This window comes from Lagenorhynchus albirostris, chromosome 2 (assembly GCF_949774975.1).
Source record: "Lagenorhynchus albirostris chromosome 2, mLagAlb1.1, whole genome shotgun sequence".
NCBI classification, from domain to species: domain Eukaryota; kingdom Metazoa; phylum Chordata; class Mammalia; order Artiodactyla; family Delphinidae; genus Lagenorhynchus; species Lagenorhynchus albirostris.
The window spans coordinates 61,401,825-61,523,720 of NC_083096.1; the positions used below are offsets into that span (position 1 = coordinate 61,401,825).

At 45.3% G+C, this 121,896-nt stretch overlaps 3 protein-coding genes and 1 pseudogene across 4 annotated transcripts; all 4 read left to right on the forward strand.

Moving 5' to 3' along the window:
* Positions 1-4,834: 4,834 nt before the first annotated feature.
* CREG1 (cellular repressor of E1A stimulated genes 1) lies at positions 4,835-25,672 on the forward strand. 2 transcript variants are annotated; one of them, XM_060133955.1, is made up of 4 exons: positions 4,838-5,256; positions 8,079-8,198; positions 9,497-9,681; positions 24,315-25,672. In XM_060133955.1, exons 1-4 carry the CDS (start codon positions 4,912-4,914, stop codon positions 24,316-24,318), a joined length of 654 nt encoding a protein of 217 aa, XP_059989938.1. In that variant the 5' UTR covers positions 4,838-4,911; the 3' UTR covers positions 24,319-25,672. The 2 variants fall into 2 exon arrangements, with proteins under 2 accessions (XP_059989947.1, XP_059989938.1); XM_060133964.1 differs by lacking the exon at positions 24,315-25,672 and having other exon boundaries at positions 4,835-5,256; positions 9,497-9,685.
* A 19,309-nt stretch (positions 25,673-44,981) lies between these two features.
* Positions 44,982-121,630, forward strand: CD247 (CD247 molecule). Its single transcript, XM_060133978.1, has 8 exons — positions 44,982-45,054; positions 115,191-115,294; positions 116,466-116,522; positions 117,103-117,183; positions 117,766-117,804; positions 118,608-118,664; positions 120,188-120,229; positions 121,481-121,630. Exons 1-8 carry the CDS (start codon positions 44,997-44,999, stop codon positions 121,544-121,546), a joined length of 504 nt encoding a protein of 167 aa, XP_059989961.1. The 5' UTR covers positions 44,982-44,996; the 3' UTR covers positions 121,547-121,630.
* LOC132515859 (heterogeneous nuclear ribonucleoprotein A3-like) lies at positions 53,992-54,965 on the forward strand (annotated as a pseudogene).
* On the forward strand, positions 64,782-65,027 carry LOC132515860 (V-type proton ATPase subunit e 1-like). Its single transcript, XM_060142214.1, has one exon. It carries the CDS (start codon positions 64,782-64,784, stop codon positions 65,025-65,027), a length of 246 nt encoding a protein of 81 aa, XP_059998197.1.
* Positions 121,631-121,896: the final 266 nt, after the last annotated feature.

Below are 121,896 nucleotides of genomic sequence, written 5' to 3' on the forward strand. Positions count from 1 at the left end.
AAACAGAGGCCACAGTGGAAAGCATTCAATTTCAAAAAGAGATTAAATGAAGCAATCTACAGATTTGCAGCATAGAAAGTAGGAACAGAAAGAGTGGAACAAAAGCTAACAATCACTAAGATAACAACTAGAAATTACTGAGCATTTACTATGTCCCAGGCGCTATGTTGGGTATTGTACATTATTATCTCATTTAACTGCCACAAAATCCAATGAGGTAGGAGGTATTATTTTCTTCTTTTTAATGAGGAGGAACTCATCCTATCACAGTCATGCTTAAGTGGCTGACTCCAAAGCTAGCTCTCTTCACCATGTCACTAAGCAACCTACTATTTGAAACACGTATACTGCAAAGCAGAAAGTTCCTGAGCTATTGCAGATAGCCTGAGAACATTCTACGGTTGGTAAAACTGTTCTCATACAATTCATTTTGTCAATAGCACGTAATGGATGCCTGCTGGATGTCTGGCATTGCACTCAGCGCTGGGATATGGAGATAACGTAGCCACAGCTCCTGAACTAGATGAAACTTGGGCTGGTAGCGACCCAGACAAATAAACAAGGGTAACACCATGTAAAAGGGTGCGTTCCTCACCAGGATCGAACCCAAATGTAAGAAGACGACTATTTCCCGATGGGTCTGTGGGAGATGGGGATCAGTTCAGGCTGTTCAAATATGGACAGAAAGTCCAGATGAGAAGCAGTGGGATTTGGATGGTTGATCCAGCCACTCCTGGCTAAGGGCTTTTCCCAATTCTCCAATGTGGAGGGTTTGCTAAGAGCTGAAGCGCCTGTTGCTATTCTTGAATGTCTCCATTCAGTTGTCCTCATTGGCTAAATGTTGATTTTATAAGGCTCTATGTGCAAAGAATTCTGTCAGATATTACTCATTAACTCAGTCATTCGATAAATATTTATTGAGTGCCTACTCTGCACTGCGGATATGGAAGTGGACAAGACAGACGACATTCCTCCTTTCCTGGAGCTTACGTTCTGGCAAGGGAGACAATGAACAAATACCTAACTAAATAAATATGGTTGTTGCAGAGTGTGATGATTGCTGGTTGTTGGGAGGGGAAAATTTCCCCCTTCCTCTCTTGGTTTTTTTAGCTGGTCAAATAACTAAAATGACATAAGACAGATTAACCGGAGAAAAACAAATTTAATTAAGGACTGTGGGGAATCCACATACCATGAAAGATTCCAAAGACAGTCAGGCTAAATGAGATCTATATGTCATTCCAGACTAAAGAGAAAGGGGTAGAAGTCTGGGACTTCAAAGGGAAAGAAAGCAATTCAGAGGAAGATGAAAAACAGCAAACGTTTGGTAAACAAATGTTTTCTGCACCATACAGAAACAATAGGTTGCAGAGAGGAATTTTAACAAACAGACTTTGCTGGGTTCTGTGAAAGGAAAATAAAAATGGAGTAGGTATTGCTAAGCGAGCTCTCTAAAATGGAGCCAGGAGGCTACTAAAGAAGTATGACTTATGCACATCTCAGCTGGGATGGAATCTGACCTTTTGACGTGATGAAGTCATCCAGACATCCACAACACCTGCCAAATACTCAAAATATTAATTGGATCCTTTCCCTAAAATAACTTGTGAGAGTCTGTCTATTTGTTGGACCCCTACCCTAAAACAACCTGTGATTCCTTATGGACAAATGTTTTCTGACTGCAGTCAAAGTCATCACAATTCTCACCCAGCTACTTTTAACAACCTCGTGGCTTTCTGGGTTTTTTTGGCTTTAACAACCCCTGACTCTTTCTTTTTCTCAGAACATTCTTTCAGGGTTACCCAAATCTGTGTCTCCTGAATTGCAATTCTTAAGACCCCAAATAAACTCTTACCTTCTTTGCAGCCTCCTGCATTACTTTGTGGTTGACAGCTCTTCCCTGTCTAAAACAACTAGTTCATGTTATACTATAGTTATCTATGGTGATAGCTCCCTTCCTGGCACAGGTCCTCTACTACTTTTAGGCAGTTAGGGGGAAGGTCAAAGGTTCTTCCCAAGTCTTTGGGCCTTGGTTGTTTTCAGCTCCAAATAATCCACATGCTTATAGCACTTGAAATCCTGGGCATTGAATTTCAATACAGCTGTCATCACTGCAGAGAACAGAGTAAAGAAATAGGACAGAAACAGGATGTCCTACAGAATATTCAGAGGGCTCTTAAACTTAGCCAATTTTCTCTCAAAAAAGGATGATAGCTCCATCTTCTCAGCAAAGGCTCTAAATAGTAATGAATCAAATGAATGAATCTTGGCATTGTAACTCCTTTGAATTATCTCCTGTTGTTCTATAGTTATGCAGTTAAAAGGCATTTAAAAAATCTTAGATTGGATGATGCAATCATACCAGAGCTTCTTGAAGGGACCAAAGAAGCACCAACATTGTTTACTAGGAAGAAAATGCCTCATGAATAAACAGAAATCTCCAAAAAAAAAAAAATTCACATGCCAAAGTGGTACATCTTGGGGCAACTTATTCTGAACTACTGCACTATGAAAGAAATAAACAGGGCTGTCCAATGGAGAATAACCAAGGAAGACCTCTTAGAAAGAGTGGTCAGGGAGGCACCCTTAAGAAGTGACATCTGAGTGGAGATCTGGATGTGAATGAGGTAGCCATGCCCTCAGCTGAGGGAGGAGCATTTTGTGCAGACTTAACAGCCAGTGCAAAGACAGACACTGAGGGGAGGTGCTTAAAACTGGAGGTTTGTAGACCTTATTCTCATGTTCAGATGCATAAGACCAAGTTCTAGGCACCTGTGTTGTAATGGGGCTATAATAGAGCTTACTGTTATTTCATAGACTAGCGATAGTGGTATAGCAATAAACAAAAAAGATTTTGTAGTCCTCTTGCAAAAAAAGTATTCATGTTCTAAAACTTACAAAAGGCCCCTGTTTTGCATGTTAACAGAAAAACAGAGAAGAGAACCAAAAGGGGTATCAGATATCATCTAATCCAACTCATTTTAGAATCGAAAACAGTGGTCCAAAGAGGTGAGATGGAAGTCCCACGTTCACATGACTTGATAGTGGCAGAGCTGAGATTAGAACTCCAAATTTGAAACTCCATATGCTTTTTCCCTTAACAGGTTAGGGATGAAATATTTGTAATTGGCAGGCACTCAAATGATTTGTATTAAATTTTTTTTTTGAAAATGATAAACCTGATTTTCCTCCTCTCAGATTTCTCCCACTTAGTTTTCAATCTAGCTCAAAGCTCTCTCTTGTTAAAAAGGAAACCAACTTTGACTAAGGTGCTCACCCCCTTACCCGAATGTGCAAGCAGTGTGTGTAACACCCTTTGGCCACCAGAGGGAACTGAAGGCTGCTACTCAGAGTAAAAGTTCTTGTTTCTGTACCCAAGTTCTGATGGGGGTAGCCTGAGAATCTTCCTGAGAATATGGGGAGGCGGAGTTGGAGGCAGGAAATGGAGGCGGGGCTTCGGCTCGCACACCTGTGGCCCCCACCTGCTCATGGCCCAGGGCAGCTGAGGGAAGTTACCTCACCTTTGCTGAACATCTCAGCTCAGAGAGCCAGGTCCCCCAGAGCCAGAGCTGACAAACTCCTGCACCAGCACCACCACGCGGCATTTATAACAACGATGAAAATGGGGGTTTGAGGCCAGGCCAAAAAGATGCGGACTCACTCTGAGGAGATGTGACCGAAGCTTATAATTATAAAGACGGCAGATTAGGTGATATGAGCTTACTTACCAATTCCCAGAGTATCAGAAAGAGGAAGCACCCCTGAAGAGACTGAAGAGACCTTTTTAGGAGGAACAAAGGGAAATGCCACTTACATGGGGTGAGAGGTCAGCAAGGGCAAGACATTTGTGAAACCACTGCCTCCACGCCTGATGACTTAGGCCCATAACTGGCTTCCATGAGTTCAAATTCGTGCATGGTGCTAACACATATATGCTGAATCTAAAAAAAAAAAAAAAAAAAAAAAAGGTTCTGAAGAACCTAGGGGCAGGACAGGAATAAAGACACAGACGTAGAGAATGGACTTGAGGACACAGGGAGGGGGAAGGGTAAGCTGGGACGAAGTGAGACAGTGGCATGGACATATATACACTAACAAATGTAAAATAGCTGGCTAGTGGGAAGCAGCCCCATAGCACAGGGAGATCAGCTCGGTGCTTTGTGACCGCCTAGAGGGGTGGGATAGGGAGGGTGGGAGGGAGGGAGACGCAAGAGGGAGGGGATATGGGGATATATGTATACCTATAGCTGATTCACTTTGTTATACAGCAGAAACTAATACGACATTGTAAAGCAATTATACTCCAATAAAGATGTTAAAAAACAAATTCGTGCATGGAATCCTGATAATCCCTGAGTGTCTCTGTCTGAGAGACTCCTGGGCCAGGAGTAGTTTATAAGGTGTTAAATTTGGGGGCTTCTATCTGTCCCACTGGAACCCTTCCTGCTCTTCGGTGCGAATATTGAAGTAAACGCATACGTGGAAAACGCAGCATTTCCTCTCAGATGCCAGGTAGTCATATCCAAAGGTATTGAAGGAAGGCGTACGGGTGAAGAGACTGGTCCTTTCCTAGTAGTATGACTTAGACAACTGCTTAATTTCTCTAAGCCTTCGTTTTTCCATCCGTCAAACAAAACAAATCCCATTTAGGACGATTTCCCAATCCTGTCAGCGGCAGGGCGGAACGATAAGAAGGTGAATCAACAGTCGGGTCCCAGCAGGCTGAGGAGCAGGCCTAGGGACACGCCCCCCCCGCCCACCACTCCCGTACTTCGATTGGTTCTCTTCGGAGGGGCGGGACTGGCTTGCCCGCGGTGGGCGGGGCCGGTAGCGCGGGCGAGGCCCGTAACGCTGGGCTAGCCTTGGGCCTCCTAGGTCATAGGGCTCCAGACTCTCGAAGGGGTCACCGCCATGGCCGGGTGTGCCCGCGGGTCCGCGCGTGCAGTTCTCGCCTTCCTGCTGGCGCCTGCACTGGTGGCCCTGCTGGTGGCGCCGGCGCGGGGCCGGGGTGGCCGGGGCCACGGGGACTGGGGCGCCGCCGAGCTGCTGCCGCCCCGCGAGAACGCGGCGCTGGTGGCTCGCTTCGTGACGAACGTCTGCGACTGGGGCGCGCTGGCCACCATCTCCACTCAGGAGGGGGTGCGCGGCCGCCCCTTCGCCGACGTCTTATCGCTCAGCGACGGGCCCCCGGCCAAGGGCAGCGGCGTGCCCTACTTCTACCTGAGCCCGATGCAGCAGTCGGTGGGCAACCTGAAGGTGAGCGGGCGGGGCCGTGTGGCTCCGCGGGCCGGAGCGCGAGCCTTTTGACTATAGCTTGAATTCTGCTTGCGAAGGAGAGCCAGCCTCGTAGAGTTAAGAATTTGAACCCAGCCCAAACCCCTGCCTCTTCTCTCCCGCGCTGGCCGGGCTGACATTGCAGCTTTCCACTTGTTGGGCAACTAAATACCAGGAATTTCACACACGCCCTCGCCACCGCGCCACTCACTTGGGGCGAATTCTTTACCAGCACCTGGAGGACTTCTCAGCCCTGAGTCGTCTTGGGGCACGGTGTCTCATTAACTGGGCTCTAATATTAAAAGTTTTACCGGGTGTAGAGGCTGTTGGGTAGTTTAGCACTTTGTATAAGTGGCTTCGGGATTTCTCTTTGACACCGTTTCTTTTGAGCTAAGGATTTTCCCTTCAGCAGCATGAAGCGAACAGACAACCTCGTGAATGATTATTGCAGTCTTTAGGCCTCGTGTGCACATGAGCTTCCCTAACACAGGTCATAGAGTGGTGGCCCATGAGCTGATCAGGCCCACAGACTGGTTTTCTTTGGCCCACGCAGAGTTCTGTTTTGTTCTTAATAAATCTGAATTAATTATCAACATTCAAAAATGGAGATTGCAGCTAAACGTCTAAATTTCTAACTTCTTGAAACATTGGAAGCTCTGTGGCACTGGGGGCCTGCATTCTTTGAGCAGAACCAGAAGCAGCTGCCTCCTTAGCCAAGACACATACAGCCCCATTCACCATTTGCTTATTCCCAGCCCACTCCGCTCCACTCCCTTAGACATTTGCTCAGAGCAAGCTCATTCCACTCCCACCAGTGCTGTTCAAACTTGGCTGCAAATACAGTCACCTGGGAAGACTTTTAAAAAGGCAATTCCAAGACATTTTACTAAAAACACATTTTATATAAAAAAAAAACACCCCAAATCCCTCCCTGATGCTTCTAATATTGGGGGAGGGCAGTGAGAACCACTGCTATACATGAATATATTTAAACTTTTGCTGATACTATCTTCCTCATTTTAGGAAATGTGGAAACTCAAACTCAGAGGTGCAGAGACTCACTTGTGACTAGTTAGCTAATGGCTGTCAGGTGGAACTTGAGCTCAGGTCTTTGACATCTCTAGAAAAAGACTGGTGAGGCACTTGCCCAGGATTTCAGGTTCGTGATTGCAGTGAGAAGGCATGGCCACATCAGAATTAGTCTGACGCTGATGCCATCAATTAACCAGTCAAAGCTGGTTTCTGCTTTCTACTTTTCCCCTCCTTCTGACCTCTGTCTTCTTCCTGTCTGCTTTTGTGTACCCTACCCACCAGATTTACATGAACAAAATACCACTCAGCATTGCCGTCTGCCCAGAAACCTTTAACAACATCTGGCTGCCTAGAGCTGCATAGGATTCACCTGGGTGTTTGTTAAAAATGCAGATACCTGGGCTGGGAATGGAGCCCAGAAATCAGCATTTTAACAAGCTCTCCAGGTAAGTGGTTCTTGGAAAGCCCTGACAGATGCCAGCCTATAAAATACAATCTTGGCTCCTTAGCTTGGAGGTGAACCACCCTTACTACCCCCAGCCCCTGACCTCCCCCCACCTTGTCCCCAACCCCCTTCCCTCAGGAAACCTTTCTTTCAAGCAAATTGGGTTTTCACTACTCCCAGTTGTGTCTTACACTTCCCCAGTTCTGTGTTTTTGCAGTTACCATTCCCTTTACCTTTAATACGTCTTCCCACTTTTGTGCTGATTTGACTATCTTATAAGGCTTTCTAGTGTTTCCATATCACTCCAGGCTGTGCTGACATCTTCTTACTCTGAACTTCAAATACACTTAACTTGGCAATTACTTGGCAATTGGTACCATTCACTTGGCAATTAGTTATGTGCTGCTTTTTGACCTCTTCTGTGTCTTTGTGCTGCATTTTAAAAATTTTATTTATGTCTGACTTTTCAACCAGATTATAAACTTACAGAGAAGGGAAAGACCTTATCTGAGTCTCCCCCTCCCCTATTTTTGGTCTCCTGTAGTGCCTTACCTAATAGTTTGTCGACAGCAAATACTTGGCCTAATGATTGCAAACAGATCTCTTTATGACTCACTGTTTTGATGGGTCACTGTGAGATGGCACAATTCCCCACACAAGACACTTGGGGTTTAAAACACTAAATACAGCATGTTAATTTTACTGTAATCTGTCAACAATGCCTTTTATGAAGCTGATTTCTGAATAAGAAAGAGTTAGAAATTTTGCTTGCATCACATTTTTAATCTAAGAATTCTCTTATTGCTAGAACAGGAATGAGCAGCTTCTCCAATTTTGAAGTCACATGACAGTTTCTGCTAGCACAAGATAACCAAGAAGCATGATTCAGCTACTTTCTTGCTTAAATTGTACAATTAGCTAGTTGAGCCACTGTGGTATTTTTATGCACTAGTTTCACATTAGTCTAATCCTTTAGTTCTTTCAGTGAAGACTAGAGATCAGCCTTGTATTTGGGTGGTACTGTAATTATAATTCCTCTGGTGAATATGGGACAAATTAAGAGTTTAAGAGAAAAAAAGCATTAAAATCATCCTTACCAAGTCAATTAATTTTAAATATGAAACAACATCCAACACACCTTTTTTGGAGAGAGGGTGAAGATCAGTCTCTATCCAAGTAGTAATTTCCCCAAGTGGAAGGTGGTATTTTCCAATTCATTGTTTCATGGAAGAACGGTCAAGCTCTGCGGACGGTATGCAACTTGTGAAATTGATTACCTCTCCAGAGACAGTATTTCACGTGAGAGGTCTTCATTTTCTCTCTACAGGAGAATCCATATGCTACGCTGACCATGTCTTTGGCAGAGACTAGTTTCTGCAGGAAATATGGATTTGATCCCCAAAGTCCCCTCTGTGCTCACATAATACTATCAGGAACTGTTATCAAGGTAAATATTTATCCTACAAGAACAGATACTTGTTTTAGAAGAGCATCATGTTATTAACAATGAAGGAAGAGATATCTTAGAATAAAATAAAATTGATTTGTGGTTGAGATACAGAATTAGAATATGTTCTAGTATGTAATTTCATGAAAGCTAACGGTTTTAATCAGTTGCTTTCATATAGGTGTTCAATAAGATATTTATGAAGAAAATGAACTATCTTTTGAAGCCGAACAGATATAACAGCTATTAAGCGCGTATATGAGGAACACCTGCTCAGCCAAAGTTTATACTCCTGACCATGTTGTACGTTGTACAATATTTCCCATGTTTGGGTTCCTTGTCTCTATATTTTAACAGTGGCTTACAGCAGAGAGTGGATTTAGTAGGTTAAAAGGGGAGTACCCATTATTAAATACTAGAAATGAATTTAGACAGTTTGGGGTGAGTGCTAGAGGGAAGAGGTTAAATAAAATCGTGGGAAGGGCAAAGGGCGAGGTGTCATGGGAACTGATCTGATCGCCAAGCAGCAGACCACCTTCTTGACCTTGTCAATCATGAATACCTCAGATAAGTTTTATCTGTGGTCTCAAAATTCTATGTGGATGCATCTCTAGAGTTGAGTGTCCTTCACTGGCAAGAGAAAGAGGGGCAGCAGATACTCTTGAGTTCCATTGTGCTTCTTCTAAAGACTTTTATCCTTTGTGTACACTCATCTAGGTGTTTAACATGTGCATGTAATGGGATAAAAGTGCTAATGTTACATAGCATAACCACCAGTAGCATTTTATTTTGTGCCAATTACTCTGATAGCTCAAAATTGCTATTTAGCAGTGAAAATTGGTTCTCATGATGGTTTCCCACTTTATTATGGTATGTGTTATCACCAACGTTTGAAATCTCCATTGTTCTCTGCATTTCTTCAAATTTCCTTTACTTCCTCTTGATTCCTTAAGATCAGAATTTATAGTAGATTTTAAATGTTCTCAGCACGAGGGAAAAAAAAAGAAAAAGAAAAAAGATGAGAAAAAAATTGTGTCTATGTGTGGTGATGGATGTTAACTAAACTTGTGGTGATTATTTTGCAATGTATGCACATATCAAACATTATGTTGTACACCTAAAACGAATACAATGTTATATGTCAATTATAGATCGTTAATTTTAAAAATAAAAAAATTAGGATTTATAACTAAATAAACTCTTTAGGATTTGTGGAATGCTAGAATCACACATTCTTAACAGCCAAGAAAACAAAACGTCACTGCTATGAGTAGGTTTATTTTACGTATGTCTTTTAGGTGAGCGAAGCAGAAATGGATGTTGCAAGGAATTCATTATTCATTCGACACCCTGAGATGAAAACCTGGCCATCCAGCCATAATTGGTTCTTTGCTAAGTTGAATATAACCAATATCTGGGTCGTGGACTACTTTGGTGGACCAAAAATAGTGACGCCTGAAGAATATTATAATGCCACATTTCAGTAAGTATTTACATGTCTTTCATCTTTCTAATATTACAGCCCTTTTAGAAGGTCCTCAACCTTCTAAAGCAAGGGGGTCTTAACCATTTCATGTACCATGGATCCCTTTGGCAAGCTGGTAAGGCCTACAACTCCCCTAGGAATAATATTTTTTAAATGCATGAAGTACACAGGATTACAAAAGAAATCAACTATATTGAAATACCTTTATAAAAATATTTTATAAAATGCGTGGTGTAGTAATATGTTGGCTTTTTAATGAATATGTTAAATAATAAGGTCTAGTAGTGCGTCCATAACTTTTCTGCACTTTCAGAGTAGTGAGAACTGAATATATTAAGACATCTGCAGCAACTCTACCATGATGTGAGAGTATCTGCAATTTCTATATTTCTGTTGCTGGCCGTCACAGATACACTGTCACCACTGTGGTTTATTGCCTACGTTCATCATTGAAAAGAATGATACATTTCAGTTAGAGCTTAATGAAAATGAAAACTTTTTCCATCCCAGTTTTTTCCCATCACAACCCCCCTGAACTCTATCTACAAACTAGGACACCAGGTGGAGATTCTATTATTTTTTCTTTTTTTTCTCTGCACGCCATGGCTTGAAGGATCTTAGTTCCCTGACCAGGGATTGAACCTGGGCCGTGGCATTGAACGCATGGAGCCCTAACCACTGGACTGCCAGGGAATTCCTGAGACCCCATTTTAAGGCTATGCTTCTGGGGCCCTGGGTGGAGACCAGTTCTGACCCGTGGTGGCATTTTCTCATAAGAATCAGACCTGGGTGCTTCCAGACCATGAGGGATCCACATCGAGTCCGAGCACGTGACCCCTGTCCTGTGAGCACCTGTGGAGGTGTGTGGTGTATCCCTCCAGGAAGTGGATACTTAGAGGGAAGGAGTCATGGGAGAGAATGAACGAGAAGAACATAACCTGAAGATGGGAAAGGGACAGGAAAGAAGGGTCTGATCAGATTCTTTGAAATTAGGTCAGGGTTCAAATGAAGGAATACAGGGACTTCCCTGGTGGTCCAGAGGTTAGATCTTCGCACTTAGTTCCCCAGTTGGGGAACTAAGATCCTGCAAGCTGCGAGGCATGACCAAAAACAAACAAACAAAACAAAACAACCCCCCCCCAAAAACAAATGAAGGCATACAAGGGACTGATACTTTCCCCAGGCGACACAGGTCACGGTGGCATGTCTGGCAGCCTCAAGGTCTAGCGGATGGTGATGACAATAACAGTAGCAGTAGCGTTTGTTGAGCATTGCTGGCTGGTGCTGTACTGGCAGCTTTACATGTCTGAACTCACTGAATTCTCACTGCAATCCTATGAGTTAGGTAGTGTTTTTCTTCATTTATGAGATAGAGAGCTGATGCGCAGAAAAGAAAGAAACTGGCCTAAAGCCTTACAGCCAGTAAACAATGGTGCTGGGATGCAAACCCCAACATTCTAGCTCCACAGCCCTCAACTTGCTTCTAACCAAGATGTTTTGCTGCCCCTCTGGTTACCTTACTGGCAGCTGGCCAGGCTTCAATTCCAGTGTAATTAAAACACTTTCTACTTGTAACAGACTGACTGCTGTTTGTGGAGATTAGGGTGACATGCTAAGCTAGACCTGTAGGTTGCAGTTCAGGTTTGGGTTTACATTCTCAGCATTCGTTTATTCTGTCTTATTCTACTGTACAACAGTTCTGTGGTGAACTATTGACTTTCCACCATGACTGTAAGTCTCTTCATAGCAAAGCTCAGGTTTTAGTTTTGGTTTTTCATTCCAAACTGGACCTAGGACAGCACATGGCACAGAGCAGGTGTTTAATAAATACTGGCTACTTGTCAGGCTGATCCTTTGAGACAAAGATTCTCGACTTCCTTGTTTGAATAAAGAATCTAACAGTCATGGTGTTTATTCTGCTGCCGTGCATGCAGGAGAAGAGACCTGGGCCAGTGATTGTCTCCTGGACATGAAAAGCCATCTTACTTTATAGGAAGACAGAGGTAGCAATTACAACATTATGGCAGGGCAACAAATTATCAAGGAGGAAGGCCAGTAAGATAATAGGCCTGCTCTTTGAGGTTAAAGATCACTTTTACAGGACATAACAATCTCTGAAGTACAGTTATCTTTGTATAAATAATATGCCCAAGGGCAATGCTTGCTTTAATAACAAAATAAAACTGGGTTTTCCCGTAAGTCTTCACGCTGAATAAGTGAGTAAAATAGATAAATTTGAGGTTCCCACTTAATTAACACAGACGAGTGGGCCTTTTCTGCAGCTCAGAGTTAAAAGGGAGCACTCTCTCCTGTCCTTCTGAGAGGAGGACAGAAGACTAGCCCAGGGTGTGACCCATCCTGAGACAGGACTCCAGAATCCTAGGAATGGGCAGTGACTTGAAGGTGACCTTCCCGAACAGCTGCCTCTGACTCCATTTCAGAGTCCAGGAGTAGGTGCCCCACCATCCCACCCACCAGGTTTGCCATCAGAACTGTTCAATAGCCCAAGAGAGTATACAATAGTCCTTGCCTTGCTGAACTCATATTGAATGGAAGGTTGATGTTCACCCAAAGTATTTGCGCTCATGCTTGAGTAAGCAGTTCTCATAAGTACCAGCAATTGCTTCCTCTCTCTGTTAAGTATGAGCAGCAGGCCTCTGGGCTACCCACGTGTTCCCTGGCAAAGACAGAGGTAATGAGAGGTCACAGCCTACAAGCCTGCCCGCTCTGCCTTACCTGGAGCTGGATTTCCTGATGGCAGTGGTCGGGGCCGCAACAGGAAAATGGGTCAAGGTCACGTCCCTGGCTGGATGCTGGCTGATTGCTGCTCTTTTGCCCTAATGTTCAGGACCCCTTCTGTTCTCGACTGTTTTTGTCTTTTAAACCTTCAGATATTCTTGAATGAGATGATCACAGCAGCCACAGCTGCTGATGAATGTTTCATCCCGGCAGCATTTGCTAAGTGTGTCAGCATCATACTTGGAGAGGAGGAATGATGGCCGAGATGAAGATTCCTAGCTAGGCCTGACCCTAAACCAGAACTCAGGAATCTGCATTTTAGCAAACTCAGATGATTCTTTTTAAAAAATTTTTTTAAATTTGCAAATCATATATTTGATAAGGGGTTAATATCCAAAATATATAAAGAATTCATACAACTCAATAGCAAATAAAACAAACAATCCAATTACAAATGGGCAGAGGATCCAATTAGACGTTTCTCCAAGAAGACATACATGGCCAGGTACATGAAAAGATGCTCAGCATGACTGATCATCAGGAAGATGCAAGTTAAAACCTTAATGAGATATCACCTCACATGTGTTAGAATGGCTGTTATCAAAAAGACAAGAAATAACAAGTATTGGTGAGGATGTGGAGAACGGGGAACCCCTATGCACTGTTAATGGGAATGCAAATTGGCACAGCCACCATGGAAAACAGCGTGGAGGTTCCTCAAAAACTTAAAAACAGGACTAACATATGTTTCCAGCAATTCCATTTCTGGATATTTATCTGAAGAAAATGAAAACCCTAATTTGAAAGCTGTATGCACCCCATGTTCATTGCAGCATCATTCGCAATAGCCAAGACAGGGAAACAACCTGTGTCCATTGATGGATGGATAGAAAAAGAAAATGTGATTGCTGTATCTCTCTATATAGATATAGGAATATTATTCAGCCATATAAAAGAAGGAAATCTTGTCATTTGTAACAAAATGGATGTACTTTGAGTGCATTATGCTAAGTGAAAAAGAGAAAAATACTGTATTATATGTGGAATCTAAACAACAAATAAGCAAACCAACAAAAAACCAAAGCAAAGCAAACTCATAGGTACAGAGAACAGATTGGTGGCTACCAGAGGCGGGGTGGGGTGGAGTGGGTGAAACAGGTTAAGGGGGTCAAAAGGTACAAACTTCCTGTTATAAAATAAACAAGTCATGGGAATATAGTATACAGCGTGGTGACTATAGTTTATAATACCATACTGCAGATTTGACGGTTACTGAGTAAATAGATCTTAAAAGTTCTCATCCCAAGAAAAAGAATTTTGTAACTCTGTGTGATGATGGATGTTAACTAGACTCCTGATGATCATTTCTCAGTGTATACAAACGTGGAATCATTATGTTGTACACCTGAAACTAGTATGTTATATGTCAATTATACCTCAATTAAAAAAAGAAGTGGGCTTCCCTGGTGGCGCAGTGGTTGAGAGTCCGCCTGCCGATGCAGGGGATACGGGTTCGTGCCCCGGTCCGGGAAGATCCCACATGCCGTGGAGTGGCTGGGCCTGTGAGCCATGGCCGCTGAGCCTGCGCGTCCAGAGCCTGTGCTCCGCAACGGGAGAGGCCACAACAGTGAGAGGCCCGCATACCGCAAAAACAAAACAAAACAAAACAAAACAAAACAAAAGAAGTGATTGTATAAGTGTTCAAAAATATAGATGCAGTGTGGCATTTTTTTCTTTTCCTTTTAAATAAATCCTGTATTTAAATCTAAATCTTTTTTTTTTTTTTTTTTCCTTGGCTGTGCTGGGTCTGTTGCTGTGTGGGCTTTCTGTAGTTGTGGTGAGCGGGGCTACTCTTCATTGCAGTGTGTGGGCTTCTCATTGCAGTGGCTTCTCTTATTGCAGAGCACGGGCTCTAGGCATGTGGGCTTCAGTAGTTGTGGCGCTTGGGCTCAGTAGTTGTGGCTCGTGGTTTCAGTAGTTGTGGCTTGCGGGCTCTAGAGCACAGGCTCAGTAGTTGTGGCACACGGGCTTTGTTGCTCTGCAGCATGTGGAATCTTCCTAGACCAGGGCTCGAACCCCTGTCCCCTGCATAGGCAGGCAGATTCTTAGCCACTGTGCCACCAAGGAATCCCTAAACTTTTTTTTTAAAATAATTATTTATTATTTATTTGGCTGCGCTGCATCTTAGTTGTGGCATGTGGGATCTTTAGTTGCTATGTGCACGATCTTCATTGTAGCATGTGGGAACTTTAGTTGTGGCATGTGGGATCTTTAGTTGTGGCATGCTAACTCTTAGTTGCAGCATGTGGGATCTAGTTCCCTGACTAGGGATAGAATCCAGGCCCCCTGCATTGGGAGCACAGAATCTTAGCCACTGGACCACCAGGAAAGTCCCATGGACTTTAATTTAAAGTATTAGATTTTATACTCCAATAAAGATGTTAAAAAAAAAAAGCATTAGATTTTAGATTATGGAACATTCATATAATGAACCATAAAGCAGTCATTGGAAGTGATGTAATTAGACATAGACATGTAAAGATGATCACAATATATTAAGTTTAAAAAGCAAGTTACAAAATTGCATGTGTCATAAATGCCATTTAAAAACATATAGTAAAAATAACATACTCTAGTAATAGAAAAAAAGTTCTGGCAAGACACATTAAAACCTTACAGTATATAATTCAACAATAAAAATATAGTTAATTCAATTAAAAAACAGGCAAAGGATTTGATATATGTATGAATATTAGTCAGTCATAAAAAAGAAGGGAATCTTGCCGTTTGCTACAACATGGCTGGACCTTGAGGGCATTACGTTAAGTGAAAAAAATCAGACGAAGAAAGACAAGTCCTGTATGATCTCACTTATTTGTGGAATCTAAAAATAGAAATAAAAAATTTGAAAAAACCCCAAACCCTGAACTCATAGATACAGAGACAGATTGGTGGTTGCCAGAGGTGGGAGGTGGGCGGGGGTGGGTGAAATGGGTGAAGGGGGTCAAGAAGTACAAACTTCCAGTTATAAAATAAGTCATGAGGATATAATGTACAGAATGGTGACTATAGTTAATAATACTGTGTTGTGTGTTTGAAAGTTGCTAAGAGAGTAGATCTTAAAAGTTCTCATCACAAGAAAAAAAACATAACTATGTGCAGTGTTAGAAATTAAGTAGCCTGGGGTAATCATTTTACTATACATACATATTTCAAATCTTTATGCTGTGCACCTGAAACTAATGTTATGTGTAAAATAAGCATAACACAAAATATACAGTTAGAAGGAGCAGCAAGAAATATGAAAATCTGAAGGAAGGAGAAGTCACTTCAGCATAGTGGGATTAGGGAAGGTTTCATTGGAAGAGTTAGCATATGAGTTGGGCCTTTTAAAGATAGCAATTTGATATGTGTGAAAGGAAGAGACAGTATGCTAGGCAAGGGAACGACATAGATTTAAAAAAAGAGGAAGGAATTGTGAGATGGGGTCCAAGAATGGTGTTTAATTTCACTTGGAGGATGGTAGAAGGTAATTTCAGAAGATAGGTTTGGGCCAGTTTGTAGAAGACGTTGAGTATGAGATTAAAATGCATGTATTACTTTGGATTAGAACAGAAGGATGTGTATGCTATTTTATGGTATCAGTGAAATGACCTCACCCACAGCGTTAGTCAGGAGGGTCCAAGTTATGTCTCCTACGTTGTTAAGAGATGACATTTAAATTTCAGTGGCTTAAGAAAACAAAAGTCAAAGGTTTATTTTTATTTATGCAAATTCTGCCATGGATTTGGGCAATTCTCCAGGACAATTATCCTCTGTGTGTTGGTTGGCTCCACAGTCTGGTCTCTGTGGACCCTGTGGAACCTCCATGTTAACACAGGCTTCCACAATGGCCATTGCAAGAAAAAAGTTCTGAAAGCTTACCCATCTGGAACTAAGTTACTTTGTTCTAGAAGCCACACACGCACTCCTTCTGCTTACAGCTCATTGGCCAGACGAGTACCGTGGCCCTTCCTAATGCATGCGGGGCCTGGGAAGTATGGTCTCTGTGTGTCTGGAAATGGAGAGGACATGGATACTGAGGAGGCCTAGTAATGTCCACCACACCCAGACTGGCAGAAAATCACTGTGATTCAGAACAAGATTGTATTTACAAACAAAATAGAGATACGTAAGGCTTCTAATACTCTATTAACAGAAATTTCCCCATCTGTTGCATTTACAACTTTCAAATGAAGGAAATATTGTTTACGGTTTATCCACCCACAACACATAATGAGAGGAAGATAGCTACTTATTTCTGTAGTCTGCCTGTTATTATCTCTAGGGCAGCATAAATTGGTGTATGTTGTATGGGGCATAAGCTCTGCCGACACACAGCTGACACCTCACTTGGCTTCAGCTGCAAGCTGCAGTCTAGCCATTATAGACCACATCTTCCAAAGGATGCCTCCTCATCAGAATGTGATGAGAGAGAAGGCCATGCTTAAGGAAAGAAGAACACTGATGTAATGTGTATACACACAGTCGCCTGTATGTGATGTGAACATGTTACATGATCTATATAAGTGGAAGATATTTTGAGAATGGAATGTAGAGCTAGTATGACTTAGTCAAAAGTGCCTGAGCTTTGGAGTCAGAGATCAATAAGCTACAGTCCTAACTGTATGAACTAATTGCTCTGTGACTTCGAGCCTCAGTTTCTCATCTTTTTTTGTTGTTGTTGTTCACACAAACACACGCTGTATTTTATTTTTACAAGAGATAAATAAACTGACACCAAGCATTGTAAATGGATGACCGCAACAAAAGCAACAATGATTGCAATTACCAAACACAAAACACACTCACACTATGTCATAATATTGACATTCAGTCCAGGAATCCTCCACTGTAACAGCTCCTTTACTTTGCAGTGAAAATTGATTTGTATATATATATATATTTTTTGATGTTATATATTGTTTATTTTTGTTTTTTTAACATCTTTTTTTTTTAACATCTTTATTGGGGTATAATTGCTTTACAATGGCGTGTTAGTTTCTGCTTTATAACAAAGTGAATCAGTTATACATATACGTATGTTCCCATATCTCTTCCCTCTTGCGTCTCCCTCCCTCCCACCCTCCCTATCCCACCCCTCCAGGCTGTCACAAAGCACCGAGCCAATATCCCTGTGCCATGCAGCTGCTTCCCACTAGCTATCTACCTTACTACGTTTGTTAGTGTGTATATGTCCATGATTCTCTCTCGCCCCGTCACAGCTCACCCTTTGATTTGTATATTTTTTGCCTCTGAGTCCTTGTGGGATTTTTTTTTTATTCAAACAGAAAGTCACAAAAATTATAATCATCCTCATCAGTTCACTCAGTCCCATGTAATTATTTTTTTTATCTTGATCTTTTGTTAGCACTTTTATGAATTCATCAGTTTTCCATTAGAGTTCTGAAAATGCTTATTCATTCAGTTCAGCAGTATAGTCAGTTACCAGAAACCTGTACTTGTCAGAGTCTTTTCCATGAATTCCTTGAAGATGAAAGCCTTTTATAGGAACATTTTTGCAAAAGCATCAGAGTACACCTAGAACTGTCTGTAAATGACAAAAGATTTAAAAATGACCATGGTTAAAGATTTGATGAAAGTTCATAATAATGCAATTGACAAGGAAATTTAGTTATTTCTGAGATATACATTTTAAAGTAATTACTAGAATTATGACTTATAACATTATACCAGAACATATAAGATTTTTAGAAATTTCATGTAATGTCTGAAACATTTATATTAACATATTTCCATACAAATAACCCAAAGAAAGTTTAGTATTAGTTGTTTGTTTTTTTATACTGCAGGTTCTTATTAGTCATCAATTTTATACACATCAGTGTATACATGTCAATCCCAATCGCCCAATTCAGCACACCACCATCCCTACCCCACCGCGGTTTTCCCCCCTTGGTGTCCATACATTTGTTCTCTACATCTGTGTCTCAACTTCTGCCCTGCAAACCGGTTCATCTATACCATTTTCCTAGGTTCCACATACATGCGTTAATATACGATATTTGTTTTTCTCTTTCTGACTTACTTCACTCTGTATAACAGTCTTTAGATTCATCCATGTCTCAACAAATGACTCAATCTCGTTCCTTTTTGTGGCTGAGTAATATTCCATTTTATATATGTACCACATCTTCTTTATCCATTCCTCTGTCAATGGACATTTAGGTTGCTTCCATGACCTGGCCATTGCAAATAGTGCTGCAATGAACATTGGGGTGCATGTGTCTTCTCGAATTATGGCCTTCTCTGGGTATATGCCCAGTAGTGGGATTGCTGGATCACATGGTAATTCTATTTCTAGTCTTTTAAGCAACCTCCACACTGTTCTCCACAGTGGCCGCACCAATCCACATTCCCACCAACAGTGCAAGAGGGCTCCCTTCTCTCCACACCCTCTCCAGCACCCGTTGTTTGTGGATTTTCTGATGATGCCCATTCCAACTGGTGTGAGGTGATACCTCATTGTAGCCTTGATCTGCATTTCTGTAATAATCAGTGATGTTGAGCAACCCTTCATGTGATTCTTGGCCATCTGTATGTCTTCTTTGGAGAAATGTCCACCCAGGTCCTCTGCCCATTTCTGGATTGGGTTGCCTGCTTCTTTAACATTGAGCTGCATGAGCTGTTTATATATTTTGGAGATTAATCCTTTGTCCGTTCATTCATTTGCGAATATTTTCTCCCATTCTGAGGGTTGTCTTTTCGTCTTGTTTATGATTTCCTTTGCTATGCAAAAGCATTGAAGTTTCATTAGGTCCCATTTGTTTATTTTTGTTTTTATTTCTATTACTCTAGGAGGTGGATCAAAAAGGATCTTGCTGTGATTTATGTCAAAGTGTGTTCTTCCAATGTTTTCCTATAAGAGCTTTATACTGTCCAGTCTTAATTTAGGTCTCGAATCCATTTTGAGTTTATTTTTGTGTATGGTGTTAGGGAGTGTTCTGATTTCATTCTTTTACAGGTAGCTGTCCAGTTATCCCAGCACCATTTACTGAAAAGACTATTTTTTCTCCATTGTATATCTTTGCCTCCTTTGTCATAGATTAGTTGACCATAGGTGCGTTGGTTTATCTCTGGGCTTTCTATCCTGTTCCATTGATCTATGTTTCTGTTTTTGTGCTAGTACCATATTGTCTTGATCACAGTAGCTTTGTAGTATAGTCTGAAGTCAGGGAGTCTGATTCCTCCAGCTCCGTTTTTTTCCCTCAAGACTGCTTTAGCTATTCGGGGTCTTTTGTGTCTCCATACAAATTTAAAGATGATTTGTTCTAGTTCCGTAAAAAATGCCATTGGTAATTTGATAGGGATTACATTGAATCTGTAGATTGCTTTGGGTAGTATAGTCATTTTCACAATATTGATTCTTCCAATCCAAGAACACGGTATATCTGTCCATCTGTTGGTATCATCTTTAATTTCTTTCATCAGTGTCTTACAGTTTTCTGCAGACAGATCTTTCGTCTCCCTAGGTAGGTTTATTCCTAGGTATTTTATTCTTTTTGTTGCAATGGTAAATGGGAGTGTTTCCATAATTTCTCTTTCAGACTTTTCATCATTAGTGTATAGGAATGCAAGAGATTTCTGTGCATTAGTTTTGTATCCTGCAGCTTTACCAAATTCATTGATTAGCTCTAGTAGTTTTCTGGTGGCATCTTTAGGATTCTCTATGTATAGTGTCATGTCATCTGCAAACAATGACAGTTTTACTTCTTCTTTTCCAATTTGTATTCCTTTTATTTCATTTTCTTCTCTGATTGCCATGGCTAGGACCTCCAAAACTATGTTGAATAATAGTGGTGAGAGTGGACATCCTTGTCTCGTTCCTGATCTTAGAGGAAATGCTTTCAGTTTTTCACCATTGAGAATGATGTTTGCTTTGGGTTTGTCATATATGGCCTTTATTATGTTGAGGTAGGTTCCCTCTCTGCCCACTTTCTGGAGAGTTTTTATCATAAATGGGTGTTGAATTTTGTCAGAAGCTCTTTCTGCATCTATTGAGATGATCATATGTTTTTTTCCCTTCAGTTTGTTAATATGATGTATCACATTGATTGCTTTGTGTATATTGGAGAATCCTTGCATCCCTGAGATAAATCCCACTTGATCATGGTGTATGATCCTTTTAATGTGTTGTTGGATTCTGTTTGCTAGTATTTTGTTGAGGATTTTTGCATCTATATTCATCAGTGATATTGGTCTGTAATTTTCTTCTTTTGTAGTATCTTTGTCTGGTTTTGGTATCAGTGTGATGGTGACCTCATAGAATGAGTTTTTGGAGTGTTCCTTCCTCTGCAATTTTTTGGAAGAGTTTGAGAAGGATGGGTGTTAACTCTTCTCTAAATGTTTGATACAATTCACCTGTGAAGCCATCTGGTCCTGGACTTTTGTTTGCTGGAAGATTTTTAATCACAGTTTCAATTTCATTACTTGTGATTGGTCTGTTCATATTTTCTGTTTCTTCCTGATTCAGTCTTGGAAGGTTATACCTTTCTAAGAATTTGTCCATTTCTTCCAGGTTTTCCATTTTATTGGCATAGAGTTGCTTGTAGTAGTCTCTTAGGATGCTTTGTATTTCTGCGATGTCTGTTGTAACTTCTCCTTTTTCATTTCTAATTTTATTGATTTGAGTCCTCTCCCTCTTTTTCTTGGTGAGTCTGGCTAATGGTTTATCAATTTTCTTTATCTTCTCAAAGAACCAGCTTTTAGTTTTATGGATCTTTGCTATTGTTTTCTTTGTTTCTATTTCATTTATTTCTGCTCTGATCTTGATGATTTCTTTCCTTCTGCTAACTTTGGGTTTTGTTTGTTCTTTTTTCTCTAGTTCCTTTAGGTGTAAGGTTAGATTGTTTATTTGAGATTTTTCTTGTTTCTTGAGGTAGGCTTGTATAGCTATAAACTTCCCTCTTAGAACTGCTTTTGCTGCATCCCATAGGTTTTGGATCATCGTGTTTTCATTGTCATTTGTCTCTAGGTATTTTTTGATTTCCTCTTTGATTTCTTCAGTGAACTCTTGGTTATTTAGTAACGTATTGTTTAGCCCTCATGTGTTTGTGTTTTTTACGTTTTTTTCCCTTTAATTCATTTCTAATCTCATAGTGTTGTGGTCAGAAAAGATGCTTGATATGATTTCAATTTTCTTAAATTTACTGAGGCTTGATTTGTGACCCAAGATGTGATCTGTCCTGGAGAATGTTCCATGTGCACTTGAGAAGAAAGTGTAATCTGCTGTTTTTGGATGTAATGTCCTATAAATATGAATTAAATCTATCTGGTCTATTGTGTCATTTAAAGCTTCTGTTTCCTTATTTATTGTCATTTTCGATGATCTGTCCATTGGTGTAAGTGAGGTGTTAAAGTCCCCCACTATTATTGTGTTACTGTCGATTTCCTCTTTTACAGCTGTTAGCAGTTGTCTTATGTATTGAGGTGCTCCTATGTTGGGTGCATATATATTTATAATTGTTATATCTTCTTCTTGGATTGATCCCTTGATCATTATGTAGTGTCCTTCCTTGTCTCTTGTAACATTCTTTATTTTAAAGTCTACTTTATCTGATATGAGTATAGCTTCTCCAGCTTTCTTTTGATTTCCATTTGCATGAAATATCTTTTTCCATCCCCTCACTTTCAGTCTGTATGTGTCCCTAGGTCTGAAGTATGTCTCTTGTAGACAGCATATATATGGGTCTTGTTTTTGTATCCATTCAGCAAGCGTGTGTCTTTTGGTTGGAGCATTTAATCCATTCACGTTTAAGGTAATTATCGATATGTATGTTCCTGTGACCATTTTCTTAATTGTTTTGGGTTTGCTTTTGTAGGTCCTTTTCTTCTCGTGTGTTTCCCACTTGGAGAAGTTCCTTTAGCATTTGTTGTAGAGCTGGTTTGGTGGTGCTAAATTCTCTTAGCTTTTGCTTGTCTGTAAAGCTTTTGATTTCTCCATCGAATCTGAATGAGATCCTTGTTGGGTAGAGTAATCTTGGTTGTAGGTTCTTCCCTTTCATCACTTTAAGTATATCATGCCACTCCCTTCTGGCTTGTAGAGTTTCTGCTGAGAAATCAGCTGTTAACCTTATGGGAGTTCCCTTGTATGTTATTTCTCCTTTTTCCCTTGCTGCTTTCAATAATTTTTCTTTGTCTTTAATTTTTGCCAGTTTGATCACTGTGTGTCTTGGCATGTTTCTCCTTGGGTTTATCCTGTATGGGACTCGCTGCGCTTCCTGGACTTAGGTGGCTATTTCCTTTCCCATATTAGGGAAGTTTTCGACTATAATCTCTTCAAATATTTTCTCTGGTCCTTTTCTCTCTCTCTTCTCCTGGGACCCGTATAATGCGAATGTTGTTGCGTTTAATGTTGTCCCAGAGGTCTCTTAGGCTGTCCTCATTTCTTTTCATTCTTTTTTCTTTATTCTGTTCCACAGCAGTGAATTCCACCATTCTGTCTTCCAGGTTACTTATCCGTTCTTCTGCCTCAGTTATTCTGCTATTGATTCCTTCTAGTGTAGGTTTCATTTCACTTATTGTATTGTTCATCTCTGTTTGTTTGTTCATTAATTCTTATAGGTCTTTGTTAAACATTTCTTGTGTCTTCTCGATCTTTGCCTCCATTCTTTTTCCGAGGTCCTGGATCATGTTCACTATCATTATTCTGAATTCTTTTTCTGGAAGGTTGCCTATCTCCACTTCATTTAGTTGTTTTTCTGGGGTTTTACCTTGTTCCTTCGTCTGGTACATAGACCTCTGCCTTTTCATCTTGTCTGTCTTTCTGTGAATGTGGTTTTCTTTCCATAGGCTGCAGAACTGTAGTTCTTCTTGCTTCTGCTCTCTGCCCTCTGGTGGATGAGGCTATCTAAGAGCCTTGTGTAAGTTTCCTGATGGGAGGGACTGGTGGTGGGTAGAGCTGACTGTTGCTCTGGTGGGCAGAGCTCTGTAAAACTTTAATTTGCTTGACTGCTGATAGGTGGGGTTGGGTTCCCTCCCTGTTGGTTGTTTGGCCTGAGGCAACCCAACACTGGAGCCTACCTGGGCTCTTTGGTGGGGCTAATGACAGACTCTGGGAGGGCTCACACCAAGGAGTACTTCCCAGAACTGCCGCCAGTGTCCCTGTCCCCACAGTGAGCCACAGCCCCCACCCCACCCCACCCCCCTGCCTTGGCAGGAGACCCTCCAACACTAGCTGGTAGGTCTGGTTCAGTCTCCCCTGGGGTCACTGATCCTCCCCCTGGGTCCCGATGCACACACTACTTTGTGTGTGCCCTCCAAGAGTGGAGTCTCTGTTTCCCCCAGTCCTGTCGAAGTCCTGCAGTCAGTTCCCACTAGGCTTCACAGTCTGAATCTCTAGGAATTCCTCCTCCCATTGCCGGACCCCCAGGTTGGGAAGCCTGACGTGGGGCTCAGAACCTTCACTCCAGTGGGTGGACTTCTGTGGTATAAGTGTTCTCCAGTCTGTGAGTCACCCGCCCAGCCGTTATGGGATTTGATTTTACTGTGATTGCGCCCCTCCTACCGTCTCGTTGTGGCTTCTCCTTTGTCTTTGGATGTGCGGTATCTTTTTTGGTCAGTTCCAGCGTCTTCCTGTCGATGATTGTCCAGCAGGTAGTTGTGATTCTGGTGTTCTCGCGGGAGGGAGTGAGAGCATGTTCTTCTACTCTGCCATCTTGGTTCCTCTCCCAGATGATTCTTTAGTACACTAAAGTGGCTGAAATTAACTTGAGATCCTAAACTTTCAGATCAGAAGTTTCTCTAGTCCTTCCCTAGAATGAATTAACTTTTATGATTTGTCAACTCAGTTTAATGACATAATTTTTCTTCCCCTCTCTTCCCCTCTCTAGGTGAAGCAGCATGTGGCGAATTTAACCTCATGTGCGAAGTTTCTTAGGAAGTTTCATGCAGACTTAAAGCGCTTAATGTTTCTTTATGGAAAGTTTCCCAGAATATTAGACAGTTTTCTTTCCTTGCTTGCATGTTTACAGAATTGAGATGGATTGTTACTGCATTTCTTGGAAGATGAGATTTCTGGATATATTTATATATATTTTTGTATTTTGAAGCCATTTTCAGAGACATGTCATTCATTATGATCAAAGAAGTTTTGTTCCATCAATTCCAAATAGTTTGCCAATGGTGCTCCTTAAAGAGGAGTGGGTACCAGTTTTAGATTGCCCATTGGCATTTGAAAGTACTCAAGTACATGTTTTTAATTACTGAAAACCACTGTGCTGGGGAGAGGTGTCATGCCTTCACGGCTGCTGCCTTAGCCTGTATTAAGGGCTTGGCTCCTGTTACAGTGCACCTGAATAAATCTTGCCAAGACAAACAAACAGTGATGAAACACAAGTGGAGCATCCCACTCATGGTCCATTTATGTCTGACAGTCCTGGGTGTTGTTGATCCAACAACACAGGGCAAGACTATTTCTTATAAAGAAGTTTAAAAAAAGCTTTTGAAGTCTAATGTAATAATTATCTAGAATAAAGGAAGTTCATAAAACTTCCTGAATTTGATTTAATCAAGGAAGTTCATAAAATTTTCTGAATTTGATTTCCCCAGCTAGGTGGACACTGTATAATTAGTTTCCTCCACTCAAAATACAGAGACACAAGCACACTTTTTTTTTTTTTTTTTGCCCCAAAATGGGATTGCGAAGAAAGAAAAGAAAGGAGGGGATTTTGTGTGTAAATTGTTTCTGGTGTTCTTCTCTAAGTTAAGTTAACGCAGACATAGACCAGTTTAAACCAGGGCCCAAATCCATCTCCCAACCACTCTCTCTAGCTTTTTTTCTAATGCTACTCTCAACAATGAACTAAGCCTTCCTCAACTGCTTCAAATCTCTAAATGGCTTCTAATGCTGTTACTACCTAAATCATGTCATCAGAGGGAAAACAACGAGACTTTTAGAAAAGAAATCACATTTCTTCAGAAGGGAAAAAACTGTTTGCTTTTATTACCTATATACATGATTTCAGAAGACTGTATGAGATCCTTCATAAAGAGCTGTGTCAGGAGTCAAGCAACTGAATCCTTAAATGGCTAAGAGAGAGGAAGTTGAATATGAGTTTGAAGACTACAAAATGAACTTATCTGAAATCGAGCAAACAGCTTCTCTTTAAGAAAAATGATGTATCTTAAACTTGGTAGAGTAGGTTTCTTATTCAAGGCATTAATAATTAAAAGCATTATTTTCATGAAATATGTTGGATTTATTTTCTTACGCAGAGATGTTAATGTTTATTACATGTTTTTTCACTGTCCACTGTAGAAACCCTTTTGTGTTTTTATTTTATAATCAACTTCTGGCTGCTTCAAAGCTGAAAATGAACAATTTGACTCTTTCCTATTGGTAAACAGCTCATCATGTCTTAAAATTTGGGGATTGGCCAGAATGCAGCCTTTGTCAAGGATCTTCCCTCAGGCCCTTGGGTGCCAAGGTACCTTGCGATAGAATTAGGTTGAGAGTGTCTATCTGTATTTCTCCCTTTACCCAGTTATTGTGAGTTTTCTCTTCATCATTTGGTACCATGTAAAAACATTTGTATTCAGGTAAGATCCAATTATCACAGTGGAGTGAACCACTTTTTCACGGAAGGTGCTGCAGATTACTTTATAATTGAATGTGCAGATTGTCCCCATTATGTTATGATTGACCACCAGAGGGCACTGTGGACCACTTTTTGTGCCGGTGCCGGTTCTTGTACAGTAAGAAGAAGAACTTACATGCAGGGACACGTTCCAAGACCACCCCTTCCCCCGCCCACCCCCACCGTGGATGCCTGCAACCCAGGATGGTACCAAACCTATATATACTATGTTTTTTCCTATACATACATATGATAAAGTTTAATTTATAAATTAGGCACAGTAAGAGACTATCCGAATTGCCAGCATCACTACTCTTGTGGTTTGGGACCATTATTAAGTAAAATAAAGGTAACTTGAACACAAGCACCATGATGCCAAGACAGTTGCTACTAACTGACAGGTAGTATTGATATACACAGTGTGGATTCGCTGGACAAAGGGCTGATTCGTGGTGTAAGATTTCATCATGCTACTCAAAACAGCACACACAATTTAAAACTTATGCATTGTTTGTTTCTGGGATTTTTCATTTAATATTTTAGGACTGAGGTTGACCACTGGTAACTGAAACCGCTGAAAGCAAAACTGTGGATAAGAGGGGACTACAGTATAGCAGAGCTAATCAAGCCCACCATGGGTTGGGATGGGGGAGATGGCCTCGATGACATGACCCTGGAGTAAAGGCAGCCCAGCAGGGCAAGAGGAGAAGCCGAGGCCTGGTCTCATGCTGCTGCCGATTGGCTTCCATGGATCTATCCCTCCCTGTCAAGTGCTTCATGACCTGCTGCAGAACTGGGGCAGCGTCCTGACCCGAACCAAGTAGGAGATGAGTGTCTTGGTCGGCGACTAGCATTGGCCCAGAGAGCAAGGCAGGCCCTGATCAAGAAAAGAGAAAATCAGAAGTAGGAAGAGGGAGCAGCCAAGGAACCCTGAGCCGCTGAGTCCAGGGGGCTGCGCTTGGCGGATGTTGTCTTGGCCTTGGATCTGTGCTCAGCTGGTCAAGGCCATTTATTTATTTAAAATTTTATTTTATTTTATTTATTTATTTTTGGCTGCGTTGGGTCTTTGTTGCTGCACGTGGGCTTTCTCTAGCCGCGGCAAGTGGCAGCTACTCTTCGTTGCTGTTCGCAGGCTTCTCATTGCGGTGGCTTCTCTCGTTGCAGAGCATGGGCTGTAGACACGCGGGCTTCAGTAGTGTGGCATGTGGGCTCAGTAGTTGTGGCACGTGGGCTTCAGTAGTTGTGGCTCGCGGGCTCTAGAGCGCAGGCTCAGTAGTTGTGGCGCACGGGCTTAGTTGCTCCACGGCATGTGGGATCTTCCCGGACCAGGACTCGAACCTGTGTCCCCTACAGTGGCAGGCGGATTCTTAACCACTGCGCCACCAGGGAAGTCTTCAAGGCCATTTATCTTTACCAGGCTGTGGCCAATAGTCATGGTTCATTCTGTCTTTTAGTCCAGGTTCAAATTCCTTTCAAGTATGAGGTGGAGTGGGGAAAAGTCCTTTATGACATGAGGCAGGGCTCCATGAGCCAATGCATACATATTCTGATTGGAGGTTGTTCATGTCATGTTTCCTTTCTTAGTAATACTCAGACTGAAGATCACAAAGTCGTTGAAGAGCAGACTCTACTTTCCTGTGGTGGGGCATGTTTTCAGTTTTAGTACTGAAAAAAATAACGTTCTACTTTGTGTAAAACTGGTAGGTCAATATTTTTAGGGAAATTCCAAACTGTCACTTCAAAACAAGGTGCTCTATATATTTTCATCTGAGAAGACAATGATAACCGTTTTGGAATTAAGGGAGTAACCAGTAAAACTATCTTTTCCTTATTTTTTTTCCTTACTATTTATTGTAAGATATATATTTTTGTGTGGAAGTTACACAGAATAAAAGTTTAAAACTTAATAATTTCACCAGCCAGCATGACAGCTAATATATATATTTTTTAACTTTTTTTTGTTTGTTTTTTTAGATGTTGGGGGTAGGAGTTTATTTATTTATTTTTGCTGTGTTGGGTCTTAATTTCTGTGCGAGGGCTTTCTCTAGTTGTGGCAAGCGGGGGCCACTCTTCATCGCGGTGCGCGGGCCTCTCACTATCACGGCCTCTCTTGTTGCGGAGCACAGGCTCCAGACGCGCAGGCTCAGTAGTTGTGGCTCACCAGTTGCTCCGCGGCATGTGGGATCCTCCCAGACCAGGGCTCAAACCCGTGTCCCCTGCATTAGCAGGCAGATTCTCAACCACTGCGCCACCAGGGAAGCCGACAGCTGATATTTTGATGTGTTTTCTTAGAAAACACATCTTTGCTTCCATGAAATGTTTAAATATAATTAAGATCATGCTAAAGTTGATTGTGTATCACGCTTCCTTCACTTAATCATAAGCTTATGTTACTGGAAACTATTCATAAAGATGGCTTAGAATGGCTGCAAATATTTCATCAGGTTGATCTACTTTGGCTACCAAATAATGGTCTATGTTAGCACTCTGTTGCTAGTGACAGAAACCCTAGTCAAAGTAGTTTAAGCAAAAAGAAGAGTTCATTGATCTTAAAATATTCCTTCAGAACTCGCTCTTCATCTCCTGGCTCCTCTTTCCACTGTGCTGGTTTTAACTCCAGTCAGCAATCTTAGAGCAAAGAGGATGCATCTTTCCCAGCCAGGGGAGCCCTTCCTGAATAATCCCTGTGTCTGGGAATGGGGTTCCCTCATTGGCCAAGACTCCATCCTATGTCTTCCCCTGCAGTTGAGGATTCAGCTCAGCGCTCGTCAGAACCATGGGGACTGGGAGAATTTTGAAGTGGAGGTCCTGAAAGGAAAGAAGAAGTTATGTTAACTGAAGGGAGACTGGACAGGCAAAAGCTAAGGGCTGTTACCACTTTCTCCAGTATTTGAACATTTAAGTTACTTCCAGTTTTTCCCTGTTATAAGACAGAAATCTTTATGCATGGAGTATTTTCTACATTTCTGTTTGTTTCCTTGGAGAGATTCCCAGCAGTGGAATTCCCAAGCAAAGAGTTGGTGGTGGGGGGGGGGGGGAGGTGCTTCCCTGGTGGTGCAGTGGTTAAGAATCTGCCTGCCAATGCAGGGGACACGGGTTCAAGCCCTAACCCGGGAAGATCCCACATGCTGCGGAGCAACTAAGCCCGTACGCTACAACTACTAAGCCTGTGCTCTAGAGCCTGCGAGCCACAACTACTGAAGCCTGTGAGCCTAGAGTCCATGCTTCTCAACAAGAGAAGCCACGATAATGCGAAGCCCGCGCACCGCAACGAAGAGTAGCCCCTGCTCACCGCAACTAGAGAAAGCCCGTGCACAGCAACAAAGACCCAACACAGCCATAAAAAAAAAAAAAAAGTTGGTGAGACCTATTACACATTGCCCTTAAGGCTTTATATCAATGAACAGTCCTGCAAACAGTGTATGAAAGTGCTCACTCTGCACTGAATTTATAGGTAAAAATAATACTGTGTGATTTTAATTGGCAACTCTTAGGTAGTGTTACCACTACCTAAAAACCTCAATAAACACTAGTTGCTTTTCTTTCCTTTGCTTCAAATATCAGTTGGTAACTATAGGTTGAGTTTTCTAAAAAACTAAAAGTCATGATTGTCATAGGACTTAATTTTATAAAATAGGTTCTTTCACAGCATTTTATCTAATCCTTGCAATAAGTCCAAGAAGTAAGTGGGACACGTTATTTCCCTTACTTTGGGGAGGAGGTTGGAGTCTCCAGATGGTCAGCCTGGGGGAGTACACACAGTTGCCTGTCAGACCCTGTCCTTAAACCTAGCTCTGTCTCCAAGAATCTAATGACCCCTCACCTGCTGGTGACATCTGAGTCCTTTGAAGAAATGTCTTAACATTTGTATTAGAGGTGTGTAGTTTTAAAAAAAAATGTCAAGGGCTATGTGTAAGAAAACCCTAGGTTTTCACAAGTAGTGTGCTGACATCTTTCAGGGCCAGCAGTGGGGCATACAGGAGAGAGTGTGAGCTCTGAAGCCAGGTGGCTGCCTTCAAATTCCAGCTCAAACACAGCCAGTTGGCCTTAGGCAAATGCTTTGCAAGAGGTCCCCTGGGTAGGTAAGTCGGGGATGATACCTAGGGTGGGGGACTGGTTATTAGCGTTGTTTAGTCTCCATCACAATGTGGAATAGCCCAAGGCCCCTCATGACTTGGTCAGGCTGTACAGGAGCAAAGGACCAGCCATTTTCTCAGTCATAACACTGCAGGAAGGTCTCCCCTGTCATGTGTCAGTCATTGGTCTCCACTGGGCCTTGGGGGACACCCTCCCCCATCATGTGCTGGGTGCGTGCCATGCAGGAGCAGAGCAGGGGTGGGGAGCTCTGGGGTCCTGTGATGAAACCTGGTCAGAGGTCAGCAGCCAGCTGTGGAGGAGCCGGGGAAACTGTAGTTTGACATGACAATCGCTAGAGGTCCCTGTGGAACTGCATTGAACTGCCCAGGGAGGGTCGGCCCAGAGCAGAAAAATCCTCCCAAATCCTCCCATCGTGGAGCCAGACCAGCTGCACCGCTGGAATTCCAGGCCCCCTTTGTCTTTTAACCATCCTGTGTTCCCCTTAAGCTGGTGACTGTCCTAAGGGACTGTAAAGGTCTAATGTTGGGACCCACCTGTCCCTCTCCAGCAGTCCGTAGAGATGGGCCCCCTTCAGGCTAGTTTCTGGGGCAAGAAAACACAGGCCTATTTTTGGAGGGGTTGTTCCCCAAGGGCCAGGCTGGACTTAGAGAGGATTTCCCAGCCAGCCAGCTGCCTCTGCCCCTGCAAACTCAGTCAGTCCTTCCCCTTTGCAAGTGACAGAAATGCGATCTGCATGAAGTCAGAGCGTCTCAGGCATAATCAGGGCAGAGTCCTGCAAACCAACAGCCAGAACCTCGTATGGAAGCCTGGTTACCAGGCCTGCTCCTGGGTCAGTGTGGGTGACCAGCCGGGAGTGGCAGGATCACAGCACCCAGACACACCCTGTGCCTCACCCTGGTTGGGGTTGGGGTGGGTGGGGAGATAACAGCTGGCAGGGCTGAAAGGGAAGGGGGCACTGGAGAGGCAGGAAGAGCGCAACCTAAATGTCAGTTCTGGATAGAAGACAACTTGGGAGGGGCATCTAGTCCAGCTCTTTCATCCCTTGTTTTTGAATGTTTGAATTTTATTTTATTTATTTTTTAATTTTCTTTCAGGTTTCTGTCATCTATATTTTATTTTTTAAATTTTTATTGGAGTATAGTTGATTTGCAACGTTATGTTAGTTTCAGGTGTACAGCAAAGTGAATCTGTTTTACATATACATATAGCCACTCTTCTTTTAGATTCTTTTCCCATATAGACCTTTACAGAATATTGAGTAGAGTTCCCTGTGCTATACAGGAGGTTCTTATTAGTTATCTATTTTATATATATCTTTTTTAGGAGGAGAAAAGTTTTATTTTTTTCATGTCTCAATTACAAATACAAATCAGACGACTTTTTATGTAACAAATATTTACTGAGCCTCAAGAATGTGCAAGGCACTGTACCAGGTCTTGTGGGATTAGGTAGCCCTCCAAGAGCTGCTTTTCTGACAAAGGAACCCAAATATCTCTATTTCTCAGGATGTTTTTCAGTCTCAAGTAATGGAAAATCCACCTAAAAATTTAGCCCCTTCGCTTATGGCTGAAGACACCAAGACCCAGAGAGGGAAAGCGATTTGGTCAAGGTCACACAGCAAGTTAAGGACAAAGCTGGGAGCAGATCCCGGGTCTGTGGATTCCAACAGCAGCAGCTCTCTGTGGCACCACACTGAGGGAAGACCGTTTAGTAGAGTCAGAAGTGAATCTAATCCACGTCAGAGGCAAAGAAGTTGAGAAAATCCACTGCTTCTAATGTAGTTATAAACTGGGCTCTTGGATGTCCTGGTGTCCCATAGTTTGAAGCTTTCTCATTTCAGAAGATGATTTTGTGTTTTCTCAGATGGCCAGGAGTGGACTTTTTTTTAATTTAATTTTTATTTTATATTGGGGTATAGTTGATTTACAATGTTGTGTTAGTTTCAGGTGTACAACAGAGTGATTCAGTTATACATATACATATATCCATTCTTTTTCAGATAGTTTTCCCGTACAGGTTATTACAGAATATTGAGTAGCGTTCCCTGTGCTATGCAGTAGGTTCTTGTTGATTATCTATTTTATATATAGTGGTATGTATATGTTAATCCCAAACTCCTAATTTATCCCTCCTCCCCACCTTTCCCCTTTGTTAACCATAAGTTTGTTTTTGAAGTCTGTGAGTCTGTTTCTGTTTTGTAAATAAGTTCATTTGTATCATCTTTTTCGATTCCACATATAAGTGATGTCATATATTTGTCTTTGTCTGACTTACTTCACTTAGTATGATAATCTCTAGGTCCATCCTTGTTGTTGCAAATGGCATTATTTCATTCTTTTTATGGCTGAGTAATATTCTATTTTATATATGTACCACATCTTCTTTATCCATTCATCTGTTGATGGACATTTAGGTTGCTTCCAGGAGTGGATTTTTTTTTTTTTTTTGCGGTACGCGGGCCTCTCACTGTTGTGGCCTCTCCCGCTGCGGAGCACAGGCTCCGGACGCGCAGGCTCAGCGGCCGTGGCTCACAGGCCCAGCCGCTCCGCGGCATGTGGGATCTTCCCGGACCGGGGCACGAACCCGTGTCCCCTGCATCGGCAGGTGGACTCTCAACCACTGAGCCACCAGGGAAGCCCCAGGAGTGGATTTTATAAGACTTCTGAAGCTAAACTCATCACCTCCACCAGCCCAGGAACTGGAATCACGTGTTCATAACAAACATGAGGCAGGTGCCCTAAGTTCTGACCTGGTGCAGGATCCAAAAGAGGGAGCACCCAGGGCCTTGCTCTGGGAGGTGGGGCCTCCCCTCCCAGCCGGAGGGCTTGCCTAACTCATCCCTCATCTGCTCCCCTCCGTCTCCCACCCTCTCCACAGAGGCTGGGACCCACCCCCCATTCCTAGAAAGATTTTGCCCCCAGCATCTGCCCCAAACATTTAACAGCCCTCTGGGGTCCTTTCCCCAGGCAATGATGGAAACTCTCACCTCTGAATGACGTAAAAGGTAATAACTATTCCCCAAACCTTCTATACCAGGGACATAACAAGTATCATTGTATTCATTCCTCCAACAGTCCAATGAGGAAGGAACTGTTAGCCAGTTTGGAACAAGGAGTTTCAAACATTATTAATATAGTCAACAGCCAGGGAGTTAGTAAATGGTAGGGCTTGAATTTGAACCTGGGTCTGGCTGTTTTTTTTTTTTATTACATCTTTATTGGAGTATAATTGCTTTACAATGGTGTGTTTGTTTCTGCTTTATAACAAAGTGAATCAGTTATACATATACATATGTTCCCATATCTCTTCCCTCTTGCGTCTCCCTCCCTCCCACCCTCCCTATCTCACCCCTCTAGGTGGTCACACAGCACCAAGCTGATCTCCCTGTGCTATGCGGCAGCGAGAGAGCGGCATGGACATATATACGCTACCAAACGTAAAATAGATAGCTAGTGGGAAGGGGCCTGGCTGTTTTAAAGCCCATGTTCTTCCACTGCCACGGACCAGCACCCAGAAAAGCTGAGTTCTGGTTTTTTAGCTGATTCACAAAGCTTATTTGGCCACTACCAGCTTTGTGACCTTGGGCAAATTACTTAATCTTTCTGAATCTCAGTTTCCTTAACTATAAGGTGGAAACTGTATACCAGTATTGACTACCTTATTGAGTCACTGTGAAGATTAAATATGACAATGTATGTGAAAGTGACACACAAATGTAAGGCATCCCCAAAGCAGAAAAGGTTCTTTTTCCAGTGGAAGGTCTTTGACCATCAACAGTGATATTTAGTAGGTTATAATTCATCTCACCCCTTAATAGTATCTCTTTAATTTTACCCACACCCCAGCTTATTTTTACCATCTCTTGTCATTTTTAAAATCTTTTATATCCTTGTGCAGTCTTTTCATTTATGTTTTTCTTGTGTTTGGACATTAGGCATGCTTTTCCTCCTTAATGTCTCCTTAAAGAAAACTTTGTGACTTAATTTTCTTAAGGACAAATAACCTTTTGAAGGGAAGGGCCCCTTAGGTAAAACTCACACAAAGTAGACCCAGGCAAGATTGTGAAATTTACAAGTATGTCTTCAATGGCTCTGCAGTTTCGGCATCTGTAATATTCAAGGCCACTTCAATTGCAAGGTATAGGACCAAAGTCAAATAGCTTAAGAAAAAAGTTACCGGCTTATGAAACGGAAGAGCCCGTGGGCAGGCCTTTAGGTATGGCATTATCCAGGTTCTCAATGGATGCAGTAAGTTGTCAACCTGTCTTTACACATTTCTTGCTTTGCTCACCTCTGGGTTGGATTCATTACTGGGCAAACTTCCTCCATCTTGTGAGAAAGACGGATACCAGACATCCCTAATCCTCACAGAGAAAGAAGGAAGAAGCATCTTTTCCTGTAGCACTTCTGTGGGAGACAAAATCATGACAGCCTCCAAGATTCCACACTTCGGTGTATATGCCTTGTATATCTCCTTGATTATGGGAAGGACTTGTGAATATGATGAGATATCACTCCTGTATTTATATTATTTTATCCTGGGTGGCCCTGACCAAGTCAGGTGAGCCCTTTATTTTTTATTTATTTTTTGTGTATTTTTAAATTGGGGTTTAGTTGTTTTACCATGTTGTGTTAGTTTCTACTGTACAGTGAAGTGAATCAGCTATATGTATATATATATATATCCCTCTTTTTTGGATTTCCTTCCCATTTAGGTCACCACAGAGCACTGAGTAGAGTTCCCTGTGCTATACAGCAGGTTCTAATTAGTTATCTGTTTTATACATATTGGTGTACAGGTGAGCCCTTTAAAAGCAGAGTTTTGTCAAGCTGATTGCAGAGGAAGTCAGAGAGATGTGCTCTGGTTGGTCTAGGAGAAAGCAAACATCCATGCTGTGAATTGCCTATGGGGACCACGTAGTAAGGAAATGCAGGTGCTCTCTAGGATCAGAGACAGTCCCTGGCCGATTGTTAGCAGGAAAATAGAGACCTAGTCCTATATTTGTAAAGAAATAGATTTTGTCAACAACCAGTGACCTTGGAAGAAGACCCTGAGCCTCAGATGAGAACTGTAGCCCCAGCCAACACCTTAATTTCATCTTCATAAGCACCTGAGAAGAGAACCCACTCATGCTGTGCCTGGACTTCTGACCTACATTACTGTGAGATAAATTTGTGTTGTTTTAAGTTACTACGTTTGTGATACTCTGTCATGCAGCAATAGAAAGCTAACACAACTTCTGAAAATTCTAATGTATGAGTTAGGATCTTTTGGTTGCAAGCAACACAAAGCAACTCTGGGTGACCTAAGCAAAAAAATTTACCTGAACAGCGTTCATAGAGCCACAGAACATGAACAGCTCTTGGGATGGGTCCAAGCAGGAGAACTGAACAGGGGATGTTTCCAGGTCTTTTTTCACTCTCTCGAGATTCAAATTCCAGGGAGAAAGAAGCTTACTGGCTTTACATGACAGCCTCATCAAGATTGTAACCAAGGGTGAATAGTTGGTTCTTTAAAGCAAAACGGGTGGAGTGAAATCAACAATATGGCTGAGTAAGACATCCCTCGTTTATGTTCCACTCTAAACAGCAACAATTTGACTTCCATCCATAGACCGAAGTGCCTTCGTGGCAGTTGTGGGACCCAGCACCATACACCAAAGGATCCAGGAGCCGTCTTGCCCACACGTGTGTTGGGTAATAGGCATACAGACCCTGGTCCTGGCTGTGAACCGTACAGTGGCCCATGAACTGGCTCCAGCCCCTCTCAGCCATGGTCTGGGAGACCCTGGAAAACACTCTCTCAGACAATCACCCATAGACAGGAGACCCTTTGTGGAAGTCCAGGTTCCAGAGGAGAAGTTCCAGCACTCTGCTGGAACAACAACAACAAAAATACGAGTTTAGATGCATTGGAGTGGGTAAGAGGAACAGCTTTAATTTACTTGCATCATCCGTCCCCTGAGGTGGCATAGCTAAGGGATAAGTGGTATCTTCTCAGCCCTGTGATTTCTCCTACAGGGCAAAGTGACAGCATGTGAATTAGCAGCTGGCTCAGAGTACTAAATCATTATCTACATGACTGGGGAGTAGGAAGAAACTGGGAGAGTGGCAGATAGGACTCTTGTGGGGCATTAAAGGGCTGCAGATCCTACTAAGTGCATTGTGGGCTCCATCAAGAAGCCAGTCCATGAACCACTGGGGATGTCTTGCCTGCAGATCCTCCCAACTGGCCCATAAACATCCCAGTGCTCTGTGCACCTTACCCACACACCTGGCTCCCTCTGTGCACTCCTGATGGTGGTGGTAAGAGCAAGCAAGCTAGAGAGCATGCACAGAACGTCGACTTGAATCTGCAGGCCAGGGAAAGACCAGAAATTTAATCTTTAATGCCACCCTTGGGAAAGCAAAAGGGAAGCTGTTGGCACTTGGCCTGGTGTGTTGTAAGATTAAGAAAAAGCATACAAGTTTATGAATTCTGCCATGAGAGGAAGCAAGGAGCAAGGAACAGGCATATCCATGGAAGGTCTGAGAAAGCCTCAGCATCCCTAGCAGTGCTGATGGAAGATATTTCTCTCCCAAAGATAATTAGTAAAGACTGGAGGAGGTGACTGCTACTTCAAATGTGAAGAGAGCAACACAAAACTTCAAGGAACATGAAAAACCAAGGAAAAATATGACATCACCAAAGGATTACAGTAATCTTCCAGTGTGGATCCTAAAGACATGGAGATTGTGAGTTACTGAATAAAGAATTCAAAACAGCTATTTTAAGTTTTTCTTATAGCTCTCATTGAGCTATAAGAAAACACGGAAAGGCAATTCAACAAAATCAGGAAAATCATACATGAACAAAATGAGAAGTATAACAAAGAGATAGAAATAATTTTTATAAATTATTTATAAATTTTATTATATTATTTATTATTTATAAATTTAATAAAATTCTGGAGCTGAAAAATACAATGAATGAAAAATGTAATAGAAAACATCAACAGCAGAATGAGTCAAGCAGAAAAACGAATCTGTGTGTTAGAAGAGAGGAACTTTGAAATTATCCAGTAGGAGGAGGAGAAAGGAAAAAGAATGAAAAAATAGTGAAGAAAGTCTATGTGATCTATGGGATACCATTAAAAGAAACAATTTGCAAATTATTGGAGTCGCAGAAGGAGAAGAGGGGGAGAAGGGAGCAGAAAGATTATTTAAAGAAATCATGGCTGAGAGCTTTCCAGATCTGGAGACAGAATTGAAAAATCCAAGTTTATGAATCTCATAGATCATCAAATTCAAAGAGATATTCTCCAAAACACATTAAAATAAGACTGTAAAAATTCAAGGACAAAAAGAGAATCTCAAAAGCAGCAAGATAAAAGAAGCTTGTAACTTACAAGGGAACCCCATAAGGCTGTCAGTAGATTTCTTAGCAGAAATTTTACAGGCAGGGGGAGAGTGGGATGATACATTCTTCAGGATAGATCACATGAAAGGTCACAAAACAGGTCTTAGCAACTGTAAGAAGGTCAAAATTATACCAAGTATCTTTTCTGATGACAACGGTATGAAAGTAGAAATTAACAACAGGAGGAAAACTGGAAAATTCACAAAATGTGTAAACTAAACAACACACTTCTGATCACACAATGGGTCAAAGAAAAAAATTTTTAAATATATCTTGAAGCAAAGAAAATGGAAACACAATATAACAAGTCATGGGTTGCAGCAAAAGCAGTTCTAAGAGGGAGATTTAGGAATTCCCTGGCAGTCCAGTGGTTAGGACTCAGAGCTTTCACTGCCATGGCCCAGGTTCAATCCCTGGTTGGGGAACTAAGATCCTGCAAGCCAAGTGGCACAGAAAAATAAAGAAGGGAAGTTTATAGTGATAAATACATACATTAAAATATAAGAAAAATTTCAAATAAACAACCAAGCTTTACATCTCAAGGAACCAGAAAAAAGAAGCCAAAGTTATCAGAAGGAAGAAAATCACAAAGAGCAGAGCAGAAATAAATGAAATAGAGACAGAAAAACAATAGAAAAGATCAATGAAACTAAGAGCTGTTTTTAAAAAAAAAAAATTAGAACAAAATCAAGAGCCTGGAAATAAACTCTCTCTCTCTCTCTCTCTCTCTCTCTCTCTCTCTCTCTCTCTCTCTCTCCCCCTCTCCCTCTCTCTCCCTCTCCCTCTCCGTCTCCCTCCCTCTCTCTCTCTCTCTCTCTCTCTCTCTCTCTCTCTATATATATATATATATATATATATATATATATATAGTCAACTAATATTTAAGAGTGCCAAGAATACTCAATGGGAAAGAATAGTTTCTTCAACAAATAGTGTTGGGAAAACTGGATAACCAGATGCAAAGGAATGAAATTGAAACCCGCTTACACCACTCACTAAAATTAACTTGAAATGGATTAAAGACTTAAGTAGAAGACCTGAAACCATAATACTTCTAGAAGAAAAACATAGGGAAAAATCTCCTTGACATTGGTATTGGCAACAATTTTTTGGATATGACACCAAAAGCCCAAGCAACAAAAGCAAAATTAACAGATTGGACCACATCAATCTAAAAAGCTTCTACACAGCCAAAGAAACAATCAAGAAAATGAAAAGGCAACCTATGGAATGAGAGAAAATATTTGCAAATCATATGTCTGAAAAGGCGTTAATATCCAGAATATATAAGGAACTCATAAAATTCAACAGTAAAGAAACCAAAGAACCTGATTTCAAAATGGGCAAAGGAACTAGATAAATTTTTTCCAAAGAAGACATACAAATGACCAACAGGTACGGGAAAAGATGCTCAATATCACTAATCATCAGGGAAATGCAAATCAAAACCACAATAGATATCACCTCACACATGTTAGAATGGCTATTTTCAAAAGGACAAGAGATAACAAATGTTGGCAAAGATGTGGGGAAAAGGAAACCCTCATACACTATTGGTGGGAAAGTAAATTGGTGCAGCCACTATGGAAAGCAGTATGGAGGTCCCTCAAAGAATTAAAAATAGAACTACCATCTGATCCAGCAGTCACACTTCTAGTTATATATCTGAAAGAAATGAAATCAGGATCTTGAAGAAATATCTACAGTTCCACGTTCATTGCAGCATTATTCACAGTAGCCAAGGCAGAAAAGACTTAAGTGTCTGCCAACAGGTGAATAGATAAAGAAGATGTGGTATATATACACAATGGAATATTATTCAACCATGAGAAACAAGGACATTCTGCCATTTGTTAAAACATGGATGGAACTTGAGGGCATTAGGCTAAGTGAAATAAGTCACCCAGAGAAAGACAAATGTTATTTGATATCACTTACATATGGTATCTAAAAAAGCTGAACTTATAGAAACAGAGCAGAATGGTGGTTACCAGGGGCTTGGGGGTGGGAGAAAAAGGGAGATTTTGGTCAAAGTTTACAAACTTACAGTTATGAGGTAAATAAGTTTTGGGTACAGCATGGTGAGGTGGCAAAGATGAGGTCCCACGTAGGTGTTTGGGTGGGGTCCTGCAGGGATTGGCAGCCGTTTCTGCTCCAACGGAGACCCCTCAGGAGACAAGTGCTGGCCTCCAGCTTCTTGTCAGTCCAAGACCAGTCAGCTGAAGAGGGGGTGGGCAGGGCTTGGGTGAGTGCACTGAGTCCTCAAGGCATGGGGAAGTGCTCCTCACTCCAGAGAAACCTTGGGAGTGACTGCCTCTGGAAACCCCAAGGACAGAAGCCAATCCTCCTTTTGTGCTTCTTTCTCTGGTGATCAGGAACCTGGGAACTGCTCCATTCTCCAGTTTCTGGATTCCTCTTGTTGTGTTCTTCTCAATAGTTGAGGCAGCGTCCTACTCAGTATTGGCCTTCCTGCCATCCTGGATGTTACCAATTCACCCATTCACCCACCCATTGAAAGTGTACTGAAAACTAGAGATTCAATCGTGAGGAATAGCCAGATCTTTCTCACAAGCAAATCACAGCTGCTGGTCATTATGTCCTACCTGGACTTTCTCTCAGCTCCTGACCCTGTCTGTGTCCTCCTCTAGGTCCCAGCCCCATCCCACTGCACTCACCAGAGCAAGGCTGGCAGTAGTGGACAGCTATTGTTTTACACATGCCCAGAATCCTTTCCCTTTCTTTCTTCTATGACAAATGATTCTGGTAGGGCTGTTAATCATAGTGTCCTATCTCCAGTCTTGTCTTGTCTCCCTGGAAACAATGGTTGATCCAAGAGGTGAGCGTAAGACCCAAGCTGGGCCAATTAGATCATTTCCTGAGATTTTTTTTTAATTTATTTTTTAAATTTTTGAATTCTCTTTTATTTATTTTTTTTATACAGCAGGTTCTTATTAGTCATCCATTTTATATACATCAGTGTATACATGTCAATCCCAATCTCCCAATACATCACACCCCCACCCCCACCCACCCACTGCTTTCCCCCCTTGGTGTCCATACGTTTGTTCTCTACATCTGTGTCATAATTTCTGCCCTGCAAACTGGTTCATCTCTACCATTTTTCTAGGTTCTACATATATGTGTTAATATGCAATATTTGTTTTTCTCTTTCTGACTTACTTCACTCTGTATGACAAGTCTCTAGATTCATCCACATCTCTACAAATGACCCAATTTTGTTCCTTTTTATGGCTGAGTAATATTCCATTGTATATATGTACCACATCTTCTTTATCCTTTCCTCTGTCGATGGGCATTTAGGTTGCTTCCATGACCTGGCTACTGTAAATAGTGCTGCAATGAACATTGGGGTGCATGTGTCTTTTTGAATTATGGTTTTCTCTGAGTATATGCCTAGTAGTGGGATTGCTGGGTCATGTGTATAGTAATTCTATTTTGAGTTTTTTAAGGAACCTCCATACTGTTCTCCATAGTGGCTGTATCAATTTACATTCCCACCAACAGTGCAAGAGGGGTCCCTTTCTCCACACCCTCTCTAGCATTTGTTGTTTGTAGATTTTCTGATGATACCCATTCTAACTAGTGTGAGGTGATACCTCATTGTAGTTTTGATTTGCATTTCTCTAATAACTAGTGGTGTTGAGCAGCTTTTCATGTGCTACTTGGCCATCTGTATGTCTTCTTTGGAGAAATGTCTACTTAGGCCTTCTGCCCATTTTTGGATTGGGTTGTTCATTTTTTTAATATTGAGTTGCATGTGCTGTTTATATATTTTGGAGATTAATCCTTTGTCCGTTGATTCATTTGCAAATATTTTTTCACATCTGAGGGTTGTCTTTTCGTCTTGTTCGTAGTTTCCTTTGCTTTGCAAAAGCTTTTAAGTTTCATTAGGTCCCATTTGTTTATTTTTGTTTTTACTTCCATTACTCTAGGAGGTGGATCAAAAAAGATCTTGCTGTGATTTATGTCAAAGTGTGTTCTTCCTATGTTTTCCTCTAAGAGTTTTATAGTGTCCGGTCTTACATTTAGGTCTCGAATCCATTTTGAGTTTATTTTTGTGTATGGTGTTAGGGAGTGTTCTAATTTCATTCTTTTACAGGTAGCTGTCCAGTTATCCCAGCACCATTTACTGAAAAGACTATTTTTTCTCCATTGTATATCTTTGCCTCCTTTGTCATAGATTAGTTGACCATAGGTGCATTGGTTTATCTCTGGGCTTTCTATCCTGTTCCATTGATCTGTATTTCTGTTTTTGTGCCAGTACCATATTGTCTTGATTACTGTAGCTTTGTAGTATAGTCTGAAGTCAGGGAGTCTGATTTCTCCAGCTCCGTTTTATTCCCTCAAGACTGCTTTGGCTATTTGGGGTCTTTTGTGGCTCCATACAAATTTTAAGATGATTTGTTCTACTTCTGTAAAAAATGCCATTGGTAATTTGATAGGGATTGCATTGAATCTGTAGATTGCTTTGGATAGTATAGTCATTTTCACAGTATTGATTCTTCCAATCCAAGAACACGGTGTATCTCTCCATCTGTTGGTATCACCTTTAATTTCTTTCAACAGTGTCTTATGGTTTTCTGCATACAGGTCTTTTGTCTCCCTAGGTAGGTTTATTCCTAGGCATTTTATTTTTTTTGTTGCAGTGGTAAATGGGAGTGTTTCCTTAATTTCCTTTTCAGATTTTTCATCATTAGTGTATAGGAATGCAAGAGATTTCTGCATTAATTTTGTATCCTGCAACTTTACCAAATTCATTGATTAGCTCTAGTAGTTTTCTGGTAGCATCTTTAGGATTCTCTATGTATAGTATCATGTCATCTGCAAACAGTGACAGTTTTACTTCTTCTTTTCCAATTTGTATTCCTTTTATTTCTTTTCTTCTCTGATTGCCATGGCTAGGACTTCCAAAACTATGTTGAATAATAGTGGTGAGAGTGGACATCCTTGTCTTGTTCCTGATCTTAGAAGAAATGCTTTCAGTTTTTCACCATTGAGAATGATGTTTGCTTTGGGTTTGTCATATATGGCCTTTATTATGTTGAGTTAGATTCCCTCTATGCCCACTTTCTGGAGAGTTTTTATCATAAATGGGTGTTGATTTTGTCAAAACTTTTTCTGCATCTATTGAGATGATCATATGGTTTTTATTCTTCAATTTGTTAATATGGTGTATCACATTGATTGCTTTGCATATATTGGAGAATCCTTGCATCCCTGGGATAAATCCCACTTGATCAAGTTGTATGACCCTTTTAATGTGTTGTTGGATTCTGTTTGCTAGTATTTTGTTGAGGATTTTTGCATCTATGTCCATCAGAGATATTGGCCTGTAGTTTTCTTGTTTTGTGACATCTTTGTCTGGTTTTGGTATCAGGGTGATGGTGGCCTCATAGAATGAGTTTGGAGTGCTCCTCCCTCTGCTATATTTTGGAAGAGTAACTCTTCTCTAAATGTTTGATAGAATTCACCTATGAAGCCATCTGGTCCTGGACTTTTGTTTGTTGGACAATTTTTAATCACAGTTTCAATTTCAATACTTGTGATTAGTCTGTTCATATTTTGTATTTCTTCCTGGTTCAGTCTTGGAAGGTTATACCTTTCTAAGAATTTGTCTATTTCTCCCAGGTTTTCCATTTTATTGTCATAGAGTTGCTTGTAGTAGTCTCCTAGGACGCTTTGTATTTCTGCGGTGTCTGTTGTAACTTCTCCTTCTTGAGGAAACGCCACACACATTTTCCACAGGGGCCTCGCTATTCCACATTCCCTCCAGCAATGTACAAGAGTTCCAATTTCTTCACATCCTTACCAACACCTTGTGTCTTTAAATTTTAGCTGTCTTAGTGTGTGTGAAGTAATAGTTCACTATAGTTTTGATTTGCGTTTCCCTAATGACCAAAGATATTGTGCAAGTTTTCATGTGCTTATTGGCCATTTGTATATCTCTTTGGAGAAATATCTATTCAGATCTTTGGCAGATTTTTCCTTATTTTTTTTTCTAGTTTAGTTGTAGGAGTTATTTATATATTCTGAATACTATACCCTTATCAATATATGATATGGAAATATTTTTTCTATGGATTGTCTTTTCACTTTGTTGATAGTGTCCTTTATGCACAAAAGTTTTAAATTTTGAGGAAGTCCAATTTACCTATTTTTTCTTTGATTGCTTGTGCTTTTTTGGTGTCCTGGCTATTTTTGTACATTAATTTTTTCATATAAACTTTGGACCCAGATTATCTTGTTCTAAAACTTTTGTTGGCATTTGTCGAGGGATGGGTTGATTAATTTAGAGAGAGGGACTTTCCTGGTGGTCCAGTGGTTAAGAATCCACCTTCTGATTCTGGGGACATGAGTTCAATCCCTGGTCAGGAAATTAAGATACCGTGTGCCATGGGCAACTAAGCCCACACGCCGCAACTACTGAGCCCATGTGCCACAACAAAAGTTCCCGCATGCTGCAACAAATATCCCGCATGCCACAACTAAGACCTGACACAGCCAAATAAATAAATAAATAAAATAAAAATTTTAAAAAAATTTAGAGAGAATCGTGGTCTTCTTAAAAGGGAGATTTTTATCAAAGACCAGGATACACCTTTCCATTTACCCAAGTCCTTTCTGTATTCTTCAGTAACACTTTAAAGTTTGTTTCACATAGATCTTACACTTTCTATCAAGTTTATTTCTTGGTATTAATCTTTTTTTATTATTGTAAATTAGTCTAATGTTTAGATGCTGACAACTAGCAAGAGTGTTTGAAGTATTACGTGAGCTATAGTATTTTCTATGGTCCAAATTCAGGCCAAGTTCAGATCTGCAACCTCAGATCTACTCCAACACTTGGCATTATAGGTAAGGACGCTGAGGTCTAGAGATGCTGAGTGACTTACTCAAGGCTGCACAGCAGGTAGGTAGCAGAGATGGCACTATGGCCCAAGTATTCTGTCTCTCCATTTCGCCTGACTCTAAAGCCAGAGCTCTGTCATCTTACCAACCGCCATAAAATACACGAATCTAGGAAAGCGGCGAATGTTCTTACATGCCCTGGGAACTTGTAGTTGCCTAGGGATTGACGTCACCAATCAAGATAGGAGTTAGATAAAAATTAGGAAAAAAGGAAAATAAAACAACGGTTAAGCGAGAAAAAAAGCAAAAATTCAGACAGACACACACTCGCCTACATGTGTGCACATACACCGCCCCCCCCCCCAAACCCTCAAACCTCCAGAGCTTCCTGCCTGTGAACCGAAAGGAGGAGTATGAGTTTCCTGGCCCTGCTGGCAGGTGCCTTCTCAAAGGCCCCATCGTCCTCCACTTCCTGAGGAGGCTGCAGCCAAAGAGACTGCTTTTCTCTTCTTCTTCCAGTCACGGCTGCCTCGGCCTCTGCCCCCAGGCACCATCCTGGGGAAGGACAAGATGAAGTGGATGGCGCTTGTTACGGTGGCCACCCTGCAGGCACACTTCCCAGCTACAGGTAAGGCCGGATGTATCGGATGGCAAGGAACTTTTTGGAACCCTTTGTGCGTGTGTGTCGGGGGTGGAGGGAGGTAGCCGAGGACTGGTGAGGCGCCAGTGTCTCCTTTAAACCCTGCCCTTCCCAAATCAATGAGCAGCTGAGCGGGGAGGGTCCGGCTTGATGCAGGCATCTGCCTCATTAAGGCCAGGCTGGGCATCAGCTCAGAGCCAGCTGCTCGAAAACACACCTGTGCAAAGTATGGATTTTTCCAGTGACAAAAAGAGAGAGAAAAGTCTGTGGTGGGGAAAGGATGAGGAGAAACTGAGGCAGGCCCCATGTGGACAAGAAGAGAGGGAGTATTTAACAGAAGCCGGGAGGGACCAGAAAATGTCAGCCAGGCCATGTTTCATGCTGAGGCACTTTTCTAGTCTTTATGTATTCTTCTTTCACCCCCCTGCTGGCTCCGTCACTCAGCCCCTTTCCTTCTTCCTTTGCCAACAAAAAACATTGCATTTGTTGTTGGTTAGAGAGGGTCATGGCTGTGGCCCTGGCTGACCTGAAACACCTTGATGGGCCAGAGACTGACTGGGTTAATGAAGGAGGGAAGTGGCCTTCTTCAGGGTCTGTGTCTAGGCTTAGCTCTGACTTGGCTGTCTCTGTACCCTACAGCCAAGGGCTGCCTGATGACACACCCATCCAGGCTCAGTGACGAACCCACCGCCTCTTGCCTCAGGCAGCTCTCTGTCTGAGGCCATAAAGCCAGAGATGCTGACAGAATGTAGGGGACAGATGAGAGGATGTGACTTGTTAAGTAGCCACCACGAGGAACAACCAACCAACAAGAGAACCTACCCCTCACTTCATTCCAGCCCTTAGAGTCCGACTTTTCTAGAATCCTTTTACCCTTACCGTGTTTTCTAGCTCAGATAATAAGAAGAAGTGAAAAGAAGACAAAATGGACTGCCTCTGGGCATTGGCATCCTGGCATTTTTTACAAAATATGGGACAAGCTGTATTTGAATCTAAAGAAACCAGGAGAGTGGTCACAAACCAATGTCATTCCTCCACTTGACAGCATACCTCGGTGTGGGAGGGAGTTTGGCGACAAGGGTGGGAGGGCAGGAAAGGCCATTGGCACTTTTGTTCCTGCCAGGGAACGTGGCACAGCTGCCGCCTAGCACCTCGGGGGTTTCGAGGACTAAGAAATTGCGGGGTTTTCTGTAAGATCACAGCTCTCTTCTCAGAAAAGCCTTCTTGGGTATGAGTCACGCAGTGCCATAGGTAAGAACACCAGGGCGAGCCCAGAGCAGCCCATCCTCGCGTGCAGGGCACAAGAGGACCCAAGATGCCAAAACGGCCTGTGAATTCAATGACTTTAGAGGGAACTGCTGACAGCAGTAGATTCAGACCTTGGGCTTCAGGTTTGGGGGACGGCACTTGGTAGATAATTCTACCATGTGAAGTTTCCTCAGGGGTCTATTTGTGTTGGGTCTTGGGGCCAAGGCTGGGGCAATGGAATTAGATGAGAAAATAAAAGCTGCTTGGGTGCTGGTGGCTGCCAGGAGTGGTAAACAAAACCCCACCCAGAAGACAAGATGGGGGCCATGCCCCATTTCCACAGAAAGAAAAGCCTCAGATTCATCTTTCAATGCCACTTGCTTTGCTGGTGTGGAGATTGAAATTTCAGCTATTTTTAGATAAGGTTCCTGGACAAAAGTTTTCCAAAGTGTCCTAGCCCTGTTGAGGGAAGGCTGGGGAGGCTTAGAGAGGCCTTTAACACCGAGGGCCATAAATGGCGCCCGTGTTGGCTGAGAAGACACACTCTGTGATTTCCTTTGGAAGAAAGGCTGCTGACTGACGGAATTCAAGTTGAGGTCTTCCCTCTTTTCTTGCTCAGTTAAGTTACTCATCCCCGAACCCTTTTAAAGCACCTTCTTTTTACTAAGACTTTTCCATTTGCATTTTCTTGCAAATGCCCAGATCATTAAGATCACGGCAAATAACGACCCAGTCCGTCTACCTGAGGAGGTCTCCCTGGGTGAGTCTGCCAAGACGGTCAGCCGAGGCTGGAAGAGGTTAAGATGGCGTGTCTAATGGCATGGGCAGACTTCTGCCCGCAGAGCCCTCGACTCCTCAGTGCCTCTAACTCCCTGCCTCACAGTGGTCAGTGTGACCTTGGTCCTTCCTTTGTAAGGAAATGCAGCTTTGACACAAAGTCTCAGGAAATGCATGCTTGTAGGTGTGGTGGGAAGAGTCAGGCCAGTCACATTGCTGCCAATTTCCCAGCTGTGCAACCTTGGGCAAGTTACTTAACCTCTCTGGGCCTCAGTTTTCTCACCTCTAAAGTAAGAATAACCTTCATTGCAGAGCTGTGGAAATGAGAAGTAAATGTTATGTGCCTGATATGTACTAAACAGTCAATACATGAAAGTTGTATTAATTATTACATCCTGGCCTGTTTTCTTGTTCTCATTATCCGGGGACAGGAAATGGAAACCCATGTTTAGGATTCTTAATTTGCTCTTGATTGTGTTGTAAAGCAGCACTGGGCATTTCCTCCATCTGTTGAAATGCAGTTCATCCTTCTTTTGGTTTCTGAGCAAAGCTGTAACAGCTCAGGAACATAGCAGCGATCCCTCCCAGTGGTGGACCCAATTGTGAACAAGCATCAAAACTTTGCTGGGTCATAGGATGAGCATTACAGCTACCATTTCTATTTTTTTGAGCCACTTATTCTGTAAGGGATATTCCCCCAGAGTGAAAACATGACTGACAATACATATAAGTAGTTAGGGGGAGCAAATTAGAGCACAGCCCCCCTGGTCATCACTGGTCAAGGTGGCCGTCCAGAATTTGCAGCCAAACGGTTGGTGTGGTGGATGCACAGTGACCAGGGTATTTAAGTGAGCACTCCTCGAAACCAGACCTTTGCTTAAACTGCTTGAAGCTGGGCTTGAGGGAAGCTTTTGTGTGATGCCAGGAAAAGGTTTTCATCGATGGCGTTTCCACCAATGGTTTATTTTGACCTCTGGTCATCTGGCTCTGCTCATCCAGATGACCTGCTTCATTTTCTACCTTGGTGGTTCTCAGATTTGCTGGCCTGTTTACACATCTGCTGCGGCAAAACATGCCCCAGAAACGGTGCTGGGCAACTCTTGTTCAGGTGAATGACCACTGCTGAATTTATTTTAAAATTCTTTTTATTTTTGCCTTTGTCTTTAAAAAATTAGATTTAATTTTTTACTGGATATACACTTTTACTTTCAAGAATCCCTGGGCACTGTGTCTTGTTTTATTTTGAAGGATTCAGGCACCGTTAGGGAACTGTCTTGCTTTAGAGTTGTCCAAACACACACTCTGTAATCCTTTTTCTCCTGAGCCTTATTTACCTATGGGTCAGCTAACTGATTAAATAAATAGCAACGATAGTTCAAAATAAATTTCTTCTCTGCTTGGGCCAGGGCTAGTTCTTATTAACATTAAAGTGACGGTAGATTTAATCAATTTGAGCAAACATAAAGTCCATTTGGTTAAAAAATAATCAAACTAGTCATTTGATCTGTTAATTGAAACAAAACAGTCAGTTTAGTCACTGCACATACATAGCCATTCCTTCCAGTCTCAAACACAGTCTATGTTTTCTGAGGGAAAAGACGCTTCAGTCTTGCTCAGGGATGTGTCCCAGCACTTAGCATAGTGCCTGGAGCAGAGATCACGCGCAGTAAATATTTGTTGAGTGAATTGAAAGGTGGGTGAATGAAGGAAATCTAGACCTTTCCATGTGATTAAATTCACTTTAATGGTTTATGGAGGGGGGTTGTATATTGGAGTGGCATTATTTGGACCTTTCTTCTAGAGAACTTAGCATTAAACAAAGTACTTTAAAAAAACACAGAAACTAAGCTGGTGGAGGGGACAGGGCAGTTTGAGTAAACAGATGGATTCAAAATGATTTACAAGGACAGTTTCAGACAAAATCCTACCGTTGTTAAAATTTTCTGGTTGGACCGTATGAAATTTCCTATATTCATTTATTTGGGACCTACAAAAATGATAATTTCATATGATTCAACTAACACTATATCTTGAGAATTAGACAAAGAAAGATGCTCATTTTTCTGATGTGGCTTTAACACTAGGGAAAAGCAGAAAATAAAGAAGGCTACCACCGTTGGAGATTAACTAATGAATTAATAAACTAATGAAAGGCACCAAGGAGAAAAATAAGAGTTTGTGGATTATAGCATAAATTGCATTCAATTGCCCAACTGCTTCAAAATATAGAAAGAAAAAAAAGCAGGATATCTAATCATTATAGTCCAAATTGGTCTAAGTTACTAAGTAAATAACCCAACTAGCTATCATTTTTTTTCTCTCTCTTAATTTGAGGTATTTTACCCAAAATATCATAAAATCAGAGGAAGTTATAAATTTAAAAAATATTCCATTCCAGTATTTTTGTAAGTGTTTAAATATCTTTATATAGTTGTTATTACAAAAACAATTTCAAGTGCTTTTTTTCCTTAATATTTTATTCTGAGCATCTTTTTTGATACTTAGCCTTCATGATTGTTTCTAATCGCTATGTAAATGTCCATAGTTTATGCATCGTATTTTCTTTACTATTTCATTATTGTTGGACATTTGGGCTGTCTCTAATTTTTGTTATTATAGCTAATGCTGCAAGAAAATCTTTACATCTGTAGCTTTTAAAATTTCTTTTGAATTACTTCCTTGGGCTAATTTCTCCAGGGCTGACAATTAAAGTAATAGGTTAAAGTAAAGGAACATTTCACAGGATACTTTAGACTTCTGTTGAAGTCTAAACAGTTTTTCTGTCAAGGAAAGAGAGTTTTTTCCCTAACTCTCTGACCATCTGCAAGTGTTTCTTGTCTTTTCTGGAGCAGGCGATAGGGTGGAGGGAGAGAGGAGACCGTGGAACCAGAAAGATCTGGATACAAGTCCTGATCTGTGGCCAGTTGCCTACCTTCGGAGTCCCCTTCTTCCTCTGTGAGATGGCGGTAACCATGTCTACCTCATGCAGAGCACGGTGGAGCGGAGATACTGCTCGGAAGTGCCTACACACCAGAGGTGCTCGAAAAGCAGTAGTCATTATCATGTGTGCCTCAGTTTCCCAACTTACAAAATAAAGGATATCATTTTCCCAGTGGAAGAAAGTGGAAACCCTGGTACTAACATGCTTTCTTTGTCTTCCCTTGTCACTAAATTGCAGTAAACTTGGGCAGGAATCTCTTTAGTTTTCGCATCTGTGAAATGAATTGCGTATGGTCTTGTAATTACCAAGTTTTCAAGAACGTTTAAGTTACCTAGCCTCCCACCCCACTGGTATTGGCTCGTAGAATTAGGAACCTAAACTTCATTCTTCCCTGAAGCTCCAAATAAACAATAAACTTAAAACTTAAAAAAAAAAATCCGGACTTCCCCCTTACCACAATATTTTTAACTCTCCAGTGGGAGCCTCTGTTGCGAAAAATCCAAGGACAGATTCTAACATTTTCTGCCTTGTCCCTTATGCTTGTGCGTCGGATGCAGATTTATGGCCACACAAGGACTTTGTTGGTGAGCACTGACTTGAAGAGAAAGCAAATTGAGGTCTGAAGCAGCTAAACTGCAGTGGTGGAAATGTTAGGAGCTTCCACTGTCCGCTTCGGTTGCCTGTTATGATTTGTGCTACTCAGCAACTAATTTGCAGGCTCAAGGGGAAAAAAATAAATAGAAAGCATTCAAACAAGGACAGGCAGGATCCTCGCTGGTCCAGACCACTCTTCTGTTAGTACAGTCGTCCCTTTATATTTACAAAATGCTTTCCAGCACCTTCATAACCATCCAATGGCAAGTAGCAGAAAAACTATTGATTTTAAGATTCTCTTTTTATAAACAAAGAAAATGAGGTTCAGAGGTTTGGTGACTCGCCTCAGAGTAGAACCAGGCTCCGAACACGGTTTCTCTGATCCCTTGTTCAAGGTATGTGCTCTCGAATGTTCTATGCAGCCTGTCTACCAGGCCTGCTGTCAATTTGCAGTATTATACATCAGAAGACTGAATTCTGAAGCAGATTTTTGAAGGTATTTCCCCTTAGTAAGCACGTATTATGATTTTCCTCTCAATTTCTGAAAAAATAATTATTTTGATGCTGAATATTCTCATTTAAATATGTTTTTCTGCTGAGTATGAAGTATTTGGTTGTTAATATAGAATTGCATTTTTCTCTGGCCTATTATTACAGTTCTGAAATCATTTTCTCCCCAATTGGTAAAATCCATATTTTCTGTTTTGCTCTTAATAAAATATACCTATTTTGGAGCTTTTCTTGAGAGGGACCGGCCCCTTTCTGTGCGTGCAGGTACCGCCCCCCGTCCTCTCCCCCACCAACCACGTTATGCATAGGTGGAACTCAAATGTGTAAATTAAATCATATTTGAGAAGACTTGATCCTAAATAGTAGCCGTTAACCAATCTGTTTGGTAAGAATGTATCTTCATACAGGGTGTAAGGTTTTGTGGGGTGAGGTTTTCTGAAAGAATAGCGCACTATTACACACAGATGCTGGGTTGAGATTTGTTTTTTTATGTAAATCCTCAAGGAGTGGGAGAATTACCTTTAAATGACAAATATCTATAATCAATTCTTAATTTCTTTTTTGTTTTTCATAAATTTTATTTATTTATTTTGGGCTGCGTTGGGTCTTCGTTGCTGCACACGGGCTTTCTCTAGTTGTGGCACGCAGCAGCTCAGTAGTTGTGACTCGTGGGCTCTAGAGCACAGGCTCAGTAGTTGTGGCACACGGGCTTAGTTGCTCTGCAGCATGTGGGATCTTCCCGGACCAGGGCTCGAACCCGTGTCCCCTGCATTGGCAGGCGGATTCTTAGCCACTGCACCACCAGGAAAGCCCTCAGTTCTTAATTTCTTATGTCAGATTTTAGCCTTGAGTCCACTTGCATCTGCCTGGGCTGAGCCCAGGGAGTGCAAACCCTTTTGCTGTTGACTGGAGCAAAGCAAACCAAGATAAGAAATCTGATGCTCAGGGCAGAAGCATTAAATTGCCAGATTGTGAGTATCGGTGGCTCTTAGTGGGGCCGCTCCCCAAGCTGACTGGGAGGAGGGCTGGGAAAGGAGAAATCTCTGAGAGGTTCTCCAGCTATTTGCAGGGCTGCTGGGTTATAGGTGCATTGCCTTTGCCAAACCCTGGAGTTGGGGAAGATGGCTCAGAACACAAACCAACACGACTATTTAGGATTAAACAAATCACCACTTCTCTCTGTCGCTGTAGATACTAGAAAGTCAGCTGTGTGTTCCTTCATTTCACCAGGTCCCCAGCATGAGATGTTGCACTGGCTCGAAGCCATCATGTGAATGTCGGCCCTGAGTTAGGCCTGCCTTTTCCTCATGCGGGCTGGGAGTGGCAGTGGAGGTTTGGAGGGAGGAGGTATTACAGGCAGAGTAGAAGAGACAGCCTGGGGGTGGGGCGGGGGCTTTTGATCTGAAGCTGTGGGAGGCAGACTGGCCAGAGCAGCGTGCTCCCAGGAGAAGGCCGCTGAACGGGGGCTGCAGCGTGGGACCAGCCTGTGCCCAGGCCCCGTCCTGTGAGTTATAGCTCGGCGCGGGTGTGGCACGCACATGTGCTGGTGTGTGTTTACCTGTGTGCTCTGCTGGGGGTACAGATGCCTGTGCCCCAGTGTGCATGTGAAGGTGTATGTGAGGCTGTGTGTTTGTGCACGTGTTCCAGTGTGTCCCAGCGTGTGGGTGCATTGTGTGTGCGCCTGTTTGTATGCAGGTGGACGTGTCTTGAGTCTGCAGGTAAGTCTTTCTGTGTGCACCAGTGAGTGGCTTTCTGTGTATAATGTGTGCATTTAAGAGGAGGATGGTGGCAGCAGGACAGCTCTGTAGAAGGAAGGGCAAACATTGCTTGAGCTTAGAACTGGCGAGCTAGGCAGGAGAATGGCAGGGCTGAGATTTCACTGAGCCCATTCCAGGCATTCTGTGCAGAAGGGAGTCAAGAAAACTTCTGTCCAAGCTAGAATCTCTAGGATCATGGAGAGGTGGGAGCAGGTTCTTCACAGATGCAGAGACGTCTCAGGTCTCCCAACTGCCCTCAGAACTCTGCCATCTCCCAAGTAAGCCTGCTGTCTTTCTTTCTTTCCACCTTCCTCCCAGTTCCCTCTACTTAGAATGCCTACCCTACTCCCACCCTGACCTGTGGAAACCCTGTCTTCCCCTCATAATGACGTCCAGATACCTGGGGATCTCCCAGACCCACTGTTGACATTGTTACCAGCGTTGAGGTGACAAAGGAAGGTGGAAAATTGTTGTTCTCATAACTCAAGGTTAAAAACCCAACACAAATAGTTCCCTACGGTGAGCGCTTCTCAGAGTGGAGGCCCAGCACACAGAGTTTCAGGAACACGTACCCGTCAGCAGAAAATGTCACCAGCTCCCCAAATTCTCACCAGTTCTTCCCACGGTGGCCATCCTCTGAGTTTTGACTACAAGAGTCAAAATACATTTGATGCTTTTCTTTCTTCCTGCCCTCAGAATAGATAAGCAATTCAATAAGGTGGCTTGTGGTGACCTACTCTGGCTGTCGAGAGTTGGTATCGCCAGACTGATAGTTATTTTTAATATCTGGTTATTCAAACCATCTGAATGGCACATTTGCCCACAAGGACCGCCTTGCTCCTCTGTTGGGAAAGAGAGCGTGGAACTGGAAGGAAAAGGGAGGAGGTGCCTGGCAGAAAATGGTGCAAATGGCACATTTTTAGGCCTTACAGACCTTTCTAAGGCGACGAGAATTTACTTCTGTGTCCTGTCTTTTCTTCGCAACACCCAGTTGAAAATATGAATTAAAAAAAAAAAGTTTGCTGCTTTAAAATACTTCTTGATCTGCCGTTCTTGCTAAAGTACTTAGAATTATACATATCTTAGCACCATGGCCACGATCCAAAGGAACCAGCACAACTGAGAAAACTGTTCATTGGTGGTCCGAGTGCTGAACATTTTGAGAAGTGGGGCACACTCACAGACTGTGTGGTGATGAGAGACCCCCAAACCAAACATCCCAGGGCCTTTGGTTTTGTGACCTGCTCTTGTAGTCGCACGAGGTGGATGCGGCAATGTGTGCTGGACCACACAAGGCTGATGTGTGTGTGGTGAAGCCAAAGAGAGCTCTTTCTAGAGAGGCTTCTGTAGAGTCCATCTAACAGTGAAGAAAATTGTTCTTGGTGGTATTAAAGAAGATACAGAAGAAGTTAATTCGAAAGACTACTTTGAAGAGTATAGCAAGATTGAAATCATAGACGTTATGGAAGACAGGCAGAGTGGAAAAAAAGAGAAAATCTGCTTTTGTGATTTTTGGTGATCATGATACAGTTGATAAAAACTGTTGTTCAGAAGCACCACACTCTCAAGGGGCATAACTGTGAAGTGAAAAAGACCTTTTCTAAGCAAGAAGTGTGGTCTGTGGGATGGCAAAGAGGTGGATGTGGCAACTTTATGGGTCATGGAGGACACGCTGGCTGAAGAGGAGCCTGTAGTTGTGGAGGTAGGTGGTGGCAGCAGGATGACGGTGGATATCATGGATCTGGAGGTGATGGTGGCAACTATTGTGATGGTCCTGGTTATAGCCTTAGAGGAGGCTAACGTGGTGGTGGACCAGGATATGCAAACCAAGGTGGTAGAAATGCTAGCGGTGGCAGAGGATATGATGATTATAATGAAGGAGGATATTTTGGTGGTGGTAACTATGGTAGTGGAGGATACTATAATGATTTTGGAAATTATAGTGAACAACAGTAATCAAATTATGGGCCCATGAAGGGGGGCAGTTTTGGTGGAAGAAGCTTGAGCAGTCCCTGTGTTGGTGGTTATGGATCTGGTAGTGGAGGGGTGGGCATGGAATCAGAAGGTTCTAAAAACTCAGCAGAAAACCATTGAAGTTCTTAGCAGGAGAGGGTGAGGAGTCGTCAGGAAAGCTGCAGGTTGCTGTGAGGCAGTCGTCCCAAGTGCATTAGAGGAACTGTAAAAATGTGCTACAGAAGGAACAAGCATCCATAGTCAGAAAAGTTATCGCAGCTTAAACAGGAAAACTTCTTGTTCAGGACTGTCATAGCCATAATTTGCAAAAAGTGTAGCTATTGATTACTGCAATGTAGTGTCAATTAGATGTACATTCCTGAGGTCTTTCATGTCTTGTAGATTTGTCTTTTTCATTTCCTTACATCAGGTATATTATCTTGTAAATTGTGATAGTGGTAGCAGGAATAAAAATTAAGGAATTTTTAACTTAAACAAAAATAAAACAAGTCATCTGGTAAACCACTTGATTTATCAATGAGTAAATATTTACCAAGCACTTCTCTTGTGCCCCAAGGAGAACAAACGATTCTGTAGCTGGTTGGCCCAACCAGTGCACTGATGAGGCCAGTGTCTTGGAGATGGATGTTGAGTGATTGAGAGCCCACAGGTAAAAGAAAGCTTCCCTAGTTCTGTAGGTCGTGTTCTCAGGTTTTATGAAAAAGTCTTAATTTCCTTACAGGCTTGCTTCTTTATGGTCTGGTCTAATTTTCATCGTTTTGTGAGCCTGTGCTAATTTCCATGCTGAGTTCAGTAGCAAAGGAGGCGTATATCAGGAGATACCAACCAAGACTATTTTGAACTAGGCTAGAGAGCTTCAGAAATTCCCCCCTTTGATTTCTTCAGATTAGAGAGAAATCTTTGTCTTTTCTCCCACTTCACTATCAATGCTTCAAAACCCAGACCTATATAAAATACACAAATGCTTTCTGGACAAAATGAATCTTGTCTGTTTTCTTTGGATTTCGGTGGGAACAATAAAGATTGAGCTACAAAAGGTTGGCAAAGAGGCTTATTATTTTTCTTTCTATTAAGTGTAGAGGCTTCAAAAGAACAGCTCAGAAAGTCAAATAATTGTATCCACCGCAGCTCACCCATCCATCTCCCTGCTGACCTGGCCTGTGAAATCCCCTTTAAAAACTTGGCCAGCTCTCACCTGCCCATTGCAAATGCTGTATTGTTAAATGTTCCCATCCATAATTCCACAAGGGAGGCCGCTATAAAGCAATTCCTTCCATTTCAACAGAGTATCTCATCAGGAATAGCTCTCTGGGGTGAGGGGAAGGGTGCCTCTAATTTTCAAAGCTTTGTAATTTCATCTTGGAGAGGGAGGTACTTGGAAACCAAAAACGGATTGTGAATCAAGTTATAATCACAAACTCTTGCAATCCAAAATGGCCAGTGGGGAGGATGTGAAAGGGAAGGTTTGGAGAGCCGTTTTTTATATTCATGACAATTTCTTGATTTCTTTAGTTTGCAAAAAACACATCTGTTTGTTTCTAGCTGTGGCTGTAAACAGAAAGCCTCAGACTCAAAGCCGATCTAATTGCTGGTTGGTTTCAGACCATAGCTTCCTCAGAAAATTCCTGTCAGCCATTTTGAAGAGCACAAAATGGCTCCTCTGTGCCAAGAGATAAACACAGGATTTGGCTGCTACGGGATTTAAAAATTTGGGGTGGAATATTTTGCAGCAGCATTCAAGCCTGGAGTAATTTCAACTTAAAAAAGAAAGAAATCTAAGCTCAAAACTGGCTAATCATCTCAGATTCAGTGCAGAATGATCACCCAAGGAAGCAGGTATTGTGCCACTGGGTCCTCTCTAGGGAGTCCTCTCTATCGTCCTGGATGCTTTCCGCGTAGAGTTCCTTCAAGCCCATGGTCTTTCTCCAAGTTTGACCCTATGACATTATCTTTCTCTCCCATCACCTTCATTCCTTTTCCCTGATGGTTTTTAAAAAATCCTTTCCAAGGGAATATACAAATCACATGTAATGGGGTTTTGAATTACGTAAATTCAAACTAATGTAATACAAAAACTTAATAAGGTCTCAATTTATGTGCACTATTTACAATAATGTGACTCTGATTTTGTATTTATTCCTGTGAGAAATTAACTTGAATTTTACAGAATCATCAGGAACGCACCTCTCATGTAGTGTAACTACTTCGTAATCAGAAGGGGCCTGTGGTAATGTTGTGATTAGCAGAGGTGGGCATGGGGGATGCTGTCAGTGAGTTGTACTTTCAGTGATAAGAACAGTAGACGGAGCCTCTTGGGAAAGATTGTCTGTGGCCCAAAGATGTTCTGTGACCTTGCCCTGGTGTGACAGAATCACGGAATATATGAGCTGGAAAGGATAGACACCTTCAAGTTTTACTTCTGGATTTTACCAGGGAAGAAATGGTGGTCCAAGAGATCAATAAATCAGCCAAATGTCATGTAGCAGAGTCAGCTCTTGAACCCAGGACTTTTGATTCTCGCTCCAGCTATCGTTCCTCTGGGCCGCCAGGCTGCCCTGTTGTAAAGGAATGGTGTTTCCTGAGCTGGGCACTTGGGTCTCAGGTGTGTGGAACGCGGCCTCACATTGGAATGGCAACTGCAAGAGGGCTGCGGCTGGCTGGACCATGTTAGTTCATCCTAGCCATGAGGCCCTGACGGTGGCAGACTGGCCACTTCCATGAGCAGGGGGACAGCCTTCAACTATTTCAGGAGGTGCAAAAAAGCACTGGGTCATCCCTACCATGAGGAAACCCCGGATAGGGACAGTTGATGCTGCAGGGGAGCCTCATTTGATCAAGTTCCCATTGTTTTTAAGTTTTTTGCCCGTTAATGCCACAGGCCCTGACCTGCCCACCTACAAGACAACAGGCTGTCTGAGGGCCTTGGTTCACAGGACTACTCTCCTGCAGCCTCTGGGAGAAAATAAAGTCAGCACTCCTCCCAGAATCCTGTCAGGAGCAAGGCAGACAGTGGACAGGCCAAAAGAAAGCTAAACACACACACACACACACACACACACACACACACACACACACACACACACACACACACACACACACACACACACACACACACAGCCAGAGTGCCTTTTATTGGTATAAAATAAAAGTTAAATGAATGAACAAGTGACCCAAATTCCGTATATTATTAGTACATATAGGTTCAGAAAATGCCTTATGTATGTAAATTATGCCTCAACAAAACTGCTTTTTATAAAAGAAAATATCAGCCACATACAAGGGGACCTTCCCCTGCTAGATGAGGCCCTTGGAAAGTTTTGTGGAAGAGAATATTATAACAATGCTTAAAATATACTTAGGAGAGTGTTATTGAATCATTTAGTAGTGCAAGCGTTCATTTTCTAATTTAGCTATTTTCATGAGTGTGAATTTTCACTTATTGGATTATCATAGCATAGACAGACACGTTTAATTTTCTTAAGGAGGGATGTGCCCAGATTTTCCTGACAGTTGTTCACCAATGGACCACCTCCCTGGGGTGAGCAGGATTGACCCCTTGGATTTGGAAGAATTTCCTTTTAAGAGCTTTCTGTGATGCGGCTCTACCTGGGTGTCTCACCTCTCTGCCTGGCACCCCATTCATGATTAAGAGAGACAGATAAATTACCTCTTTGGGGCTTCTGTGGTGGCAGAGTGGTTGAGAGTCCACCTGCTGATGCAGGGCACACAGGTTCGTGCCCCGGTCTGGGAGGATCCCACATGCCGCGGAGCGGCTGGGCCCGTGAGCCATGGCCGCTGAGCCTGCGCGTCCGGAGCCTGTGCTCCGCAACAGGAGAGGCCACAACAGTGAGAGGCCCGTGTACCGCAAAAAAAAAAAAAAAGAAAAATTACCTCTTTGTGCAGATAAATCAATGGCATCTTAAACATCTCTGCTGTGACTGCCCCGGGGCCATGGTGACCACAAGGACAGTGACCCACTGATCCAATGCCCGGGCAGCCAAACTCACCTCTATTCATGACAGGGCATCTGTTAGGTTAATCTAGCTGGAGAGAGAAGACTAAAACCAGTGAGAGAAAAATCAGGTAATCTTTCTATGAGTGAAGAGGGCATTTTTTTTTTTTTTTTTTTTTTTTGCAGTACGCGGGCCTCTCCTGTTGCAGAGCACATGCTCTGGACGCGCAGGCTCAGCAGCCATGGCTCACGGGCTGGCCGCTCTGCAGCATGTGGGATCCTCCCGGACCGGGTCACGAACCCGTGTCCCCTGCATCGGCAGGCGGACTATCAACCACTGTGCCACCAGGGAAGCCCAAGAGGGTATGTTTTAACGATACATTTCCTTGTCAGAAATATTATCAGAGGTAGAAATAAAATGCAGAACATAGCCGTGCCTTAATTCATCCTAAATGTATTTTCTGAGGAAGCACTATTACACGTCGGTGCTGCACCGTGATAAATCCCAGTTGCTGTGCTTGGAGACCTCACGGTTTCGAGGGCTGATAGATGGATCCGAATAGTCTGGTAAAGTGATATGAGCTGCAGTAACAGTTAACACTTGTTGAGAGGAGCTTGTTTTCTGTGTTGTTTACATGCATTAGGTCAGCTAATTCTGTGGGACTTTTATTGGTGTCCTCATTATGCAGGTGGGGAGCTGAGGCCCAGGGGTGCAAAGCTAGCAGAGCTGGACTTTGGCCCCAGTCAACCTGGCCCCCACTGTGAAACACATTGCCTCTGGGTGCGGGATAAGAACCTACGTTTGTCATAAACTTGGAGGGAGGAGTTGAGGTTTGTTTGCCACAAAAAGTTGGAAAAGGGCAGATCTGGTGTTAGGAACAGGATGTCCTACCTCAGGAAATCAGGAAACACTAGCTAGGGTTCTTAGTAGTCCCCTGCCCATCCCTGGAAACTCATTCCCCACCCTCAGGATGGTTCTGGGATGAGAGCCTGAGGGCACCTTCCACTCATGGCCCTTGGGACTGAGACACGTAGCCCACCCCCACCCCAGGCCCAGTACTGACTTGCCTCCCTGGGACCAGCTGCTCACATGAACCAACCTTCCTCACCTAAAGGAGCTGACTCCTAAAGGCCTTGTTCACTGAAGTTTATAACAAAGGGATTGTTTCCCAAACTGTGTTCTGCAAGATAGGAATGCTGTACCACAGAAAGAGGGGACAGGAGTATTGGAAACGCTAGTCTGGGCGAACTTAAGGAAGGTTTTGTTTGTTGTTGTTTCACTGCAGGACTTGTCAGAACCTTCTCTCTGCAAATGTGCCTTACACATACATCCCCAGGAGGAAGAGAGGGAGATACGGCATGCAGTGCTGTGCTAATTGATTGGACCCCATTTGGCATTTATTTTTTCAGGGAACCCCTATTAAATGGCCTACAGAATACAGATCGAGACAAGCTCAATGGAGGACTATATTGAGTGGTTCAAAATGTGAGGGCTATCAGAAAGCTAGGCTGGAGGAGTAAAGGGATGCACCTTGGGGTCAAAGGATTTGAGTGGGTAGGACTTAATGCAAAGCAGAGGAGAGGAAGACACCCCAGGAAAGGGAAGTATCTATCAAAGGCATGACAGCAGCATGAGTGCAAATGCCCAGGTAAGGGCTTAGAAGCTCCGTCCCTTTTGAGCAGCTCTCGTGCCCTACTCACACCTCCATGGCAATCAGGGCAGGCAAATGATCGGGGGGACATTTGGGGGCACTGATTGGCAGGATTGTTCCAATGAAAAGAGGGGCCAATGATACTTTACTCTTCTTACATAACCTATGTATTAAATTCTGCAACAGAAACTGCCAACAGAACAGGAAAGTTTAGCACGTCCTTTGTAGTGGGTGGTGCCTGTTCATACCGCATTGGCCTCCCCCTCAGCACCTGGCCTGCCTTCCAGCTGTTGCCATCTGCACCTCTTGGCCCGAGGCCCAGCTCTGGCCCTGGAGTCTGCTCCACCCTGTGTACCTACAGGCTGCCAGTGCAGGAGAATTAATGCCCTGCTGGAGCAGCCCTCAGCCAGTGACTGAATTCTGACCCAAAAGGCTTTGCCGTCACGTGTGGTAACTCTGCACTCCCTGTTCCATGTTGTGTCCTCGAATTTGCCAGCATGATGAAGCCCTGTTGTTAACCGGGGTAACTAGCCAATAAGGCTTCCTTTATTGAGTTCCTTCCTGTTCCTGCCAGACTCCCGCACATATTTGCAATATCCATTTCCTAGGGCTGCTGTAACCAAGTACCACAAACTGGTTGGCTTAAAAAGCAGATATTGATTCTCTCACAGTTCTGGAGGGTAGAAGTCCAAAATCGGTGTGTTAAGCGGGGTTGGTTCCTTCTGAGAGAGACTCTGTTCCATGCCTCTCCCCTAGCTTCTGGCTGTTTCCTGGCAATTTTTGGCACTCCTTGGCTTGTAGATTCATCACCCTGATCTCTCTCTCCATCTCCACACGACCCAGTCTGTCTTTGTGTCCAAACATCCCCTTTTTATAAGGACACAGTCCTATAGGATTAGAGCCCACTCCAGTGACCTCATCTTAACTCGAGCATCTGCCAACACGTTATTTCCAAATAAGATCACATTCACAGGTACGGGGTAGGGGGAGGGGGGTTAGGACTTGAACAGTCTTTTGCAGGGGACAGTTCAGTCCATAACACCTACCAATGCTTCCTTGGAACATCTCCCAAATAAAGTGTCTGTATTCCAATCTCTGTCTCAGGGTCTGCTTCTGGAAGAACCCAAACTAAGACACCCTTTTGAAAACGGTACCTCAGGGGTATAGAGAGATTGTGAAACTTCCCAAGCACCATGTAACAAGTCCCTTGCTGTAATTATGATTTGAGTCATCATTTTAATTTCTTACCTAAATACAAGAAGATACTTCTCAACCTCTCCTAAGACTATCTGGAAGAGTTGTTTCTGTGATGGCTCGATTTATTTGTTTTGAACACTGATTGTCATTCTCCATGATGTGGCTCAATGAGGAAGGGAAAGAGACATGTTAAATGCACCGAGGTCTTTGCCATTAGGTATCTCTAAGGGAAAGACACTTCTAGCTCAAGGCATAGGTGTTCGTTTCCAGCCTGGTTGACTGTCAAGCTCCTGCTGAAGTGACTGGTGTAGATGCAGGCTGTGGGGTTGCTGAGCCAACTTGGTCCCCTCCCTCCCTCCGGAAGATGGAATAAACATGTCAGAGAGGAGGGTGCTTCCCATCTCAGGAGCACCGGGGTTGCCCTTTAGAAAAACATTGCCAGCACATTCTGCAATCTCGAAATGAATCTGAATGGTAATTCAAGAGGCAGGGCTTTTGAGACAGTTCTTCTACCTGCTCCAGACCCTCCTTTCCCAAGCTCCATCTCGACTCCACATAGCAGTGGTCTGGATGGCAGAGGGACCCTGACAGGAGGAAGGGCTAGGGTGGCAGCTGTGGCTGGCACCTCCTGCCTTCTCTGTGGTCTCCTTGGCTGGTGAAGGAAGAACAGATGAATTTGTGTTTCCAGGTAACAGCTGCCGGGGGCCCCAGCTGTGAGGCAGGGTGGTTCCAGTTCAGTTCTGAGTCAAGAAATGCTTCAAACATGTTCTTCTTGGCAAGAGTCACAAGGAATTGGCCATTTCTCTGTAGCTTTCTGCAGTCCATGAGCATTTGAGAAACTGGATGAGGGCCCTGACTGCAAGGAAAGGCCTTGTGAGTGTGTTTTAGTTAAGAATGAATTTTGACTCTAGCGAGACATGCTTGTTTACAAACACAGGTATGTAGACCAGGACTAGGGATGACCTTGATTTTCTCTGCTGTTGCAAGAAGATTGTGTGTGTGTTGTGTGTGTGTGTGTGTGTGTGTGAGAGAGAGAGAGAGAGAGAGAGAGGGAATTAGGAGGTAGGAAAGGGACAAGAAAATGTATTAAAAGGATATTCAGGGCTTCCCTGGTGGCACAGTGGTTGATAGTCCGCCTGCCGATGCAGGGGACACGGGTTCGTGCCCCAGTCCGGGAAGATCCCACATGCCACGGAGCGGCTGGGCCCGTGAGCCATGGCCACTGAGCCTGCGCGTCCGGAGCCTGTGCTCCACAACGGGAGAGGCCACAACAGTGAGAGGCCCGCATACCGCAAAAAAAAAAAAAAAAGGATATTCATGGCAAAGAAAGTAATTTCTAGGATTCCTTTTCTCTTCTTGCTAGCAACCAGCACCTCAGGGATCTCTGGGCTGTGGGTGTGGGCGGTTGTGAGAGGAGAGTGTTGACTAGAAGCAGCACAGCTTTTATTTCTACTGCTGGAAAATGGCCCCCTCCTTTGTGAGAGACGGCCACTCAGTGAGGTTCACATAGTCAGCAAGGAGTCCTTCTTGCTCAGCTGATTTAGGAGAAAGGGACCACATCCTGAAGCAGAACAGTCTTCATTTATTTCAGATTCTTTCCCTTGTTGCCAACTTTCCATTTACCTTCAACTTCCATCTCTAACGATGTTTATCGCGTGCCTGCCTGCACCCGGTGTTTCCACATAGGGTCCCACCACACAGTCCATTCAGTCTTATGACAACCCCATGAGGTACTCGGCAGCAGTGCTCCATTTTATGGGTGAGAAAACCAAAGCTCTAAGAGACTAGTCTCAGGACTGTCATTAGTGAGTGGTGCCGCCTAGGTTTCATGCCTGCCGTTCCCAGGGTCCTCACTGCGCTGAGCTCCACCATGAATACGACTGCAGGAAGAGGTACCATCGGAGGAGGGGGCTATGGTGTGGGATGCTGAGACCAGGTCTGAATCTCTCTCTGGGCGATTAGGGCGCTCCTGACCACATGTCTCCCCATAGGCTTTAAGACAGACCTGCCTCAGGCTCTCTCCCTGGGGCACAGGGACAGCCACCAAGCCACCTGCAGCCTGTACCTCCTGCCAGCACCATTTGCAGTTGCTCAGGGCCCACCCACTGACGTGTGGTAATGGGGTTGGATGCAATTGATCCAGCAGGGGCTGGGAAAAAAAAAAAAAAAGGCGTGGCGATGTTCCAAAAAACTTTGTTTACAAGCAGGCAGCTGCCCAGATTTGGGTCGTAGGCCGTATTTGCCACCCCTGGTTAAGAACAATGGGATCAGAAGTCAGATGCTTGGGTCCAAATCTACCTCCACTACTTTGTATGCCTGATTTTCCAGCTCTGCGTCTGAAAGGAGGCCCTGTCAGTAAGTGTCTGCCCATCTCGCCTGATCCCAGCCCATAGTACCAGGGAGACACCTGAGGTGCCCTCCTTAGGCAGCTGCCCAGCTGGAGTGTGTGGTTGGCTCCAGAGAGCAGATAGCACAGGTGTGAGCTTAAAACAAAAAATGGCCTACATTTGCTGGGGGAGTATCTTCAAGGTCGATAGCTCTCTCACTAAAGTGAAATGGAAACCCCAATGTGGTTCGGCTGGCCTGAGTGATAAATGCACTTGTTATTATTCTCTGATTCGCTCTGTTCATGGAGAGTTTAGTCACGGGAGTTTCTGTTCTCAGGAACTCACAGCACATCACAACACACAGCTTAATTGTCCTCATAATAATTCTGCTCTGTATAACAAGCCTTTACAGGCAAGGGGTGGGGGGCAGTTATGAGAAATCATGTGTGTTAGAATTGCTACCCGTGCTTCGAGATCATCAGATAAAAGTTAATTAATAACACACGTACGTGTACAGGCCACCTCTCTAATCTTAAATTCAGGTTATAATAAAAGGATGGCCTATTCTATTTTCAGCCTTCTTTAACCCTTGAAATTGTGTTGATTTTGAAAGTAAAAATCCAGCATCCTGTTAAGTTAAGGAAAGACAAAAACAGATGAGAATTATAGAGCAGTAAGAGTCTGGCTCAAAGTGGTAAGAATTATTGTAGGACAAGAAAGCATTGGGACTTCCGGTGGGACCAAAGTGAGGCGGCGGGGCAGGGGCTGGCACCTCTCGCAGCAACCATGGCATATACCGGCCGCACCGTGCCTCTCATTGTGACGAGTGTGTTCTGGGGCTTCGTTGGCTTCCTGGTGCCCTGGTTCATCCCTAAGGGCCCCAACCGGGGAGTTATCATCACCATGTTGATGACCTGTTCAGTTTGCTGCTGTCTCTTTTGGCTGATTGCAATTCTGGCCCGACTCAACCCTCTCTTTGGACCACAGTTGAAAAATGAAACCATATGGTACATCAAGCATCACTGGCCTTGAGGAAGAAGACCTGCTCTCCGGTACTCAGTCATTGAGATCACAAAGAAAACTCCTCTAGATGCAAAATCACCTCCATACCCAGACCACCGTCCTTGAGTCATCCACTTTCACCGTCAGCTGCCTTAAACGTTCACACAACATTTGAATATTTATTCTACAAAGCAGTACTTTTTCCTGTCACCTGTTTTACACTTTGATGAATGATGTGCCTATTGAATCTAAACTGTGCTGCCTCTATAAAATGTTTATGTAATCTTCCGAGATAGAAAGTGCTATTCTTCTGAGAGATAACATTACTCTCTCCTTGGGAACTGTGGATCTGAAGATGGCTCCTGCCTGCTTACCACATGTGAATCAGCGACGTGTTTAAAAACTGTTACATGACAATAAGACTCCAGTGGGGCAGTCAGTAGGAGAACATGTCCAGAGGGAAAATCTGTCCCACCAGAACTATACCAAAGTATATTTTCATGTTGAATTTCTTATTTCTGCCCTCTTTCGGAATAAATTATTTTTCTGCTTTCTATGGAGAAAAGAAAAAAAGAAAAGAAAGCATTGGGTGATGTCAAGATCTCATCATCGGGAAAATGGGAAGCTACATCATAAACATTGTCTGCCTAATCTTCCTAAGCCTTCTCATTGTAAAGGATGTATTGTCTTCTCAGAAGCAGTAATCTCCTTTGGGACATGAGTAAAATAAGTTGAATTCAGTTTCCCTTTCATGATATAATGCGTATTTCTCCAGTGCAGCATAAGAAATAGAATATCACCCAGGAGAAACGTACATAGGCAGTGATAATGTGGAAAAATCTAATAAAGAAAACCCACATGCCCCATGGAGGAGAAGCCCTCTGTGTGTGTGATCGTCATCTTGTGAGTGCTTCGATCACACTTTATAGTTTTGCTAAGTGCTTTATTGTAAATTACTTCAATGAAAAATTCACATCCCTTTGAAATGTGTAGGTTAGCCCCCTTTTATTGGTGGGGGCTCTCTTTAAGCTAAAGCTTAAAAAAGATAAGTGATTTGCTCAAGATTAGTTATATTTGTAGAACTGGAAATTGAATTTCATTCTTCTGGGTCCAAATCCAAGTTCTTCTCCCAGAAAGTTAACATGTGGACAGGTTGTAGGTATATCTGTGGCCTGGAGCAGTGGCATGCAGTGGGGTGAGCAACCTTATAGAAAAGAATACACTCAAAACTAAAATTTGCATATGAGCTTCCATTATTACACATACTTTCATTTTCTATTTATTTTCCTCTTAGAGGTCAAAATTTCCATTCCTGATTTTAACCCAAAGAAGGGCTAAGTAAATTCCATGGGCCACTCTTGAAGAAGGCAAACTGGAAAAAATATACAATGCCAAATGACTAGCCTAACAGGGTGTGGACACCTTGGTCACCACTCATTCTTGTACAGTTTAACCCTAGTGACAATTTTGCAGGAACAAAATAGCTACTGTTTTTGATATTTGGTCTCCAGGTGTGTCAAATACCTTTTGATTGAGTGCTCAGAGCAGGGCTTTTCAACCTCTGCACTATGGCATATAGGGCTGGATAATTCTTTGCTGTGGGAGGCAGTCCTGTGCATTGTAGCACATTTAGCCGCATCCCTGCCCTCCGCCCACTAGATGCCCATGGCACCTCCAAGTTGTGATAACCCCAAAGGTCTGCAGATGCTGCCAAAATCCTAGGGGGCAAAATCTGCCCCCGGTTGAGAATCGGTGGATTAAAGTCCTCATTTTTGTGGGTTAATCACTCATTGATGGGTTAGGCCCTGATGGACCATCTAGTCTGACTTCATTTTGGTCATTAAGTTGACCAGCACAGGAGGCTAGCAATAGATCCATTGCTAATCACTTTCTCCAACAGGACTGTCCTGTGAGAATGGCTTTTTGACAGCTCTTCCCAAGGGCAACAGCTATAAATCATGGAAAGCAGCCACTTGACATTGGGTATCCACAGTTGGCAAGTGCCTCCTTCTGTCTTCCATTTGCATTTCCATCCAGACTGTGGGACTGAGGGAGGTCAGTTTCAGCAGGAAGTGGAAAGTGCATAGATTTAGGAGGCAACCAGACCTAAATCGAAATTCTGGCTTTATCACTACCTAGCTAGGCGACCCTGGGCAAGTGACTAAACCTCTCTGAAACTGTCTGCTCCTTTATAAAATCAAAATAACTCTACCTACCTTAAAGAATTTGGGAATTAAAGGGCTCAGATGGAGCTAGGCACATAGTAGCACTGTAATAAATATTTTCTATTACTATACATTAAAAAGGAATGAATGCCTGAACAGATACAGTTAGAAATGTCAAATGGAGTGTCTGCCAGTGGCCAGGTCTGTCTGAGCTAATCTCAAGTGTTTTCTGATGATCTCTGAAGCATGTGCCCGTCTCGAGCTCCCTCAAGGCCCTCTCCACCTGTTCCCTCTCCAATGTCCCGTTCCTCTGACTCTTGAGGGACCTGAGTGTTCCAGAACAAAGAGTCAGAAAGGTGTGGATTCATGTAGAAATATGTCAAAGCATTGTTGGTTTTAGCAGCTGATCTGTTCTGGGGTGTGAAAAACAACCAAAGTCACTAAGCCACAGAGGGATTGAAATGTGAACAGATGGGCAGATGGGAAGGCAGCTCTTCACCTGAGCAGCGCGGAAGTTGCTGCCCTGGCCGGGGCTGGAGGAGAGGCTGGAGGACAGGAAGGGTGGCAGAGAGCTGCCATGGCCAGGATCCCAAGGCCAAGCTGCTAGCACCCATCACACATCTGCAGCAGGGTCTATACTAGGCACCAAGGAGAAAGGGCCAGACCTTCAATAGGATATTTGGTCAGGACAGCCCTGGGTAAAACGACAAAGGAGACTTTTTTAGTACCATCTCTCTTCCCCTCTGCATCATGGAATTTATGCTTGGTAAAGAAGCTAGGAGATCTCCTTTGTCCTAATCCCTTTAGTTCACTGGCCCCAAGAAAGGAGGTGGCAGAATCATGAAGCTGGGGGTTGAGCCAGAAAGATGCTGGAGGTGGAATTCAGGTCATGGATGGGGTTCGGTGCCCCTTCTATAGGGAGTTCTAGGTTTGTTCCGATTGACAGTTTGTGGTTCTAGATCTTCGGCCCAGGATGGACTGCCAGCCCAGTGTTCCTTCTGCTCTGCCAGGCTCCTTCCCCCATCTCTGTGTCTTATTTTAACTCTAAATTCTAGGATAATAGGTATCCAAGGAGATCAGTACTGTTTCCAGATCAAATACCAACAATATTTACAATCTTTGTGTCCTTATTTACTTGATGCTGCCCCTAAAAGTAGTAATTCACCACCAAGAAACGTTCTCCTGTCCTAGAATACTAAAGAAAATGAGAAATAAGCAAAAGATGACTTGGAAGTCAGCAATTCTACTGCATCCTATTTAAAATTGGGTGGATTTTAATACCTGCTTTTAGAACCTACAACACACACACTTTTATTTATTTTATTTTTGGCTGCGTTGGGTCTTCGTTGCTGCACACGGGCTTTCTCTAGTTGTGGTGAGCATGGGCTACTCTTTGTTGCGGTGCACATTGCAGTGGCTTCTCTTGTTGCGGCACACGGGCTCAGTAGTTGTGGCTCGTGGGCTCTAGAACGCAGGCTCAGTAGTTGTGGTGCACGGGCTTTGCTCCCTGGTATGTGGGATCTTCCCGGACCAGGGATCGAACCCGTGTCCCCTGCATTGGCAGGCGGATTCTTAACCACCAGGCCAACAGAGAAGCCCAACACGCACACTTTAAAACACAACATTTTTCATATTTTAATGAGTATGAGGTCAAAGCATACTTATTGTGGAAAACTTAGTAAACATAGAAAAGAACAAAGAGAAAACAAAAATCATTTTAAAAAATTTTGCTACCGAGACTCATTAGTATGTTGGTGACTATCCTTCGAGGTTTGAATATGTGCATTTAGTTTTGTAACTTTTTTTCACTGAACAATAAATCATAGCCATCTTTCCTTCTTGTTAAGTATTTCTCTATATCAATTTTAGTGCCCATAGAGTGCCATAATTTATGCCACCACTGCCTATTGTTGGACATTTAAATGGCTTCACATTTTGATGCATTATGAACAGTGCTGCTGTGGGCGTTCCTGTGCATATATCTATACCCACATTTGGGGTTAGTTCCTTGGAACAAATTCCCGGCAGTAGACTTGCTAGGTCTCCCCTCCCCTCAGTGTCCCTGCTTCTCGGAGCCTGCCTCTGGTGCATTCATGGACCTAAACTTTGCATCACCCACCTTCCTCGTGAAGCTTCCTAAACTCCTGGCCTATCTCCATCTGTTGGAGATCTCACGTGTGACAGGATACACATCACACTCCTCCTGGCCTGCTCTCCAAAGGGCAGAACGGATGGCCGTTTGTAACCATGGTGGTCAAGACCAAGAAGGGTTTCTCTTCCTCTCCTTATCAGTCAGACTTCTCCTCCATTCCCCACTGACACCGTTATCATCAGACATACTTCGTTAGGAAAAGGAAGGGAAGGCGGAAGATGTGGAAGAGGAATGAGAGAATGGAAGAGAATTTGCAAAAAAATACAGCAACAGAGTGACGAGTCTTGGCTTTGAAGGCAGACCATCAGCATTCGAATGCTTCTCTGCCATATTCTAACTGTGTGACCTTGGACATTTAACTTAACTTCTCAAAGCCTCAGCACCTCTATCCGTAAAATGGGTGCAATTACACCTATCTCATATGGCTGTTGTGAGGATCCAAAGACGTAACCCGTGTTAGCCCTTAACCCAGGGGCGACACTGAGAAAGAGCTCAACTAAGCAACATCTGTCTCTCTCTTTTTTTTTTTGCAGCTTTTTTGTTTTTTATTGAAATATACTTGATTTACAATGCTGTGCCAATCTCTGCTGTACAGCAAAGGGACTCAGTGTTACACACATAGACATTCTTTTTTAAATACTCTTTTCCATGATGGTTTATCCCAGGAGATTGGATGTTGTTCCCTGTGCTAGACAGTAGGACTTTGTTGCTTATCTATTCTAAATGTAATACGTAGTTTGTATCTACCAACCCCCAATTCCCAGTGCATCCCTCTCCCTCCCCCCTCCGCCTTGGCAACCACAAGTCTGATCTCTGTGTCATAACAGCTGTCTCTTGATGCTTACTCTATGAAGCAGAAAGGGGAAAGCTGGAGAAGGAAAGGGGAAGCTGGAAAGAAAAGAGAAGAAAAATTAAGAAAACGGAGGGAGGGGAGGCAGGAAAGGTTTGAGGGTGGCAGTGGAATCATTTTCACCTGCCCAGAAGTGGAATATGTATGGAATCCAAAAAGTACCCAAACCCTTCCCCCCACCTGCCATTCCCCATCGCCTTCCTCTCTGCCCCCAGTAGACCCCATGGCATCCGGGGAACGAAGCCTTCTGTAACTGTGGGACCTGCTCCTCCAAGCTGACACCATGCTGGGTGTCCCTGGGCAAGACCACTAGCTCAGCCTCCTTCCCTCACACCCACCCGCAGCGGGGTCCCTTTGAGATGGATTTGAGTGGTTTCTCACATCCCACTTAGGGCAAAATGAACTGTCAGTTCAAAAAGAGGTTTTGGGGGGATGTGGTGTCCCCCACCTGGGGCTAACCCTGGCCAGGGAGGTTGTCGATGACTTGAAGCTGAAGACGACAGCCTACGTGAAGGGAGAGGAAAATTCCCCTCCCTGCTTAGTAAGAGGCTTCACAGAGCTCACCAGCCTGTTGTTTTCTTGGTGTTTCTTTTTCTGTTTTTTTTTTTTCTTCATACACATCAGCTTCTAAATTTTACAAGCTGTTGCCTACCTTTATCTCTGAAAGCAGTGGAACATGCTGGACTCGGGAAAGTAAGTGACAGTGAACCGGAGAATAATGGATGGGGTGATAGAGGCAAGGTCTCCTGCTTTCCTCAGCGCTTTGAGGGTTAAGCCTTTCTGTGGACAAGCAGCCTACCCACGATGACTCCTAACCTGCTCACCTCTTCTTTCTCTCCTTCCCCCTCACAGATGTGGAATGTGACAGTCTTAACGCTTAAGACAATTTTAACAGTATGTGTTTCTAAATTCCACACCCCCCTGCCATTTTTATTGTGGTAAAATACTCATAAAATTTACCCCTTAACCATTTTAAGTAGACACTTAGTGGTATTGAGTATATTTGTATCATTGTGTAGCTACCACCATCCATCCATCCACAGAAGTCTTTTCATCTTGCAAAACTGAAACTATACCCATTAAACAATAACCCTCCCTGCTCCCCTCCCCCCACCTCCAGGCCACCACCATTCTACTCTGTGTCTCTATGAATTTGACTGCTCTAGGTACCTCCTATAAGTGGGATCATACCATATTGCTCCTAGTGTATCTGGCATATTTTACTTAGAATTATGTCCTCGAGAGTCACCCATGTTGTAACACGTGTCAGAATTTCCTTCCTTTTAGAGACTGAGTACTGCTCCGTTGTATGTATATATCATATTTTGTTTATCCATTCATCTGTTGGTAAATAATTGGGTTGCTTCCACTTTTTGGCTAGTGTGAATAATGCTGTTATGATCATGGGTGTACAAATATCTCTTCTAGACTCTGCTTTCAGTTCTTTTGGGCACATACCCAGAAGTGGAATCGCTGGATCGTGTGGTAGTTCTGTTTTTAATTTTCTGAGGAACCACCAAACTGTTTTCCACAGTGGCTGCACCATTTTACATTCCCACCAATAATGCACAAGTGTTCCAATTTCTCTACATCCTCATCAATACCTGTTATTTTTTATTTTTTGATAATAGCCATTTTATTTTATTTATTTATTTTTTGGCTGTGCCACGCAGCCTGTGGGATCTTAGTTCCCCAACCAGGGATCGAACCCACATCCCCTGCAGTGGAAGCACCGAGTCTTAACCACTGGACCGCCAGGGAAGCCCGATAATAGCCATTTTAATAGATGTGAGGTGGTCTAAATTTTTTTAAAAGGAAGAGAAGCCAAAGCTAGGATTTCAGAATTTATAAATATAGAATAAAATATACTATTTAAAAATGACAAGTTAATTTAACAAATTAATGAGTTTAACACATAAAAATATAATAACTGCTTATATAAGTTCCTTCTGAGATGTCAAAGGAGAAAAGAGAGAAGGAGAGGAGAAAACAGAAAGAATGGGAGAAGAAAAATTAAGTAAATTGGGGCAAGATGAGGAGAAAAGGTGAAAGGGCTTTGAGGGTAGCATCTAGAATAATCTTTTTGGCATTGTGAGGCCATTGGCCCTCCAGATGCGCCCCAGCCCTCCCGCCTGTATGTACGTATTTTTCTGAGGGACATGGATTGCTTTCTGCAGTGGTTCTCTGTGTTGGGAGGGACACAAAGATGAGCAAGCTACTGTTCCTTACTTGGGCCAGAAGGTCAGAAAAAGGGGGTGGAGACGGGGAGCATCTGGCGGCTACACCGGCTCTGCGTCCCAGGCGGAGAGGCCGGCTTCCTCGCTGGGTTGCCTGTGCCAATACCCCAGCGCGGGCACAGATCAGAGGCAGGGCTGGGTGGCATTCAATCTTGTGTTTCATGCACTTTTAAAGCCGCTTTTGAAGGAACGAATGCATCATGGTTCTTTCGTTTCAGGGAAAGCTCCTGTGAGAGAGCAGGAGGTGGGGAAAACTCAGAGCTGGGAGGGGCCGCCCTGGGCTTTGGTCCAACAAAGCCGCCGCTGCCCAGCAGCTGGGCTCTTGCCCTTTGAAAACCGATCGGCCAGGAGCCCCTCGGCCTCTTTCCCTCGGGCCAGTCACATCACATTTTACAGATCCTCAGGAAAGGAGACCCAAGTCCCTGTCCTCTGGGTTTGTGTCCTGGCATCCCCGACGTATCAGTTTTCTGGGCAAACACAGGCTCTAGGTGAACAGCAGCATTTTGCTTCTCTGGTCCCTGAATGGGGTCACGCTTCCATGGAATTCCACGACCAAACCAGATGAATAGAAAGAAAATGAGCAGAGCCGACTAAGTAGACAGGGCATTGCTGGTGTCTCAATGGGGGTGTCACCTATTCACAAAGCAGGCAGGAAATCTTTAATTAACCCTGTTTCCAGACACAAAAGCCCGTGATAACATTTTATCCTATTTGAATACGTATCTTCAAAGAAGGCGATGTGGGAGCCCTTTTATTTTTGCTATTGGACTGCTAATTTAACACCATGTATATTTTAAACTGTCATACAAGAACACAAAACCTGTACCTATAAACACGGAGGATGGGGGAAAATCCTTCTTGGAACTCTCCCTTCTCTCTTCCATTTTTATTCCACAGTGGCACATTCCTCTTGAGAAAATCCTGCCCTGGATTTTTATTAGTCTTTTGTAGGCAGTCAAGTATTAAAACCTCACAAATCCATTATGTGCTTCTCAGCCCTGCTTTTCAAGCTTCCTCTCCACGAGGTGTGGACTAATGAAATGGAGGGGGAAGCAGCTGCTTTCTCCCTCTTAGAAGAGGCTGAGCCCAAAGACAGACCATCCTTCAGAGACCCTCAGGGCAGGCTTCCTCCCCGTACTCACCATATTCTTACTGCCCCAAGTTTTAATTTAGAACTATCTGAATTACCAGAATATGCTCCCATATGTGGCATAAAAATATGCCTGCACATATAGAAAGGGATATATTGGTTTTGCTCCATCAGAGAGGGTCTTTTTCTATTTTGTAAAAAAAGTCTCAAGATTACCATTATGTCATCTTAGCAATGAAATTGTTTAAAAATTTTTGTTAGTACATGTGCTAATAATATCTAATATTATTCTAATATCTAAAAATAGAGCCGTATTCTGATTTCCACTTTACAAGGCACTCTCATAGTATTATCTCATCAGCGCCTCATCACAAACCCTTTGAGACAGGGGTTGTCATTCCCACTTGACAGATGGGGAAACTGAGGTTCTGGGTGGCTGACTGAGTTCCTTAAGGGAACACAGCTAGAAAGCAATATTGTGGGACAAGGACCTGCATCTTCCAATGCCCGGTGCAGTGCCCGTTCCCTTTGGCCCTGCTGCCTTGTCACAAAAAACACTTGATAAAGCATTGCTGGAAGGATGGTGGGTCCGGCTCTGTGAGATTAGTGACCCCTTTGGTCAGAACGGCCAAGTGTGGTTATCAGTTTGAGCCCGGACAAAGGCACCAGGCTGAGGCTGCCGGTGGGTCCTGGAAGCTTCCTGTGCCCCCTCACAGTGGGCGCCCAGGAGCACCCACCTGAAGGAGGGGTGTTGATTACCTAGGGCTGGCCTCCGCAGAGGTGCCTCTTTCTAACTCATGCAAAAGTGTACAAACAGCTGGCCGTGGCCCGGCGTTAGTGGTCAGAGCTCTTTCACAAGGTGGGAGGGGACTTTCCTGTGCTGACCCTCTCAGTAGGCGGCAGGTCCCACAAGCCAGAGAGAAAGGATGTGGTAGCAGAGACTGGCCTCTGCAGCGTGGGAAACAGATCTGCATGCCATCGGAGGGGTGCCTGCCAGAGTGTACGCTCTGCCCTGAGCTCACGTCGGGCTCTGGATGGGGGCCTGGGCCTGAGGAGATCAGGGCTCTGGTCCCAGTTCTGCCACAGATCCCTTTCTGTTTTATTTCTGTATTTCCGTTGACACAGTATGTTCACAGAAGCAATCTCTGTCGAGTCCCACCACAACCCTGTGGAGTTGGCCCGTGACACTCAGAGAGGTTCAGTGACTTGCCCATGGTCCACAGCACTTTGGCCCCCAAGGCCAGGGCACTTGCCACCTCCCTTCGTTGTGTCTCAAGAGCTGCAGTGATTCAGGCAGGTCCTATGTCCCTTCTGAATTGGATTTCTCATATGAAAAATGAGGGAGTCGAGGCCAGAACCAAACCAGTTTCTTGATCTTGCTGTGATCAAAACATGTTTTTCTTTCCACTGACTTTTCCATGTTGCTCATTTCTGTGGCGGACGATGCCTCTTCTCTCGTTATCTCTTGGGAGCAGCAGAGCTGAGGCTACCTGCCTCTCGGAGCATGGCGGTGTGTCCTTGAAGGGGTCCGAGGGGCAATGTGGACAGGGAGACAAGGGGAAGGAGGCTCTGGAATGTGGTGGACCACAAATCCTGCCTCTCCCCCATGACAGCCCTCCTGTCATTTTCTTTTTCTTTTTTTTTTTTTTTTTGCGGTACGCGGGCCTCTCACTGTTGTGGCCTCTCCCGTTGCGGAGCACAGGCTCTGGACGCGCAGGCTCAGCGGCCATGGCTCACGGGCCCAGCCGCTCCGCGGCACGTGGGATCTTCCCGGACCGGGGCATGAACCCGTGTCCCCTGCGTCGGCAGGCGGACTCTCAACCACTGCACCACCAGGGAAGCCCTGTCATTTTCTTTTTGGTTAATGTCCTGGTTGTTCAACCTTCTTGTCTTCTTTCCCCCATACCCACCCTATGGCCATACTGGTCTCCTCTGGGGCTCAGCCAGAGGGAAGCAGAGAGCAAGATTCATATCGTTCTTGGTGGGAAATCATTAAATCCCACCCAGAGTGTCTGTGGGGCTTTGGGGCTGGAAGCAGGCCAGAAAGGAGGGTTTCCTGAGCTCCACTCCTCGTGTTCTAGACCCCTGCCCAGGTTTTAACCCGCAAGGAAGCCATGCCAGGTGGGAATCCTCCCCACAGGAGCCTGGCACCCCGTGTGCCAGCCAGCCCTGCAGGAGGAATAGGACATGGGCCCTGACTGCGGGGAGCTCGCAGGAGAGGCAGATGTATGAACATCATTTTCTTGAGTCTCCAGCAATCCAAGGCCAGGACTGAGTTTCTGCAAGTGCAGCTGCTGAACTGTAAATCATTCTACTAGCTGTAGGGCTTCCACCCCGTCATGTCCAGTGAGGAGAGGCAGGCGGGGAGGGACAGGCCCACTCACACCACCCCTGACCCCACTCTGCCGTGGCCCGGGCCGTCGGAAGATCTGCTCAGGCAGGGACGTCTTCCTTGCAACACTCAGACCCTCGCTTGCCTCTGTTTTCCTGAAGTAGCAACGGTGGGAGTTAAATGTAGGACGTGCTTTCAGGAGGCTCTGGCCAGAGGGCTCCAGGTGGCACCTCATCCTCCGGGACCTCCACCCTGGCCTCTGGGGTCCCTGAGGGGGAGGGACAAGAAGGGGGGCTGCTGAGAGCCAGGGGCCCTGGCTGTCCCTGAGACTGAGGTGGAAGCTTAAGGGGCCCCCATGCCCACAGGCAGCATGGGGAAGGGGGAAAACAGAGGGAGGAGACGGGGCAGGGTGGGCAGGTGGTATCTGAGTGATGACTGAGGGTAAAGGAATCAGACTCCCGAAGAGCACGCTGCTGTCAGAGAAACAGGAAGAAAATAAAAGCGGGTCACTGGCCGCTGTACCAGAGCACAAGGAATGAAGACGGGAGAGCTGTGCTTGCAGCCTGCACACTGACCAGCGTGGTCCCCACCTCCCATCCCACTTCTCCACACAGCCCCGACCCGCCCGCCCCTCAGGCAGAGCTGGGACTGAGGTCCTTTGCCCCCAGTCCCGTACACTGGGTGGCGGCAGGGCAGGGCAGAGGGACACTTGCTGTGGGCAGGCCGGACAGCTGCTGTTTAGGAAACCCCCTGTTGCGGCCAATCCAGTGGGCGAAGGATTTCTCATGTCCCTCGGGAAGTGGCTGAGGTGACTCTGGGCTGGAGGAGGGAAGGGGACCGACACCTCTTCTCGGACTCAGTTCATGCCCCGAATTCAGAGCCGAGGAGCACTGCTGGAAAGTGCTGTGCAAATGTAAAATACTTTCAGTGTCATGCTCATCGTCATGACTGGGCACGTCGTGCGCCAACCCTCCAGCTGGCCTCCAGAAGCAGGCGCTCCGCGGCGGGTGACGTGGGCCTTGCCGCCTCACAGAACAGCACCTCTGCCTACCGTCTGTGTGACTTGGGGCAAATAACTTAACCTTCGTGATCCTTGCCTCCTCTCCGTAAGATGGGGAGAATATGACCCATCCCCCTGGTAGGGTTCTGAGGATTAAATACACTTTTATAACCAGTGCTGGGAACATAGGAGATAGTAATAGATACCAGCTCCCTTGTGGGGGAAAAACTAGCATGAATGTTTTAAAGGGCACGAGGACATCCGAGGTTGGTGGGAAAGCAGAGTAGGAAGGAGAGGGTGGCTATTCTTAGGGTCTAGGTGACAAAGCCCCAAGAGGGGCTCGGTCTCCTCCACTGGGCGTTGTAATTGATAAGTTAAAGGTATTCGAATGTTGGCTAGCTGCTCGATGGGTACAGCTGTGGGGAGTATTAGATCAGATTGGGCAGCTCAGAAAGGGCCCAAACCAGGGCTCACCCCAGGCCTCTCCCTCCCCCCATTTTAGCTACTCATCCACCTTGAGGCAAAGTTGGGCTCTGCCCTAAAGGACTGTGGCAGCGTGTGTAGGAGAAGCCACTTCCCACTCCCCGCCACCCCACCTTCCCTTCCCAGGCTCTCTCCCAGTAGAAGAGACACAAGGCCTTTGGGACCTGAGTCCAGAAGGATTCCTTAAAGTCACTCCGGCCCTGCACGATGCTGGGAGGCCTGAGGCCCGGGCCTCCCTGGGCTGCTGCTTCCACAGCAGCTGGGTTTCCTCTGCTGCCTGTCACAGCTCCGCTCTCTTAAAGGTCAGCACCTGGCCCCGGCCTGCAGGGGCTTTGCTTCTGGTGAGGGCAAGAGACGGGAGAGGGATGTGGGCAGAGGAGGGAAAGGAGGGGAGTGCCAACCCAGTGTGCAGAAATGTGTTTGGGAGACACAGAGGAGAGAGGCTCACTCAACTTAGGTACGACCTGAAAGTCAGTGACTTGACAACCAAGCAGCCTCTTGGCTGTCGGTGGGGAGGACCCACCTGCCTTCTTTCTTTATCACCAGTACCTGCAGGAGCTCAACATTTCGTGAGCACAGTTCCGAAAGATCACGAGAGAGAGGAGATGTCATTTTGACCCCTTCATCCCAGAGCAGTGGGGGATGGGGACTGAAGCTGCTGTGGGTTCAAGATCGTCCTCAAGTCAGGGGACTTTTCAGGGGAAGGCCTCTAAGTCCTGCTGAGACAGTTCAGAGCGCTGAGCCTCTTTCTAAGAGTGGTCCACAGGGTGACTAGAGCAGGTCCCCAGGGAAGCGGGGTGCGTAGGTTGCTTAGTCAGGGCTCACACCCAATGAAGGTTACAGAGAAGCCTGCTGCCAAAGGCCGGAAACCAACTTCAGTGGAGGCCCGGGGTCCTTCTCAGCACCCAGTATAGGGCTTTTCCCCACCTGCCCTGTGCCTTAGTATCCCCTGTAAAATGGGCAAAAAGGATTTCCTGATGAGCCTCGTGGGGCTAAATGAAGTGATGATCTTGTGATGCCCTCTGCTTTTCTGGGAGAAAGTTGGGACAGTGGTGCCAATTTTGATGTGTCTCCATCTGGAGTACTAAGTATTAGTCAGTTCAATAAGCTACTTTTTCTTTTTTTTTTAAATGTATTTATTTATTTATTTGGCTGCGTCAGGTCTTAGTTGCGCGGGCTCTTCTACGTGGCGCGAGGGCTTCTCTCTAGTTGTGGCACGTGGGCTGTACAGTGTGTGCTCAGCAGTTGCGACGCACGGGCTTAGTTGCCCCATGGCATGTGGGATCTTAGTTTCCCGACCAGGGATCGAACTCTCGTCCCCTGCATTGGAAGGTGGGTGTTTAACCCCTGGACCACCAGAGAAGTCCCTCAATAAGCTATTTCTTAAGCCCCTAATGCTCAGTCCTGGATTGCATCATGAACTTACTGCATTTATCCTCAAGAAACTTAGGGTTTCAGAAAGAAATAAGACATTTCACACAAAATAATCAGAGCAGTAATTCTGAATTTTTCTTTCAATCTCAACCCATGTTGGATGACACTGGAATCTGTGCTCCCCGTGGGCTCACAGAAATCCCACTCTCACCCTACTCCCAACTTTCTCCCCTGGTCAAGAAAACTTTTGGAAAGCAAATAAATGAAAATGATTTTAACATAGGCATAATTTGACTCCACTCTAAATTTTGTAATAGGTGTAAGTAAGTTATTTCCAAGTTTTTGTATTCTATCTATTATAAATAACAATGTTCTTATCCCACCTCTTAATGGATAATGGTCGAGAACCAATGCACTAGGCACTGAGTCTCAGGCAATACTATAATTGTGCTTTATACCAGCCTTATTGTTGACTTAAATATTCACATAAATCTTACATGTGAAAACAAGCTATAGGTTGGAGTTTTTTCACATTATAAAAATTGCCAAGAGTGCCTGATAAAAGCCAAATCTTTTTATAACAAAATTAGTATATATTTTATGGGGAACACAGATGCATCTTCACGTTTGATTTGAAGCAGAGTGGGTGGAAGAGTTAAAAGGTTTCAAAAGGTCCTGCTTAAACCATTCTCTAAAATGTCTCTATTTTCTCTAAACTTACCTGAGAAGAATATTCCACAGTCACCCTTGTTTACATGCTCCAGAGCCTACTGTCTTAGGTTTAAGAGGTTTCAGACTAAACTTTTAGAGCTGGGAGAGATCTCGAGGTGGCTCATTGGCTGGCTGAACAGGAAGAGACCTCCAGCGGTGATGGGGGGCTTGACTGGGAAGGGGGGTGGTCTCTCAAAGGTGAAGCAGCACTATAGTGGGCACAGCTGCTACGGTTTTCTTTGTATATTAAAGAGTACCGTGGGGGCCTTCCCTGGTGGCGCAGTGGTTGAGAGTCCACCTACCAATGCAGGGGACATGGGTTCGAGCCCTGGTCTGGGAAGATCCCACATGCCACGGAGCAACTAGGCCCGTGAGCCACAACTACTGAGCCTGCGCATCTGGAGCCTGTGCTCCGCAACAAGAGAGGCCGCGATAGTGAGAGGCCCGCGCACCGCGATGAAGAGTGACCCCCGCTTGCCACAACTAGAGAAAGCCCTCGCACAGATACGAAGACCCAACACAGCTAAAATAAATAAATTAATTAATAAACTCCTACCCCCAACATCTTCAAAAAAAAAAAAAAAAAGACTAGCGTGGGTTCGTGTCAACTCTTTTTCCAGCTAAATTAACCTTTTTTCTTTACTCTTTATTCCACTCTCCAAGCTGTTTCCCTTTGTCATGCCCCTACTGAAACTTCTGCAGTTCTTCTCCATTTGGCACACGTTGAGAAGTTCTAAACCAAACACCAAATGTTCAGGGAAATGTGAGAACTGTGTTTCTTTGACTCCAGGGCAGGCTTGTGTCTTAACCGTAGGACTACCCGGACAAATCACCCTTACCTGGCGCAGGTCTACTATCTTTTCAGATCCATTGGATGTCTGCCTAATTGGGTCTTGGCCTGGGCTGGGACTGGGGTGACAGACCACAGGGCAGTGGCCATGGAGTAACATGGTCCAGCCAGTGCATGCTTCTGGATTCTGAGTAACCTCTCAGCACGGAGCTAGGTGTTTTGGTTTGAGGCATGGGAGACAATGGAGAAGTAGAAAACGTGGCGCCACAGTCAAGAAGCTCACTCCCAAATGGGCAAGGCAAGACCCATGGTCAAGAGCAATAAAGAAAGTAGTTGTGATAAATGGCTTGGTGCAGAACAAGAATTGGCATTTGCAGGCAACCTTGACTGATTGGTAGAACCTGGATCCGTGTACTGACAGGACAGGGGAGGGGTCCCGGGTGAGGGATCAGCTGTGGTCTGGGCATGGAGGGGGCAGGTGTTAGTGAGGCCGCACAGAGGCAGACCTGGCTGGGGGGGAGAGATGTGGACAGGGGACACAGGTGGAAGGTTGGGTGACCAGGGTATGAGGCGCTGAAGCCACATGGCGGCGGGGGGAGTGGGAGTAGAGGTGAGAGGTTTGCAATGTGATGCAAAAGCAAAGCGGAACTTCTAGGCGGGTTTTGAAGGGAAGGGGAGGGAAGTGGGGCATGACCACCAATGGGCTGCAGTGTGTGGCGGATCGAGGTGGATGTGTCACATCATGTAATTGCCAATGTCTTGTGGTCACAGAAGCATGGTTGTGGAAACTAGATAGGCGGATCTAGGGGGACCTTTGAGCTAATCGAGACTGACCTCCTTTTCTTTTGATTTCTTTCTGGTTTAGTTTTCATTCCAGTTAATACCCCTCCCCTACCATTTTCAAAGTCTTGCATATTTCATTTAGAAAATGTTTAAAGTACAGAGAAGAATAAAGAAACAAACAAACCGCGATCATTATCCATCTTTGTAGAATAATCATTGTTACCAGGGTCATCGATTTCTTCCAGTCTTTATTTTTATGCATTAGCTTCTTTACATGGTTGGGATGAAGCAGTGTAAATAAGGCAACTGTTCATTAGCCATATGGGTTTGAATATTTTTAGGGCCAGGGTGTTTTAAACCCTTTTAGTGACCAGGATCTCATTACATCTTTAAACATACTACGCCTTTTGAAAAGAGAGATAGCTTTAAAAACGTTTTTCCATTTATGAAGTAATATATGCTTACCTAGAAAATACGCAGAACTTAAAAGCATAAAAATTTTAATCATCTATAATCCTATTGTCCAGAAATCACCTAACCTATTGTTGATATTTTGCAGTATTTCCTCCTAGTATTATTCCAAAATAATGTGCATTTTAAAAACAAAATTGGAATCACATCATACAATTTGGATCTTGCTATCTTCATTTACTGTAGCATACAAGTTTCCATTTTCTGACAGTTGTGAACATTATATTAACCTAACATTTATTGAGTACTTGGAAGAAACAAGGCCATTCAAAGCATTTTATATATATTCACTCATTTTAATCTTCACAACAGTCCTTGAAGATAAGTACTATTTTTCATTCCCATTTCACAGACAAGATAACTGAGGCACAGAAGGTGGGATTTGAAGCTGGACATTCTGACTCCACAGCCAGCACTCCTGCCCACCATATGGCCTCTCCAACCCGTTCTCAGCGAAGCTTCTTCTACTGATCAAGTACACACACACACACACACACACACACAGTGTGTGTGTATCATGGAAACTCTTTTCCATGAGACAGACTTTCAAATATTGAAAGCGTCTCTGAGGTCCCCAGGTCTTGCCTTTGCCAACCTTAACATCCTCAGCCGTTCTTCATGGTTTGAAAGCCCTTCGCCATAGTCCCCTTCACTCAGGCAGGTCCAAGTTCTTCTGTGTCCCTTTAACTGGGCAACTAGAAACAAAAGTAAGGCTATGGGGTAATCTGCTCAAGGCTGGTTGCAGCCAGCCTCTCAACCTGTGTGTGCTGGACACTGGACACCTGCCAGCGTAGCCAGAAATGCATTGGCTTTTACGTATAACACCTGAACTACCATAACAGAGTGCTTTTTCCAAATCCCTCGGCCCCTCACAGCTCCATGGCCTGGCTTGTCCAGCCTTTTGATTCTTTACCTGGTCCCGCAGAGCACATCCCAGAAGAAAGACATCTAGGGATTTACAAGGGCCTTAGTGTGGCTGGGCTGAGAACTTCCAGGACAACCTGGTGGGGATAAAAATGACAGTGTCTGGCCGGCCTGGGTCAGTGGGGCAGGAGGGGAGACCCAGATCTGGCGGCAGGGCTGGCAGCTGCCCCAGTAGCACCTGTGGTTCTCCAGACAGCTTCCCAAGAAGGCATCAGCAGTCCCGAGAGCCAGTCTGCGAGAGTCTGAGTGGGTGGGAGGGGGCCGTGAGGAAGGGGTCTTCTGGGTGGGTGCTGGCACGGCCAGTAGGGCCCTCCCCATCCCTGGGTCTGCGTGAGAACAAGAAACGCAGCTTTGCTTGCCTGTCACCTGGCACTGAGTTGAGGTTGACGTCAGGACTGGCTCCAGGTAAAATTGCCAAGATCACGGACTTTGTCCTTAATACCTTTTTCCCTTTAAGGTCTCCTGGCCTGGTCAGTCCTCCTTTCTCTCAGGGTCCTGATAGAGGAGAGAGAGCAATGTGATAAACAGTTTCATAGTAAGGCATTCACAGTGCACAGAAGCTTCATGTGTTACCCCTCTCAGGGTCATTTCCGTTCTATGAGAGACCTCTTAGAGACCCAGATGCCTCCATCTGAAGGTATTTTCTGAGAGGGGACTTCCTGCTGTCCCTCAGATTACAACAGGGTGGCCAGCAGCCTCTTCATCTCTGTGCATTAAGAACAAATATACACACCGGTAGTGATCCTTTATATCCTTGTGCCTTGATTTCCCCATTTGTGAGAAAAGGATAATAATAATGCATCCCTCATAGGGTTTTCTGAGAATTAAATGAGATGGTGCATGTAAAGCTCTTAGAATTAAAGCTGGAACATAGTTAGCTTTCAATATATGTTAGCTCTTATTATTACTGTGAGTTATTAATCTGATTATAAAGCAGCTTCGCATTTCTTATGCCATTTTATCCCTATGACAACCCTCTGAATTTAGTTTTATTGCTCTGATTTTATAGGTAAAGAAAGGAAATTACGTACGCAGCTAAGTAAGAGTGGAGCAGAGCTGAATGCTCTCTGAAAGGGTTGTTCATTTCCCCTGCTCGGCAGGGTTTAGGGGGAGCCCAGGGGCACAGCCCTGGGCCTGGCACCCTGGAGGCACAGAGAAGCCCCAGAATCAGAGCCCACCTTGGGGAGCTCACCAGAATCTCAGAAAAAGTGCCAGCAGCCTGGGAGAGGCACCATTTCAACCCATAATATTGTACTTAGCAGTGAAGCTGCACTTCTAACCAGCTCCCTGTCTTCCGAAGGAGGAAACCAGGGTGGCTCTTTCTGTTCCAAACACATATAAAATAGAGAAAATAATATAATAAGCTGTCTGTACATATTTCAGTATGTATCTCTAAAAGTTAGGGACTTTCTAAAAAAACATAACCACAATACCATTATCCTACCTACACAAATTATAATGCCTTAATATCATCAAATATATGGTCAGGGTTTAATTTTCTCCAATCTTGTTTTTCCTTTTTCAACATTACAGTGTGTTTGTTTGAAGGAGGAGCCAGCTGGCTTATATGCTGCTTCATCTTTTAAATCTATAGTTTCCTTCCCCATACCCCGTCCTCCCCACAACCCTCTTTATCTCCTTGAACTGAATTGTTGAGGAAGCCAGGTTGTTTATCCCATAGAGTCTCCCACAGTCTGGATTTTGCTGACTGCATCCCTGTGGTGGTGTGTGACACGTTCCTCTGCCTCCTGTATTGTATAAACTGGCAGCTGGATCTGGAAGCTTGATGGGATTCAGGTTTGACGTTGTAGCAAAAATACTTCAAGGTGGTTTGGTGTATTTCATCCGGAGGTTCATGATGTCCCGAGGTCTTTCTTTTGGTGACATGAGAAGCAATTGATGATCATTGCTTAGAGCTGCTATTTCATCAGGGGTTAGCTCTTTATTCATTTATTTGGTGGAATATTTCTATAAAGTCCTCATTAACTATTTGGTTACCCTGATAAATACCCAGGATAAACACTTATTTATACTGATTTGTTATCTTTAGATAAAATGATGGATACGATGCTTGTGATTGAATTAGAAATAATCCCGGGAAGGGGGGAGTGGGTAGGCATGTAGAAAAGGAAGAGCCGTGAGTTGATCATTGTTGAGCTCGAGTGATAAGTGCACAGAGGGTTCATTCCACTATTCTACTTTCGTGTGTGTTTGGTATATTTTATAACCAAACGCAGGGTTTTTTTTTTTTTTTTTCGGTAAAAAAATATTAAGGAAGGACTTGGTTCCCAAGCATCCTACAAAGGAAAGCAATGAGTGTGTTGGTTGGTTCTAGTGTCATGATGACTGCACGGACTTAAACATATTTACGTGTTTTAATCCATTGCAGCCATTTTCTCATGGATGCTTAAGTGGTTCTATCATTGGCCAGTGGGAGCCTCTTCATGTTGGTGCCTAAGTTCTTTCTGACCCAAGTCCAGTGGTATTTGATAGCATCCTCGCTTTCTCAGTATAAGAGTCCTATTTGCATTATGCGTCTCCTACCCAGACCTGGGCCACATTTCCACGGTAGGGCTCTGTCTTTCCCTAAGAGTCTTTTCTGTGCCTGGCCACTGTTATGAAAAAAGATCTCTTAGAGGCTCCAGTTAGACTCTGTCACCAGTAGCAGAATTTTTCTCTCTACACACCGAACAAGCGTGCCTTGGCCTCCCTTCACCTCCCCACTGCCGCTGCACTCCCACTCCACCCGAGCAGGTGTCTCCGCGATGCGTTGACTGCGCTGGTGGGTGGGTGGAGGGGAAGGGAGATTAAAATCTGACTTTTAAGGCTCAGGCAGTAACTTGCTTGAGGCTGGCTCCCCCTCCCCAGCCTCAGCCCCACCCCTAGACTCAGAACCAGAGAGAAGGAAAGGAGAGCAGTGAGAGTTCAGTATCTCTATCTATTTATCTATCTAATTTAGGCAGGTTTATCTCGCGCAGTAAATCAGAGAGAAACGTTTAGGGAGGAAACAGTGGGCTACTCCGGTTTACCTAGCTTCATCCAATCTGCTGGGGCAGTTGGGGGGTGTGCAGAGCAGGCAGAGCCCTCCAGAGACAATGTAAGATGAAAGGGCACAGAGGACTAGAGGAGAATCGGCCAAGAACGGCCTTCAGATACGTGAGGCGCCACCAAGTAGAAGACAGCCCAGCCATACTGGTTAACGTCCAAGGGCAGAACTAGACCCTGTGGGTCAGTGTGACAGGGAGGCTGGTGACAAGGAGAACCACCCAGTGACGGAGTGAGAAGCTGCCACATGAAGCAGGGAGCTCCCTTCCCAATGAGAGTGCCGAAAGGTCTGTAAGAGCTCCAGTGAGGAATGTTTGGGAAGGGGGTTCCCGTATGACGACCGGGCACATACTCAGAGAGAGAAGAACATGGAGTTTTTGTGGCAGAGGAGAAAAGACCCAGGGCTCACGGTTGGACACACCAGCTGTGTGAACTTGGTCAGTTCCTTCCCACTCTTTTACACAGTGGGGGTAATAATCACACCTCACCCTCAAGGCTACGTTAAAGAGGTGAGCTGAGAAACTCTGGGGATCCCTGGAGGTATGACTGAATGCTTCTCACATCTCTGCTGGGGAACCTGCACATAGGCAAGAAGCAACTGCATTTGTTTTCAAAACAGTGTCCAGGTTGAAACTGCTCCCAGATGAAGTTGCATGATAGAAAGACCCAGCGTGAAGGAGTTGGCTAGCAAAGGGAGGAAGAAGCCAAGCTTGCCCCCTGGGGCAGTGGGTGGAGGCTGTTGGGGGAAGCTGGTCATTTCAGAGGATAGAATCACCCAGAGGCCCGAATAGTGAGTCTGAATATGGAAATATTGCTTTTCAAATAGAGGTCTCAGAATAGAGCTCTCTGTAAGACTATAGCTGTGCGTGTTTGTGTGTGTGTGTGTAAAACTTAAAGAAAACGAATGGTGGCAGCTACCTGAGGAGTCCACGCCTGGCACCCTTCCAGGCCTGACCTATAGAATATTTACTTGAGCTGGAGGGTAAAGGCCCGAGGAGCAGACCTGCGGGGACGCCAAAGGCAGGGGCCAGAGTGGAGGGTTTCCACGCACCGGCATGTGTCCCACAGCTCTGAGTGCCAGGCTGCACAGGGCATGGACCAGGCCAACAGGACAGGGAAGTTCTAAGCCGTGGGGCCATCCAAGCCTGTCTAGCAGTTATGCTATGCGGGAGGGGCATGACCAGACACAAGATGGGCAGCAGTCTCTCTCACGAATATGTACGCATTTAAAGCACTTCCTATACATGCCTCTGTCCCCTTTGATTTTTATTTCTTTAAAAAAAACCATGACAAATTAAATATAAAAGTTGCAGGAGGACCCAATTTTAATGATGGCAAAATCCTAGTAGAAGTGTAATTACATCTTTTCTAACCTGGCTATAAAACAGCGATCTCGGTTATGTTGTTACTGCCCCCTTGACATAAGTCCTAAATTTTTCCTTCTTAATTTTGCTGCATTTCAATAGATAAAGTCAGTTTTGTTAGACTTGCTTTTCCCTGTGTGCACACACTGCGTGTATGGGTGTGTACAGCCACACTTAGCAATAGGTATGGTTTTGCCAACCTGGGCTGCTGCCTAAAACACTTCCTAAGTTTTTTATTGTGAAAGTTTCTCAGAATATCATTGAAAATAGTACTTCCAGGAAAATATAAGTGAATATATATTTGATCTCAAAATGAGGAAACATTTTGTATGCGTATGACTAAAAGCAAAAATACTGATGTTGTAAATTGCAGTTTCTATGTGTCAAAGACACCAAATGAAAAGTAGACGACGAAGTGGAAAAATATCTGCAATATATACAATGGGAAAAGGGTGACTATCTCCAGTATGTAACATGCTTTTAGAACTCACTTAAGAAAGAACGTCAAAAAGAAAAAGGAAGAAAGAAAGCAAAAGTCATCCCCACACCAGTCCTAAAACAACAAACACACATGAAAAAAATGTTCAACGTTTAATAATCAAAGAAATGCAAAATGTAAAATTAGAATCTGCTTTTTGCTTACAGGTAGGCTGTTTGGGGTTTTGTTTGTTTAATGATCGTACCCAGTGCTGGTGAGACCGCAATGAATTAGAGCCTTTCAAAAACTGCTCAGGGTAAATTGGCCCCATCTTTCTGGAAAGTAATTCGGCCCTAAACTTAAAGAGTTTCAAAGATATTTATTCCTGGTGGCTGCATTTTCCTGTGTCTTAATTTATTTCTTAAGAAATAATCAGAGGGATGAAAATATCTATGTTTAAGGATGTGTATTGCAACACTATTTATAATACAAATCAACAATAACCTAATTTCTAATAATAGAGTGGCTAAATAACTGTATATAACAAAAATAGCCACAAATAAGGTAGTCCTAAGTAAAATCAAACAAACAAAACCCCTAAGGTTTTGAAAAAAATGCATTAGAATAAACATTTAAAAAAATAACAATACGTTAACAGTGATTATGTTTGAGTGCTAGGGTTGTGGGTAAGTTTTCTTTTCTTTTTCTTTTTCACGCTTTTCTATATTTTCCAATTTTTCTATCATTAACATTTCTATTCCTGTTATCAGAAAAGTTATATAGAATATAAAAATTAGTTCTCTCACTTTTGAATTGAGAAATCAAATTCATCCTGATATTACCCAATGACCTAAGAAAGAGCAGGTTTGGGGCAAGAGAAGTAAGGAGTCCTGCTTAGGACAGGCTAGAACTGAGATGTTCACTAGATCTCCAAGTGGATGTTCAAGTCTAGATTTCGGGGGAGGGTCGGGGCTGTAGATACAAATATTGGGGTCAACAGCATATGGATGGGATTTTAAAGCCCTGAGAATGAATGATGAGATCACAAAAGGAATGAGTTTAAGAAGATTAGAGAAGAGGTCCAAGGCCTTACCCTCAAGACTCTCTAAGACATCTGGGAGACACAGAGGCATCAGCAAAAGGAACGGTGCCCCTGCTACCACCATGGTGCCCAGAGCAGGCACTTAGAAACATTTCTGCAATGACTAAAGGAACAAACAAATGAACTCCAGGGACTGATTTATTCTAAAACCTCAGATCATTTGCCTGCACCCTTTCCTTTATCTCTCCCTCTCCTTTCAGGCCCAATTCTTGAATAATGGGGGTGGGGGGCATGCATCGTTCTTGAATAAAACCATGTTTGGCTAACAAAAAATGCCAGATTAAAAAATGCTGATACAACGCTTATCACCATCAACAGTAGCCACTTCAGCGCACTGGGAAGTAATCCAGCACTGGAGGCCAGGCTGAGACTTGATTCCTTTCTCCAGTGAATCCCCTTGAGTAAATGTGCAACTGAATCTTACAACCGAAAATCAGGAGTCTCCGTCTTCCAGTTAAACTGATTAGTCCTGTGGGCCTTTGGTTTAGAGCCAACACGTTTGGACTATTTAAATGGACTCAGCCCTGCAAATGGATAAATCTTGCTTGCCAAACTTTTTAAAAAAGATTTATTTCCAAACCAGATCACATCTTTTTAGTTTTAGGAACTCCTTTTTTTGTTTTTTTTTGTCTTTTTTTAATGTTTATGGCAGCTTTATTTATAAGTGCCAAAACATGGAAGCAACCCAATATCCCTCAGTAGGTGAATGGATAAATAAACTGTGGCATATCTGGAGAATGGAACATTACTCAGTGCTAAAAAAGAAATGCGTTATCAAGCCATGAAGAGACATAGAGGAAACGTAAATGCATATTACCAAGTGAAAGAAGCCAATCTGCTAAGGCTATGTACTGTATGGTTCCAAGTATATAACATTCTGGAAAAGGTAAAAATATGGAGATAATAAAAAGATCAGCAGTTGCCAGGGTTTTCGTGGCAGAAGGGATAGGGATGAATAGGTGTAGCACAGAGGATTTTTATGGCAATGAAAACTCTCTGTATGATACTATAATGATGCGTACATGATATTATATTTGCTCAAACCCACAGAATGTCTAACACCAAGAGTGAACCGTAATGCAAACTATGGATTTCAGATGATTATAATGTGTCAATGTAGGTTCATCAACTGTAACAAATGCACCACTCTGCTGGGAGATGTCCATAAGGGGAGAGGCTGTGCATGTATGGGGGCAGGTGATACAAGGGAAGTTTTTTTTGTTTTGTTTTGTTTTGTTTTTTTGCGGTACGCAAGCCTCTCACTGCTGTGGCCTCTCCTGTTGCGGAGCACAGGCTCTGGACGCGCAGGCCCAGAGGCCATGGCTCACGGGCCCCGCCGCTCCGTGGCAGGTAGGATCCTCCCGGACCGGGGCACGAACCCATGTCCCCTGCATCGGCAGGCGGACTCTCAACAACTGCGCCACCAGGGAAGCCCAAGGGAAGTTTTTCAAAAGGAAAAAAGTAAAGAAAGTAAATGTATAGCATTTTATTTATTGCCTTAAGTTTAAAGCACTTTTACATATGATATTAAATTTAGAAAACTGCTTTATGTTAAATTATTATGTAATTTATAGCTGATAAAGCAGTTTGCTTTTTTTCTGTGCTTGAGAGAGTGGCTTCCGTCCACTGCTTGGAAGGAAAGAGAATATTTTATTTTTTAATCCCCTTCATTCACAATGGATTAGCTAGGTGGAGGATCTCTGTCTAGGAGAGACCGGTTGACCAGGAACGGAGGTATTAGCTGCTATAGATTTGTTGGTTAGAATTAAGAGAAGGAAGGGCTGGCAGTGGAGGTGGATAGAGAAAAGGGAGGGTTCCCTAGTCTTGGTTTTACCTGCTTGGGAGCAAGGTAGTGAGGGTGGAAAGATCAGCCCTTTCCCAGGTGTGAGTCCAGCGATGTGGGCTCACTGTGTAAGTCACTAGACTTAATTGAAGGAAGGCAGCTCTAAGACAGCCCTGCTGGGTTACTAGGAGGCTGACTTGGAGGAATCTTTGCATTAAACTGATTGATAGTCTCTCCGTGTCTGGGAGAGGTGTTTTGGCTTCATGTCAGAGCTCTCATCAGACGGGCCTGTGCTGTGAGAGGTTTGAAAAACGGTTTGGATGAAAAAATTGACTCTTTAATAATAAATTATAATGATGCTTTGTATTTATAGCGCATCATTCAACTGAGGGAGCTCTAAGTTCTTTATGGATATTAACTCACCTTTCACACAATAGAGAAAAGATAATTTTGTCAATTCAGTATTTTTGTATTTTTTTTTTTTTCTTTTACTGGGGGAAGAGGTAGCTATTACAGGGATGTTTTCCTGTATTAATCTGGAGGCAAGAAGTCTTCCTTTTTTTTTTTTTTTTTTGCTGGAAATCTTTTCTTATTGGATATCACATAAGAAGTTAAAAATGAATAGTGATGCCTAAAATGTGTGTGTATGTGCATTTATATGTCTGTGTGGTTGTAGTATCTATATAAATATTTAATGTTTATGGTCTAAGCCTTCTCCCTCAGTTGTCATGAGCTAGAATTTATTAGTTACTGAACAGGGGGGCTATTATTATTTGCTTTTGTACCTAAATGATTTAAAAGTCAATTATGAATTGGCTGAGGGGAATGGAGAACTATGCCATGTAATGTGGCCTCAGCAATTTCGATTTGCTACCAAATGTCTGGAATGAGGAAGTGTCTGGGGTGGGAAATAGTCCACAGACATACCATATGGGTATTAAACCAACCAGCCAGAGGCCTTAGGTCACTGGGATATAGCAACTCTGCTGAGTTTCATCTGGCTGGGTTAGGAGGCGGGGCCAGAGGGTGCTAGGGCATATACAGGCGGACCCATAAATCTAGGAATAAAGCAGAACCCCAGGACTGGCCAAAACAATGACTGAAAACCAGGCAAGCCCACAGAGACGCTGGTCACAACAAGCCAGCCCTCAACACTTAGGTCTCTACTCTACGCCCCTAGTGACAATTAGAGCAAGCGCCAACCGGCTCTAGGGTCCCCCGGGAAGGGAATGTAAACATTTACTGCATTTCCTATTTATCTGCAAAGTGCCAGTCTTCTGAGTCACTAAGGCAGAGAAGCAGGATGGAAGGCAGTAATAACCCAATGCAACAGAATTATTTGTCGAATGGAAAATTCCCCTAAGGAATTCACGTCCTTTGAACATTCCAAATGGGAGGTGGGAGTTTTCCAGTGGTAAACAGAGGTGGCAAATAGGTGATTCATACACTGGGTCCCTCCACTGGGGACTTTATGGCTTTGTGTTTGCATGAAGGGATGCTGAAAATCAGATTATGTTCACCTCAGAATTAGCCGGGAGCAAAGGGCAAAACTTTCTTAACAGGCTTGGAGTCCACAGTGAATTTTAAAAAACGAGCGTGCACCACAGTGAGCATTCATCATAAATCTTCGGTTGCCTCTGGGTTCTGGCCTGGATGCTAAAAAGGATGAAGTACTTTTGGAACAAGAGCCAGGCCTTCTGATGCCTTTGTATGTTAACTAGCTAATCAAGGTGCTCCAGCCTGTCTGGCTCTTGCTATCCAGTTATTACTCAGTTGGTTTAACAGTCCCCACCCTTGAACATTGAAATTGCTGCTCGGCGTATATATATGTATGCGTGTGTATATGTGTATACATGGGTACCTATGTGTGTATATATATGTATGTGTATGTATACATATACATGCACACGCATATGTTTTCCCTCATAAATGAATAAATGAAACTGAATTACACTTTATTTTCAGTATCTAGGTGACCCTTAAAACTGAGGGGAAAAGGGGATTGGACAGGCAGGGCAGGGAAATGATTATTTTGTAGGTCAACTCTAAATGAAAATTTCCCCCAAAACATTAGTTCCAAATTCTAATATTAAAAAAAGTCTAAAGTAGCACAACATAAAGATGGACTTAAATTTTTTTTTTTTTTTTTTTTTTTCGGTACGCGGGCCTCTCGCTGTTGTGGCCCCCTCCCGTTGTGGAGCACAGGCTCCGGACGCGCAGGCTCAGCGGCCATGGCTCACGGGCCCAGCCGCTCCGCGGCAGGCATATGGGATCTTCCCGGACCGGGGCACGAACCTGCGTCCCCTGCATCAGCAGGCGGACTCTCAACCACTGCGCCACCAGGGAAGCCCCTGGACTTAAATTTAATACACAAAACCATGTAGCGCCTTGGGTCAGTCCAAAGACAAACTGATTTTTATTTTTCCTCTAAAGACGGTCAAAGTTAACCTCGCAAATGGTCAGAAAAATATGAAGAAGGAGGGTTCTTTTCTTTGTTCATTTGTTTGATTTGAGGTTCTCTAAGTGAAGTGATTGGTACCAGTCGTGAGATCTGTGCTGAGCTGCAAACCCCAAAGCTGCAACCTGAGCCCCCAGTGAAGTTAATTAAGTTTGAGTCTTGGGCTGGTTGATGCCAGAATCAATCTAACATGTTGTCAGCAGGCTAAGCCAGAAGAGCAGAGCTCCAACGAGGAATTTCTATGCAGTAAATATCACTTAAATTCCACTCAAAGTTGGAGCTGGTGTCAAAGTCCAAGAAAGCAATATTCCCTGGCAACTGCTGTCAGGAGTGTGTTTGTGCCTGGCTACATATCATCTGAACACTCAAATTAGCAGAGAAGAAGGATAGTGAGTTAATATCATCCAGCTGACTGCTCAAAGAACTGCTTTAACGGTAGCCAGAGAAATGTGGAGAGGGCACAACCAGTCATCAATGACCTCCAAATGACTAGATGCTCATAATTTTCTGGCAGCCTGGGCTAGATGAATAATTCCTGCTGTGAAATAAATAAATTCCCTGAAATATTTCAGGGAAACCAATGCCATCACTTCCCGGTTGCTCAGCTACAAGGAGCTGGAGAAACACTGTAGGAAGAGTAGAGGAAAGGGGGCAGGGAATCTACCCACTGGTAGATGTCTATCTCACTGCCTGCTTGTTTATGAGGGGCTGGTGAGCCCAGTGAGGTTGGCGTGGTGGGGGGAGTAGGAGGTCTTCCAAGAACTCTGAATATGAGGGTTGTAAATATATTCCGCCTCTGGACAGGTCTTTGGAAGGGAAGGAAGGAGGCTGGGAGAGAAGGAAGGAAGGAAGGAAGGAAGGAAGGAGGGACAGGAGAGAGGGACAGAGGGAGGGAGGGATGAAGGAAGGAGGGAAGAGGATATATGGAAAGGGAGATTGGAGATGGGAGGTAGAAGGAGAGAAAAGAGAAAGGCAAGAGACAGTGATATCAATTAAAAAAGGAAATCAATAAAAGATCAGAAGAGAGAGAGCAAGAGGGAGAGAAGGATAGAGGGAGAGAGAAAAGAGAAAGGAATGAATACTAGGTAGCTCTAAAGTGATAGGCACCTTTTTTTTTTTTTACAGAACACACACTGCAGATAAATACTGCAATCTTCAAACTTTTTCAGTAATGGTATTTCTCTTATTCTTCCCCTTTGCTTTGTTCTTACATTAATTTAAAAATATTTGCTTTTAAAACACAGACAGTTGAAGTTTGGGGTTAGTGCTGTCACCCTCCGTTTCCAGTGGTTTGAAGGTAGAACAACTACAGGCGAAATTCTTCCCTTTCTTCTCCAACTTCCTTCACTTACCCAGCTTCCTGCTTGCCCGACTTTCTTTCTGCTTTCAGAAAAGGGATGAGGGGCTGAGAAAATTAGCTTTGGGGAGTTCGAGGTATTTGGGTTCTTAACTGCTTCAGGAGCCAGCACCCTTGCCCAAAGGAGAGACCGCCAGTCCTGAGCCTGAGAGCCACTTCTCCCAGGGAGTTTGCTACCAGGACTATTTCCAAGCCATTCTTGAGGGGAGCCACACCAAGAGACGTTCAGAACTAGAGCTAAATTCCTCCTCCCCTGAAGAAGAACAGGGGTGTTTAGGAACCCTCACGCCCCACGCAGCAGGGAGGCAGCCTGTGTATTTGGCGCTGTTTGTGAAAAGCCAGTCCCAAACACAGGCTGCGGAAATAAATCAGCTGCCTTCCGGGCACAGCACAAATTGAGCATGCAGAAAAACTGTTACTTCATCCTTGTGTGGTTGCAATCCTGGGGTGATTTTGTTCAAGGAGACTGGCATCTGCCAGGGGGAAATAATTATAAACTTATTATTTCCGTTTATAAATTACGCTTCTCAAAGGAAGGGAATGTAAAAACAGTTTTATTACTGCCCAGTGAAAAGACAATTGCTATTGGCCACAACTGGCACATTCTGGGGAAAAACAACGCACAACCAAACACACGACATAGTCAACTACAGGGGTTTCTTTTTGAGGCAGTTATAAAAGGCCTGTGTCTTATTAGCAGTGTCAGGATTTCTGGGGGTGTCTTGCTGTCCCACGGAATGAGAAGGCCGTCTCCAGGGTGGTGTCCTTCTTAAGTCAGAAAACAAAACATTAAAAACAAACACACAAACAAGCAAACAAACCTTTTCTTTTTCACCATTACTCTGACCATCCCCCTTTAAGTTTGTAGGACATAGTACTCCTGGAAAAAGAAACTTGTTTAGCTGAAATGAATCACTGGTTTTAATTCTGGTAATAGGGTGACATTCTCCTTTTTTTATTTTATTTTATTTTATTTTTGGCTGCTTCAGGTCTTTGTTGTGGGATCTTCATTGTGGCATACAGCTTCTTTCGCTGCAGCATGCGGGCTTCTAATTGTAGCACAGGGGCTCCAGAGTGCATGGACTCTGTAGTTTGCGGCACGCGGTCTCTCTAATTGAGGCCCGTGGGCTCAGTGGTTGTGGTGTGTGGGCTTAGTTGCCCCATGGTATGTGGAATCTTAGTTCGCCGACCAGGGATTGAATCCTTGTCCTCTGCATTAGAAGGCAGACTCTTAACCACTGGACCACCAGCGAAGTCCCTGGCATTCTCCTTAATTTAATAATTTTAGGAAATAAATTGATGTAGATTCAGATCAAATTTCAACCACTCATTTCAATGGGGTCTATTTTTTTAAGGTTAAAAGTTTGATGTTGTTCCAAAAAATAGTGACTCTTTGAACTTGATGTTCAACGAATAACTTAGTGCAATTTCAAGTTCCCACTAAATTGGAGGCTAAACTGCAGGCTCAAGAGAAAAGAGATGCAAGTTACAAACCTAGATTCTAAATATCCCAGCAGACTGTCTCCGTGAAACTGACTTTTTTGGTGTGTGTGTGTGTGTGTGTGTGTGTGTGTGTGTGTGTGTGTCAATAAGTGTATGTGTGTTACCCTCCCTTTCCTGCTCTCCTTTAAAAAAAATAAATGATGACTTTTTCGGGTCTCTGCTTCCAGGTATGAAGGGCTTTGGCCATTTGAAGTCAGATGAGAGGCAGGAATGCGCGATACTAATTGGGTGCATCCTGGTGTGCTAATAGAAAGGGCAGGCAATGTGACGGCGGGTTTCTGAGTTTGCTGTCTGTACCTGGCCTTTCTGGGCATTGAGAAAGGCTTGCTTGGCCTCAGGTCATAGGTTACACTGCAGACTTGACTGCCGTTCCCTGGATGATTCCTGTACCAGAGTGGACAGTGTGGCCTCTATGCTAACCAGCCCAGAGTAGCTCATGCTCAGTGGTCACACAGGAAAGCCGCACACAGACACTAGGAAGGATTGCCAGGATGGCCGGGTGACTGCCCATCCTCCAGAAAGTTGGATCAAGCAAATGGAGCAGTCCCCAAGTCCTTAGGGCCAGGGCTGCTGGCAACACGTCACGCAAGTCTGTGTGAGGCGACAGGGAATGATGGCACCTTGGGAAGGGACCATTTGATGAAAGATGAAAGGTGGAGAGGTGACAGAGAAATAAAAGCCTGGTGGGGAGAATCAAGGGGAATGCAGGGAGGAGACCACTGAGAGAAAAACCAGAGGGAAGAGGTATATCAGCCTGAGGATAGGATGACACAGGAGAGGGGAAGCAGGAGGAAGGCTGGAAGGGCTTCAGCCCCACAAGCATGGTGATCAGACCTTTCCACGGGGAAGAGGCTCGGCCTGGCTGCCTTCTACTTGCTGGTCACATTCTTCTGACAGAGAGAACCTAGGCTGGGAAGTGGCCCAGGTGTCTCTTCTCTGTAAATGGGTCTGGAGGACCCCGGCAAACCTCTCCCAGCAGGGGCTTGGCCCTGGCCCAAAGGAATATTTCACCTCCCTTCCTGGTTTGGACACTTCTGAGAGGCAGGGCACGCCCTCTCCCATGGGCTCTTGTGCGTATAGACCCACTCATTGCACATGCAGACACTCCCAGGTCCTGATCCAGGGTGCACCGTCTGTGTGTTTGGATACCCAAGGGACACCATTTTTTCCAGCATTGCCACCCGTTGCTAAGGTTTTGTTCCCTAAACCACACTGGTCCAGCCGCACAGTCAGACTCAGTGCCTGGCACACACAGGCCTCTCCTGTGAGCTGTGTTTTGGGACGGGTTCCAGGAATGCTGGCCTGTGACCCCAGAGCAACCCAAACCCCAGCCTGTCCTCGTCCTGGGATGTGAGAGGGGAATGCCAGTCCCTGAGTTGGATGAGCAGACAGATGTGCTCCTATCTGCCTTCTGGGCTTGAAGAGATCCAGGCGGGGAGAGGACCAGGGCTCGGCTCTGACCAGCCTGTGATGGAGACAAGCTCCGTGTGATTTCTACCATGCTAAATGTCCCCTTTCCTCCTGTGGGCTTCTACTACTCTGTGAATTGGCTGGAACTAGGCTTTAACTCCAGGATCCCATCAGCTACCTACCTCCTGTTGGTATGTGTATGAAGAATGCAGAATAATTTAGATATTCATTGACTTAAAGTGCATCTAAGGGGGGATGGGCACCACGATGGGGAGGAGACTAATAAAAGGCATCAAAAATGTATTTTCTCTTATTTCAAAATTGTATATTCTTATATAATATACTATAGAACTTGGAAAATAGGGAAAGGCATAAAAAAGATTTAAATCACCCATAATTTTTTTTTTTGTGGTACGCGGGCCTCTCACTGTTGTGGCCTCTCCCGTTGCGGAGCACAGGCTCCGGACACGCAGGCTCAGCGGCCATGGCTCACGGGCCCCGCCGTTCCACGGCATGTGGGATCTTCCCGGACCGGGGCACGAACCCATGTCCCCTGCATCGGCAGGCGGACTCTCAACCACTGCGCCACCAGGGAAGCCCTAAGTCACCCATAATTTCACAAAACAGAGATGAAGCCACTGTTGACAGTTTGCTCTGTTTTCTTTCGTTTGCTTTTCTATAGTGATATCTGCATTTCTGTCTATATGCTTATAAATCTAGATTTAGAATCAAGTAGGAAGGGCCATAGCGTGCTGCAGGAGCCCCATGGGCTCTGGTAGTAGATCTCATTGATTCCTGGCGGTCCTGGTGAGACGTCCTGAGGACCCAAACTATGGAGTAATTGAGAAAGCAAGAGAGGAGGTGACATCCCAGGTTCCCCCCATCCTGCCCCGCGTACCCACACCGGTACCTCCACCAGAGAGGAGGGAGGGCAGAGGCTGACTTGGAAGCCACAGGGTGAACTCCCTCTCATGGGAGAGAGCCACCATCAGAGGTGGCAGCCCACGTTTGCACGCGTCCCCAGTGCAGCAGCTGCAGGGGCGGCAGGCTTTGTGGGGCCTTTGATCCATGAGAACAAAGTACGTCACAGGCGAGTGCTTGCGGGGCGTGGGCAGAGCACACAAGGGTTGCCAAAGTGACAAACACACCTCCAGGAAAGCCTTCCAGCTCTGGCTGTGCTTCAATCCAGGCAGCAGCCCCCCTCTATCTCACGTAGGACCTGCATAGGAAGCTTGGGAATGCACGTGGCCCTTCCGCCTGGTGCTCCCAGCTCTGACTCAGCTCCAGCTCACAGGAGCTCAGAAATAAGTCGCCCGAGGGCTCCTCGGGACTAGTCGGCAGCCCCTCGAGGTGAGAAGCTGGGCCCTTCCTGTACCTTGCTGCATACAGGGGCGGATTTTTCTGATACCCACTCACGTTTCTTTTGGACAGCTGAGACATAAAGCTCTTAGTCTTTATCTTATTTTTCTTGTCAAAGCTTTCGGGGATTAGAGAGAGACAGTTGAAAACACAGGAATGAGGGCGGGAGCTCACTCTGGGCTCAGCTCCAGAGCAGGGATTGGGGTGAATCCCAGCTGAATTTATCATTTATTCATTCGTCGAACACTTAGGATCACCTACTTTGTGCTGGCACTCGCTAAGGATTGCAGAGAAAGAAATATAAAGAAGAATATAATATAATCCAGATCTTGTGGAGTTTAATTTTTAACAGGGACAGACCTGTCATCAAATAGTTAGTGAAAATGTGTCAAAAGCTAGAGTCTGACAAGTCTGAAACATTACCATAAACTTATTTTAAAACATAATGTTAGCCACATTTTGAAACAATACACTCCGCAGGATCTACTTCAACCTCCAGACAACTTATCAGGGAATTCTTCTAAGTTTAAAGCAATGAGTGCAATTGTCAATGTGAAAAAAACACACGAAATACACTACAGAGTGTCCAAAAAGCTTGGAAACCCTGACGAAGTACTGTATTTCTTGTACCTTTTAAAAACAAGATTAACAATTGGATCTATTTCTTTAATTTAGAACTATTTCACCTGAACAGGTATCTGAAGGTTGAAGGAGAACATATTGAATGTAATTTTTGAAAATGTAGCTGATATTCTGTTTGACAATAAATTTACCTCGTGATTCCTGATTTTTCGGGCACCTGTAGATTAGAAACAGGTGCCCGTGGCAGGGAGATTAGTTCTGCCTAAAGGAAGCACAGAAGTTTTCCCAGAGGAGGTAACATTTGATCTGAGCCTTGAAAGATGAGTAAAAGTTTTGTTCAGCTGAAGAATTTAGTGGAAGGATGAGCTGGGCAGGCTTGCTGGAAGCCGTTGGCTGGCCCTCCCAGAAGGCTTATCCTTTCTGGGTGAACCTCGGCCTGTTGTTTGCTCAGGTGGCAGTAGGATGCTGCCCTGGGTGGCAGTCCTGCCTGGCAGGGCCTGGGCCTGTCCACAGCCTGGAACCCACCCGTGAGAAAAGGCCCTGGCAGTCTTCCTCCCTCGGAGGCTCTGGGGCTGCAGCATCCCATCCTACTCACTTATGCTTATGCCAAGGCCATGCACGCAGGGACACCAGGGAAGGTGGAGGGCATTTTGGGAATCTGACACTTTGTGACGTCTGCTCATTAAGAAATCTTAAGTAGTTTTCTTCCTGATGACTAGCTTGAACACTGGATCACAGCCGGCAGGAACCACAGAGATTGTTATATAAACACCCTTATTCTGGAGGCGAAGAAACCAGGGGTGAAGTAACTTCCCTAAGATTGCATACTTTGGGTCATAGCATTAGCCCAGGCTCCCATAAAAACTGTCTTTCAGGCCTCTTCCAACTCACAGGTTCTTTGAAATGTAGGGGGCAAAATTCATTCGTTTTATACATTAATGGCCATCAATCAATCAATCAGCCTCTTAATCATCCAAACAATTATGTAATGACTGAGGGCCAGTGATGTCTACCACTAGGCTTCCTACAGTGGTAGAATCTAAGGAACTAGAAGCCAGGCTCTTTCTTTGCCCTTGAGCATCGTGCAATCTAGTTGAGTAGGAAAGAACCCCTTAGACACAATGAGAGTAACAAAGTGCGCTTGGTGCTAAAAAATAATTAAAGCAATGGAAGTTGGTGTAGGCTGGAGCTCTAGGAGAAGGAAGCCTTAGGGGAAGGGGAGAGCTGAGAAAGGCTTGGAAAGGATTGCTAGAGGGAAGGCGAAAGGCAGGATCCGGGTGGAGAGCTGTGGGAAGCATTTGGGAAAGCTCGCGAGTGCCTGTTTATACACAAGCCTACGCTCACTCCTGCGCTCTCCCAGGCTCCCTGCTTCACCTCACAGTGGTTTTCATCTTCTAGGATTGGTAGGTGGTTTTGCCCCTTCTCCATCCAGGATAAATCAGTGGGGAAATAGAGGGGTGAGATGCCAGCTCCGTTTCGGCTGCAACATTGTTTCTCCTTCGCTGGTCATTCTGGTATGTTTGGAAAATTGGACTTGTTCTCTGGCCAACTAACGCTGCAATAGGAAGTAAAGCATGCTTCAGGGTGCCCAGGCCCCCCATCCTGTTTCCACACAGTCCTGAGCAAACCACTCAGAGTCCCTAAATTGCTCAGAGCAGCTGTGGCTCTGGTACCAGGAGCAAAGGCCAATGTTAAGACAGTGCTGATGCGGTGTGAGATGCCCACCCCAGCTCCTGACGCCACCCAGGCTGGTGTCTCACTGCAGCTGTTCAGAGCCTCCCAAGACACAGGTGGAAGCAAGGGCTTCCCGGGGCAGGCCCCAGAACTCAGCAAGCTGGTCCTCAGCAAATGACTGGATGTGAAAAAACCGGAGCCAGAAGGAGAAAAAGAAATTATGGGACTGTCCTCGTTAGTATATTTTAAACAAAGCAGAATTCCAGGCAGCCATGTTAGGGACGGCATGATGTCCACGTGAGATCACACATCAACACGATGAAATGTGGGGAATGAACACAAGACGGACCTGCCATGTCGGGGCTGTAATCCCTTGAGTTCCTCTGACAAAAGTGACCGAGTGTGGAGGCACTGGTCGCTGTTGGGTTGCTCTGTGTCTACGACAGGGAGCCTTGGGGCTGCCTTCCTTCAAGGAGCAGCCTGTCTGCAAATGCTAGGTCGGGGTGGATGCATTCATAGAATCTTCCAGACCCAACCAACCCAGAAGGCAGTGGTGCCGGCAGTGAAGCGTACAAGAGAACATGGAGCAGCATGTTAAAATGCAGATCCCTGGACCCTCCTTTAGAGACTCTAATTCAGCCACTCTGGGGCGGTGCTGACACCGGCCCCAGACCAACCTGGCAAGCACTGCTGAGGGCTTTGGCTCTGCTGCCAGCCAAGAGGGGTAAAGCAGCCCCTCTTCACCCAGGAACTAGCTCATCTGACTTTTTCGGTCCTTCGCAGTCAAAATTCTCTGCGTTGGTATTTTTCATAACACCCTGTTACGCGACCTGGTTCGTTCAAGCCAGAGGAAACCAGGAGAAGCCGACGGGGGTTATCTTCTGGGTCACTCCCCTCCCCACCGTGGCCCCTCACTCCCGGGGTGGGTGAGAGAGAACACAGCCCAGACACGGCCAGTCCCCGTGCGCCCAGGAGCTCCACAGAGAGCTGCCCCATCAGAGGGGCAGATGAACTCCAGGGCTCGCTTTCTGCTGGGCGTGAGCACCGGGAAGGCCCTGACACTGAGTGTTAAGGGCTCCAAAACGAAAGCAGCCGCGCATTCTGAGAGCGGCGGCTTTGACATTTGGAGTCCCCCTGTGTGAGAACAGAGAGACCCCTGTGCCTCCTCCTGGCTCTCTGAGAAGGGGAAGTAGCGCTGGTGGGACTGAGGCTCTCCGCGGGGGAGGTTTATGTCTCCAGAAGGGCCTTCGGATGGGAAGGCAGCGGCGTGTCCTCAGGGCCGTGCGGTGGACACGTGTGGGCGTGTGCCGGGACGCACAGAGCCAGGCCTTCTCCCGGTCACTCTCTGTTCCTCCCCGCTCCCCATGCAGGCCCCAGGGCCTGCCTCTCCGGGGGGACCCCTGGACAGATCTCCCTGGCGTCTGGGAGGTAGCCCCTCAGGCCCCAGCCCCCGAGCCGGCACGGATCCAGCCACCCCCGAGCGCTCCCAGCCCCAGGCCGACGTCCCCGCAGAGGCGGTGGGGCTGGGGAAGGGACCGCAAGCGGGGGCGGGCGCATGAGCGTGTGTGAACAGTTCAAGTTCAGACGGGAGATCTCGGGCGATAACCCCGGCCCTGGATGGCGCCGCTCGACAGGAAACCTCGAGCGAGGAGACAGCTGTGGGCCGAGGGGAGGAGCTGCTGCTCCCGTAACCGCACTGCGAGGCGGTGGGAGCCGGGAGCCCGCCCTGGCCGCGCGGGGAGGAAGGGTCCCAGAGCCCTGCCCTGCGCCCAGGGTTCCTCTCCCTCTGGGGAATTCGGTTGGTGACTTGGGGTGCGGTCTGGCACACCTGGGCTTTGGCTGTGGTTGGACAGAAGAGGCCAGGCTCGGAGTGCACTGGGTGGGTGGGCTGTGACAGCCTAGGCAGGACCCACCTCTGTCGGACGTGGGTGGCCAGGGCCCAGGGGTGTGAGCACGACTACCTCTAGAGAAGCCCCGGAAGCCAACCCCTGCTTCTCCCGTCCCCTTTCAAGGGGGACCTCCCCACGTGGAACAGTGAGCTTGGCCTCAGAAAGCGCAAGCTTGCCTCTTTAAAATCCCGGGGAGTTGCTTACCCCATAAAGTACTTGTGTCTGATTTCCAATCGAAATAGCATGTCCTCCCCAAATCTCGGAGAAGCTGAAGCTTGATGCAGCGGGAAGCTGCTCAGCGGGGCCTCATCCTGGGCTTCACCCCCAGCCTGCCACAGTGTAGCAAGAGAAGCCCATCACAGGGTCTACAAAGGTGGAGGAGGCATGGCCCCGGATTCAGGGAGCCCTCAGCTGGAGGGGGCATCAGTCAGACAGATAGATACACAGGTTTCTGTTGTGGGTGCTGCCGGAGCCCCGAGGGGGTACCCTCAGTCGCCTGGGGCCAGCAGGATGGTTTCCAGAGGGCAGATGAGGGCTGCAGGGATGGCCCCTCTGCCTCCCTTCTGTCCTATGGTCTTCCTTGGGTTGTTCAGGCAGCTCAGCTCCTGATGCCCAGAAACCTGCTTGGCTTCCTGGGTACCCGACTCCCAGGGAGCAGTGGTATGGCTGGAGCGAGGCCGTGGGTCCGAGGTGCTTTCACCTGGCTGGGCTGGTGCTCATGTCAGGGATGGGGCAAGGAGGGACTTGCGTGTGAAAACATCTCTTTTCTGCAGCACTGGATAATAATAGCAACAATAACGATTGTGCTATTCATTAGCAGTAATGGTTTTGATGTTCATGCATAAATGTATTAAAATTTCCCCAAATGCCACTAGAGTGAAAATTTCTGTACATTTGAAATACTTCCAAATGCCAGCAAGTCATCACTGGAAACGTACTGAGACACAGCCAAGTTCGAGGTGCTTTGCTAGATGGACGAGTCCCTGTCCCTCCACCTTCTGCTTGTTTAGAACTGTGCCGCACACACCTGGTTTGACTTAAGGGTTCACGTTATTTGTTTTTGTTTGGGTCGTTTAATATTATAAGTGTAATATACTATCATAGAATTTCAAAGAGCACAAAAAGCTGCAAAATAGAAAATAAGTAAAATTTTCCGGACATCCTCCTCCACTCATTCCTCTCCAGAGTTAACCATGGAAAATATATTTTGTGTATGTAGCTATCCAGATATATAGATAGGTAGATAGATAGATATAGATACGTTTTTACTGTGGTAAGTTATAAATGATATAAAATTACCATTCAACCATTTATAAGTGTACGATTCAGTGGCGTGAAGTACATTCCCAATGCTGTGCAGCCATCATCACTATCTGTTTCCAGAACTTTCTTTTCTTTTTTTACTGTCTTATAGACTTTTTATTTTTTAAAGAAATTACACACTTAATAGTAATAATAATTAATAATGCACTAGTTTTGGTGTGTAGTTCTTTGAATTTTAAAATTTGGGTAGATTCATGTAACCATGATCACAAACAGGATACAGAGCAATTTCCCTCCCCAACTTCCTTCTGTATTTTAGAGTTTTATATATTCAGGATTCAATCCTCTTTTATGTGTGTGATTCAAAAACATTTTCTCCCAGCTAGTGGCTTCTCCTCAAACAAAGGGAATATACTTAACAAATTATGTGCAAAAACTTGTACACTGAAAAGCACAAACCATGTTTACAGAAACGAGTTCTAAATGGAGAGATTCATCATAATCACGAATGTTTCCAGAACTTTTTCATCATCCCAAGCAGAAACTCCATCCAGATACGTTTTTATGTCTGTATCAGTATACATATGCAGCCTACATAATATACCTCTTGTTTTTTATACACAAATATTAAACACACCATTCCAGAGCTTGCCTTTCATCTAATTATGCTGAAGATCTTTCCACAGCAGCACACACAGAACTATCTGTTGTGTTCATTTTTTTGAACTACTATACATGAATACACCAAAATTTATTTATCTGGTTTCTGGCTGGTGGACATTTACCTTGTTTTTCTTCTTTTTTTTTTTCTTTTTTCTGCTCCTGTAGATAATGTTGCAATAAATATCTTTGTGCATATATCTCTGCATACTGTGAGGGCTTATCTGCAGAATAAATTCTCAGAGAAATGGCAAAATGCTGCTTGGAACTTTTACATGAGGGTTTTGCTCTAGAGTGGATTTCTTTTAAATGGTGCTAACGTTCAAGAGCATGATGACAGGGCTGTGTGCTGTGTGCTGTGTGAAAGAACAAAGGCCTGGCGAGACATGGCCTCTCCTCCAGGCTCTGCTCCACGGGCACCTTGGGACCTCAGGAGAGTCACTTCACCTCCTTGACCTACAGACTCTTTATCTGCAAAGTGGAGCACATAAGATCTGCCTGGCTTCACTTCACTTCACTCTTGTTAGGATCAAATGAAATCAAGAACGTAAAAGAGTTCTGTAACTGTAAAGTGTAGAGCAAATGTTTGGTATGACCACAATTGTTATAGTGTCAATCCCTGGAGTCAACCGGGAAAGCCACGGGTCTAAGCTGGCAGCAAGAGGGAAGAATGAGTCCTTCTTTCTCCCTCTCTCTCTCGATAGGTATAGATATACATGTATATGTATACATACATGCATATATGTATATATACACATATACGTATATATTTCTGTGTGTGTGTGTTTGTGTGTGTGTGTGTATATCTTGCTTATAACTGTGCCTGGTACAGAGCAAGTGCTGTCCACTAAAATGAGAGACTTGTCCATGGGCCTTGAGGGGCTGCTGGGAAGGTGGAATGAGAGGAAAGAACTGAAACGTGAATTCTGCTCACCAAGGGAGATCACTGCCTGTCATTGTTTTACTCCCAGAGCATTGATGAGGGCGTCGTCTCCCTGGGGTCTCCTCAGCGCCCCGTGCATCTCTCCTAATGGGAAGATCCGCTTACGAGCTCACTGCCCTACTCAGCTGTGAGGCTAGATCTGTGTCTACTTGCTCCCCACTGCCTAGCACAGTGCCTGCACCTTCTGCTAATAACGATGGCCTATCACGGTGTTTTGAGCACTTACTATGTATCAGGCACTGTGCTAGGTTCTTGATTACATGCAATATGCACCCTCCTTACAATGACTCAGAAGTTAGGAATTATGGTGGCTGTTTTCAGAGAAGGAAACTGTATTAGTCTGCTAGAGCTGCCGTAACAAAGTACCACAGACTTAGTGGCTTAAACAACAGACATTAATTTTCTCACAGTTCTGGAGGCTGGAAAGTCTGAGCTTAAGGTGTCGGCAGGGTTGGTTTCTTCTAAGGGCCTCTCTCCTCGGCTTCTCTCTGTATCTTCATGTGGTCTTCCCTCTGTGCGTGCCTGTGTCCTAATCGCCTCTTCTTATAAGGACACCAATCATAATGGATTAGCGCCCACCCTAAGACCTCATTTTAACTTACTTTCCTCTTTAAAGACCCTATCTTCAAATACAATCACTTTCTGAGGTACTGGGGGTTAGGGCTTCAGAATTTTGAGGGGACACAATACAGCCATAACAGAAACAAAGGCTTGGTGGTCATAAGTGTAATGAACGATGAGCGAGCAAAAATGAATGGACTTGCATTCATCCCTTCAGCAGAAATAAACCACTCTCTGCGTGGAAACCATAGCTTCGTTTATGGGACGAGGGCAGAAAAAGATAAAGTAACTACATTCGGGTGGATGAAGGCAAATCACGGAGGACCTCACAGAGCAGGCTGGCCCCCTGGGAGTGCAGCCTGGATCTTAGGCCCATCCTGCAGCTCACCTGTCTTGCATCTCCAGCCAACCCAAGGGCCCAAGGCAACTGTGAACCCAATTGGCTTCAATATTTTTCTTTTAAATTTTATTCATGTTTTTGAAATTACAAAAATAATGTGTATTTGTTGTAAAAAGAGAAGACCCTGCAATTGCTCCTCATCTCATGAAGAGTAAAATCCACTGACCAAAGAGGTTCTAACTAATGCCCCCCTCTCTTGTCACCTTCTAACCTCATCTTCTAGCACTATCCCTCTTCCATGCCACCCTGGCCACACCCACTTCCTTTCTGTTCAGACACACCAGGCTTGGGGTCACCACAGGACCTTTGCACCTGCTGTCCCTCTGCCAGGAGTGCCCTTCCTCCCCAAACCCTCACAGCTGTGGTCTTCTAACCAGCTATGAAAAACGGGATCCATCTCTTTGTCATTTTGTACTTTTATTTATCTGACCAGTAGTGAGATTGAGTGTCTTTTTAGATGCTTATAAGCAATTTATTTTTCCTCCTCTGAGAATTGCCTACTTTTATATCTTTAGCTGATTTTTCTCTTGGACCAGTTGTCTTAGCTTTCATTTTTCAAAGTGTTACTGACTAAATTCTAAACCTATAAAAAGCTTTAGGAATGAAGCGGTTCATCACAGAATGTTTTACAATGGTGAAAAATTGGAAACAAATGGCCATCCATTGGGGAATGGTTAAATAAACAGTGGAAGGATTATGACGCAACCTTTAAAAAGAATATTCAGTAAAACTATGAAGTAACATGAAATATGAATATGTGAAATAACATGGAAATATAATTTTAAATTATAACACTAACTGAAAAAATGTTTTTTTCAGGGAAAATTTTTTTATGTAGGATGATTACAATTTATAAATAACAAACACTTTGGAAGGCAATCTGCCATCGTGTTAATAGTAGCTGTGTTTGAACGTGGTATTACGGGTGATTTTGATTTTTTTCTACTTTCCTGCACTTTTATAATGAGTAGATTTACTTGAAAATAAAAAGTGATCACAGAAAAAAATTTTAAATTATTGCACAAACATAACAAATTTAACGGAAATAAAAATAGAGAAAGGGAGATATTTACTCATAGCCCTGTTACCTCTATGAAATCAAACAGCTCCCTTTTTGCCCCATTCCCTTAGAATCCTTGCCTATGGGGAAATAATTTGTAGATGATTGTGACCAGATGATTAGCTTTACAATGAAACATGAATATTTGAAATGCAACACTGAGGAGGGAGTTGAGGAGACTGGCAAATTAAAGCGATTAGCAATAAATTACATGGTACTGATAAACGACATAGACTTGTTCTGCAGGTCAAGGTGATTAGGATGTCTCCAAGTGGGTCAGCCTCTCTGGGCATTGACCAGTGTGGGTCCTGGCCTCACATTTTTTTTTTTTTTTTTTGTGGTACGCGGGCCTCTCACTGTTGTGGCCTCTCCCGTTGCGGAGCACAGGCTCTGGACGCGCAGGCCCAGTGGCCGTGGCTCACGGGCCCAGCCGCTCCGCTGGCATGTGGGATCCTCCCGGACCGGGGCACGAACCTGTGTCCCCTGCATCGGCAGGCGGACTCTCAACCACTGCGCCAACAGGGAAGACCCCTGACCTCACATTTGACAGCAGGTCAGCTGTACCTGTTAACCCCCTAGGCCTTTCAGCCCCTTGTCTCCTCCAAGAAAGAAGGTCATTTGTAAACTCAGGACATCAACTACTAACATGGATCCTTTGAGAAGGAAGGTCTCCACAGCCTGGTGAGGATCCCTTCTCCCCATCCCTGAAGACCAGTAAGTGGTCCAAGGGTATTACCAAATGGTGGTTAGGACTCTGGACCACATGGTGTCTGGATTATGGATTCAAACAGGCCTGGGTTCAACCCTGGCTCTAGACCTGAGGCACGTTATTAAACCTCTCCAAGTCTCAGACTTCCCAGCTGTAAAATCATAGTTGCTGTAAGGATCAAATCAGAAAACTCACACATGCTTCCTGGCACAAAATAAATCTTTAGCTAGTGGTTATAACTATTACCCTGTGTGTCTAGCCTATATTTTTCCTGCTGCAGTGAAAGTTAGTTGCTCAGTGAAAGAGAGCAACTCCCCAGGCCCTCCCCTGGGTGCCTATGAGGCTGCGGTCGACAGGCTGAGCATCACACCCAGCAGAGGTACCCCCTTTGCTCTGCCACTGCCTTCCTGAAAACACATGACTTCCTGTTTTCTAAATTCTTAGCCTGCAATGTCATCACCGATTGTGTCTGAGTCTGGAGATGGGGCTGGGCAGCAGCAGGACCCTGGGCTCAAGGTTGGAGATGCAAAAGGAGATCAGGAGTCTTGGAAGCTGCTCCTACCTGAATCATAGGCTATTAGTATTGATGCCATTAGCTCCTATGTAGTGAGAGCTTACCAGCCCGTCCCATTTACCTCACCCACCCTGGGAGGTAGCTATGATTATCCCGTGTTCACACAGCTAGTTAAGCAGCAGAGCCAGGTCTCAAGTTGTCTACCTTCAAAGGATTAACTCTTGCTGTGATGCTAAAGTGCTTCGCATGAAGGCAGAGACAAGCTGGTCATGGGTGGGATTTTAAAGGCCCTATAGACGTGGGAGAATCCGTGTTCTTTGTGCTTCTGGAGGCAGAACTAAGACCAAAGTTGTTTTTTAAAAGCTCCGAAAATTTGAGCTCTTCACCAGTAATTGATGGGTGGTGAGCTCCTGGTCACCTGAGCTATTCAAGCAGAGGCTGGAGGTATTAGAGAAGAAACTCCTACTAAAGGTAGGAAGCTCTCTGAATGAGAGAAACCCCAGACGCACCGGGATAAAGTGGAGAGACTTTGCATCAGACGGAATTTGGGAACTTTCTAGCTGAGTGATCTTTCTGAGACTCAGTTTCCTCCTCTGAGCAGAACTGGCAGTCATTCTGCCCATACCATACAGAGTTGTTCTGGGGATTAAACCCGGTAACACAAGGACAGAGTTCTCTAAACTGGACACAGTGCAAATGTAAGTTACCTCGTTATCATTTGGTGAAGCCAGGAGTTCTCAGGATAGCCACACACTATTGAGCTCCTGTTTTATACCAAGTACTTTATACATATGCATTGTCTGGTTTTATCATATACCCTGAAAGGTGGGTCGTTCCATCTTGAGCTGGGGAAGCTGACCAGGTTCCGTCCCAACCTTGGCCTGATGGGACATGATGGGGTGGGAAGTCCTGGTCCACTCCTGCTGCTGCTTGTACTTTCAGAGCCTCTATCGTGGCAAAGAAGTTCACCTGAGACCCCTGGGCTCAGCACGTGCCACCAGGCAGGGCGCTTTCTCCACGCACTGTTACTCATTTCATCTGCATAACTATCCTGTGAAGTCAGTCTTATTATTAAAACCCCTTTTGCAGATGGAGGAATTGAAGCTCAGAGTGGTTAAGAGAGCTGTCCCCAACCACAAAGCCAGTAAGAAGCAGATTCAGAATTTAAATCGTAGCCTTTCTGGCTCTAAGGCTTATGTTCTTTCCTCTTCTCAAGTGGCCTCATATGTGTTAGGTGAGAAGGGGAAATAAGCAAGTGAAACCAAAATGCATCATCTGTGCTTTCCAGGGCTTGTCGGGGAGGGAGACACGATGTGAAAAGTTCACAAACTGCTGTGACAGTGTCAAAAGCCAGCAAACAGTAAGGGCTGTGAATTCAGAGCTAGGCGAAAACTCTGTGTCCTACACCTAAAGGTGAGGTGCACCTAAGGCAGAAGGGTTAGACAAGTACCTGGAATTGGGAGACTCAATAATCCCATCCAGCTCTGCTGCTAATCTGCAGGTGTCCTCAGGGGAGGTACTTTGTTCCTCTGGTCTCAGTTTATCAACCTGTGAAATAATAGCACCCTGCCTACCTTCTGGGCTCTCATGAGAATCAAACTTGATCAGATACAGGCAGTCGTTTTAAAAGTACAGCTTGGGGTTCAAATGGGAGGTATCCTTATAAATTGGATGTGAGGGAGTTAGCAGATGCTCTGCTCCTAAAAAGGACTTGCTGGAGGGGGAGATGGGTACCAGTGTGTGTCTGCAGCTTCGGGCTACAGCAGGGCCAGGTTGATTAAGTCCTGTTCTCTCTGTTCACGGAAGCTTCCAGTCTGCCTGAGAGACAGAAAAACAACGCAATTCAAATACATCTCACCCAGAGAAACCAGGCCCTGTAAGGGCAGGTGTCTCCTCCAGGCTGCCTTCTGGGGCCCCAGAATCTTCCTGTTAGTGGTCAGTGCCACGAAACTTTCTGAACGCAGGGCTCTTATGAAGATGACAAAAGGGTGTATAGAGGTGGCTGGGCTCACTGTCACTAATAAGACTCATAACGATTTTGATGGCAATGAACGTATGGACAGATACGCTGTGATCTGACTCCGGTTTCCCCTGGAGTCTCACAGGGCGTGTCCCAGGCATCCTGTGTCAACCAAAAAATAATGCAGGAGGCTGCAAATAAGGGAGGAGTTTATTTGGGGTCTTAAGTACTGACATTTGGGAGACACAGATTCGGGTAACCCTGAAAGAGTGTTCAGAGGAAGAGAAAGCATCAGGGACTTAGAAAGACGAACAGCCACCAGGCTGTTAAGAGTTGCCTGGAGAGAAGTGTGATTGATTCTGACATGAGTTGGAAATTATTTGTCCTTCAGGAATCTCAAGTTGTTCTAGAGTGCGGGTTCCGTAAGTAGATAGACGGCCATGTGTTATTTTAGGGTAAGGGTCCAAAAAGTGTCTTGAGTTTCTGGCAGGTGTTCTGGATGACATCATCAGGTCAAAAGGTCAGATTCCATCCAGGCTGAGACATGCATAAGTCACATTTTCTTAATGGTCTCCTGGCTCCATTTTAGAGAGCTCTCTTGGCAATGCTGATGCAATTTTGATTTTCCTTTCACACCTGCTACCTGGCAGGAAGGCTCCAGCTTATCATGCTGTCGGCCCACTTCACCAGTGCCTACTTGATGGGTGACAGTGTGATGACAGGGGGGCTGGGAAACACCTGGAATCCAGGTTCCCGGTTCAGCCAGGCCCTGGCCAACTGGAGCGGCCCCAAGTGTGTGGTGGGGATTGCAGTGAGCGTGCTAGCAGGCAGTCTCCTGGCTCTGAGCAAACACAAGCTGCAGGCTGGATCCCCTTTTGTCCCAGTGTTCTAATCTCAGATCCACTGCGGGAAGTACCTGAGTATGCAGGGCCAAGCTCTTCTGAAGCTCCAGCCTGCTTTTTCTCCAGGTGACATTAGGGTCGTGCTTTGCCCTGGAGTAACTGGAATCACCTTTATCGCCTGTCTCAGCCTGGCCACCTGGCCTGAGGCCTGATCCTGGAGCACCTGTAAGACCACTCCAACCCTGCAGCACCTAGATGTGTTCTAGCCCAGCTGGGCTTCAGTTTCCGTATTTGCCATGTGTCTGTCCGGACGCGGGGGTCCAGGGAGCCTGGGGCTGTGGCCCGTGGATTGGGTCACCCGTTGCACCTGGGTAATGTGGACTGGGGCTGGGGAATTGGGGAAGGATTCCCTTACTCAGCTTTGCTGAGTCTGCCTGCAGGGGCCCACGGAGTGGCTTGTGGAGGCCCAGGTTGGATGGGAAAAGGACCATGGCGTCAGGTTCCACCCCCAGCTCTCACCCTGCAGCTCAGCTGGGAGCATCACTTTCCTGCTTTGTAAATAGGGTCTCTTGCTTTGTCAATAGGGTGAGATCCCCTTTCACAAGGTCACCATCATGTCCAGGCCTGGGCTAGGAGGCTACTGCTAGGTTTTGACCCTTTCTTCCTCAAATAAATGTATTGGTGGTGATTTGGAAAAAAAAAATCACGGTGATAACAATGGCTGATGTATGGAGCACTTATTACCTGCCAGGTCCTGCACCCCGTGATAATTATCTTAATTAAGCTTCACCATCACCTAATGAGACAGGTAATATTACTATCCCCATTTTACAGATGAGGAAACTGAGACTTAGAGAAGTTCAATAATACACAGTTCAGAAGTACACAAAAATGACAGTGCATGTGAGTCTTTAATTTTGTTCTTTGTCTCTGTTTAGCATGGAATTTATACTTGTTACAGGGTATGGCTGTATCACTGTGGGAGGCTGCACCTGAGTGACGCTGCAGCTCTGAATCTCAACCCTGCTGTGCACTGGCCCATGCTCATGCCCAGGCCCTACCCCAGACCAATTAAATGAGAACCTGGGGGCATAAGGGAGTGGGCTAATTCTAATATGCAGCCAGGATTGAGAGCGAGAACGCTCAATCAGTATCTGGGTACTTGTTCAAATGCTGGGGTTCTCTGGGGTGCTGTGGACTTGGGACAGGGGATGGGAAGCGTGAAGTAAAACAGCTTCTCCACTTGTCTAGGAAAACAGCCACCATATAACCCCATTAAATACCTCTCTTTGGGACCGAATGTGGTGGGGATAGAAACAGCGTGACAAATGGCTCACGGAAGGAGGCGAACAGGTCTCTGCTTTGGAGATGGTGGGGGGCTGGGAAGAAGCTGGAACCGGGAGTGTCCGTGGCTCCTGCCTTTGAGTTGTCATTTTGGAAAGCTGCCTGCTGTTCAAGGGAAGCCCCTCCACCCTGGGTGTGGCCTCATGAGCTAAGCCATAAGCTCCATGAGAGCAGGGACTCAGAAGACCCTACCCAAATGCTAAACATCATTAGCCTTATGGAGGAAATTTACAAAAACACCTACCGATACATTCTCTCATTTGATTCTCACCACACCCTCAAGATAGACATGATTATCCACCATTTTACACATGGTGAAACTGAGGCCCAGAGAGGTAAGGGGACTTGCCCAAGACCACACAGCTACTTAGTGGCAGGGGAAGGACTAGAACACATCTGATACCCAATCCAGGGCTCTTTCTATTTCAATATCCCCTGACATCAAGCAAAAGGCCAATAAATATTTAATTAGTCACGTGATTGAATTAGGTCCTGGGTCCCCTCAGGGAGCTTTCTGGATGACCACTGCCTTCCTCAGTCCCGTTCCTCCCTGCATGGGCACAGCTGGACTAGGCAGAGGGAAGCTTCCTACCCTGGGAAGTGTGTGGCTATTAATACCCTTTCCTCCACCAAACCACACACAGCACACCTGTCTTTGGTCATAAAATCATGCTGCTCTTTGAAAAGGAAGAAAGAAAGAAAACCTTTTTCTATTACTTATCTCTGGGGAGGTGCCCAATCCCCTCCCCCACTGCACTGGCTCTGCACAACACCAAGAAATATTTCTTCTGGTTTGTTATAAATTTACTGTCTGGTAATTTTTCTCTTCTCATTTTATGTGACAGGCAACTGAGCGATTGTCTCCCAACCCTTTTTCTGAATCTCAACCACCCCCTTAAATTGCCGCTGTCACCTCCTCTCCAGTCCTAAAAGGAAAAACACCCCAGCTTTGGTGGCCTTTGCTGGGGGCTGGCTTGTCTCCTCGAGGACTTCGGACACCCACCCTTGGTCAGCAGGGGCTTCCGGCACTGCCTCAGGGCCGGAAGGCAGGCCAACCTCATGTAGGGGGCCTGGCATCTTCCCTGAAAATTCCATAGATCTAATGAATGTCTTCCCTGTGCTCTGTGCTCTGATGCTGGGGGTGAAGGAAGAGGCAAGCATGAAGATGCGGCCATTGTTCTCCAGCACTTACTCCAGCCTAGATGGAGGGGAATTTCATAATCCATCAATCCATCAGCACACTGAATTCTCACTAGGGGCTGTGATGGCGGAACCTGAGTCCCCTTCCAGCAGCTGAGTGGAGCGGGTGGTGCTAGCAATGGTAGGCGGGGAAGAGGAACCAGCCCCAGCAAAGGCAGGTGGGTAGAGCAGGAGGGGCAGTGTGGGGAGAAGGCGTGCTGGGGCCTGGACCTGAGCTGCTAAGTCAGGGCTGGACTTTGCTCAGGAAGACTGGCTCGTGGATGGTTTCTGAGAAGGGGCTATGGGAAGTTTACAAAGAGATCAGCTGCCCGGCGCCAGGAGGGCCCCAGAGTTAGGGAAGGAGTAAAAGGTTTGAGGACAGAGGGAGTCACGAGGTGGAGGTGGGGACTCTGGAGCAGGCTTGCATCACCTGCTCCCAGGGCTTGTGGCAGAAGCACGTGGGGGAAAGGAGAGGAGACATGCTGCCTGGGCTGTCCTGGGCTGCTTCTCATTTGCTGTGTGCGTGCTCCTGGCGAAAACTGAGTTTCTCTGTGCCTCCGTGTGTCCGTGTGGGGCTGTTGGGAGGATCTGACAAGTTACTACATCAAAGCGGTGTCCGGCACCGAGTAAACACTAAAGAAATGTTACAGTTTTCACCCTGGTCAACAGAAGAGGCAGCTGAAATAGGGTAAATAACCTGCCCCAAGTCACAAAACTAGTAAGGATGAGACCTTGTTCCAGTGCACGTTATCCCGTTCCCGTAGCCCCGACGTAGTCCTGCAGGCGGCCATGGGAGGGCGCCCCGGGCCCGGGAGAGACTGTGGCCGCGGGACCGCTGCTTCTCTGATACCAGGCAGGGGCGGAGTGAGACGCCTACTACGCCCCGTTTTACACCTGAGTTGCTGCACACATACCTGGTAGGAAGAACAGTGTCTCCTCACTCATAGTGCAGTGAGCTTTCAAGTAGAAATGCTAACTTTTATTTAACCAGAATATTTACCATACCTCTTTCCCCAACTCCATTGTACTCCAGTTTGCATAGGACAGTTTGACCAAGGTTGTTATGGCAGTAGGGATTAGGGGCCCCTTGGTAATTTGGGGTGGCTTCCGGAATGCATGGTTCAGATGGGGCTCACACCCAGCTGGGCTCCCGTGCCGTGAGGCAGCCGCCCTGTGCACAGTGGACAATTTCACCTTCCATTCACCTTCCTGCCTTCCAGGCTTTGTGGCCCTACCGGGTGCCATGTCCACTGTTGGGGCAGGTTAGGTTTTCCCAGGGGCTGGTCCAAGGTGGGGAGAGAGGTTGTGCAGGTGGGGTATGGAGAGTGGGCCCAGCACCCTGTCGTGGTTTCCTTGACCCTTCAGGGGACCCCTGCCCCCCCCGCCCCCGGGGGTTGTGAGGGCATGTTCCGTCACCTGAGCCTGACTGACCAATCTCATCTCTCGACACAGCGGCACAGAGCTTCGGCCTGCTCGATCCTAAACTATGCTACCTGTTGGATGGGATCCTCTTCATCTATGGTGTCATTGTCACTGCCCTGTTCCTGAGAGCGAAGGTGGGTACCACTGGGTTCTGGGGGGAGGGCATGGGCTCCCCAGCTCGGTGGATGTTCAGAGGGCCTTGGTGCTGGAAAGTCTCAAGCGTGGGTGGTACCTGAGTCTTGGTGTACATGGGCAAAGGGACCAGCCAAGTGTGCCCACTGCGGGGGGGTGGGGAAGGGGGGGATGTCTGGCTGAGTGGGACAGAGTGGGATGGTGAGCCTAGTGCTGGCCCCTTAGTGAGGAGACATAGAGATGTGTGAACATCAAAGCGTCCCAGGGCAGGGTTTCTGCTGGCCGGAAAGGGGGTTATGCTTCAGGCAGTGAAGAGCAGGGAGGTGGGGAATCTCTTTCCAGATTCTGCTGTCCAACTTCTGACCCATGCTCGGCCAGCCTTTTCTCTTCAAACCTGTTTGCTTATCAGTACGAGGGAGGGTTGGCCCAGAGCCTGGGTTTTCACCTAGTGCCCTGCAGACCCTGCATTTCTTGGAGGGGCTGGGACTGGGGGTGGCCGTGGCATGGGCAGAGGGTGGAAGGACTTCCTGAACGGAGGCCTCAGTCGTTATGACTTCCGTGCCTCAACCCATTTCTCTTTTGGATTTTGCAAAAGATTTTATTATAAGAAATAGTGTCTTATGGATTTTCTTAAGTTTGAGCAACGCTGCCCTAAATGAGCTCTCAGGTGGTTCCCAACGCTCTGAATCCACAAAACCGCGCAGTTTCAGCTGAGGGACATGAACTGAAAACAGATCGAGGCCATGCGCCCGGGGCAGGTCCTCAGGACACAGTGCCACACGGAAAGCACCCTGCTGCAGAGGTCAAGTTAGAAGGTGGGACCTTGCACAGCCACCATCCTCGTCGAGGTGTCCTCCGAGCCCCTGAGAGGAAGGGGCCTGGAGAACCTCCCGGAACCTAGGGGGAGCGGCCCGCGAGCCCGGCGCTTCTGCGCACGCGCGAGGGCGAGGGCCAAGGACCGGAAGCTGCGGCTAGTGCCGCGGGCCCGTGCGGTGGCTACGCTTGGCCTCCGGGAGGCGTAAGGACAGTTGAGCTCAGAAAAGAAGCTGCTGCGCCACCGGCTCCCGCAAGGACCCAGACCCCCCGCAGGCAGGGCGCGCGCCGTTGGCCGTCGAGGAGTGGAGCGAGGCTGCCTGCGCAGAGAGTAACACGCTTTCTCTCCTCTTCATCCAGTTCAGCAGGAGTGCCGACGTCCCCGCCTACCAGCAGGGCCAGAACCAGGTCTATAATGTAAGTCCGCCTCTCCCGTAGAGCCCGGTCTAGAGAAAGTGCAGTCCTCTGCTGGGACGTGGGGAAAACAGCGGCCGGGGCTCGGTTGTAGGTCTCGTCCGCGGCTGTCAGCCTTGCAAGTTGTTTTAACCTCCCTGGGGCTCAGTTTCCTAACCCGGAAAACGGGGATAGTCATGGTGCCTGCCTCGGGGTGGGGGGTGGGGGTTCTCTGAGGATGCGGCGCGCTAGCGGTGTGATGCACGGCAAGCGCCTGCGTAGTGTAGTGCCTGCCCCTAGCGAGCCCCCGCCTGGCAGCGGTTTCGCAGGCTGGAGGGGTGGAGTGGAGGAGGAAAGTGTAGAATCTTCCCTTTGGTGGAGAAGCGACTTCACGCTCTCCGTGCAATGGGACTTTGAATCGATGATCCACCCTCGCCGCCATGGTAATAAGCTCTTTGAGATGTTCTCCGAGATGACGGTAGCCGATGGATCTCCCAGTCCGTGCTCCTTTGTGAGCCACCACCCAGAAGGAACTCCCAGTCCTACTGGCCCCATCCTCCTGAGCTTCTGTTTCCGGTCTCTGACGCTTTTCTCTCTGTTTCAGGAGCTTAATCTAGGACGAAGAGAGGAGTATGACGTCTTGGATAGGAGAGGGGGCCTGGACCCTGAGATGGGGGGGAAACCGGTAGGGCCTTGCTGTTTCTGTGTGTGTGTGTGTGAGTGAGTGTGTGAGGGCTCAGCTGGGCAGTGAGGAGAGGGCTTCTCAATACCAGCGCACGCTGCCACTACGCTGGACCCTGACGTGCAAGAGGCCTGGCCATGCAGACAGATGGGGGCCCCGTTTGCCGCTGCCCCTCTCCGCCTTCGCCCTTGGCTCCCTCCTGCATCGCAAAGGGCCTCACACGCATTAATGCGGCAAGCAGGCCCTTATGCCGGGCTCCCAGCAACTCTGTCCTTTTCGGCTGTAGACTCCACACCCTGTGGGGAGGGGAGCGGCTGGAGGAGGCCCGAGTGGGGTCTTCTTAAGAGCAGAGCTCAGCCTGGGTGTGAGAGAGCGTGTCCGTGTGCTCGAGGGAATCCGAGGCGTGGTATCGCTGTGAGGGCCTGGGAGTGGCGGAGCACAGCTGCGGGAGCACGAGGAGGGCACAGGCGGATGGCAGAGCCCACAGAGAGTGTGGGGAAGGGGCCTGGGGAGGGCGCTGAAACTCTCCTGGCCTGGATCCCTGTTTCTCCGTCTCTAACTTCTTCCCCTCGTCTCTCCCGGCAGAGGAAGAAGAATAAGAATCCCCATGAAGTCGTGTACAATGTGAGTAGAGGACGTGGCACAGTTTGCATTGGAAAGTTGGAGGGTAGGGCTGGAGGAGGGCTCTGGATGAAGGCTTTGCTCCCTTCTCCGTGGTCTTTGCCTGACTTGACCTTCACTTCCCTGGCCAAGTAGTGCCTCACCTGCTTGCTGCCTGCTCGTAGGAAGGCCCCTTGGCTTGCCTTCCTTCGGCCCCTAAGCCTGCCGCGGGAGTTCCCGGATCAGCCTGGTGGGACCTGGGGGGACAGCGAGGTCAAGCTGGGCAAGCCCCTCTGAGGGGCTGCTGTTCCTAGGGGCCGGAGGAGTGTCCTGAGTGTGGCCTCTTGTTGAAAACTTCACCATCCTGGGTGTTGATCTGGGTCTGCCACACAGGGGACCATCGCAGAGGGTCAGCCACTGCAAAGAGAGCTACTCTCCCTCCCTCCTGCAGTTGGCCCACGCACAGCCACGGTGTTGGCTGTGTGAAGAGACAGCTTGCTCAAATAGATGCTTCTGGGGGCTCTGGGGTGAGCCGTTGCATTGTCCAACGTGCGTGTCCTTTGGCTAGGACTCCACATCTTATCCTTTTGAACCTCTCCTGAGCTGAGCTCAGTGCAAAGGGCTGGCAGCTCAGAGAAGATTCCAGAGGGCTGAGGAGGGGGAGAGGGGGTTGGAGCTGGTTATTGGCAGAAATGTTTGAGTCTCTGGAGCCTTGAATGTGGAACCCCCCCCCACCAACTCGGGAATCCAGAGGTTTCCTTTTGTAGGGGAGCCCGCTGTTTGCTACATCAGTGGGTAACACCGGTGTCTCACGCCCTCTTCTTCAGGAGCTGCGAAAAGACAAGCTGGCGGAGGCCTACAGTGAGATCGGGATGAAGGGCGAGGTGGGTGATACTCTTTCTTCATTCCCAAGGATTGGGTGGTATGGGGGCTGCTCCAAAGAGTCCCATCCCTTCCTCCTATCACCTGCAAAAGCCCACGTGGTGGCTGCCAGAGGCAAAGGTTAGTCCAGCTGTCATCCATTTGATAGTATATTAGGTACTCAGAAAGTGCTGATACCCTTTTAGGATTAAAAACCAAGTTAAATACTAAGATGGTCCATGCTTTGCAAAAACAGGCCAAGTCTGTCAACGTTCATAATAATTATCAGGTGAGTAATGTGTGCCAATGTATGTTCAGCACTTAGGATGGTGGGGCCCCTTGTTCATAAATGATTAAGAATTTCCATAAGTGAGAGCAGAGCTTTGAACCCGTCTAGGTTTGATCTCCGTGTGACTGCATAGGTGGCGTTGCCCACAAAGCTGGCCTGGCCAGTGCTTTACCAGGTAGATAGTCTCATTTAATTCTCACAGTAACCCAATGGGAAATGTGTACCCGCCAGGCACAGGAGGTCCAACAACTTACCCAAGGTCACGTAGCTGGTGACGAGGGAGCCAGAATTTGTACGGACTCTACAGTCCGAGCTTGTACCCACGACCTAGTTGCCGTTCCCAGTGAGCATTGATGACTGGCCAAGAATTTTCTTAAAGATTTGTTTTATTGAAGTATAGTTGATGTACAGTGTGTTAATTTTTTACTTTATAGCAAAGTGATTCATTTATACATATGTCTCTATACTCTTTTTCATCTTCTTTTCCATTATGGTTTATCACAGGAGATTGAATACAGTTCCCTGTGCTGTACAGCAGGACCTTGTTGTTTACCCATCCTATGCATACAGGTTTACGTCTGCTAATCCCAGACTCCCAGTCCTTTCCTCCCCCACCCCCTCCCCCTCGGCAGCCACAAGCCTGTTGTTCTCCGCGTCTGTGTCTGTTTCTGTTTTGTAAATAAGTTCATTTGTATAATTTTTTTAGATTCCATATATAAGTAATATCATATAGTATTTGTCTTTCTTTGTCTGGCTTGCTTCCATGTCTTGGCTATTGTAAATAGTGCTGCAGTGAACATCGGGGTCCATGTATCTTTCTGAATTATAGTTTTCTCCAGATACATGCCCAGGAGTGGGATTGCAGGATCATGTGGTAACCCTGTTTTTAGTTTTTTGAGGAACCTCCATACTGTTTTTCCTAGTTAGCCAAGAATTTTGAGAGCTGCAGGGAGGCCTGTTTATTCCAAGCAGTGGCAGCGTGGCCAGCTCCAGTGCGGCCCAGATCCAGGAATCTGATGCCTCTGAGGGTCTGAGTCAGGCACAGCAAACCTGGGCCCCATCAAAGCCAGGCCTCAGCTTACTCTGCGGAGACCGAGGTCTGACCAGTGACCTGAGGACCCTTCTCTCCCGGGGCAGGGGTGCTGACTGGGAGACAGTCACCTGTGACTCTCTGGGGGTCCTCTGAGGAGGACTCTTGAGCAGGAAGGCTGCTGCTGGCTCTCTGACCTTGTAGCCTTTTCTTGTCTCACTCCACAGAACCAGCGGCGAAGAGGCAAGGGACATGATGGCCTTTACCAGGTGAGTGCTGCTGGCTTCTTCCCGGGGTGGCACCATCTAACCAGAGCCAAGGTCCCGCTCCCTTGTGTTGCTTGTTGGCAGTGCCAGCTCTTGTCAGCAGCTGGGCTGGGCGAGCCCAGGGCACCCATTCAGGCCTGTGGTGACTCTTCTGCTGGCCAGCCCCTGGGGCGGGGCTGGAATTCAACCATTCAGGCAAATGACTTGGTTCTAGTCAGGAGGCCATGGGAGCCCCGGGGGGAACTGGGCACAGCAGACAAGCGGCAGCTGCCCAGAGGCTGTGTGGTCTTGAGCAAAGGGCAGATGCAGGCAAAGGACACCACACAAGCCACTTCCTGCCTCTTGCGCCGCTGCCCTGGGCCCTTGCAGAAGCCTTGCTCCACCTCGTATCCTCACACCTAATAGGATGGGAAGATGGGTGAGAAGATTGAAGTAGACAAGTTAAGAAAAATAACTTTAAATAGAAAATGTAGTCAGGTGCCTAGTTTTTGCAAATCAGGGTGAATAATTATGCAAACTAAGCACAGCCAACCTACTTCTCTAAAATATAATCCCCAGTGGGTTCTTACTTGGTTCTTTGTGCCTCACTGGGGCTGTTCACAGCTTGCTTGATTGACTCCAAAGTTTCAGGCCACCTGGCTTCCCTGAGTTCAGAGTGATGGCAAAAGGGCCCCCAAATTTTACTGCGTGTCACTGCTGTTGATCTGTCTCCTGGACCAGAGGGGGAGACGTTCCAGTGAGATTGGGACCAGCCTGCCTGTTCCCCGACAAAGAACGTGACTGCAGTAGCATGGCCTGGGAAGGAGGCTCGGGAGGGCGGGGGCCAAGGAGCCACTCTCTCCCCCGTGACAAGCCCCGGCTTCCCGGAGGCCCGGGTATCAGGGACAGTACGCTGTCTGGAGCAGGTCTGAGGTCTCCCCGCTGATTCCCAGCCCGGTGTCCCAGCTGGGCGACCCTCCTTCCTCTGGTCTGACAGGCAACTTCGTAGGGCACAGTACTTGGGAAGCCGGGAGAAGGTGAGAATTTAGCTGGGAAGGAATTGCACCAAGGCCATTCCCAGTGGGACACAGGACCATCTCTGCTGCAGCTGCGTGGGCCAAGGCCCCACCTGTGCATGAGGGGACAGTTCCTGGACCTCTGAGCTGGGCGGGAGATCACAGGCCAGGCTGCAGCAGACACCTGTTGGCCTCCAGGCAGGCTCATGCCCACACAGAGCTCCTGACCCCCTCTTCTGTTCTGATTTGCTTTCCCCAGGGACTCAGCACGGCCACCAAGGACACCTATGCTGCCCTCCGCATGCAGGACCTGCCCCCTCGCTAACAGCACCTGGAATTTCACCACTCACAGGCCAGACCTGCAGATGCCCAGATTGTTAAAGACACAGGATAAAGTATTTACAAACCAGTTCACTCATATTTCTCCACCACCCAAGTATTCTTCTTTACGATCGGGATGCTTCAAGTTGTAACATGTGGTCATATCCAATTGCAAACTGTCACACAGAATTTCTTCCCTGGACGCCGGCAGGGAGCGCGTCCCCCAGGCCCTGTCCTAGAGGAGCCTGCTGGGAGTGCAGCATGTTCCGGGGTTTTCTGCTTCCTGGAGGCTGTGGGCAGGCCCCGTCCCCAGTGGCTCTGGGCTCTTACCTGGGGGACGGGCACCCTCCTCCT

What these genes read in the sequence shown, in the direction of transcription:
- LOC132515860 (XM_060142214.1), top strand. Translation starts at nt 64,782, where the DNA reads ATGGCATATACCGGCCGCACCGTGCCTCTCATTGTGACGAGTGTGTTC.
- CD247 (XM_060133978.1), top strand. Translation starts at nt 44,997, where the DNA reads ATGAAGTGGATGGCGCTTGTTACGGTGGCCACCCTGCAGGCACACTTC. An exon ending in CCCTGTTCCTGAGAGCGAAG is followed by an intron (nt 115,295 to 116,465) that starts GTGGGTACCACT and finishes CTCTTCATCCAG; the next exon opens with TTCAGCAGGAGTGCCGACGT. An exon ending in GCCAGAACCAGGTCTATAAT is followed by an intron (nt 116,523 to 117,102) that starts GTAAGTCCGCCT and finishes TCTCTGTTTCAG; the next exon opens with GAGCTTAATCTAGGACGAAG.
- CREG1 (XM_060133964.1), top strand. Translation starts at nt 4,912, where the DNA reads ATGGCCGGGTGTGCCCGCGGGTCCGCGCGTGCAGTTCTCGCCTTCCTG. An exon ending in AGTCGGTGGGCAACCTGAAG is followed by an intron (nt 5,257 to 8,078) that starts GTGAGCGGGCGG and finishes TTCTCTCTACAG; the next exon opens with GAGAATCCATATGCTACGCT. An exon ending in TATCAGGAACTGTTATCAAG is followed by an intron (nt 8,199 to 9,496) that starts GTAAATATTTAT and finishes TATGTCTTTTAG; the next exon opens with GTGAGCGAAGCAGAAATGGA.